Source organism: Dipodomys spectabilis, unplaced genomic scaffold (genome assembly GCF_019054845.1).
Source record: "Dipodomys spectabilis isolate Male_0828 unplaced genomic scaffold, ASM1905484v1 ptg000019l, whole genome shotgun sequence".
In the NCBI taxonomy this organism is placed as follows: Eukaryota; Metazoa; Chordata; class Mammalia; order Rodentia; family Heteromyidae; genus Dipodomys; species Dipodomys spectabilis.
This window is the reverse complement of record NW_024870696.1, coordinates 25,966,190-26,089,824: the sequence shown is the minus strand read 5'-3', so window position 1 is coordinate 26,089,824 and position 123,635 is coordinate 25,966,190. Positions and strand designations below refer to the sequence as shown.

Below are 123,635 nucleotides of genomic sequence, written 5' to 3'. Positions count from 1 at the left end.
CAACAGTGCCACAGGTGAAGGACTACGCGGGAGACACAGGTCCTTCAGAAGACAGCCAACGTTCCCACCATAACAAGGCCTCTGTCCATTCTTTAATGAGACTATTCATTTTTGCTATCAAGTGGTGTGAGCTCCTTCTATATTTTGGATATTAACTCCTCATCAGAGAGATGGTTTCAAATATTTTCTCCCAATCCATAGGCTATATTTTCACTTCGTTAATTATTCTTTGCTATGCTTTTGAGTTTAATGTAGTCCTGTTAAAAAAATACTTTCCAGGCCTAAGATTTTAGAGTCATGTTAAAAAAAATCATTGCCAAGATTATGTCAAGGAGCTCTTCCCTGTATTTTCTTTTAGGGGTTTGATGGTTTCTGGTCTTACCTTTAGGTAAAAGACCCTCAGGTTTTTGTCCATTTTGAACCACACGAGGTGCCTCTGAATATTAAATTGGTAAATTTCATTCTGTATTTCTTGTCATGTCTGTAGAATGATGTAGGGGAGAGAGACATAGGCCATTACTAGCCTCCATAATGGGATCATTAATGCAATAAAAGTCCAACTTCACTAATTCTTTCAATGATAATGCTTTATGCAAATTTGTAGACATGAAATCAATGTGCAGTTCTAGAGCTGTACCCTTGAAGAAGTGATTAGCCAGATGTCACAGTTTATCCCTATAATACTAACTACTCAGGAGGTTGAGATCTGAGGCTCATGATTTGAAGTTAGCCTAGGCAGAAAAATCTATGAAACTCTTATCTCCAACTAATCAGCAAGAAGCTGGAAGTGGCAGTGTAGCTTAACTGGTAGAATGATAGCTTTGAGCAGAAAAAGCTAAGGGATAGTACCTAGGCCCTGAGTTCAAACCCCAGTATGGGCAAAAAGTCAATCAATCCATCAATCAATCAATGCAAGGAGCAGGTGTAATCAGTAAATGTATCATTCCTATGAATGTACCAAAAGACAACAAATCATATTATGCAAATATTATTATTAGCTCTTTAACGTTTGATTGCATTTGATCATGGGAAAGGGCAGGACAAGTTAATCAGGAACGTTGTATGCAACTATGAACCAAATAATCTTCAAGTTGATGGTTGGTTGGGGTCTCAGTTCTACATTCCTTCCAACGCTGTCTTTTGCTTTGGGACTAGGCTGTTTGCATGTTTGCGTCATATTTCCAATTACATTCCCAGCAATTTGGCCCAACCTTTCCTTTGTGCTCAAGAGTAGTTTTACTCCCAGAGCTTAATAATAGAAACTTTGGCCCTAGATGTAACTTATGTGTCCTAATGTGCAGAAGTAGCGTGATTTAGTTTCCCCGTTAATGTGCCTGAAATGACTGGACATTCCTAGCACACAATATCAAAAGGAGAGCACAAGAAGACTTAACTTTGCAGAGAGCTTTTTAATGGAAAGTCCCACCTCTGAGTATACCGGAGTGTCATTTCAGAGGCACAGGAATTGTCCACCGATCAGCTGTAATCTTAGGCAAAGCATTTGATCCTCCATTCTGTATTCCCTTAAATCAAATGCATGTCTTAATGATCTCTGAGTAGCTGGGCTGTGGAGCAGCACAGCCCTGCCAGGCTGTGGTGAGGAGCAGACAGGATGCAGCTTGAAATGGGCTTGGCACAGGGGCTGGCCGAGAGCATGCGCTCAACGGTGTTATTCACAACTACAACGACACTTCGGCTACATTTCCTCCCTGGCTTTTAAATGGTCTGTGTATGGTTCAATACCAATAGTTTAAAAGCTTTCCGAGTCTTATAAACGACTTCACCGTTTCTCGGGCTGTAGTGTAGGAGATAACTCCTCTGAGGGGGTCAAAGCCTTCTGGGACTCAATAGTGCCTAGACACACTATGCTTTTGGAAGGGCAGAAATACTGTTAACGAGAAAAAATACCTTCCTAATTCATCCTGTGTGTGAAAGTGGAACCACCTGGCGTACACAAAAGAAAAGCCTGGCCCTTCCCCTCAGGCAAGGCTCCACCCCGAATCCTTTCCTACCCATCCACCTTCACCATCGGTCTGTCAGCAAGGGCGCCACAGATTGTTTAGAATTCAGTGTTGGTAAGTCTGTCTCTCCATTGGTCTTTGAGCTCCTTCAGGGCACAGATGGCGTCTTATTTATGTTGGCCCTCACAAAAATGCAGGATCGATAAGCGAGTCTCAGGTAGACCTACAGTGGTGGAAGATGGAAATGGGAAAGTGGAGCGTCTCCCAAGGGCCCATGTTGCTTCTGGCCGGGCCCTGGGCTGTCCTGTGCCATTTCATGCGTGTTGTTTGGGACCACTGCCAAGCTCACTTCTCTCCTTGGCTTTCCTTCCCTCCCAAAGCCTGCAGCGCAAAGATAGAGAAAAGAAACGCCTAAGCATGAGACCACACTCCAATCTAAATAGAACTGCAGCAGGGAGAGTGAGATGATCATGAAGGTTCTGTCCGGATACTTTCCAAAAGCTATATGAGGAAAGCTGTCATCTCTGTCCATTCTGAACATGAAGGAAAAGGATATGCACTTCAGACACAGAAGCCTGAGCGACTCCTGGGGAGTTTAGATAAGCCCTGTGGAGGTCCAAATTACTACTCTTCATTCCTCGTCTACACACTGAATCCCTGTAACAATAGATGCATCTATGGATATACTTTTTATTTTATAATATATATTTTTATTGTAAAGATAATGTACAGAGGGGTTACAGTTACATGAGCAAGGTAATGAGGACATTTTCTATCGAGCATTGTAACCCCTGTCTTTGTTTTTCCCCTGCTATCCCTTCTTTCCCATCTCCCCAACTCCTACCCCACCCCCAAGTTGTAAAGTTCATTTTCAACATAGTGTCTCGTATATCTCATTGTTACAGTGCGTCATTCTGTATCCTTATTTCAGCATATAATTATTTCCCTTCTCCTCCCCAAGTTAAAAAAAATCTATATACAAGATGCAGGACACCAGAATCAAATACAGTGAAAACGGGTTATACCATGGGGGAAGAACACACAAAAGGAACAAAAAAATCACATAGTGCATGAAAAATGCAAGAAAAATAAAACCTCTTGTGTCCCTCTCTTGGGGTTCATTTCACTTAGCATCATCTTATCTGGTCATATGTACATAGCTTTTGACCTTTTCTGCTTGACTCAGACATATACTAGGTATTGCAAATAAGGGAAACCATGGGACCTATGTTTCTTTGAGCTTGGCTTACTTCACTTAATATAATTTTTTCCAAGCCTTTCCATTTCCTAACAAATGGGGCAATGTCATTCTTTCTGATGGAGGCATAGAATTCCATTGTGTATATATACCACATTTTCTTGATCCATTCATCTACTGAGGGGCATCTGGGTTGGTTCCATATCTTAGCTATGGTAAATAATGCTGTGACAAACATAGTTTTGCTGGTAGCTTTAGTATGGTCTTGTTTGTGATCATTTGGGTAAATGCCCAGAAGTGGGATTGCTGGGCCATAGGGGAGCTCTATAGTGGAGTCTTTTGAGGAACCTCCATACTGCTTTCCAAACCACCACATTTTCTTGATCCATTCATCTACTCAAGGACACTTAGACTCCAGTCCATCTCTCAGCTATTATGAATAATGCTGCAATGAACATGCGAGTGAAGAAATCTCTTCTACCAGCTGATTTCATTTCCTGTGGGTTTGTATCTAGTAGGGAGATAACAGTTTGTGATGGTGCTATTTTTAATTCTTTGATGACGTTCCAAACATTTCCACAATGGATTTACCAACTTATTTTCCCATCAGTCTTGTACAAAAGTCCCCTTTTCTCTCTTCATATCCTCGCCCACACTTGTCATCTTTCTGTTTCTTTCAGTGATTCTGACAGGCATTGGATATCTTGATGCAGGTTTTTCACTTCCTCATTAATTAGTAAAAGTGAGCAATTGGTCGATTTATGTCTTTTTTGGATTAATGTCTGTTTAGAGCTTTTACCCATTTTAAAAATCATGGCTAATTGACCATTTCACCCCGGCCCCCAACTATTTGTTCCTGTATATTTGGATACTAACCACTTATCAGATAAGTGTTTTTCCAGTATCTTCTCCATTTTCACAGATTGTCTCTCCAGTCTTATGTTTTCTCATCTTTGCTTTTGTTTCCTGTGCTTTTGGAGTTTTGTCTCTCTCCTTATGTTTTCCTATGGTAATTTCACAGTTTCATATCTTATGTTTAAGTCTTCAAGCCACTTTCATCTAACTTGTATGCATTGCACGAGATATGGATCTAATTTAACTCTTTCTTGTGTAGATATCCAGTTTTCCCAGCACCATTTGTTAAAGGACTACCCATTTTCCCATTGTGCATTCTTTCCATCTGTGTGGAAACTCAACTGATAATAAGTACACAGACTTCTGTCTGGGCTTTCTGTTACGTTGTATTGTTCAATGTGTTTTTTATGTAGTTACCTTGAGTTGTCACATTGCTCTAGCTTTTCAATGTAGTTTGGAATTAGACATCATGATGCCTCCATCTTTGTTCTTTTTTATGATTATTTTGTCTCAGGAACATTGTGGTCTCCTACAAATTTTAAGATTTTTTTCTTCAATTCTCTTTAAAGTCCCATTAGAATTTTGATAGGAATTACAATGAACCCATAGGTTGTTTTAGGTTAAATAAGCATGTTAGCAATAGTTTTCTAAATCATGAACCCAGGCTCCTTTTCTATTTATTTATGTCTTCTTAAGTTTCATTAATAGTTTTATAGTTTTCAGTGTACAGATCTTTCACATTGTCCTAAAATTTCTTCTAAACATTTTATTTTTGCAGCTACCATAAATTAATATATTTTCTTATTTTTTTCCAGATAGCTTAAGTGTATAGGAACAGCTGAGTTTTGTATGCTAAATTTATATATTGCAACTATACAGAAATCATTGGTTCTAGCAGACTCTGTGTGTGTGTGTGTGTGTGTGTGTGTGTGTGTGTGTGTGTATGTGTGTGTGTGTAGTCTTAAGGGTTTTCATATATAAGAACACAAACTCTGTAAATAGAAACAACTTTTTTTTTTTTTGGGTCCGGTCGTGGGGTCTGAACTCTGGGCCTGGGCGCTGTCCCTCAGCTCTTCAGCTCAAGGCTAGTGCTCTACCACTTGAGCCACAGTGCCACTTCTGGCGTTTTTCTTTTTGCTTATGTGGTGCTGAGGAATTGAACCCAAGGCCTCATGCATGCAAGGCAAGCGCTCTACCACTGAGCCACCTTCCCAGAACCAGGAACAACTTTTTTTTTTTTTTTCTGGCCAGATTGACCTAAGAATTCTAGTACCTGTTGAATAGAAATGACAAGAGTAAGCATGTTTATTGTCTTGTTCTTCATCCAGGGGAAAAGCTTAAAGCTTTCTATTACTGAGCACCTTTTATTTGTTGGTTTGTAATCTGTGATTTTACTGTGTTGAGGTACATTCTCATTGAGAGTTGTTATTATAAAATAACATTTAATTCTGTCAAAGTATTTTCATGTAACTATTAAGATAACTGTATGGATTGTTTCCTTCATTCCGTTGATGTGGTCTATCACATTTACTGATTTGCATCTGTTGAACCATTCTGTCATCCCAGGGATAAATTGCATTCAGTCATGGTGACTGCCCTTTTAATGTGTTTCTGGATTTGTTTGCTTCAATCTCTTTACTTGTTTCTAATCTGTCGATATGTTAAAATTGTTCTTAGTAGACTGTATATTTCTATAAATGCATCCATTTCTTCTGGGTTATCCAGCATATTTATGTGTAACCATTTCTATTCTGTGCTCATTTGTATTTCTGTGGTATCCGTAACAATGCTTACTTTTCACTTCTGATTGTATCTAAGTCCTCTTTCTTTTTTCTTAACTAACACAGATTTATTTTTTTAATCTTTCAAAAGAACCAAATAAGTTTAAGTGATCTTTTCTATTTTTTATATTTTCCATTTTATTTATTTTATTCTGATATTTATTTATTGTTTCTTTCCTTTTGCTAATTTTGGTCTTAGTTCTTCTCTTTTGTAATTTTTGTTAGTATATATTAGTTATCTAAAGGTAAATTTTATTGTGACCTTTCCATGCATGTTTATAATGTATTCCCATCCATCTTACCCCCTGGATTATTCCTTCCTCCCCATTTCTAAAACAATTTCAACAGGTCTCACTGTTCTACTTTTGTATGTGAAAGCAATCTGTTTCAACCCTATTCATCTTCTTTTGTTCTCTTTGCTAGCTCAAACCCCAATAGTCTGTTTTTCTTTCCCCGCCTTTCCCAGCCTCCTATTGATAAACAGCTTTCATTGAGGCTCTTCATGGTGTTTCCATATATAGTGTATTTAAAAAGTATTCGCTTTGTCTCTTTATCCTCCTTCTAAGTATTCCTTTAGTTAGATTCATGGTAAATACACATACACAAATCTCTATCTATCTATCTATCTATCTATCTATCTATCTATCTATCTATCTATCTATCTATGTCTATGGAAACAACCTAAGAAGAGCATTAGAGAACAAGAAAAGTAATGTTAAACAACAAGAAAAAGCAAATGCAATGATGAGACCTTGCTTATGAGGCTTTACTGTGTAGACTGGGGTGTCCTGAAACTCACGAGCTTCAGCCTCAGCATCCTACATGCAGATATTACAGGCATGTAACACCACGCCTGGCACTAACTGTTGCATTTTTATACCATTTTTCTGATATAAAAAGCAAAGTTCTTCTCAAATGGTTCATGTCTACTTTATAGATTATTTCAAAACTATTTCCAACAAGTGCCAGAAAAACCTTCTCTGGATTTTCCCTTTCTTACCTAGCTAGCATTTACTTCTATTTTTGCTCTGTTTCCTAGGGAGGCTGCTGGAATGATAAGTGTTCCCAGGCATTCCCCAATAACTGGAATTTACTCTGGGATTTTGTGGTAAATACAAAGCAAGGCTCTCGAAGCCTGACCTTGGGTTGGGACTGGTCATCAAAGGAAACGCGATCCCTGGGGCGTGAGCCTGTTCCTGCGTTGCTCAGTCTGGGATGTCCACGGGGGAATCACGCCCGCTCCTGTCTCCACACTGCCGCTCATGGAAGGGGTGACCTGCTGCCCCTTGGCAAGCGCGGTTTCCAAGCTGCCAACATCGCTTCTGCAGTATCAACACCCCAACTTCAGGGGGAAAGCTGTGGTGAATTTCTGGAAAGCAAATAGGAAGTTGTTTTTCTAGGCAGCCTGACAGCAAGGGGAGGCGGCAAGACTATAAAGTCTGGGTCGGATAGGAGGCAGAAAGCTGGAGAGTCGCAGAGGAGATGGTAAGTTCATTATTTTTTCTGTTATGGGGGCCATGGATGAGTTGAAGAGGTTGGGGGCTGAATCAGGAAGAAAAAGTTGCAAAAAAGAAATGGTAAAAGCCACAGCATTTTATATCGAATAAACTGCTGAGGTTTGCTGCTGCTGGTGATGGTGGTGGTGATAGTGTTGTTGTTGGTGGTAGTGGTGGTGATGGTGTTGTTGTTATTGGTGGTGGTGGTGTAGTTGTTGTTGTTGTTGTTGGTGGTGGTGGTGGTGTTGGTGGTAGTGGTAGTGATGGTGTAGTTGTTGTTGGTGGTGTAGTTGGTGGTGGTGGTGGTGGTGGTGGTGTAGTTGTTGTTGTTGTTGTTGGTGGTGGTGGTGGTGGTGGTGGTGTAGTTGTTGTTGGTGCTGTTGTTGTTGTTGTTGGTGTTGGTGGTGGTGGTGGTGGTAGTGGTGGGGATGGTGTTGTTGTTGGTGGAGGTGGTGGTGATGGTGTTGTTGTTGTTGGTGGTGGTGTAGTTGGTGTTGTTGTTGTTGTTGGTGGTGGTGGTGGTGGTGTAGTTGTTGTTGTTGTTGGTGGTGGTGGTGGTGGTGGTGGTGGTGTAGTTGTTGGTGGTAGTGGTGGTGATGGTGGTGGGGGGGGATGATTTGCGATGGACTCTTGCTATGTTGCCCAGGTTGGCCTCAAACTTATGTTCCTCCTCTTCAGCCTCCTGAGGAGCTGGGATCACAGGTTCATACGGCCATGCCTGGCTTGAATTCACAAGCATTGCCGAGCCTGTTGTCCATGTGAACCCTCCCGGCTTTCTTAGGATTGATGTTCATTCCACTTGACAAGTCAAGCCATCCTGGCTTATGACAGTGGGATATGTTACCTTAGGTTAGTTACACTGTTAAGACCTGAGGATACTGGGATCCAGATCCAGTCCTCTGTTTCCACAGCTGCCGTTCTTTCCAATAGAGTTTACAGGGGCCCTCGGGGAGCTGATTTGGGTAAACCTGCCATCCCCTCTCCCAGCACTGTTCTTCACTCTGGGACGAATAGGGGGAGAAATGCTCTAGGACAGCCTACGCCTGGATGGTGTCTGGGCCCCGGATGGTGTGTTTCTCTCCCTGAGCGCAGGGAGTCACTTGAGACTAATCTGAAATGCCATGCGGCTTCCATTTCTGCCCTTAGTGTGAGTGACTCAGCTTTCTCATCTGTAAGTTGGATATAATAATTATAGTGACAATGCCATCGTGAGGATTAAACAAGATTGTAAGAAGAACATTTCAAGATGAGCTTGGAGCATCAGTGATTCACAAATGTTAGCTTTTCCTGTTAGATGAAACCAGAAAAGCTTGTGGGGGTCTAAGTGGGTTTGGTGTTTCAGGGAATATTCGAAGATATTCAGGCATTTTGAAGTCAGAAATAAAGTCACTGTAGATGAGTAAGCTACCTCAAGTTTTACTACCAGTTTACCAGAAGTATATATAGCACAGAGTCCCAAGATACACACTCCAGCTCTCTGTGGCCAATGAAGTTCTGGCCTTTGGGGTCCCTTTCTGCGGGATCCCAGAAGAAAGCTGTGCATAGACCTGATCTCTCCCCACTCCCCGCTTCACTACAACCTACCGCTCAGACGCTCCCAGCGAAGGCTTCGGGGCACACAGGGACAGGGCGAGGAGGAGGAGCTTGCCCTAAGACTGAGCCACATGTCACTAGGCTGGGGAGGCCTTGTCTCATCTTTCTGTGTGTTACACTTGTGAATTTGTCAACTGAAATGAATGGGCAGCTAATTCCTCTCTTCCTCCTAGTCTCTGACTCCTCTTCTGTTTGCTAAGATGCAGGCTATACAAATTGTGGTGTTCGTTAGGATTTTCCTACAGTTCCCCTTCCCAGATGAAAATGCAAACAGACCCATAAACACAGGCCTCGGCAGACAACCACAGAGGTTCCCGGACTTCTGCGTGGATCCCGGAAGAGTCCTGTCCTTCACGCTCAAAAGCCTCTCACCTGTCAAGCTCTACAGGAATTGCAGAGGATGCCAGCGCTCGAGTCATTTTTAATATTTCACAGACAAGAACTTTTCCAAGACCTCCCCTCCCCTCTGCTACAAGCACATTGGGCTGTCAGGTTCAGGAGCATCGATCTTCCCAATATACATTGCTTCATGCTTATCAAGTGACTTCGACTGACCTCTAGCACCTGAGAAAAGAAACTGAAGGCGCATCATGCGATGTGCTTTCAGTCCGGTCTTAGAGAAGGAGGTCCTGATGGGGAGTTTGTAGTTAGGTGAAGCTAATGCTCTCAGGCTTGCTTTCCCTTCCATTTATACCCTTTACCATCTTCAGTCCTCCGTCTCCAGGACTTAGTTTTCCTCCCATAAATGTTTTCCCCTAAAATATCACTGATTTGTACTCCAAAGGCTGGCCACCAGCCCTTAGAATTCACATCCTTGTGTCTCTGTATAAGGAATATTAGTAATAAAATGCTCAAAAATCCAAACTACTGAGTACAGAACAATCGGGACCCAGAAAAGACCCTCGGTCTATAGAAATGCCAAGAAGATAATGCTGGGGAGTCTTCGTTGGGCTTGCAAGCCAGGTTAGTGATCACGTTTGACAGGGAATCTTGGCAAGGTGGCAGGCCTCAGGCTGGAGAGCACGGGGAGACAAGGAAGCCCACCCTGAGGAATTACAGACGAAAGCAGAAGTCAGGAAGAATCCAGGCAGGTGGACAGAGGTCCACCTGCATAAGCAGGAGAGTGGGATCACACTGTTTGGGGACACCCTGCCACTTTGCAAGCCACCGGGCTAGCCTGGTCTCTGGCTCCTCCTCCTATACAAAGGGAACCCGAAGCAAAGACACTGGTTCCTTATACTTTCTCTGTGTCCCCCTCTTGACCCGGTCATCACTTCTAAGTCTTTCAACAGAAATGTTAAAGATAACCCCAGTGCTTTAGAGAAGATTGACCCAGTCACAGGATGTTATTCTAATGACCCAATCACACACTCCTTTCCGGCAACTTCCAGTTTGCACCAGGTTGCCAAAGAGCATGAATGATTAGCAGAGCAGGCAGCCATTCCGGAGAGGCATTTCCCCTTGCTTCACGTAACACAAGACAGAGTCCTTAACTCTTCAGCATGCTAGACGCCCAGCACCATCCTGAACCGTGCACGGAGAGCAGATACAAGAAGGCCTACCAACCCAAGGCAGTTTCAGAGGCAAATTAATGCCTGAGGAAGATGCTCAACCATTCTCCTCCTTCTCCTCCTCCTCCTCGTCCTCCTCCTCATCCTCCTCCTCCTCCTCCTCCTCCTCCTCCTCCTCCTCCTTCTCCTCCTCCTCCTCCTCCTCCTCATCCTCCTCCTCCTTCTCCTCCTCCTCCACGCCCATGTACATAACCTCTGTCAGCCATCACTGCCTCACTGTTAACAGAGATTTGACCTAGGGGTCCATTAAACATGGGCAAAAGGAGTGGATCCACCAACCTTGTGAAATTGTATGAAGCGGTGCAGGTGCACTTTAAAAAAGCACAACAAAACAATTCTTGCTACTTTCAAAATTCAGGAGCCCTGTGGGAATAAGAATGGCTGTGCTGGTGTGATGTATACACAGGCCAGCCAGCTGGGAGAATCGGGCAAGCGCATGGAGGGAGTGCTGCCTTGTCTTCAATGTTTGTAGTACAGAATGACAGAGAAAGGGTCAATCGATTGAGCAATCGTCCTTGGAGTCTACCTTAGCGCTGAAATAATCTATGAGAGTTGGGTGGTGGTATTTGGAGGTTAAGAGAAAACAGACACACGGGGTCATATTGAAGCAGGGGATGAATATGAATTTGCATTTTGCTTTCATAGAAGAGCCTCAACCCCAAGTACCTACTACTCCTCTAAAGGCTTCAAATGTTTAAAATCAAGTGTTTCCCTTCCCTTCCCCCCCCCCCCCATCTCTGATAGAGAATTGGCTGAGGAAATTTTGTTAAAACCAAATCTTATTTAAAAGTGTACCCAAATAAGCAAACAGTTTAGATGGGAGGCAGCTCTGTTGGAATCTTTTGTTGCAACTGAATCTTATTAGAAGGTTAAACACATGGAAAGGGGAGGTGATAGATTTGGACATGGCGACAGGAAATCGGGAGCCTTACCTCCCTTTCCTCACAGCTTCCCTAGAAATACTCTCTATTTGTGTGTGGGGGAGAGAGGTTCGGGGGAGCGGGTAGGGACCACCTCTGAAGGCCCCAAGCCAGCCCAAGCCCAAGTGCAAAGCAAACCCTGAGGCTTTATAATGGCTGTCATTGTGCTCACAGACCCTGTCACCCCAACAAACCCCCCAAAAACCCTCTTCTACCCTTCTGAGTGGAGAGCTAAACATTTTCTCTTGCTTCAAAGTCACACTTTGATACCATTTTAAACATATTATTTAATGCTCCAAGTTTCAGTAGTTTATGTCCAAGATGATATTGAATATAATTTATCTGAATAAAAACATTTTAAATGTTAATACATTTGATAAAAATCTTCACAAAAGGGAGCATGAGAAATAATAGTTGCTACAGATCCAAAAGGAATGGGTTTATTCTGTATGTGTATATGCCTGTATGTATGTGTATATATGTGTATAAATGTATATTCTTCATATATACATATGAAGACTATCCACACATATCTATCTTAAGTCTTGTATTGAAGGTAGATGCTAAGATGCTAAAGCAAGAGGATGAAACATAGATCAATGCTATACAACAGGCACTGGTGGCTTGTATCTGAAACCCTAGCTACTTGTGGAGGCAGAGATCAGAACCGTAGTTTGAGGCCAGTGTGGATATAAACAAGAGTCAATCAATAGTTGATTGAATGGTATGCACTTGCTATCCTAGTTATATGCAAAGTAGAAATAGGCATAATGACTATTAATTGACTTTCTGTGGCCATTCTGGTTTGTATAAATAGACACACATTTCTTTCTTTCTTGTTTCAGGCAAGCTGCCTAAAAGTCATCTGGACTCTGAGATTGCAGAGCGTGGTTCTGGGAGCTGCTCAACTCCTCTGGTTCAGTGCCTTGATCTCTGGTAAGCTTAAGGCTAACTCTTCACTTGACTCCAAATGCAGAATGCAGAGCCAGCCAGACAAAGTGAAGGGTTGAGCCAATGTGAGGCATGGAAATCTAGGAATATCCCGAAGCCCAGATTTCTAGAAGTAAAATGAACCCATCATCATCACACTGTTAGACAAGGCTTCAGAAACAACAAACTGCTATATCCAGGCTGAAATTATCCATTAGATAAGGAAAGCACAGCCCAGGATACTTCTAAGGATCCACCAGAGGTTGGAATTTCCTTAATTTAAAATAATTCACTTTATATTGTCTTGGGGTCCCTGAAAGCCATAATGGGGTCCTGGCGATACCAAAATGAGATCTGGCTCCAACCCAGAGCCTGCACACTCGGCTCTTCCCACCCATGCCTGGGGCGCCACCATCCAGTCTGGCTTTTTGTTGCCCAATTGGAGATGGGTTCTTGTAGATTTCTCTGCCCAGGCTGGCTTCATACCATGATCTTTCAGGTCTCAGCCTCCTGTGTAGCAAAGATTGTTGGCATTAACCATCTGCTTTTTGAAGCCAGGTACTTCAAAATGTGGCATTTTTGTTATTTTCTGTTTTGGAGAGATGCAGCTTCTCGCTCAGGTGGGCTTGACCCTCTGGCCCTCCTGCCTCAGCCCCGAGTGTACAAGCGTACACAATTACAGGCCCAACTCCAGAATAAAATCTTAAGGCAAGACAACAGCACAGAGGTATCCGTGAGGAAGGTAGAGATGCATGACCCGCAGTCAGGAGAGGTGACGGCTGCATAGAAACAAGCTTTATAAACAGGAAGTGGAGCCATTTCCAGGCCCGATTGCTTGTAATTGTACAATTCTTCACATGGGAACCGGCCTCTTCTGCCCAGTGAGCTCCTACAGGCCACAATAACAATGCACGGACTCACAGTGCTTTTCTACCCTTGAACGTCACATTCTTTATTTGATATCACAAACACTTGCTAAAAAAAAAAAAAAAAAAAAGAAACCAGCAAGGGAAGTCTCTTTGAACAAGTGAGTAAGCAGCTGTGGAGGAAGTAGAGCAGTTCATCACAAAGAAACAGCCAAGAGAACTGGAATGAGATCTTTCTAGCTGAGGATCGGCCAAAACCCTACGGTGCTTCACTCGTTCAACACAGATTTCTTGGTTGCACATTAAAGGCAAAGTGTTGTATGTGGTGTTAAGGACCCAGAACTAAGAAGAGATCACCATGAGGAATTTATAATCCACTAGGCACGGAGCACATCATAGAGCAAGACTCCACAGTAAACAGTAATGAGGCAATGGAGACAGGGGATGGGTAGAGGGAGCCAAGAGGAAGAAACACAGGCCATCTGTGGAAATCAAGGAAGTAGGAGGAGTCAAATTTATACTGGTCTGTGAAGGGATAGACAGATAGATAGATAGACAGGGGAGAGACCAGATAGACAGATAGACAGGGGAGAGACCAGATAACAGTAGACAGATAGACAGGGGAGAGACCACCTGCAGATTCAGGGAAGTAATGACATGTGATCTTCTTGCGCACTGCGAAGGCTGAGACTGGAGAATTTCAAATTTTAGACCAACCTGGCTTATATAGTAAGAACCTGCCTCAAACCAAACCAACCAAGCTAAATAAACCAACCAAACCAATTATTTTTTTAAAAAGACAAGGAATTTGAGTTTTGTAAGGCTAACAAAGTAAATATGGCAGAACACCGAGTTCAGATCCCTATCATGTGACGTGATAAAACCTCAACCGTACCTCGAACTGGGACTCAGACAGGTGACCTTGTGTCATTAATGATGGATGATGAAAGGGAAAAACTTCTAAGTCCTTTCTACCTCCAGCAGCTTAGGATTCCAAGTCTTTAGCATCAAGAACCTTCAGAAGACACTTTCCTCTTCTGGCTTTATATATACTTTGAAGTGAAATATGGAAACTACTATTCTTTTTACATTAACTACTTAGATCTAGAGTCGTTATGTGCTTTGTATTTATGCCCTGGTCAGAAATTCACCTGGCTACACCCAGACATGCAAATGTAAGCTTATAGCGTTCTCCTGGCTAGGGATGCTAGCTTGGCACTCATTACTCATTTTTTTTTTTTCTCTTTAGAGCTCACAAATCAGAAAGAAGTGTCTGCATGGACGTACAACTATAGCGTGAAAGCATACTCGTGGAATTACTCGCGGGCATTCTGCCAGAAGCACTTCACAGACTTAGTGGCCATCCAGAATAAGAATGAAATTGCCTACCTCAACGACTTCGTGCCTTTCTTCAGCTCGTACTACTGGATTGGGATTCGAAAGATTAACAATAAGTGGACTTGGGTGGGCACCAGAAAGACGCTCACAAAGGAGGCCGAGAACTGGGCTGACAATGAGCCCAACAACAAGAGGAACAACCAGGACTGTGTGGAGATGTACATCAAGAGCGAGCTGGCGCCTGGCAGGTGGAATGACGAGCCCTGCTGGAGGAGAAAGAGAGCCCTGTGCTACACAGGTAGGCCTGCCCTGCCCCGCCCCGCCCCGCCCCGCCCCACCCTGCCCTGCCCTGCTCGACTCTTCCCTGCCCTGCCCTGCCCTGCCCTCCTCTGCTCTGCTCTGCTCAGCCCTACCCTGCCCTGCCCTACCCTGCCCTGCCCTGCTCTGCTCAGCCCTGCCCTGCTCGACTCTTCCCTGCCCTGCCCTGCCCTGCCCTGCCCTGCTCTGCTCAGCCCTGCCCTGCTCGACTCTTCCCTGCCCTGCCCTGCCCTGCCCTGCTCTGCCCTGCCCTGCCCTGCCCTGCCCTGCTCCACTCTGCTCTGCTGTGCAACACATCTGCTCAGACAGACCTCTCTGGTAGGCTAATGTCACCACCAGATCAATAACATGGAATGGCCACGTCAGGGACGGTAACACAGTGGGGAGACTCTTACTCAGTGTTAGTGAGCATCTTGAAGAATGTAAGACAAGCGTTAGAGAAAGCTGGTGGCTTGAGAGGAGAATTAAAAATATATAAACCAGCCTACCCTTCCCATCTTACCACTCATGAAATGGATGCTCAGGACGTTTTCATCAGGGAGAAGAGGAGGAGCACAGTGAGGTCTGGAAACCAGTGTAAATTCTGCAATGAGAACTTTTCTTCATGCATCAGCAGAAGAAAGGTCCTAGACAGGACTTAGCAGGCTTCCTAGGAGACACAGCTGAAACTAATCTAATGTGTTGGAGTGTTATTATGTTATGTTACTTGCTTGCTTAGTATTAATCACAATCCTTCTATATCAATCACAGTCCTTAAGACAACCCCAGCAGTGGGACCTTTCTATGGCTTTTTCTTCAGGAAAAACAGTATTCAGTCTCACAGAGCTAGCTGGAGGTGAAGCCCGTTTCAAGCTCCGATCCGCTTCCAAGCTGACGCTCTCTGCAGTCACTTCCTTTGCTCTACATTTTCATGAGGTAGCTTGAGAACATGACCAAGAATTTTTTTAAATGCCTTTGATTCTCTTCAGCAATATACCGTTGAGTTCCACTGGATTTTGGTGGGAGGGTAGGAGCAACAAAGGGAGGAGGTAAGAGTCTGAAGAGTATTTTGATTCTCAATCCCCCCAGTCTCCGGGTAAACAGATATATGAGATCGGCTCATCTTCCTAGAGCCATGGCCCTAATGCCAGAACTGGTTCCATCTTTCTGATACTGCTTCTTCCTGTCTTGCTATGTCCCTCCTCGCACATAGATTCCGTGGCTAGGGAAACTCTGGACTGCCCTGAGCAAGCAAGTTCTAAGCGCTCTGGAACCTCTTTTGCAAGTCTCCTGTAGCTGCCGTGCTCCGGTATATGTTCTAAATTCTCTAGATGCTGAACTCCCTCCCCTCAGAAGCCCATGCAGGAGAGAAATCCTGTTACCCAACAGCACAGACACAGTAGGGAGATCCTGGCGGGTCAACTACGGTTCTGTACCATGTAAATATGATATATTTGGGCTCATGACACATCGTGAATGATTGCATCTCATAAATAGATATTAAATACCTAATTTGGTTTCTCTGATCTACTACAACATGGTTTTGGGCACCTAGTTGAAGAAAACCAAGGGTGAAAGGGATGTGGCCCTAACATGGAGTAAGTGGGTCTCAGAAGACCTTGTCTAAGGCCACACAGTGAATAAGAAGCAGGGCCAACTTCGGGTGATAAGGGTGTAACCATCGCCCCCAGCCCCTGTGTGGTCAGGCTGCGACTTCTGAAACAGGGGTGTGGCTGTTCTTGGTGAGAAAACTACAGCCCATTTCATATGACGTCTGGTCACATAGCTCGTGATGACTGTTACGCTGTGTCCACACACAATAATGCCGTGTTGTGTTTCTTGGGAAACATGAAATAAGAACTGTGCTGTACTCCAGACAACTCCTACAATGCCTTTCACCCAAGACAATCCGGCTGCCCCGATGGCACTGAGGTTCTGTTGTCTGGTGAGCTCCGTTCTGCCTGAGAAGGGCTCAATCCGTGTTCCAGCTCCTCCCAATGCCCATCATTCTGTCTCTGTGCAGCCTCTTGCCAGGACACGTCCTGCAACAATCAAGGCGAATGCATCGAGACCATTGGGAACTACACCTGCTCCTGCTATCCTGGCTTCTATGGACCCGAGTGTGAATATGGTGAGTCTGTTAATTTATTCATTTGTGGTCACTGGTCTTAGGCAAGAGATAATGCCAGGAACGAATGCATGCTGGGATGCTCAAGTGAGTAAATGCTAGTTCTGGGACTCACTACCAGCCATTCAATTGTCTCTAGACACAGCAGGTCTGGGAGAAAATATTTACTCACAAAATTTCTTGGAGCTGGGTGCCAGTGGCTCACGCCTGTAATCCTAGCTACTCAGAAGGCTGAGATCCGAGGATTGCGGTTCAAAGCCAGCCTGGGTAGGAAAGTCTGTGAGACTCTAATCTCCAATGAACCACCAGAAAACAGGAAGTGGCACCGTGGCTCAAGTGGTAGAGTGCTCACCTTAAGCTGAAGAGCTGAGGGACAGCATCCAGGCCCAGAGTTCAATCCCCATGACTGACCAAAAAAATTATTGGAAAATAAAAGAATAAATAAAACCCTCTCCTGCTGTGCCTCATGCCTCTAGTCCTATCTATTTAAGAGGCTGGGATCTGAATATGGAAACCAGCCTACGCTGACATGACCATAGGCTAACTCCAGTTAGCCAGCAAAATACAAGAGGTAAAAGCATGGCTCAAGTTGAAAGATACAGTCTATAGAACGAGCCAAATAAAAACAGGCTGCTTGACTTAGGAACTTAGAAAGATAACAGTGAAGAGGGTCACACAAATATTACAGCTTGCGACAAATCTGACCGTGTTTTTAAGTTTACAATGAAAACCTCGATACTTGGTTCCTTGCAGTCCGAGAGTGTGGAGAATTTGACCTTCCTCCACACGTGTCCATGAACTGCAGCCATCCTCTGGGAAACTTCTCTTTCAACTCACAGTGTACCTTCCACTGTGCTGAAGGGTACGAATTGAATGGACCAAGCAAGCTGGAGTGTTTGGCCTCTGGAATCTGGACAAATAATGAGCCCCCACAGTGCGAAGGTATGTAGACCATCCTTATTGTTAACTAAAATGGGAGAGGGCTTTTCTCTATTAATAACAACTATGGGCAAAATATTCTGGCACAGTGGCACACACCTGTAGCTACAAAGAAGGTAGAGATAAAAGGATTGAGTTCAAGACCAGTCCTAGCAAGGAGTTAGCAAGACTCTATCTGAGGACTGAAGTTCAAAGCCAGTGTGGGCGGGAAAGGCCATGAGACTCTTATCTCCAATTAATCACCTAAAAACTGGAAGTGGAGCTGTGGCTCAAAGTGGTAGAATGTTAGCCTTGAACAAAAAGAAAAAAAGAAGGAAAAGGACAGGGTCAGCACCTCTGCCTGAGTTCAAGCCTTATGACAATCATCACTACCTCCTCCACCACCAACAAGCTCAGCATGTCTATATCCCAGCTGTGTTGGAGTCAGAAGTAAAAGGATCATGATCCAAGGCTAGCCCTGGGCAGAAGCAAAAGACCCCCACCCAAAAATAAACAAAAAGCAAAAAGGACTAGGTGTGTGCTTTATATGACAGAACACTTTCCTAGCACACATAGGCCTTGAATTCAAACCCCAGTGCTTCTAAGAAAGAGAGAGAGAAAGAGAGAGACAGACGGGGGAGAGAGAGAGAGAGAGAGAGAAATAATACAGTTCAACTAGAAAATTCAAATCGTTACAGCTGCCCTGAGCCGCATTGAGTGGAATAGCATCCAGACTCTTGAAGAACCAACAAGAGGCTGATTTGCTCTGGGCAAAATGACACACCTGTCGCAAGCGGCCTCTGGATGGTCTCGTCTGTACGCTTCTCCTCAGCAGGGGAAGAGTGCCATTGAGACTTACTGGGATAGGTTTATCAAGGTGGAAGGAAGAGACAGTGTCAGGAATTGAGCTTGGAGGGACCTGAGACTTAAGGAACTCTGCAGCAAATGGAGGATTCGTTCTCCGAGTCTGGTCAGCTTGGGGCTTCTGACCCTACGGTCTCCATGTCTAGTTCTTGGGGGGAGGAGGTCCTTCCACCACTGCCATCTGACGGTGAGGGTGTGTATTCTCTGTCTTCGGTGCTTGTCTTTCAGCTGTGCGGTGTCCGTCCCTGGAAGCCCCCGGTGAAGGAACCATGGACTGTGTGCATCCGCTGGCCACCTTTGCCTACGGCTCCAGCTGTAAATTTGAGTGCCGGCCTGGCTATCGAGTGAGGGGCTTGGACATGCTCCGCTGCGTCGGATCTGGCCAGTGGACCGCACCCCTGCCAGCCTGTGAGGGTAGGGTGCTTTTCATGAGGGAGTCATGGCAGAGCAGAAAGACCACGAGCTCTGCACAGCTAACCGTCCTCTAGGGTCTGAGGCTGGAGCGAGCGGCTGGCTTCCCTCACCTCCGAGAGCCAGGTTGCTATCTGTGAGATGGAGTTAGGAATTGCCAGGTGATTTTGTCAGGAGGAAGAATGTAAAAACTCACACAAGGAAATAACACATAGGAAGTTCCTCGCATAGACCTAGGCACTTGCTGAACTTTTCTCTCCATCCCTAGCTCTTTGGTATGCACAAATGGCAGTCCAGTGTCCTGAACTTGAGAAGGAATGAAGCAGCGGCTTCGCCTTTGGCGAAGATGCAAAGACACCCCTATTAAAGAAGCACGTGTTAATGGTCCCTGCAGTTGCATAAGTCCATGAAGCTCAACTTGTCGCAACAGCCCCCTACCCTTAGCTTTTCCCAAGTTTATGAGGGAGGGGCTAGCAGCTGGAGGGAAAATAGGAAATTGAAAGTTCGATTAGTGACCTTCCTATTCTAGATTAGAATACCACCCCAAGCACTGTTCGCTAGAAGACTTGAGGATGGTCATCTTTGTGTGAAGTGGGAAGGAAAGACCGGAGGATCTTTGTCCTTATGCCCTGATTGAGTACGAAGTGGAAGCTGAGGCCTAGGCTGGAAGGGTGGTCTGTAAGCTCTGCGAACCCCAGGAATAGTCTGGAGCTGATGTAGCTCTGAGGTAAAGCATGGAGAAAAGGGTCCTTTTGCTCAGGAAAAAGGCGCCATTTGCTCAGGAACTCACTGGGCTTCACTCGTGCAGCAACTGAATCTGATGATGATGTCTGGGGGGGGGGGGGAAAGGAAGAGTCATTTCAACAGCACTAAGTAATAGTGTCAACACATGCGACACAATGGCTTCTTTTTCCTGGCTTATAATCCCAGACAGTTTCTTTATCTGCGTTCCCTAAATCAGACAAACATGCAGATGTTGAATGAACACTTCCAATGCACTACATACGGGGCTAGGCTTGGGCTACGGCTCTTCAGGCGGCCGTGGGGGACTGGGGAAGACTCGCCATCATGTATACGCAGCACAGGAGCAGGGCTGTGGGAGCGGGGGAAGAGGGGCCGGGGAAGTGGCCCTTTGGGTAAAGGGAGGAGGCTCTGAGGTCCCGAACCCATGGACCATGTGGCTAGGAAAGATGCAGCAACCCCAGCAGTGTCTTCTGAAAAGCGTCGGGGCCTGTCTGTGAGCCAGTCTCCCACCATCTTCCCCCTGCAGCCGTTGCCTGTGAGCCTCTGGAGAGCCCCGTGCACGGACGTGTCGAGTGCTCTCCACCCTCAAGCACCTTCCCATACAACACCAGCTGCAGCTTCCACTGTGCAGAGGGCTTCGTGCTGCAAGGGGCCAGCGCCGCTCAGTGTGTGGACTCCGGCCGGTGGACCGCCCCGGCCCCTGCCTGTCAAGGTACCGTGCACTCAGACACGCCTCCGTGGCCCGAGGGAATCAGCCTCCGTGGTGAACATGGCCATTGGTTAATCCGTCAAGCACTACGGGACAGGTTCTTCGTGCTCAGCGCTAGGGATGAAATGATGGTGGGCAAAGCCAGCCTTAGGGCCAACATGACTCACTGTAACACAGCTGAGAGCGTAGAGTTGCTTTGATTGACACGAGTGAGTGGGAAGGAATGGTGTGTGAGAATGAGCCGAAGAGTTAGGGACACGGCGGTTAGTCCAGTTCTTTCATGGCCTGTCAGGAAGCTTCCAGACTCTCGGAGGCTCGGTGTCTCCCCAGCTTACCACTAGCAGTGAGTTAGCGTATCGAAACACAACCTTAGAAATGCTGTCAGGCCTGTGGTCTGATTTAAGTCGTCTGTTTTCAGTGTGTTACTCTCACGTGGGAATGAAGGCACAGGGAAACCAGATGGACAGTTCCCCACTAGGGACCCCATACCAAGTTCTGCTTCAGAAGTACGATGCTGATATTTGATGTTGCCATTTACTGGGAGTCCCTCAGCAATGGCTGCGAATGCTCTGGGTGACACATACCATGATATGAAAGTGAGCCTTGATTTGTAAGTGGTGCACAAGCAGGCCATGAAGAGATGCTTTGCACATCTGGGCCCACAGCAACATTTTTCATGATAGAATAAGGGAGCAAACCAAGAGAACGCCAACAGGTGGTTGGAAGAATCCACAGGACATGGTACGCATGTCCAATGGAGTATTCTTTACCGTAGAAAAGGAAGGAATTCCAACACGTGCCACAACACAAGCCATCCTTAAGCATATTGTGCTGAGTGTAGCAAGCCAGGTCTCCCCCCAAAAATAACACGTGATATTATTTTTTTACTGGCTTCATCAAGATCATCACAGAGACAGGAAAGGAGAATAATGAGGCGGGGGGGGGGGGAAGCTCATGTTTAATGACTCTAGTGTGTCAGTTTGACACAATGAGAACAATGTTGGACATAGTGGTCGTATGACAATGGGCCGCAGAACTAGATACTTAAATTACTTCAGTGATAAGTAAACGGATTTTTGCTGTATGTATTGACCACAACAGAAAAATGAGAAGCAAAACGAATGAGGCATTGGAGTAGAAGGCCTGTCATGAGGATGAGGCTGAGGGCAGTGCTACACACAGCCTCTGCAGACAGACACACAGAGCCTCTGCAGACAGACAGACACACAGAGCCTCCGCAGACAGACACAGAGCCTCTGCAGACAGACAGACACACAGAGCCTCCGCAGACAGACACACAGAGCCTCTGCAGACAGACAGACACACAGAGCCTCTGCAGACAGACAGACACACAGAGCCTCTGCAGACAGACAGACACACAGAGCCTCTGCAGACAGACAGACACACAGAGCCTCTGCAGACAGACACACAGAGCTTCTGCAGACAGACACACAGAGCCTCCGCGGACAGACACACAGAGCCTCTGCAGACAGACAGACACACAGAGCCTCTGCAGACAGACACACAGAGCCTCCGCGGACAGACACACAGAGCCTCTGCAGACAGACAGACACACAGAGCCTCTGCAGACAGACACACAGAGCCTCTGCGGACAGACACACAGAGCCTCTGCAGAAAGACACACAGAGCCTCTGCAGACAGACAGACACACAGAGCCTCTGCAGACAGACAGACACACAGAGCCTCTGCAGACAGACACACAGAGCTTCTGCAGACAGACAGACACACAGAGCCTCTGCAGACAGACAGACACACAGAGCCTCTGCAGACAGACACACAGAGCTTCTGCAGACAGACACACAGAGCCTCCGCGGACAGACACACAGAACCTCTGCAGACAGACAGACACACAGAGCCTCTGCAGACAGACACACAGAGCCTCTGCGGACAGACACACAGAGCCTCTGCAGACAGACACACAGAGCCTCTGCAGACAGACACACAGAGCTTCTGCAGACAGACACACAGAGCCTCCGCGGACAGACACACAGAGCCTCTGCAGACAGACAGACACACAGAGCCTCTGCAGACAGACACACAGAGCCTCCGCAGACAGACACACAGAGCCTCCGCGGACAGACACACAGAGCCTCCGCGGACAGACACACAGAGCCTCCGCGGACAGACACACAGAGCCTCTGCGGACAGACACACAGAGCCTCTGCAGACAGACACACAGAGCCTCTGCCATTCTCACACGGAGTGTATGGAATGGGAAAAGACAGATGAGAAGAGGTGAAGCTGTTATAATACAGGCACGTGTGAAATTGAGAATAGAAAAAGCATCGAGCCAGGTGTCCATGACTCATGACTATAATCCTAGCCACTCAGGAGGCTGAGATCTGAAGATGGCAGTTTGAAGCTAGCCGGGGCAGGAAAGTTCATGAGACTCTTATCATCAATTAACCAGCAAAATGTTGGAAGGGGAGCTGTGGCTCAAGTAGTAGAGTGCCAGCCTTGGGTAGAAAAGTTAAGAAATAGTGCCCATGCCCTGAGTTCAAGCCTGAGAACTGGTATGTACACACACACACACACACACACACCAAACAAAACCAATTAGTACTTGTATAATGATTCTTTACGTTCTCCCTTCTTAGCTGTGCAGTGCCAGGAGTTTCCCGTGCCCAGAAAGGCCCAGATGAACTGCTCACATCCTTTTGGACCGTTTCAGCACCAGTCGGTCTGCAGCTTCTCCTGTAGAGAAGGTTCCCTCCTGGCTGGAGCAAGGGCGGTCCGCTGCATGGCTACAGGACGCTGGAGCGCCCCTCCCCCAGAGTGCCGGGGTAAGGGCGCATTGCCTTTGGGAATAATTGGGGTGATCATTGCAAAAGGAAGGCTACGTTTTAGAGGTGGTGGGTGTGTAGGGCCGTGTTTGACAGGGGCTAGAAAATGAAGGCATATCATCATTCATGCTTTCATTGGTAACCCAAGGATCCCAAACGCAAATATCTGCAGAGGCTACGCAGAAACGTGTGTCTAGACACCTGGTGACAGGGGAGAGGGCTGTGATGGCCTAGCAGACTCCTTAGCGGGTCTTTACCAGGACCCCGGGGTGCCCATCACGAATTAAGTATCTGGAAATAAGACTCGAAGGAAAACAGAGGCAATGCCCCCTCTGAGCTCCCAGCATGTTTCCCAAGGCTGATGTGGACCTTCCTCCTGGGGTCCTGGGCTGTACAGGTAGAACGGGAGAATCTAATGCAGAATCCTCCAAGATGTAGATAAGAGAGTTGGAAAGAGGAGGAACCCACTCCACACCTCGAGGTTACTGGATCCTCAGAAGAAATGTACAGATTCAAATACAGGTGTTTAAGCCTGCATTGTCTATGATATTAAAAAGCCAGTGCCTTCTGCTGATGCTATAACATCTTAGATGAAACAGGCCTGGTTCTAACTGACTATGTTTGCAAACTAAAAACCAGATTTTTGGGGGGCAGAGGGAGGAGGCACCAGTCCTGGGCCCAGGGCTTTGGCACGGCTCAAGGCTAGTACGTATCTACCACTTGAGCCACAGCTCCAGTGATAGATTTTTGGTGGTTAATTGGAGATAGAGTGTCAGCCTGTCCTGCCCAGGCTGGCTTCAAACCACGATCCTCAGATCTCAGCCTCCTGAGTAGTTAAGATTATAGGCCTCAACCACCAGTACCTGGGTCAGATGTCTACTTTTATCTTCTATATTACTTCTCCTCTCAGTGTATGAAACTCTATTTAGATTTATGGCAAATACTGTTCACCAAAAGCAAGGTTCTCATTTATAAAATCTACAGAACAAGAAGAAACCTGAAGTAAATCCATCCTCTTAAATATCCCTACCCTAAACTATTGTTCACATTCTGGTATGATTTTTTCCCCAATATTTCCCCATCTGATTCCCTGCCTCCCCCAGGCAATGAATATTTTCTTGGTATACATACATATATATGTAATGTTAATGATAAAACCCAAAGGGTAAAATATGTTTGTACTACTTGCCCTGCCTTTCAACATCAGAGTGAAGGCAGGCAGGGACGCATCTCTAGGAAGAAGAAACTGCTTTCTCTTCAGGTCACACACAAATGTGCGTGTGTGAATGGGCATGCATTTTACTCTTGGGTTGTGTTAACAGTACAAACAAACAAACACAAAAACCAAAGAGTAATTGCTGATGGAACTGAGCGGAAGCAGATTCCTTCATCCCCACACAGGGGTGCGGTCAGCCACTGGAGTTGGGGTCCAGGGCCCAGCTCTGGGTCTAGAAAGCACAGGTAGAGCTGTAGCTCCCCCCCTTAGCACCCACCCTAACTAAGCCACAACCTGCACACAGCCCTGAGCCCGCTCATACTGGGGGGACGAAGCAGCTCATCCGAACTCTGGGGGAAAGCGAGGGCTGTGCAGGGCACAGATCACTATTCATTGTTTCACCTGTGCGGCTGGTGTGGGCTCACAGCCAGGAGGTGGCCACCCCCCTGGCTTCAGGTGACCTTCCAGCTCCCTTCTGCTTTTTGTCCTTTGTTTACTCCGAATGAACTTTCTCCTCTTGTTGCTGTGAGTGAGTTCCCCAAATGTGGTCAGGGCCGGGAGGTGTGTCTTGAGGCTGTTGTAACACTTCGAAGAGAGTTATCAGCCAAGTTCCCTTTTTACTGTCCGCACAAGACCAAGCCACAGAAGAGCTGGAAATGGTTCCACCAAACCAAGAACTTGAGGCACATCTGCCCCTTGGGTCTTTAAAACTTAGGAACTCTCTGCGTGGTCTCTTCTCCCTCCACCGCACCCCACACATAGGCACTGAAGACAGAACGGCTTTCCACGTGTGGATGGAAGTAACTTGCATCTGTGGAGGGAGGGCAAAGGATGTTGGGAAGAGAGAGCACAGAAAACGGCTTTCCAAACCTCTGGCCAATGGGAGTAAGCGGCTGAAAATGGCCCCGGAACAGCCGTAGCACCCTGTTATCTGGTGTAAAGTCACACACTTCTAAACTAAGCCCTTGCAAGACCTCGAAACTGGGTATAGCTGAGTCCTTACTTTATTTTTATTTTGGACGATTAGCACCTCCTATTTGTTAGGCAAGATTTATGCTGGTTGAGCAATAGTCCCAGCCTTTGTTGCTTTATTTTGGGGCTAGTTATTTTGCTCTAGCATTTTTGGTCCGGGCAGACCTAGATAGTGACTCTCCTATTTATGCCTCCCAGGTAGTTGGGGGGGGGGCACATTCCACCATGTCTAGCTTTTTCATTGAATGGGGCTCTCACTAGCTTTTTGCTAGAGCACAATCTCCCGAATCTCCGCCTCCAGAGTAGAGGGATGAGATGCCACACCCAACCCTAGCCTTTACTTTTTATGTCAACCTATTGAATCTAGGCTTTGCTGTTTCCTTAACCACACAAGGAACGACTGTCAACATTTGTATTGAGAGTATTTTCAATCTCGATTTTAAAGAATCTTAGAAACTAGGTAATATTATTTTCCTCCTTTAAACACATTGAGATTCAGAGAGATTAAGTGACGTGCCAAAAGTCACAGCGCGCCATCACCAACCCAGTCAAATAAGTCCTCTCCTACCTTACATCATGTGTATATGCTGCGCAAAGAACTGAGAGGCCCAATTCACTTCTTTGTAAAGTGAACAAGAAGAGTCATTTATGACTGGCCACTATGGGATGAGGCTTTTGAGAAGAAGTGGAAATTGCCATTTGCAGACAGTTAGTGAATTTTTCACCAACACTGTGCCCACGATTTTTGTGTTGTCTTTGAAATTTGATTTTTCTATGTGAATTATTATTACTCCTTCTATAGCTAGGAAGGCCTGCAGGGCAAGGATTATACTTTTCCTCCTTCTGAGTCTCAGATTTGCTGTACACTAACATGGTCTTTTCTCTTCTTGCATGTCCACTGTAGCTATAAGCTGCACACCTTTGCTAAGTCCTCAGAATGGAACAGTGACTTGTGTCCAGCCTCTGGGAGGTTCCAGCTACAAATCCACATGTCAGTTCAACTGTGATGAGGGGTTTTCTTTATCTGGACCAGAAAGACTGGATTGTACTCCATCTGGACACTGGACAGGCTCCCCTCCAACATGTAAAGGTAGGAACCAGGGTCTGTTTTTTCTTATGACTTTCCAGGTAATATCATGGGATGAAAGAATCATCAGAGATTCCTATGAAAGTGTCCTCAAGCTAAAACAACACATCATCCACAAAGCTAAAGCAACACATCATCCACAAAGCATGGGGAGTTAGACCAAGCTTCCTTTTTAGTCCCTTTGAACACTCTTTCTATCCTCATATGATCATCTACTTCCATAGTGTTATAAAGTTCTTTCCTGACGTCCTAGGAAATGATGTTTAGCACAATTCTGGAATAATGAGTATCACCTCCATTTTACAGATGTAGAAGCAAAGGCTCCGAAAGAGTAACTTGCTCAAGGACATGCCATTAGGAAATGACGAAGCTCAGCCATTTCACTGAGACCTTTGTGATGATGTCTTTAGAAGTCATTTAGACTGTTCCTTCCTTCCTTCCTTCGCAAACTCGCCATTACCCAGCACTAAGTCCCCAACGCTGAAGATAATCAGGGATGGATGTGACAGAACTCTTTTCTACTGGTTCTTCCTTCTATTTCCATATCAATTATAAAGTCCTCGAGAGCAGAGCCTGTGCCTCCTCCACCTTTTCATCCTCTGCCGCTGCTACATTGAGTTAAAGGAGGTTGTGGCAAGTATTGTTGACGTGAAGCTCACCCTGCTCACTCTAGCACAGCATGACAGACAGTCAATTAGTGGAATCCTCAAATTCAAGGGCAGATCTTTTCTGTATTTGCTTCCCTCAAAGAATCTGGTAGGCCCACTACCTGGCATGTAGACTAACATAGACTGAACTATTTCACAGTTCTATTTGGTTTCAGAGGGCACAGCAGTTCCAATTTATTTTTCAGTAAGTCAGAATTGGTAATAACAAGACTGGTGGGAATAAGCAACCTTTAGTGTATGTGCAGTACCGGGCGTTTTTGTATGTATGATTACATTCTACACAAACCACTGTTAGATGATCATCATCTCCACCGTAAGCCAGGAGAAACTGAAACTTTGAGAGAAGCAGCTGGCAAAGGTCACATAACCAGGGTGCATGGGAGTCAGCAGGATTCAGGTATTTTTCACTGTTGGACCATATTGCCACCTAGTGGCAGAGCGTCTAAATTCTGGGTCTGTCACCAATAAATTTAGTCTACTGCACAGTTGCCGCCAAAACTGCTGAAATAAACCTTAGAAACGGCAGTGACTATATCAGTAGAAATCTACTGAGTCGTATTAAAAACTGCTAAGCTACTGTTATTCCTCCTTGTACAATAGCATGGGCTGTCCTTCCCCCCTTGTCCTCCCTCCCCAGCAGGAAGGAAGCCTCCTTAACCCTCGGAGGCTGAGGAAGGAAGGAGAGGAATAGACGATAGCATCTCCAAAGCCATTGGGCTAGCCAAGAATTTCTCTCTTTTTCTTTTGTTTCCTGGCTTACTGGGGCTCGCGTCCAGGGCTTCACACATGCTAGGCAAGCCCGTAGCACAGGGGTATTTTGTCTTTGCTTAGGGCTCTAGAGTACTGGGGTTTGAAGCAGGGGCATAGTGTGCCAGGCCGGCACTCCACCAAAGGGGGCACTGGACTCACACCCTTGTCTGGGACGTCTGTTACGTTAAAGGTCATAAAATGCTGCCATCTGCTGTCCAAAGGGTAGACGATGGAATTCCTCTTACATAGTTTCTGCTACTATCTTTCATGGCTTTTTCTCATTTTCAAATAAACTTTCTCCTGGGGGGTGGGGGGGTGAAGGGAAGATAGACTACTAGTAGCTAAGAAATCTAGCTTATTTAGGGATTGGACAGCAAGGATTGGGCTTTGTCGCTCACCCTCTCTCTCATGTATTATTCCACTGATAGTTATCATAAGCTATACGCTCCAATGCTCTGTTTTAAGGCAAAGCAAAAGTCCTTTTGAAAATCCCATCAAAGCTTAAAATCATTTATGCAGCCAACATGATTGTTCAGTCTGTAATACGGGAGCCAGTTTTTCTTTCCTCCTCCTCAGCCCTCTTTTTCCTGTGGAAGGGGGTTTCTGCCTCTCAACCGTGAGCCCAGTTCCCACTCCTATCTAGAAAGATCCCTGACCAGTGGACGCAACCTTTAGTGAACTATGATCCTCAGAATTGAAGGCTCTATGGTTAGAATCCAGTGGTCTTATTTTGATGTTGAGACGTGGTTTTGTGGGCGCCTATGTTTCTCTCTTGTTTTCCAAAATCCATGTTCTACACTCTTCTTTTCCACATGTCTGAATCTTATCCCTGAACACTGTCCCAGAACACTACTTTTCACCTGGTATTTTGCACAATTTTAGGATACATCAAAGGGGTTTAGGGATCACCTAGTATGAAGGGCAAGCGTGGCAGGCGGAACTCAGAGAGTGATGCAAAAGTTTTGAGATAGTCTTGAAATAGTTCTACAAATCGCTTTAGCAAGAATACCAGTTCCCTGGGGCCGTTGGGGCCTGGGCTCCGCTGCTCTTTCAAGCCTCCTCCCTGCCTTTGCTGTCCAGGGCCTTGCACTAGCATCAGCTTTCCAACTCATTGTTAGATTCTGCCACTTGAAGCATGCCTCCAGTCTGGCATTGTGCTGGTTAATTGGAAGATACACACTCACAGACTTTTTTTTTGCCTGTCTGGCTTCAAACCCTGTTTCTCTAGCTCCAGCTTCTTGAGTAACTAGAATTACAGGTGTGAGTCACCAGTGCCTGGTCAAAAAGTTCTTGATTTACTATCCATCTCAAGTGAAGTGAGGCAAAAAAAGAGAATTTGCTAAATATTTAAAAAATAATATAAAGCAATATGTTTTATGTTGATGATTAGAGTAGCAGAAAACCTAGTAATTCATGGATTCACACATAGTTATGTCTATCTACTTAAGTAGATATACTTTCCCGATTCACTAATTACCTAGTGAATTAGGAAGGCATCAGCTAAGAAACATCCTTACGACACAACTACTTCCAAGGCAATGAAAACAGAGCCCTAAGCATGGGATGGTCGCAACCTTTAGTTGTTTTCTATTCTGACTATACGGGTTTGACAATGCTTCCTACTCGGTTCAAGAGTATGTTCCTCTCTTTAAAGATATGCACAGCATTATTCCTTTACGGGAATCCCTTCCTTTGTGTCTATGGCCTCTTCCCCTCCAGCTGCATCATGGGTAACAACACAGATTAAATTTCGTTCTTTGAGTGTCTACCACATGCCAGGTCCAGGTTAGGCTTCCGTAAACCTCCACAGGGCCGCGCCTCAGACAGGAAAGTGGCTTTCTTGAATGATTCAAAAATGATTTTAAAAAATGGTCTTGAGGTTTGAGTCACAGTTTCACAATCTCTAGACAGGCACTCTCCTTGAACCAGGCCTCCAGCCCCTTTTGCTCTGGTTACTTTTGAGGTGTGGTCTTGCGTTTTGCCTGGCTGCCTGTGCCACAATCTTCCTATTTATGGCTTTCCTTTGTAGCTGGGAGGATAGCTGTATGTCACCACGTTCAGCTTTTGCTGTTGAGATGGGGTCCTCGTGATACTTTTTGTCTCCGCTAGCCTTGAACCACGATCCTTCCATTCAAGTAACTCAAGCAGTTAGGACTGCAGGTGTGAACCACCATGCCCAGCTCAAAACTTAGCTATCTTGACCAGAAATTTGAAGTTTCCCTCTGCAGATAAGATGGTGGGAATACAGGAGGGGATATGGAGAAAAGAGGAGGGATGTGAGTTGTTGAGTTTAGTGGCGTAAATCTTTGACTTCCTTATCTCTGTGACCTCTACATATATTCCTCTTCACAAGTTAACCATCCTTCCCCCCATCTTCTGTAATTATCATCCCATTTTATGTGTTGTGGAATTTTGGCTGCTTTATAGAAGAGTTGGAATACCATAGACGTTCAGTAAATACTTGCTGCATATATGAATCAATAGACGCTGCCTAACGTGGACATTGTGGTGTTCTCAATTTGATACTCCAGTCATCCAGTGCCCAGAACTCTCCACTCCAGAACAAGGCCGCATGGACTGTTCTCACGCGCACGGACCATTCAGCGTTGGCTCCTTCTGCAGTTTCTCCTGTCGTAAGGGCTTTGTGCTGGAAGGATCGGACGGTGTGGAGTGTACCACGGCTGGGAGATGGTCTACAGCTCCACCAACCTGCAAAGGTAACCCACACTCTCTGGGACAGACTGCTTTTGGAAATTTTGTCCACAAGGAGAGCACTCACATAGCTCCTAGAGATGATAAACAATTCGATTATGATTGGACATTGTAAACAGCCTGTGGATTATACAATTCTAAAGACTGACAGACTTCTAGGCTTGTTAAGACATCGCGATTCTTATAGACATCTTGTTTTTATAACTTGAGGTTCTTTTTCTCAAAGAGTTTTACTGAACAAAGTAAATGGCGCCCACTACTTCATTGCTGAGAGAGCCCAAGGATTGCAATCTCCACTTCAAGTGTTCAAATCGGGCAACGGAGGGCAGAGAGTTCAATCATCATCTCTGTGCCATTAGAAGACTAGTGGCAAGATCATTCATAGCAAAGCCATTTCATGTTGAACTTTAGACAGGACTAACATCATCTCCCAATAAAGTCGGGAACGCAGACCACTGACACATGGATATTCAACTTTTTACTGAATTGTCATATTTCTTTGTGTGTGTTGGGGAAAGGGGGTCCTAGGGCTTGAACTGGGCCTGGGTACTGTCCCTAAGCTTTGTTGCTCAAGGCTAGCACTCTACCACTTGATCCACAGCTCCACTTCCAGCATTTTGTTGGTTAATTGCCCAGGCTGGCTTTGAACTGTGAGCCTCAGATTTCAGCCTCCTGGGTAGGCATAAGCCACTGGCACTCAGCAGAATTGTCCTATTTCTGTACCAACTGTCCTGTGGCTTCTTTAAACGTGTATTGGTAACATTTCTTCTTGGGCCCAAGATACCATCTCTTCAAGGAAACTTAAATAATTTTCCTCATAAGGTTTCCCATATCTGAGATGCATAATTTATCCTTTTTTTGATCTAGATACTGATAGAACTGCCCTCAGTTTGAAAGAAGTGGGGCACAGCTATTCTATACAAATCTTAATTTAGATAAGCTCCTTGTAAATGAGAACACCTTGAACGCTTTACATCAAAACATTTTTCTCACAGCAGGTGCAGCATCACGTCCTACTAAAGTGGTAAGATGTCCAGCCCTCACCATTCCTGGACAAGGAACAATGTCCTGTCCAGGAGCCTTTGGTTTGAATACCACTTGCTACTTTGGATGCAAAGCTGGATTCACGCTCATAGGAGACAGCGCTCTCAGATGCAGGCCTTCAGGACAATGGACAGCAGCAACTCCAGCTTGCAGAGGTAATAGAAGGAGCAGGATGTCTGATGCCACTTAGGTTAACCAGGATTCCTGCTGAAATCCTTCCCAAGCGCCAACAACCATTCAAAGTGCCTGCTCCCCATGAAATCCTCTGCCTGCCCTCTTGCTATAAGTTAATAACCTAGACCTAAAGGAGGAAACATTTATAGAGGTACAAAATGTGTTAGAACTCTAACTCTGCTAAACATGAAAGTAGATGAACTTTAAAATATAAGAGCCAATTTCATTAATTAGGTAACACACAAACATCCCAGCATTTCATAGTAATTAATTGGCATTAGTTAGTTCTGTGTGACATCTTCCAACTCATGAAACTTTGAGCTCTGTCTCTTTTTCATTGTGTACCAGTACTGGGGCTTGAACTCCTTTTCTCTCAGGGCTTTGCCATTTGAGCCTCTGCTTGACTTCTAGCTTTTTTTTTAACCAGTCAAGTCTCTGGGACTTGTTTTCCCAAGATGGCTCTGAACCGTGATCCTCTGATTTCAGCCTTCCGAGTGGGTTGTAGGGATAGCCACTGGATTATAGGAATGGCCACTGTGTAGTATAGCCACTGGTGACTGGCTGTGCATCACTTTGACTTTCTATTCCCCACAAAACACAGTACAGAGCCTTTTCAAAACGCTGCTACTGCTTATTAATGTTTAGTTGAATCAAATTTAATTTCCTGAGGATAGTTTCTTATCCATAAATTAGAATAATCTGAAGCCCCCTGAAAAATTGTTTAAGTGAAGTGATGTTCTCTACTTCTTTTAAACTTCCAGTGTCCAGCTGTACTGAAGATTTGTTATCTATTCCAATAATCACAAGCCCTAGTCATCATCATATATTGATACTATCTTTTAGAACAATTGTATTTTTGAGAGGCAAAAAGTGTGCAAATAGTACTTTTGGAAGTACTAGTTTATTGAATGCTAGATCTGCCCCTCCTTGTTCTTCCATCCTTTAAGTGGTATTTTTTTTAAGTATGTGTAGTATTGGATGGCAGGAACAAATACTGGAAGTGGTTGATTTCCTTATTAACCTTGAATATTCTAGTTGACAAGGAAATCACAATCTTCATTTATCTTCATTCTGCTTGTTTGTGTCTCCTTCATTCTCTTTTACCTACAGCCGTCAAATGCCCAGAGCTGCACGTTAATCAATCAATAGTGATGAACTGTTCCAATCCCTGGGGAAACTTCAGCTTTGGCTCAACTTGCACTTTTCACTGCTCAGAGGGTCAGTTACTTAATGGCTCTGCCAAAGCAGCCTGCCAAGAAAACGGCGCCTGGTCAGCTATCATGCCAACCTGCCAAGGTATACAGGATTCAAGGTCACTCAGCCTGACACCGGTGCTTCTTTTTTGTATATTTTTTTTCACAGTGGTCTTCCTTTCCATCATTGAGTTCCCCTCCTTAACACTTCACCATGAGTCACCCAGAAACTCCATGTGAAGTTTAGTTAAACAGTAGAAACTCAATTCAGCAATTCTGTGTAGATGTTTGCCACTCTGTTTCCAGGGCTCAGATTTGTGAAATGAATTTCTCCTTTATTCTAGCCTCTGTTAAGCTGGGAATTCTTTCACAAGGAGTTCTAATTTATTGTCTCAGAACTTCGTTTGCCACCTACCTCTAAAAATACCTCAGATTTTTTTTTCTTCAATTATGTCCCACCTGTTGGCAAGCGTTAGCTCAGCCTCCAATGTTTCCCTTACCTATACTTCCCCAGTGGCTTGCTATGGTGACTTTCTGTCCCACGGTCGAATCTTTGATTGCTAAAGAAAAATTACTCTGGGCTATTCTTTTCGCCTAAGCTGTCATGCTTAGCTGACCGCTGTAGAAATGTTGTTTGATAGTTAAGCCTTGGGCCTTGCTTCCTCGTCTGTGGCCCTGGGTTTCATGTGTATGTGTGTGTGTTTCACAGCAGCGTCACTGACTATCCAGGAAGTCCTGGCTTACCTCGGCGGAGCAGTGGCTTCTACATCAGCTCTGGCCATGAGTGGGGTACTCCTGGCTCTTCTAAGAAAACGCTTGAGAAAGAAAGGTAAATAAGAAAAGAGCTTCCTCTTGCTTTCTTGTTGCATGTGATTTGGGATTGGGGTGTTCAGCCAGCATGTTAGTAGTTCATGTTTAGAAACATTTCATTCAAAGACCAAAAAAAAGGGGGGGGGGCAACAGGAATTACCTGCCCATCAGAATCACCTGGAGACCTCAGGGAAATCTTGCCTTAAAATTCAGATGATGCGAGACTGTAGCACAGCACTGGGAGCCTGTGGAATCTCCCAATTACCAAAACGTCCCTCACTCACTCCTCCCTACCACAGCCAACAGGCCCACGCTGTTAAGCAGTGAGACCCATAGTGATAGTCCCTCATTCAAGGGGAGACAAGGTAAGGTAGGAAAGGAATATGAGGATAAAACACAACCTGATATTTCCAGAACATTAGAATAGAGATGCTCAAACCATTCTGGTATGGCCAGAGGAGCTTTCCTGAGCATTTGGAGTTCAAGTGGAGAAAACAGCCTGTGGGAAGACACGAAAGAGCAGCTGCTGGGACATGCTGTGCTGAGCAGCGCAGAGCACCTGAATCCACAGGGGCTTACAAAAGAGCAGAAGGCGAAGCTGGGGGACTGCTGCGTTACTAGTGACCTGACATGGTGTATCCAGAAATCTGCATTCTTCCCTGAAAACTCATGGAGTTGATGCTGGATGTAAGCAGTGATGTAGCCAAAGAGATGAAGACTAAGAGAAACTTCATCATACTATTCATCATTAAAAAGGAGTTGTGGTCTATTTGAAGATCTGTCTACGCACTGCTCTAAAGAATATCTATCATCAGTCATGTGCTGCTGGCTCACGCCTGTAATTCTAGCTACTCGGGAGGCTGAGATCTGACAAAGTTAGAAGCCAGCCTGTGCAGGGAAGCCCATAAGATGGTTATTTCCAATTAAGCACCAAACAAGCTGGAAGCAGAGTTGTGGCTCAAGTGGTAGAGCACTAGCCTTTAGCCAAAAACAAAAACAAAACTCAGGGACAGCATTAGGGCCATGAGTTCAAGCCCCAGGAGCAGTAATGACGACTATCAGTAATGACGCTGACACTTCACCTCATTGCTTTATTACCCCCTTTTAAACCAATTATTCATGTCTTCTCACTCCTTTCAGATGATGGGAAATGTCCTCTGAATCCACACAGGTAAGACAGAAATAGTCTATGAATTGAATTTTGCTAGTTTGACTTTCTGATTTGCCATGTCAGGATAATGTGTATGCAATGTGTGCCTCCTTATTTTCTAACTTTTTTGGGGGGGCACATCCTTTTTTTACTCTCTTGAAGTACAATGTTCAGATAATAGAACCGAACTACAGATCATGTGGTCAAAATCAGCAAATGCCCCAATTACAGCAAAAAGGAGAAATGCACAGGAGAACATAATGTATAGTAGACACAGAATGCTCAAGCCCAGTAACCACCCCACTGCCACCAAGGGAAGATGGTGGCAGGCTTTATAACTCTTTTGCACAGTTGTTCACCATTTTGAAAACTCATTCTGGTGTTGGCCAGGTTTTGATGCCTTGTGAGTCGTTATCACAACAATCTCCTCCTTACACCAGTCTGGACATTTCCTATAATCTGGAAAGAAGTGAAGTGGGTATAAAAATGTAAAGTAATGCAAATTACCCACAGCTGTTAAGGAAGCATCTTGGAAACTGCACATGCATTTATTTTCCTTTCCAAATGCAAGCAGACAGAATTCCAGGGCCAACGTGGCAGGCAACAGTTTCTGGAGACACTGTGCCAGACGGTGCTGACTAAGCATTACATGGTGGTTCATGCTTGTGTTTCTCTTCTTTAGCCATCTAGGAACGTATGGAGTCTTTACAAATGCAGCATTTGAACCAAACCCTTGAAGGTAAGTGACCTTTGAAGGCATTTTTTAAAAAATGGAAGAGTAGGGAGAAAGGGAAGACTTGAAAGCTTGATTCTTTTAACATAAATATGTACTGGATTTTAAAGCAATGGTAGGATACTGTATTGGCAGGAGGAAATATGCACAGCAGAAAAATGACAAGGGAATAGGTTCCTTTGAGTATTTCCATTTCCTCCAAGGTAGAAATATTCTAATGATGCCAGAATATATGGCATTCCTGGTATTGGCAGTTAGGTGATATTCCATGGGTTCCCTGCTTGACAATCCATTATACTACCTGGTGGGAAAAATAGAAATAATCTGATATTTTCCAGAAGACCACCAGAAATAGTTGAGTTTCCTAAAAATGCAGCTTGGATGACTGCAAATCTGTCATCTAGAAAGACAATTATTTTAGCTTTGGGTAGATGTGGTGAAAGATTTCTCTCTCACTCTCTCTCTCTTTTATTAAGGAGATGATACTGGTATTAATGTCTTTTCCCTTAATTTTCAGAGACCTGTTCTTTCTCCTAGTCGCCTCGCCTGATTGCTGAGGATCTGACTGGGGAAAACCAAGCTTCCTGCTAGACTTGACTTTGACTGTAGCACGTTTGTCAAGTTTTCTGTAAATCATTGTGAATAAAGGACACGGACACCTTTTTAGATTAGCTTGACCAGAGCAGAAGGGTGCTGCCACATTCCACCTCTCCACCTCACCCCTTCCTGCCCCACCTTTCCTCTTCTCCCCACACAAGCCACAGAAACCAGCCGCCAATGGTTCTGCTGCCGCCTGTGAGCTTTGGCCCAAGACAGGGGCATCTGACTCACCAGAAGAGCAGACTGTGGAGAAATGAAAATAGTGTCTTTTGGATTAAAGGAAGGTATTCTCTACGCTGTTGGAAGACAAGAGTCTCTAACTGAAGGTTAATCTTGGAAGATCTCCTGGAGTTTTCAGTGGTTGCTGTCTCCGAGGTCGCTTAGTCCCTCAGATACTGAGGCTTCCAAAGAAACTTCTGGGTGGCACCAGAAGCTGCAGAAGACCAAAAACGTCTCACTGCCGAATTCCTCAACCAAAGGCCCCAAACATCAGTATTGGAATGTGTAATTAAAAGGGTCCCCCTTCAATGCAGTGTTCCTCTGTTGGGCGTCTTGTTCAATAAAATACGTGTGCACCACTTAATCATTAATGTAGCACACGGGTACAATTGTTCCAATGTCAGCCCCACCTTTCAGGGAGCCAGCAAATGTGTAAACATACCACTTGCTCCAAGAGAAGAATCAGAGAAGCAGAAAAATCATTATCTAATGTTCTCTAGGGTAGAATGGGTATGTTTTATTATTATATAGTGCAGACCTGGAATTAATACAAAGACTGGAGAAACAGTAATATGTAGCTATTTTTCATGCTGAAAAATAAAAATGATCTAATGACTGTGTCATATAGCCTAAGTACACAAAGGCAAATCGGTAAGTGATGACAAAAAGATTACAGAGTTTTGCCAGGATTTTGGTAGTAGCCTTGTGATTTAAGATATCCTTCATTTAAAAAGTTCCTCAGATATACTACCAAAAGCACCCCAAATTGCTTGCTACAAGTCAGCCACTGAGCTAAGTATTGCAAGACACGGGTTTTGAATGCAGTCTCCTGGGTGAGAATTTGCGTTTTTGTGAAAGCTGTTAGGGAATTCTGATGCTCTAACAGCAGTGGGGACTACTGGTATTATAGGAAGGGATTGCTCCTGTCCCTGAAGGGTTTGGCTACAATAGACACCTGTATAAAATGATAAAGAAAGACAAACAGCAGTATAAATTTGAATAGCAGGAGTTCAGAAAATGCAAGGGACAGTTGGAGCCAAGGGGGAGGGGGGGACAAAACTCTGGACTACTATGAAGAGACAGGAAAATCAAAAAGGAGGAGGAGAATGGGCTGATTTATTTACTTTTATGTTTGCTTTTGGGGGAGGGGTAGTGATTCAGCATCTTGCCTCACGTGAACCAGGACTTCAGCCATTTTGCTTTTATTTTTCAGATATAGGGTCTCCTGCTTTTTACCTGGGCTAATTTGTAAAACCTAGTCTCTCACTCTACTTCTCTTATAGTTAGGACTACAGCTGTGAGCCACTGCTCCTAGTTTTGTTTTTCTGGAATGGGGAGCTTGATTTGAAATCATGAGTACTTATGGCAGACCCCACAACACGCAGCTCCAGAGTAGACATTCTAACTTAGCAGAATAGCACCAAAAGCCGTGGACGCGCTTCATATGATTAACCGAGACCCTCTGGGATACACCAGATTACAACCTATTGAACGTAACAAAAGCATAAAACATGGACAGAAGCTTGGGGGCACCTAGACCCAGGGAACATTGGATGAGTCACCACAATGCTTCAAAGGGTCCAGTTCTCAGGACCTCCACCAGCAGTAAAATAAGATTTAAGACAGCATGAAACAGATCCTTCAAGTAGTATAAAGACCCTGGAGGCAGAGAATCACAATCATGGGAATAAACATAAACTGTGTGCTTTGTCCTGGGCATTATATAGTTTACAGAATACTTTTATGCTCCCAACAAATCATATAGGGTAAAGTAGTGCGCGCGCGCACACACGCACACACACACACACACACACACACAATCAGGCACACACGCCAGGCTTTATAAACTTGCTGGGATTTCTTGCTCACTGCTGGTGTTCTACCTCCTGAACCATGCCTTCCACACAGCCTTTTACTAATTAATAGGAGATGAGGTCTCAACTTTTCTGCTTAAGGTTGCCTTCAAACCATGATCCTTCAGGTCTCAAACTCTTGTGAGTAATTTAGGACTATAGGTGTTGATGCCCAGGGCGGGGAAAAACTTGTACTATCATTCCTGTGTTGCCAAGATTATACTCTGTACAACTACTGAATGATAAAATTAAAAAACAACAACTATATTCCAGAGAGAGGGAGAGGGGGAGGGAGGGGGAGGACGGGAAGGGGGAGGGGAGAAGAGGGGGAGGGGGGGGAGGGGGGGGAGGGGGAGGGGAGAGGAGGGGGAGGGGGAGGGGGAGGGGGAGGGGGAGGGGGAGGGGAGGGAGCCAAGCCCACACAGCTAGTGAGGATGGAGCTAGGTTGCGGATCTTTCAGCCCAGGTGTGTTCGCCTTTCCCTGCTGTGTTCTGGTGACTTGGTGTAGTTGGCGAGGCCATGCGCAGCCCTAGGATTTGGGGCGGACTGCTCCCGCTCTCCTGGCCACCTGCAAGCAGTGTCTCTGTGCTGTGTGCGCATCACAGCAATGGTCAGGCGGGAACCTTGGGGACCCTGGGCTGTGCGGTGTGGACGGGGACCCCGCGCGGTGTGCGGTGTGGACGGGGACCCGGCACAGCTGTGCGGTGTGGACGGGGACCCTCGTCGGTGCGGTGTGGACAGGGACCCCTCGCTGTGCGGTGTGCGGTGTGGACGGGGACCCGGCACAGCTGTGCGGTGTGGAGGGGACCCCGCGCGCTGTGCGGTGTGGACGGGGACCCCGTGCGATGTGCGGTGTGGAGGGGACCCCGCGCGGTGTGCGGTGTGGACGGGGACCCCGCGCGGTGTGCGGTGTGGAGGGGACCCTGCGCGGTGCGGTGTGGACGGGGACCCCGTCGGTGCGGTGTGGAGGGGACCCCCGCGCGGTGTGCGGTGTGGACGGGGACCCCGCGCGGTGTGTGGTGTGGACGGGGACCCCGCGCTGTGCGGTGTGGACGGGGACCCCGCGCGGTGTGCAGTGTGGACGGGGACCCGGCACAGCTGTGCGGTGTGGACGGGGACCCCACGCGGTGTGTGGTGTGGACGGGGACCCCGCGCGCTGTGCGGTGTGGACGGGGACCCCTCGCTGGGTGGTGTGGACGGGGACCCCGCCCGCTGTGCGGTGTGGACGGGGACCCCGCGCGGTGTGCGGTGTGGACGGGGACCCGGCACAGCTGTGCGGTGTGGACGGGGACCCCGCGCGGTGTGTGGTGTGGACGGGGACCCCGCGCGGTGTGCGGTGTGGACGGGGACCCCGCGCGGTGCGGTGTGGACGGGGACCCCGCGCGGTGTGCGGTGTGGACGGGGACCCGGCACAGCTGTGCGGTGTGGAGGGGACCCCTCGCTGGGTGGTGTGGACGGGGACCCCGTCCGCTGTGCGGTGTGGAGGGGACCCCTCGCGGTGCGGTGTGGACGGGGACCCCGTCGGTGCGGTGTGGAGGGGACCCCGCGCGGTGTGCGGTGTGGAGGGGACCCCTCGCTGGGTGGTGTGGACGGGGACCCCGTCGGTGCGGTGTGGAGGGGACCCCGCGCGGTGTGCGGTGTGGAGGGGACCCCGCGCGGTGTGCGGTGTGGACGGGGACCCCGTCGGTGCGGTGTGGAGGGGATCCCGCGCGGTGTGCGGTGTGGAGGGGACCCCGCGCGGTGTGCGGTGTGGAGGGGACCCCGCGCTGTGTGGTGTGGAGGGGACCCCTCGCTGTGTGGTGTGGACGGGGACCCCGTCGGTGCGGTGTGGAGGGGACCCCGCGCGGTGTGCGGTGTGGAGGGGACCCCGCGCGGTGTGTGGTGTGGACGGGGACCCCGCGCGGTGTGCGGTGTGGACGGGGACCCCTGGCTGTGCGGTGTGGACGGGGACCCCGCGCGGTGTGCGGTGTGGACGGGGACCCCGCGCGGTGCGGTGTGGAGGGGACCCCGCGCGGTGTGCGGTGTGGAGGGGACCCCGCGCGGTGTGCGGTGTGGACGGGGACCCCGCGCGGTGTGCGGTGTGGACGGGGACCCCTGGCTGTGCGGTGTGGAGGGGACCCCTCGCTGTGCGGTGTGGACGGGGACCCCGCGCGGTGTGCGGTGTGGAGGGGGACCCCGCGCGGTGTGCGGTGTGGACGGGGACCCCGTCGGTGCGGTGTGGACGGGGACCCCGTCGGTGCGGTGTGGACGGGGACCCCGCGCGCCCCGCAGGCTGCTCCCTTCCTCCGCCCGGCCTGCGGGGACAGTCCCTCAGTTGCTGGTCACCGGCGGGCTGGGCCGGCCCCGGGGCGGGGGGGGGGGGGGGCAGAGCCCGGACGTCACCGTCGCCGTCGCCGGGGAGCTCGCGCCCGCGCAGCGCACAGCCGCAGCTCACAGCCGCAGCGCACAGCCGGCCGCGGCCGCACGGAACCATGCTCCTGGCCGGCCCGCGCCTCTGGGTCCTGGTGGTCCTGGGCGCCGGCTGGGCGGGCTGCGGAGGCCGCCGGGCCGAGGCGCTGGTGCGGACGTTCTACGTGGCTGCGCAGGACGTGGCCTGGAGCTACCGGCCCGAGACCCCGCAGCCAAGGTGACTTCACCGGGTGCGCCCCAGCGCCTCAAGGGCTTCGCTGTGTGCGTACGAGCCTGCCCCTGCCCCCCTCCCTGCCCTGTCCCCCCTCCCTGCCCCTGCCCCTGTCCCCCTCCCTGCCCCTGTCCCCCTCCCTGCCCCTGCCCCTGTCCCCCTCCCTGCGCCTGCCCCCTCCCTGCGCCTGCCCCCTCCCTGCCCCTGCCCCTGTCCCCCTCCCTGCCCCTGCCCCTGTCCCCCTCCCTGCCCCTGCCCCTGCCCCCCTCCCTGCCCCTGTCCCCCTCCCTGCGCCTGCCCCCTCCCTGCCCCTGCCCCTGCCCCCCTCCCTGCCCCTGCCCCCTCCCTGCCCCTGCCCCTGCCCCCCTCCCTGCCCCTGCCCCCTCCCTGCCCCTGCCCCCCTCCCTGCCCCTGCCCCCCTCCCTGTCCCTGCCCCCCTCCCTGCCCCTGCCCCCTCCCTGCCCCTGCCCCCCTCCCTGCCTCTGTCTCCCCCTCTTTCTTTCCCTCTGCCTGTCTTCCTCTCCCCCTCTTTCTCCCTCCCTTTCTCCCTCTCTCCCACCTTCCCCCCTCCCCCTCTCTGTCTCTTTCCTTTTCTTCCCCTCTCTCCCTCTTCCCCTCTCTCTCTCCCTCTCTCTCCCTCTCCCTCCCTCTCTCCCTCTTCCTCCCTCTCTCCCTCTCCCTCTCCTTCCTCTCTCTCTCCCTCTCCCCCTCTCTCTCCCTCCATCTCTCCCTCTCCCTCTCTCTCTCCCTCTCCCCCCTCTCCCTCCCTCTCTCTCTCCCTTTCCCCCCTCTCTCTCCCTCTCTCTCTCCCTCTCCCCCCTCTCCCTCCCTCTCTCTCTCCCTCTCCCTCTCTCCCCCCTTCCTTCCTCCCTCTCTCCCCCCTCTCCCCCTACTTCTCTTTCATACCACTCAAGTAAGCGCTGCAGTTTATAAAGTATCATGAACACAATTAACTGGTGGAAAAGCTGTAGGGAGGGAAGATTCGGGTCGATGGGTTAGATGCGTCTTTCTGCACAAAATTTTGGGGTTTCTGTAGTATAATTTGTTTAGTGTGGCTGATAATTGTCTTGATATATTGATTGGTTCAAAAGAGGTACTCAGCTCTAGCTCCCTACTGAGTCTTCCTGCAAACTACTGCTTAAGTGGTCTCATATTTTTCATGAAATTTCTAGCTCTTACTTATTTTATGGTCTATGCAGCTTTCATCATTTAAAAGGAAAGAGGTGCAGTTTGTACTTTATTATAAGCAGATAATTGAACAATTGTTTCCATTATTGTGTTACTTTCTTATAACACCATGGAAATACAATACTTGCAACTTTGTCTTTTATCTGTTTCATATTTGACTAATTTGTGGATGTTTAATGTGACCTCAGTTTTTCTCACTTTAAACCACTTCTTAGAATACAATTTATCCTGGGTATTTTGGTAAGGTTACTATTAAATGGTATATGTTACTCAAAAAATGTGAAAACTTAAGCCCGATGCTGGTGGCTCACGCCTATAATCCTAGCTACTCAGGAGACTGAGATCTGAGGATCGTGGTTCAAAGCCAGCCTAGGCAGGAAAGCCCATGAGACTCTTATCTCCAATATAAACCACAGAAAACCAGAAGTGGCACTGTGGATCAAGCAGTAGAGCAATTGCCTTGAGCTGAAGAGCGTAGAGACCGTGCCCAAGCCCAGAGTTCAAGCCCCAGGACCAACGGAAGAAAAAAAAAAGTGAAAACTTAATCAACTACAATCATCATTTTTATAGTTGAAAAATGACAAGGAAGGATTCTCAGAAATTCTTAAGATTTATTCAATATTTCCAGTTACGTGTTTTATTTCAAATAGTAAACCTCCTAGTGTGACTCATTTTTTTTTAAAGCTTAGCATAAAGTTTAGAGGATTGTGAAAGATGTGTTCCTCTTTTCCAGTTACAAAACCACAGCAATCGGCCAAGCAATCATGTAACAGTAGAAAGGCTTTTAGTTTATTACATTAACCTTTTGAAAACTTTTTGTTACTAAACTATCTTGAAGGGAATTACATACCATTTTACTTTTATAATAAATCCTTCCTTTAACAAGATTATTCTATATATTTCACCTTAAGGTGATCGTCTAAGTTACACCAATACTCAGAAAAGAGTATTCTTTGTTTTTTGTTTTGGTGGTACTAGGGTTTGAACTCAGGACTTCATAAGCTTGTTAGTCGTGTCCAACCACTTCAGCCATGCCTTTGGAACTTCTTGTTTATTTGAGGTCAGGGCCATGCACTTGTTAGGCAGGTGTTATATCATTTCACCCCAGAACCTTAAAGATGCATTCTTGATTATATTCATCTTGCCTACTTGTGAGTAAAATAAACATTTAGCTGTTGGCTTCTCTTTAACTTGCTATGCTTACGGAAATAAAATGGATAAGTATAGGTCAAAGGATCCCAAGTTAGGGACCAGTTCTAAAAAGAATTATAATAACAGTATATGATCTTGGTTGGTTTTTATCTGAATAGGAAGGAAAGATGGGTAATGGACAAGAGAACTCAGCTGAAGGAAGTTCTCTCCTAAAGGCCTCCACTGTTCTGTGAAATATGGTACCATAGTTGTTATACTCGAGGACTCCATTCAACCTAAAAGTAAAGAATACTGTAAAACGGTTCTTATCTGGGTCAGGATAAAGGAGAGGAAATCGTTTAATCTTTTTGTCTCTTGTCTCTATCTTTAATCTAGAGGTTATTGAAGCTAGGTGCTAGTAGCCTATGCCTATAAGTCTGGCTACTCAGCAGGCTGAGATTTGGAGAATCAGAGTTTGAGGCTAGTTCTAGGCAGAAAAACTCACCAGGCTCTATCTCCAAAACAACAGCAAAACAAGCAGCATAAAGCAGAGCTAAGGCTCTGTGGCGCAAGTGGTAGAGCATTGGCCTAGCAATTATGAGGTTCTGATTTCAAACTCAGCACCTCCAAAAAGAAAAGATTATTTAATTTTTCTCAGATGGCACTTGCATTTATTTGCTTCCCATATGAATCCCTTATGCCACTATTATGCACCCCTATCTTCTCAACTAGCAATAGGGCCAATTCACAAGGTTTCTCAGTAAATTAAAATTGTATTCTAAGATGTAGAAAAAAAATTAACCTAGATTTGATTGGCTAGTTTGAAAAGAGCTCACATATTTACTTATAAATAATTTTATAATGTTTCAAACTTTGTTGCGCACATGTGCTGGTACCGGGGCTTGAAGCCACTCGGCTTGTATTTTTCCACTCAAGACTACCACCATACCACATGAACCATATCTCCATTTCTGGCTTTTTTACTGGAGATATGAATATCATAGATTTTTTTTTTGTTCCACCTACCTTCAAACCTCAATCCTCAGATCTCAGCCTCCTGAGTAGCTAGAATTGCAATTGTGAACCACTAGCACCTGACCATCACTTGTACGGTTAATCTAAACCTAGAGTCTGAGTTCACATGATGATTTTAATTTCCTTTTTAGAAAATTTATCCTGAGAAAATGCTAGAACAGCTGAATTTGTGAGGAAAACAATTGTTTGTCACAACAGACTATTTTTGAAGATATCAATAGTTATTTCATTGTCTTTATATAAAACCTGGGGTTTCTAAAATATAATAAAATACTATCATTTTATTAAATATCTGAGTATAAGGTTGACTTTTTTGTAACCTGAGTAGCTGCCATATTTCTTTCATATTTTTGTGTTTTGTTTCCAGTTTGAATTCTTCTACAACATCCTTTAAAAAAATCATCTATAGAGAGTATGAGGCATATTTTAAGAAGGAAAAACCACGATCAAGCATTTCAGGTAAGCCTGAAACATTTTTTACTTTTAAATGATAACTTTCTTTAGATAATGTGATATTTATTTGTATCTAAATATCCACTTAGTGTCATTTTGTAAAACTGTTGTTTTCAAACAATACTGACTATATAATATGTGAGCTTGGTGCACAAGGATTAAGCCAGACAGCAGCCCTTCTGAGCTGGAGTCCTGGGACATTTCACAAGTCACGATATCCATGAAGCCATCTATGTTTACCCGTTGTCAAAAACAGACACAGAATGCAATTGTAATGATATTCAGTGGTCTAGTTTAGGAAGAAGCACAGATAAGCCGGGCGCGGGTGGCTCACGCCTGTAATCCTAGCTACTCAGGAGGCTGAGATCTAAGGATCCCAGTTCAAAGCCAGCCTGGGCAGGAAAGTCTGTGAGACTCTTATCTCCAATAAACCACTAGTAAACCAGAAGTGGTGCTGTGGCTCAAGCGGTAGAGCGCTCGCCAGTGCCCAAGCCCAGAGTTCAAGCCCCAGGACCAAAAAAAAAAAAAAGAAGCACAGATGTGCTTAACACAATGACTTTTTGATCATTTGATCCACAGAATGATCATATATCTTACAGTATTGTGGATCTCAATGTGTATGTATTCCTTCAGCCATTGTCTATTCTCTGTGTATTGTCATTTATCTATTTTCCTTTGAATATATATGCATTTAAATATTGTTTTAAATAATTATGTATGAACCCACCAAGCAATTTTTTTAAAAGAAAATCTTCATTTTTCTTCCTGTCATCTTTAATCAAGGAGGCTAGGTTGATTAGGGTTTTAGAATCTTAAATATGGACGCATTTTCACAGGAATGAAGGGAGGGCCTCTTCTCATTGGATCCTCCTACCCACAATTCATCCATCCTTCTCCAAATCAGGCGAATGTCTGTCAGAGCTCCTGGACTCTCCCTCTACCTCTTTCCTACTCATCAGTCTGTCCCTCCTCCTCTCATGTCTATTAATCTGTAATCCTTCTTGGACTGAGTCATCATTCCAGTCAAAAATCAATAAGAACAAAGCAAAACAAAAGCACACTCAGACAAATACTTAACTAGATAAAGAAAAACAAATCTATTTCCTCTTGCTTTTTCACCTTTTCTTCGCTACTGATTTCCTGGGTGAGGAGTCTACATCATTCTCTACATTTCCTCTTATTACATCTCTTCTCTAAGGTGCTCAAATATGATTGAGTCCCTTGCAGTTGCTATGATAAAAATGTCAGTGCCTGTGTTTGCCTGTCGATTCCTCTATTCCTCTTTCTTATACTTAGTCCCCTTTCCTAAAGATGCATTTAGGTCCAGGACACAGTATATACAGGCTAGGAGGTGAGCGTGTATGGTGCATTCAGGGGACTATGACAGGATCAGCCTGGCGGGGGCAACAATCACACAAGCCAGAACTAGCAAGTGATACAACTAGAGGAGGAACACAACCAGATAAGGGAACTGCGTGGTTAGGGCTTTTTCTTGAGGGAAGTCAGGACTCATTGAAAGGAGTTAAGCAAGAGGGAGAGACTAATATTTCTTCTTTAGATAGACAAGTCCAGAGCCCAAGAAACTAGTTTGAGCATTTTGGTGTCAGTCTAGATAAGAAGAGTGTCCAAAGATATTTAGAAACTAAAATCAACTAAGCAGGATGCTGATAATGAATACGAGAGAGGAATAATGATGGTCTTCATAGGTTTTAAGCAGAAGAATGGAAGGAAAATTTAGGAAAAAGAGAAGGCTTTTGAAGGAAGCTAATGAGCTCAGATTTGGAGTTCAAGATGTCTGTGCAGGGCCTGTGTAATACTGACAACTGCACAGACAGATATGCAAGTTTGTTTTTTAGGAGCAAGATTTGAACTAGATATCAAAATTGGGAGACCCCATCATTAAGGTGGTAAATGATGCTTCAAGAGAGGGTGAGAATACACAAGTGTAGACAGAGCTCAAAGGAGCAAGGTCCAAAGGATATGCAAAGAAGGAAAAGGTCACCAAGGAGCTTGAGAAAGTTTGCCCAGAAAGAACAGGGGAAGCAAGGGAATGCGGTGTCCTGGAATCAAGGGTCACCAAGAACGATTCACAGGGGGACCAAAAACGCTTCGCTGCCTTTGGTCAGGGAGTAGTAAGGGCCATCACGTGGCAAGGGTTAAAGAGAGAATGGAAATGGGGAAACGGAAGCAGTCAGAATTATGCACAATTCTTTTGAAAAACCGGGATGAGAAACAGGGTAGTTCTGCAAGGGAGTGAGGGACCTTGGAATTCAAAGGCACTCAAAGCTTGAGCTAAGTTAGTGGTAGATAAAAAAAGAGTTCCTACTTTTATTGTGGGTCAGGGGAGGACAGTAAGGTTGTCCGTGAAATTACATTTGTAGTTGTGGACAGAAAGTTGAAGAGTCTTCTCCTCTCTACCACAGAGTTTATTCATTTTAATGCTGAAACTCCAAGCTTAGCATGTACAGTAGAATATTAAGAACGATTCGATTAAATCATAGGTGGGCAAAGTGGGGAATGATCTAGCAAGCATGTTCCTTAGGCCTAGGGTAGGTAGTTGAAGCTACCTATGGCTTCAGTCAAGTCAACCAAATGTTATGCCTGTGCTAGGGAAGACATTGTTCTCAGTGTCACGGGGGCAGAAAGGCCCAATGCAAGTCTGGACCCTTTTAAGCAACAACAAGGAAGCACTGGTAGCTTTTGAAGAGGAAAGTATTGTGAGGGAAACCCTTTCAGAGGATGAACTTCTGTGGTGAATTCCTGAGTTAACCTTATTAATCAGAAAAAGACCTTGAGAGTTGATATAAACAGCCTGCGATTTATGCTTAAGCCCTTTTCACTTCAATCATTACCTTTCTGTCAGCGGCTGTAGACTCTGGGATGTATTTGTTTTAGGACTAAGGAATTCTAACATGCATTTCTGTGCAGCCTTCTCTTGAACTCCTCTGAAATAGAGTACAGGATCCTGTTCATCCCTGGTTGGAGTTAAGAGAAGGAGGCAGAGTTTCTCTGAAAGCAAAGCCTCAGATTTGATTGCAACAACAACAAAAAAAGCTGTATGTAACCACTGTCATTAACTTCATGGTAACTCCTGTTCCCCAGCCTAATCCTTGTCACTTGTATCTTTGACCTATTTGCTGTTCCAGCCATCTGCTACATATGATTCTAGCGGAGGTCCTGAACAAGTCATGGTACCTCCCTTTAGTAGCATGAGCCCAGACGTTACTGTGTGTGCAGGTAGGAGCTGGGCTGCCAGGCAGAATTCTGAAGATGCGTGTCCAATAGGGTTTATGGACATCTGGATAGATGGAGGGACCAGACTCATTTTCAAGAATTCTGTTTTGTGCTTTAAGAAGTCTAATGATTTCTTGGTTTTGGTGGTAGTAGGATTTGAGCTTAAGCCTTCATGCTTGCTAGGCAGGTGCTCTTCAGTTTGGTTATTTTTGAGATAGGTCTTGCCTTTTATTGGGTCTGGGCCATGACCTACTTATTTTCACTTCTTCACCAAGAAGAAGGCTGCAAAGGGTTAAGGAAATATGGTTAATGGAGAGGCAAAAGAGCAATTCAAAAAAATATCACTCATGTGTTTGCCTACATGCTAAAGTATTTGACTTGCATTTATAAAATTTAAAATATATCATATATCAACATATATAATATATTGAAATATAGTATACATTTTGCACTTCGTCTTTCCTTGTTTCTAAAGAAGCAGGATGGAGGCTGAATAAACATGCCAATGTCCATTGAAACATGAAGTCTCATTAGGTTAATGATTTACGAGGCTTATTCTGGGCATCTGCCTTCGCACTCATACGATGCCAACTCACAACTCGACCAAGCAAGGACTCATGCCAACAAATGCAGCATACCATGTGACAGCACTGTCACTGCGTACTTGGCTCCCGGGCGACCCAGGCAGGCGGGAATGGCACAAGAGTTTCCATGAGAACCAAGATAGAAAGCAGCATCTAGACTCAAGATTGGGCAGTATCATCAGATAGGGTCAGGGCTCCAAACATCTGGATTATTCTGGGAAGATGAGGGTTTGAACGTGCTTCGTGGGAGGTAATGGAGAAAGGTTTGTCTCGAGGATTTAAAGACCTGTGTTGTTCCACTGAGTCATATAGATTGACCATGGGCAAGCCATCTTGGCCCCATACACACCTCCCAGGTTTTCTTAGCCACCTCTAACATGAGGAATGGTGTGGCCTCCATGGTCCTGTGCAGAGCTAACATCAAAATGAACAAACAAGAGGCTTTAGGCACAAGAATGTATGAAACACTAGGACAAGGAGTTTAGTTAAGAAAAAAATAATAACATAATGGTAGCTAGGAGGGTAGGTGTAAGAAACAGGGCTTCTTCTCTTGAGATTATGGTTAGTCTTGCTGCTATAGCCAATTCCCAAAAATGTAACGCCTTAAAACAACACACACTTGTTTATCCCATTATTGTTATAGTTCTACAGGTTGCAAGTTTAAAAAGAGTTTTGCTGGGTTGAAATCAAGGTGTTGGCAAAGCTGTGTTACTTCTGGAGGTTGAAGAGGAAAAGTGTTTCCTTGCCCTTTTTGTTTCCTAGAAGCTGTCTATATTCATTGGCTCAAAGCCCCTTCCATCACAAAGCCATCATCCAATCTCTTTCTAAATTTCTCTTACATCTCTCTTACGGGTCTCTTGTGGTTACACCGGTCCTATCTGATAACCCAGAAAAATCTCCATCCCTCAAGATCTTTAATTTGATCACACGTGCAAGAGTCCTATCTGCATATTCTGTCCTGTATATTCATGGATCCTAGGTATTAAAACATGGGCTTATCTGAGGGGAGGGGACATTACTTTGTTTACTACATCCACCAAACGAAATCTTCACACATCATCTTCTGCTGCAGGGAAAAGCCCTTTGACATACCTGGTACCCAGAACTAGAATCTCACTGGCTGTCCATAACAACTTGGTCTTCCTCACTTTCTACTTCATAGCTAAACCATTAGGAAGTCCTGAAAATACCTCCTAAATATCTAATATATTCTTTCCTCATCATCTCTACCACTATATCCTCCATCTTTCCAACATCTCTCAAACAGCCTTCTCTCCCATACACTCTGGTTTCTCCTAGAGAAACCAGCTAGAGATGTGAAAATAAAAATCTACACCTTCCTGAAAACTTCAGTGGCCTCTGATTATTATTAAAGACAAAACTCTAAAAAGGCCTGAAGTATTGGGCTGCAGTTATGACTTCAGCTTTGCCTTTCCCCCTTTTTCTTACTATGAAGATCTTTTATGGCCATCTATCTATTATCTGAACAGGCCGAGTTTCCTGAAATCTCAGGGTCTTTGTACACACTAATCTCACTCTCCATCTCTTTGCCTCTGTGCCTTTGATCTCAGGGAAAGTATCACTACCTAAGGAGCATGTTTTCCTTACTCTCACACTCTTCCTGGCTCCAAAGTTAAATTAGATCCCTCTACCAAATTCTCTTCCCAGCAGCTTATACTTCCCTTTCATAACACCACAGTTTTAAATTAAATATTTATATGAACATTTGTTAAAATCTGGCTTTCCTACTAGCTATAAACTCCACTGGATACATTTTGGGAGTGTATCTATTTTATGCTTATCTACCACTGAAATTATGACACCTAGGACAATGGTGAGCAGTCATTTTTTTGTGTGCCAGCTCGAATTCAAAGCACCGTCCCTGAGCTTTTTTGCTCAAGGCTAGTGCTCTAGCATTTGAGCCACAGCTCCACTTCCTGCTTTTCTGGTGCATAATTGGAGACTAAAGGACTTTCCTGACCGGGATGGCTTCAAATCATGTTCCTCAGATCTTAGCCTCCTGAGTAGCTAGGATTATAAGCATGAGCCACCAGAGTCTGGCAATCAATATATTTTTTTAAATGAATGAATACAAAGTGAAGGGTGTGATATAATGAAATGGCTTAAAGTTCCCTAAGAGTCACACAGATATAAAGATATAAGTTTAAATTATGACTTTTCCCTCTTATTATTTTTGTGAGCCTGGACAAGATATTTAAATTTTCTGAAGCTCAGCTTTCTCAGCTGTAATAGGAGGCTCTTAATATCTATCTTAAAATTATTTTGAGAATTAACTTAAGGTTTTATAGTGCTCAGGTGGAAGTCCTGTCCGAATTATCACCACTGCAAACAATTAATGGTGGAACTCCATAACCATGGTAACTTCCCCCCTGAGCTCCTACGAATCCTAACGCTGAAGCAAATCTCACGAGGATTCATAGATAGCTTGGAAGTCAGAGCAGCTGATCCCTGTCATTTGTCTGAGGTGGGGCTTTGGTGATAGATCTCCAAGCATTCATGGACGCAGAATCACATGGGAGTGAGCAAGCATTGAAGTACAGATTCATGAGGTCCATCTCAGATCTGGGGATGTCGTGGTAACCAGGAAACTTTCTTTTAAGTTATTCTGAAATGGAGACCTCACGGACTACATTTTGAGGATTTCTAGTGTGTGATTCTTCAAAACCTGGACTCAGATATAAACTTTTCAGTTAACTCCCCTGACAGATTTGTTTCTGTATCCCGTCTGCTCCCTTAGCTTCTGTTCAATATTGCCCCGGGAGCTCCTGCAGTGTATGTCTATGTACAGACTAGCTTTGAGAGCTCCTGGCAGAGGAACTCTTTGTAGTCCAGCACAGTGTTTGGCACGTAGCAAGAAGAATCTTTCTCCGGATATCTGCTTACTTAGCCTGCTCCCGGCTTGTTCCCTGTCATGTAACTGATTTTTTTTACCAGCTTCTCAAATCAGATATCTTGAGGTCATCCTTAGCTTTCCTCTTTCAGGTGCCCTGTGTGATTCATCACGAGTTCCTGTTGGCTTTACTTTCAAATGTGTCCAGAAATCCTATCACTCTCATCTTTTCACAGCTACACATGCTGACCCAATAAATCACCATCTCAGTCCTACGCTATCAGATCTCTGCTTTTACTCAGTTCACTACAAAGACTATACACAGTCTATAGTCACTACACAGACTACACACAGTCTATAGTCACTACACAGACTATACACAGTCTATAGTCACTACACAGACTATACACAGTCTATAGTCACTACACAGACTATACACAGTCTATAGCCACTACAGAGACTACACACAGTCTATAGTCACTACAGAGACTATACACAGTCTATAGTCACTACACAGACTATACACAGTCTATAGCCTCTACACAGACTATACACAGTCTATAGTCACTACACAGACTATACACAGTCTATAGTCACTACACAGACTATACACAGTCTATAGTCACTACACAGACTATACACAGTCTATAGTCACTACAGAGACTACACACAGTCTATAGCCACTACACAGACTACACACAGTCTATAGACACTACAGAGACTATACACAGTCTATAGTCACTACGCAGACTATACACAGTCTATAGTCACTACACAGACTATACACAGTCTATAGACATTACACAGACTATACACAGTCTATAGTCACTACACAGACTATACACAGTCTATAGTCACTACACAGACTATACACAGTCTATAGTCACTACACAGACTATACACAGTCTATAGTCACTACACAGACTATACACAGTCTATAGTCACTACACAGACTATACACAGTCTATAGTCATTACACAGACTATACACAGTCTATAGTGACTACGCAGACTATACACAGTCTATAGTCACTACACAGACTATACACAGTCTATAGTCACTACAGAGACTACACACAGTCTATAGCCACTACACAGACTACACACAGTCTATAGACACTACAGAGACTATACACAGTCTATAGTCACTACACAGACTATACACAGTCTATAGTGACTACACAGACTATACACAGTCTATAGACATTACGCAGACTATACACAGTCTATAGTCACTACGCAGACTATACACAGTCTATAGTCACTACGCAGACTATACACAGTCTATAGTCACTACGCAGACTATACACAGTCTATAGTCACTACGCAGACTATACACAGTCTATAGTCACTACGCAGACTATACACAGTCTATAGTCACTACGCAGACTATACACAGTCTATAGTCACTACGCAGACTATACACAGTCTATAGTCACTACGCAGACTATACACAGTCTATAGTCACTACGCAGACTATACACAGTCTATAGTCACTACGCAGACTATACACAGTCTATAGTCACTACGCAGACTATACACAGTCTATAGTCACTACGCAGACTATACACAGTCTATAGTCACTACGCAGACTATACACAGTCTATAGTCACTACGCAGACTATACACAGTCTATAGTCACTACACAGACTACACACAGTCTATAGTGACTACGCAGACTATACACAGTCTATAGTCACTACACAGACTATACACAGTCTATAGTCACTACAGAGACTACACACAGTCTATAGCCACTACACAGACTACACACAGTCTATAGACACTACAGAGACTACACACAGTCTATAGTCACTACACAGACTATACACAGTCTATAGTCACTACACAGACTATACAGTCTATAGACATTACGCAGACTATACACAGTCTATAGTCACTACGCAGACTATACACAGTCTATAGTCACTACGCAGACTATACACAGTCTATAGTCACTACGCAGACTATACACAGTCTATAGTCACTACGCAGACTATACACAGTCTATAGTCACTACGCAGACTATACACAGTCTATAGTCACTACGCAGACTATACACAGTCTATAGTCACTACGCAGACTATACACAGTCTATAGTCACTACGCAGACTATACACAGTCTATAGTCACTACACAGACTATACACAGTCTATAGTGACTACGCAGACTATACACAGTCTATAGTCACTACGCAGACTATACACAGTCTATAGTCACTACAGAGACTACACACAGTCTATAGCCACTACACAGACTACACACAGTCTATAGACCCTACAGAGACTATACACAGTCTATAGACCCTACAGAGACTATACACAGTCTATAGTCACTACACAGACTATACACAGTCTATAGTCACTACACAGACTATACACAGTCTATAGACACTACGCAGACTATACACAGTCTATAGTCACTATGCAGACTATACACAGTCTATAGTCACTACACAGACTATACACAGTCTATAGTTACTACGCAGACTATACACAGTCTATAGTCACTACACAGACTATACACAGATGAACACTTCTTTCCTCAGAGGAGTACACATGTCAAACCATACCTCATTTGCACAAAGATCCAGCAATTTGCCGCTGTTTTTGGAAGAAAATCCAAAGTCTTTCACAGAGACTGGGTAACCTCGCCCTTCACATCTCTCTCTTGTCTCCTTCTTCCTGCTTGTTATTTTCTTTAGATTCATTAAGCTCACTTCTAGTTAAGGGATTTTGAACTTTCCCCGGGACTAGAGATCTATGTGATTTGCTCTTTTACTTCATTGAGGTCTCTGAGGTTCCCACTTTGGTAAAATGTAAGGTAACCAGTCCCTCACATCTCCTGCATAATTGAAAATGATCTCTTCTTTTGACAATATGGATAATAGTCTTTTTTTTTTTTTTTAAGAAAATACAGTTATTATGGTGGGTTGTTTTTGGTTAGAACTATTTCTTTTACTCTTGAATTGCTTTGAGTTTAGGCCAAAGATTTTATCCTCCCATTTTTTAAAAATAGGATTACCATAATGCAGCTAGAGTTGGCAAAGTCTTCTAGACTTCAGACTTCAGAGAAGCAGGTCACCTTTAGGATCAGGAAGAATGACAGCAATCACTTTAGGGGTTTCTTGAATACTCTTATTTCTTAACAGCCCTGTCTTTGATGATCCTAAACACTGCTGACTTAAAATTTTTGTTCCATAGGACTTCTTGGGCCTACTTTATATGCTGAAGTTGGAGATACCTTGAAAGTTCACTTCAAAAACAAGGCTGACAAGCCTGTAAGCATCCACCCTCAAGGAATTAGATACAGTAAACTCTCAGAAGGTAAGAGGGATGTGTTGCCCCTCCAGCAAGAGAAAATATACAACTCTTGGATTCCATTGTCACAGACTGATAACTGCTGGCCTCCTGTTGTCAGAGAACTCTCCTTTCTACCCATTGTTCTTATGCATATCATTGCCTTTGTAAGTATCAGACATGAAAAAGGGCATTTGGAATCATCTAGATTTCAGGTTTTGTTACATTTCATGTATCTTAATATTTGAGTGGCAAATTACCTGATCTCTCTAAAGTCTAATATGTTCACCTTTAAGTTAGGAATAATAATACTATATTGTAAGAAGGTTTAAGGCAAGGGTCAGCGAAGGTTTCTGTTAAAAAAAGGCTACCATAGCTGGGCGCCAGTGGCTCACATCTGTAATCCTAGCTACTCAGGAGGCTGAGATCAAAGCCAGCCCGGACAGGAAAGACCCTGAGACTCCTATCTCCAATAAACCACCAGAAAACTGGAAGTGACGCTGTAGCTCAAGTGGTAGTGTGCTTGCCTTAAGCTGAAGAGCTGAGGGACAGTGCCCAGGCCCAGAGTTCAAACCCCAAGACCGGCAAAAAAAAAAAAAAGGCTACCAGTAAATTGCTTAGCAGACAACAGCATCTCATGGTAACTACTTAACTCTGTCTATTAGCATAAAAGCAGCCAGGGTGAATAAGTAAATGAATGCATAAGGTTATGTTCCAATAAAACTTTGTTTACAGCAGCTGGCAGCTAGCTGAATTGAGCCCTTAAGTCATTGACACGGTGATATTTGACTAGCCTGACAGGGTTGGTTTGGCACAGTAATGACAGTCAGTAAGTGGCATTTGATGGTGATGGTACTAGACATAGTTTTGGAATTTTGGGCATAGTGCGGTAGTTAAGAACATAGCTTTAAAGAAAGACTTAGCTTTAAAGAAAAACTTAGGTTCAAATTCTAGCATTATAGCTTCTGAATCTATGACTTTTTTTTTCAGTCCGTTGTGGGGCCTGAACTCTGGGCCTGGGTGCTGTCCCTCAGCTCTTCAGCTCAAGGCTAGCGCTCTACTACTTGAGTCACAGCGCCACTTCCAGCTTTTTTTCTGCTTATGTGGTGCTGAGGAATTGAACCCAGGGCCTCATGCATGCAAGGCAAGCTCTCTACCACTGAGCCACCTTCCCAGCCCCTGAATCTGTGACTTTAACATCTCTTAATCTTAGTTCTCTTTATAAAATGCAAGTGGCTATACTCACTCCTCAAGATAGGTTTGAGGATTAAATGAGATCATTCAGGTGATCTCATGCTTCCTATGACTTGATAAGCCTCCCATAAACAACAGAGACTGCATGATGATAATGATAGCAATGACCATGAAGATAATGGTAATTAATGCAGGTGACTGTATCAGCCATGGGATAGTAAGAGCCTTTGTTTACATTGTTCTGATTATTCCTGCTGTTCTGATTACAGTATTCAGAGTTAAGTTCTGTCAAGGACTGCTATAAAAAATAATTGTACCAGTTGTTGAAATAAGGGCAGTTGTTGTAATAGTCTATAGTGCAATTTTGTAATTGTTAGAATAAGAACACCTTAAAACCAAGTCAGACTTCTCATGTTTCACAGATGACCTCCCCTTCTCCCATATATTCCAACCATCATATATTTGAAGCAGTAGCAAACTAGTTTATAGTGTAGTCTTATAGACTAGACTATCCAGTGGAAATCTTATCTTGACCCTTAGCTTTATCACTTTTGGGAAGTTATTCTACCTCTCTGTGTCTTGATTCTCTCACCTTTGAAACTAGAAGAGTAATCATACAGATCTCTCATACAGGTTTATCATACAGATCTCTCATACAGGTTTATTATCATGAAACCTCAGAAAAATGCCTAGCATATAATAAGCATCCAATAAATTTTAGCTTATACAGTGAAGAAGATTCTTCTATCAAAATGTGTTCAAATAATTTAACATTTACCAGATAATTTGTGAGTCAGAAAGTCATTCTCACACGTATTATTTCCTATATAAATTATTGTCTATGCTGGGCACGGTGGTATATGCCTCTGCTCCCACTTATAGAAAAGACTATAGGTGACAGGATCTTGGAGCCTGAGGGCAGCCTTGGGCAAAAATATGAAACTCTGCCTGAAAAACAATTAAGGCATGGGCTGGAAGTTGGCTCAGTGGTAGAGTGCTTGCCTTGCATGTATGAGGCCCTGGGTTTGATTCCTCAGCACCACATAAGAAGAAAAAAGTTGGAAGTGGCGCTGTGGTTCAAGTGGTAGGGTACTAGCCTTGAGCTGAAGAGCTGAGGGACAGCGCCCAGGCCCAGAGTTCAGCCCCCATGACCAACCAAAAAACAACAACAACAACAAAACAAAAAAGCACTGGGGGTGTGACTCCAGTGGTAGAGCACCTATCTAGCAGGTATGAAACGATGAGTCACACACACACACACACACACACACACACACACACACACACACACACACACACACACACACACACACACACACACACACACACACACACACACACACACACACACACACACACACACACACACACACACACACACACACACACACACACACACACACCCCCCTGTGGGGAAATTAACTGGACTGTCATCTATCTTCAGTATTTAATCTGGCAAGACCTCAGGTGTGTCTTCTACATTCCTAACGTCACACATGTCACACGGTGACAGGATGAGCAGCCGCTTAGCTTGCTCAGGAGGTTTCCAGGCAACTGCATTAGCAAATCGCTCTGCAATGCAAGCAGGAAGGGAACATCTCCCAATGTCAGTGTCCCTTGCAGGATCCACTTCAAATATGGGAGGAGGGGACCGTGGTGGACTTTGCGCCCTTGCTAGGCTGTTTGCACAGGGAAAGAACCTTGCCACATCATTCCTCTTCCCGGAATGTTTACTCAGCCCTATGTTGGCAATCTTAAAAAAAAAAAAAAAGCTTAAGATTCAGCTACGTCTTCAATTTGTCACATCTTTTTCTTCTTTTGGCGTTCATATGAGGGTTTTTTTCTCCTACCATTTGAACCATGCCCCCCCCCCCCCCGCCTCCATTTTTTTCTTTTTCTTTTTTCATTTGTGATTTCTTAATGGTGCATTGTAGTGCTTTGGGTCTCACATATAAGGAAAGTAAAATTTTATCCTGGAAATCTAGTCTACATTTCAGAAAATGACTAGTTTTCTATTCATTTTATTATATATTGTTCCTTTAAAAAATTCCTCCTTTTCCAGCAGGGCACTGGTGGTTCAGGTCTATATAATCTTAGATACCCAGGAAGCTGAGATCTGAGGATCATGGTTTGAAGCCAGCCAGGGCAGAAAAAGCAGTGAGGTTTCTATCTTCAATTAACCACCAAAAAAACAAAAGTAGAGATGTGGCTCAACTGGCAAGAGTGCTAGCCATGAGCACAAAGGTCAGGGACAGTGCACAGGCCTGAGTTCAAGCCCTAGGACCAGCACACACACACACACACACACACGCGCACACACGCACACGCACATGCCCATACACATGCATCTCCTTTTCCAAGTGTAATACACATCTCCTCACCAATAGTCTCCCTCCACAGTTTAAGCTATTTTTGTGGCATAAATTAATTAGATCCCAAGCTAAGTATAGAGAGTTAATTATGATAGGTTTGAGAACCACAGTACTAGAAAGCAAACAGGTGGGTTACTGATTCTGATGAAATAGGTAAATTTTGACTTGCAAAAGTACTTAAAATTCATTTAGAAATGTATTTAATAGGAACATGCTTTAACGTCAGGAAATAGAGTATCTGTAACTATGCCTAATCATTGCAAATTTTTTCTATCACCCAAAAGGTCTCAATGGCCAGCTAAATTTTAGGAAGTTTATATATAAGTAGCATTCACAGAAAAGTCATACCCTTGAGCAAACTTTGTTCAGTAAAATTTTCAAGTTTGTTTTGGTCATTACCTTTAGAAAGCTTGTTTCATTGTCTTAAATTGCCATCTTATTCTTTGATTTATATTCTTGTATTATAACAATGTGATCTGTATCATGAGTATTGAACCACAAATTTAGTTCTATAATATTTAGCCATCTGCTAATAAGCCAGTTGTCTGGATTTTAAAACCCCACTAGAGGCCATTCCTTGCATTTAAGTCTTATAAAATACTCTCTATAAAAAAGAATCTTCTAGATTTTTCTTTAATATTTCAGTGATTGACATAATGTAAGTGACTGTGTTTCTTTTCTTTTGGTTTCTTTTCCTTTTTACTATATATTTTGGGCTTCTATTGACACTTCCTTGAATATATAATAAATACCTATAAGAAATGGTAATCTTAGTATAAAAATTCTTATAAACCACAAGAATGTAAATTTTTCTTCAAAAGAGACGCGTGAGCCCTGTGTAATAAAAATCAAAGACTTTAAGAACCACCAGCATGTTCATTTGCCCACTGCCTTGAATTATAGTCTCTAAAGAACATTCTGAACCTCTGCACTGAAGCATTCTTGCCTAAGTCGTTTCAATGGGGAGGAAAGAGTTGATCACATAAATAAGTATCAGGGGAGGGCTGAATGAACACCCTAACGAGTGAGCAGAAAGGCTCTTTTCATGGAACTGCATCATTTTACATTTAAAAAGTACTGACAGCCTCTTGGCAAATACTTAGGACATCATGACAAGAACAAACAGATTAGAAAGCTATGGGCTGAGCTGGAAGTAAACAGAATTGAGCAATATTAAAATAAAGGACTCCTTTTGTGTAAAGAACTTATTCTAGACTGAACAAGGACTTTCTGTGCTATAGTACAATATTCTTTCCTGGGCACTTCTCCTCTTTTTAGTTTAGAGTTCTACTCTTTATCTTAGCCAAAACACCAGATTCACCAAAACTGCATTGACACAAATGATTGCACTAAATAGCTGTTTATATTTCATATCTTACATTAGTGGGCTGAAAAATTGAAAATATAACCTGTCTGTTACATTTGGAAGATAAAATTATTTGAAGTGAAAAGCATAAAAGCCGTGATAAAATTATCCTCTCACTGGGCTGGGAAGGTAGCTCAGTGGTAGAGCACTTGCCTTGCATGCATGAGGCCCTGGGTTTGATTCCTCAACACCACATAAGCAAAAAGAAAAAAGCCGGAACTGGTGCTATGGCTCAAGTGGTAGAGCACTAGCCTTGAGCTGAAGAGCTGAGGGACAGCACCCAGGCCCAGAGTTCAGACCCCATGACCGGACCCCCCCCCCCCAAAAATTATCCTGTCACTGTATCAATAGTAATTCTTACTTGTATACATAAAGAATATATCCCCAGGTACAAATCCACTTCAAGATGCTTTAATATTCACCTTTTAAACTTAATAAACATCATCCATTCAAATATTTGAAAACTTTCTTACATTTAACTAATATGTTAATTCTGAGTGATTTACTTTGGCCAATTATATGGATATTCATGGCTATAGTAACCTTTTCAATATTTATATGTATATCAGAACATCATGTTATGTACACACACACACAGTGTGTGTGTGTGTGTGTGTGTGTGTGTGTGTGTGTGTGTGTGTGTGTGTGTGTGTGTGTGTGTGTGTGCTGGTATTGGGGTTTAAACTCAAGGTTTTATAACCTTAAATGGCTCTTTTCTTTTCTCTTCTTTTCTTTTCTCTTTCTGCCAGTCCTGGGACTTGAACTCAGGGACTGGGCACTGAGCTTGTTAAGTCTAGCTCTCTACCACTTGACCCACAGCACCACTTTTGCCTTTTTCTGTTTATGTGGTACTGAGGAATGGAACCCAAGGCTTCATGCATGTTAGACAAGCACTCTACAATGAAGCCACATTCCCAGCCCACTGGCCTTTTTGCTTATGCTGTTTTTTGCACTGGAAACCACCTCCAATTCCACTTTTTGCTGGGTAGATAAATCTATCTTGGATTTGTCTGACTGGGCTTTGAACCTTAAGCCTCAGATCTCAGCTTTCTAGGTAGCTAGGATTAGAGGTGTGGGCAACTGGAACAGCTAGATATACAACATTGTTTAAACTCACTATATTTTCAAAGAAACCTCTATATAAACCACTGACATTCACACATTTTAAATCATTAGAAAAAATCAGTCACACTGGGGACGTTGGGTAATTCTCAGTTGTTTATATTGTTTGGTTCTCTGCCCAGACAATCAAGGGTGTCCCGATTGTGGCCTCTGGACTGAGTAAGATGTAGAGGTGAAATATATCACATATGCATCTATTGTTAACTACGAGTTCCCCTCACAGACTCATTATGTGTCTTATTTACTTTGTACCTGGTACGTGTGCCTTTGACATATCAGTAATGATTATGATGGTGGTGACTGTGGAACTAAACTAAAGGATTAAGGAATTACTAATAATAAAGACTAAACTATTTTCTCTTTGCTTGGAAATGTGCTAATTTGTGGGTGGTTGTGAACAAGTAGGCTATCTTATTACCGGTTTTTACCTTCAGAGTAGATATGTCACTACTACAAGAGACTAGATGTTTGAATCTCCCTAAAATTTATATGTCAAATCCTACTCTTTGATGAGATGATATGAGGGGGTGGGGTCTTTGTCCTGGAGGGTATACCCTTCAGGATAGGTCAGTCTCCTAATAAAGGAGACCCCAAGAATTATTCTTTCATCCTCTTTCTTCCCTGTGAAATAGAATGAGAACTCCCCTTCCAGAACTTACCCATGCTGGAACCTGATCCTAAGCTTCCAGCTCTAGAAATGTCTCACCATTTAGGATACAGAGAAATGCCAGTCTATAATACTTGGCTGTATTAGCCTGAACTAAGGCATCACTAACTTCAATCTTTCTCACATGTTAAGAGAACTCAAGAGCATTTTCAGTACATCTCGAACACAAAGGTTAAAGCTATATACACTATAAAGTATCAGCAAAAAGAAATACTTGACTAAAATACCACCATATATTATTATAGATACCACAGCACTTATTAAGTGCCAGGTATGTTATACACATGTATTTTCCATTTCTCCCAACCCATCAACAATGATATCATCTCTAGAAGAAGGACTATATGATTATATTATATACTTAGGATTATAATCTGAATAATTGAAGCTAAAACGAACAGAAATAAACAGAAGATAAAAAGGCCACTAAGAAACTTTCCCCAGTTCACACACTTGACAGGTGGCAAAAACAAAACATGTCAACTCAGACACAAAGTTCCCATGCTTTTCCTCACAGCCTGTCTGCATTAATTGAGTGATCTCACAAAGCTGATAGTGAATCTGACGTCTAAAAAAATGAGCATATATTTATCCAGAGAAATAAATGAAGAAAGTTAAAAAGTTATGGTTTGCTCTGAAAATAATGTCCCATCTTATACTTTGGAAAATTCGTGAAAGCAAAGGAAAGAATGTTGTTTTCTTCTGTCGGAATCCCTGCAATGTTTTCATAGCTATAATAGTGGATGCCTGGTGTCCAAAAACATTCATTTTAACCCCATGAGGCCAGAAAGCAGGAAGCCCTGGTTAGGGGCCAGCAAGCTCATTTCAAACGGTGAAGCTCAGGGAGGAGGCAGCGCTTCCGGTTAATTCACAAGGCTTGACCCCAGAGGGTGACCCTTATCGGTCCTGTGTCTGCTTTGTTCCAAAGCTCTTTTGTAACTTTCCAGAGATAAAGCTCCCTGTTTATCTGAAGAGAGTCTTCTCATATACTTTAGAAAAAATACTGAAATTATGTTATAAGTCATGGGAAGTTGTTTAAGCTCTTGTCACTTCTCAGCTCCGATTTTTTTTTTTGGGGGGGGGGCATCGGTCGTAGGGGCTGAACTCTAGGCCTGGGCGCTGTCAGCTCCTAATAATTTTAACACTCAAATCTTGTATTCATTGGAGTGGTAGTAAATGCTGGTTGTCAGTATCAAACTGTCTTTTTTTTTTTTAAAAGAAGAAAGACACAAAAACATTTAATGTTAAGCTTTAAACTTAACAAAAGGGTTGAAGACTTGGATATCTATAGCAGCAGGTGGATAATTGATGAAAATAGCATCAACAGTTCATCAGAAAGCAAGCACACAGAAGACTCCAGTCCAACACAGTTTTATGCAAGAGTTTGCATTTACAATGACAAATCTTTAGTTTTTTTTAAATTTAAAACAATTGGGGGGCACTGAAGTTTGAACTTAGGGTCTCAAGTTTCTAGACAGGTACTTTACCATTTTAAGCCAAACTCCTAGCTACCTAGAAAGAAACCCACCCCCAGCTAGCGAGAAAGCAAGCAAGTGCTCTTCCTATCTCCCTTCCTCCCTCCCTCCCTCCTTCCCTTCCTTCCTTCCTTCCTTCCTTCCTTCCTTCCTTCCTTCCTTCCTTCCTTCCTTCCTCCTTCCTTCCTTCCTTCCTTCCTTCCTTCCTTCCTTCCTTCCTTCCTTCCTTCCTTCCTTCCTTCCTTTCTCTTGAATTCTTTCTTCCCAAACTTCAACATCCCACTTTTGTATATCTCCAGATTTCAAAGTTGGCATCTAGTCCACTTTAATACTAATAAAGACTAACAAAATCCATTCATGAGCAATGATTTGATGATCTTGGTCTTAGCTCCTAGAATCCTAAATAGGATGCCAGTTAACATGTGCAAGCATTACCTCTGTGCACATGCTCCATGGTCCTCACCACGCATACCCTGTTCTATTCCATGTTCTGAGAAGGCATCAGAGATTCTAGGAAGAATGCAATCAGAATCTTACCTTGAGCCTCACACTTTAGCAACCAAAGTAAGCAGAATGCAAATAGTTATACTTCAGGAGGAAAAGTCACTTACACAACCTATGAAATATTTAACTACAAATAATGATGATATAGGTATAAAGTGCCTTCTCAGAGGCCATAGGGGAAAAATATAATGCTTATATTCTAAAGTTGATTCGCTGATGAAATGCGACTGCAGTCTGATTATATTTAAACAATTGCTAATGATTAAGTAGTTAACTGGTAACAGTTATTCCTCAGATCGCCCTGGTGTCAAAGCCTTTATCAGTATGTGGGCAGAAAACTGGATGCATGCGAATCTTCCCAAATGATAAGGCATGTGTTCTCCATGTGTCCTCTTCATGGCTACTGTTTCTTCAGGTGCTTCTTACCCTGACCACACGTTCCCTGAGGAGAGGATGGATGATGCGGTGGCCCCGGGCCACGAGTATATCTATCAGTGGGTCATCAGCGAGGACAGCGGGCCCACCAAGGACGACCCTCCCTGCCTGACACACATCTACTACTCCTACGGAGACCTGACGCGGGACTTCAACTCAGGGCTGATCGGACCTCTGCTCATATGTAAGAAAGGTAAGAGCAGCAGCAGCAACAATGATTTAAAAAAGATTCAGAAACCACGCAGATGTTGAGGTGGGAGGGAGCTCTACCTCAAAGCGGGAAGCACCGTGGTGCCTGCCTACGCAGCCATTGTTTTACAAAGAGGAAAAACCCTTGGCATTTTGTAAAGCGGGGACTCCCTCTTTCTTCTAATTTTTCCCTCACCTCGGTGATGGGCGCTTCTCTTTGAGTAAGATGCTGTTTGAGAGTGTACTCCGATGGCATGTTTCCATGCTCTGTATCACTAACCTCAGGGACAGTGTCTTTAGGAGGGCGGGTACCTTCTATACTCTGTCAAGGGACTCCTGAGAGGCCTTTGGCTAATATATCTAACATTGTGGACCTTTGGGTTGGTAATTGGGTTTGTGAACAAAAGGAAACTCCAGCTTCCTTTCTTGGAATCAAGCTGACTACTTTAGATGGGAAGTACTAACGATGTATCTGAGGATCGAGTCTTAGATTTCCTTTTAATCCAAGTTGAATTCAACTCATCTTCCATTAAAACAAGAACCAAATGAACTGATATAAAAAATAATGTGATGTACTCACTGTTTACCCATATGCACAGATCATACCCACATACGTTCTCCAATTAATTTCTTCATCACAAAAGTATATTTTTCATTTTCCTAGTTAGTTAGAAGTTACTGTGATGGGACTGGAAAACTTTACACTTGTAAAAGGCTCTTCTATTTTTACCATTGGCAGCATTTTTTTTCCTTATGAGAACGGAGTAATCCCGATCAAAGCCAATTCTGTAGTGCTCTACTTCATGTACAAATGAGAAAATTGCATTAAGCTTGCAGTGTACGCTGTTGTCACCTGAACATATTATGTATAATATGTATACATATTACCATTTTATACATGCATGTGTATGTATATACATACAGAATACGTATGTATTAGCCTAGCAAGACCGGAAGAATTGGATGCTGGTACAGAGACTCAACATAAACCTGTTTCCCAAGTCTATATGGTGCCAAAGTATGCATTATGGCACGACAGATGTTATTACATGATAAACTTCTGATTTGTCTCTTGCCCTCAATTCTTTGCTTACCAAGCAAAGTTAATGACAGTCTATAATTTGAGGTGCTTTTGAAAACACAGATCTTCTTTCCAGGTACCCTGACTGAGGATGGGACTCAGAAGATGTTTGACAAGCAGTATGTGCTGCTGTTTGCTGTCTTTGATGAAAGCAAAAGCTGGAGCCAGTCATCATCCCTAATGTACACCATCAATGGCTATGTGAACGGGACAATGCCAGGTAACACGTGAGCCATGACTCACGGATACATCGGCTCCCTTGTTTTCCTCAAGACACAGGGAAGTTGGCTGTTCTTGTTGATTTTCAACTCCTAATCAGAAAGTAATGCAGTCCAAGGCACTGATTCTCAAGATTTTGTCACCTTTTCTTTTAACCAGGAAGGGCAACAGATAAATTGAAAGCTAGCTAAGGGAAAGAGTGCGTATCCTTCTTAGATGTCAGTATCTGGGGAAGTTTCACCTTGGCTTCTACCCCCTAGAAGACCTCAAAGGTATCAGTGAGCTCGGTGCTCCCTGCTGCCTGGAAGTTAAAGGCCACTCCCTAGCAGAAATGATCATCAGGGATGAAATAAAAGCACTTGCAATGAAGATCATTCAAATATACTATTAATATTTTTCAAAAATCACTAGGTGAGTATTATTCAGTGCTTATAGTGTTTTGCCATCTATATAAGGCTCTTCTGAGAAGAGAGGGAAAGCACCCCAAATTCCCCTGTTAATCCATTGTCTACAATAACAAAATACCTAAAGCTAGGTCTTTCCAGAAGCTGAAAGCCCACGGCTGCGCAGCGCCATCAGTTTATCACTGGTGAGGGACTCCCTGGCTGTGTCAAAACCTGGCACGGAAGAAAGGAGAATGGTCACAGGCAGGAGAGGTCCTTTACAGAGGTGGCCCAGGTTTACAACAACTCCCTTTCATGAGAACTAACATGAACCCTGAATAGCTACACTAATTCCTTCTAATGGCAGTACCTCCAATGATGTAAGTACCATCCAGTTAGCCTCTAGCACATAAACCGCTATCCATATCCAAACCATAGCTCCCACCTAGACCACGTATGCTTCTTCCGTCTGGCAAAACTGACTTAGAACTAAAGATCCAGGGTATATGGTAACTAGCCTGGGAAACAATGACCTTATTTCCTGTATCATGAAATACTACACAGGTAAGAGGTCCTTCTATATGTCTGAATATCATAAATGGCTTCGTGAACTGAAAAACAAAAATCACCAAGAGGTAAGGTCTAGGTACTATTTTTTAACTTATTTTCTATTTTATTTGACTTTATCTGCCATTTGGACTATTTAAAATACACTTATATGACTCTGGGTATTAGATCTAAGATCTAAAGTCAGGACTTACCAACTTGAGACTTGATTAACCTTGCCTTGGGAGATATGAATTCATACCTCATTCATTTCTTCATCTTTATCTAACCCTGAGCAGTGAATAGTCTCAGTAGTGTCATCTGTGAATTATCTGTTTCCAGGCAGTAGTCTATGTAAATGTATATAGCCAAAAGAGGAACCCATGTGAGCAAAAATTAAAATGACTTCTTCATCAGAGCAGAAAGATGATAAATTGATAGCTGAAAAGAAATAACTGAGGGTAAAGGAAGAAGGGAAGGGAACTATCATTGCTAGCATGCTTACTGTCAATAAAAGTCCCTCTTATGGAGCAGGATACATCGAATAAATATGATAAATGTTATGTATCTGTGTTCAGTGCTAGATTCAATATGAACATTTCCTTGGGGTACATTAATGCTCTTACTAAAGCACACCTTCTAGCTACCATCTAGCTTTTCTTTTTTTTTTTTTTTTTCTGGCCCCGGAGTTTGAACTCTGGGCCTGGACACTGTCCCAGAACTTCTTTTAATCAAGGTGAGCACTCTACCACTTGAAACACAGCCTAACTTCTGTGATTAATTGGAGATGAGTATCATGGACTTTCCTGACTGCTCTGGTCATGATCCTCAGATCTCAGCCTCTAGAGTGGCAGCCATACTTACTTCTCACAATGATCTCCAAAAAAGGAAAAGCCCCTCTATTGGTAAGAGACTGATCCTCAACTCCCTTGTTAACTGTCTAGTGATTCAGAGTCTGAAATTTAAAACCCAAGCCACAGATAGAAGCCAGGATTAAAAATCTCCCACAGAACAAATGAGCATTTCCCCAGTCACTGTGGAAGCAAACAAAGACTTTTCCCTCAGTTCCTACTACTCATCCGTGAAAAGTTCTCAGTGGCCAGCATAATGAGGCATGTCCACTGCAATTTACAAAGACCAAGCAACACAGAGTAATTCTTATCTTTTCATTAGAACAATCAAAGCAGATAAAAAAGCAATCAAAAACTGTCACAGACCCTTCTCACCTTTTCCCCCTGAGGCAGAGCTTTGACTTCTATCCAGGCAGGAGGATTCATTCCTTGGAATCATTTCTTTTAGTGTGTGTGGGGGTCTCCAGACCCTCCCACTGAAACCAGACTGGTGTGATCAGCTACCACGTTTTCTGAGGCTTTACCAGTTCTTATACTAAAAGCCCTATGTCCCAGGAAAACCTCAATTCTGGATAGCAACCAGGCTAGTTGCTCACCTACTTAGTTCCCTCCATGAGATAATTGCGTGCTTAATTCCTTCCTTGAGATAGTCACTTAGCAACCCCTAGGATTTTGCACTAAGGCCCCCATCTATTGAAGCTATAATCGCCTTCAAAATGCCACTTCCTGCCATGAGTTGTGAGCGACGGGTTGCCTGTCATTCAGACACACGCTTTTGTGGGACAGGAGCCCTGAGTGGAGCATGTTTCCTCAGGACTTTACACAACGCCCATTGCAGAGCAGGCACCGCAGATAGAGTTGGTGAGTGACTTTGTGATCATTGGAGACTTAACTGAACGCCTATTTTGTAATCATTTCTCTCCTTCCCGCGCCCTCCACCTCAGATATAACGGTTTGTGCCCATGACCACATCAGCTGGCATCTGATTGGAATGAGCTCGGGGCCAGAGCTGTTCTCCATTCATTTCAACGGCCAGGTCCTGGAGCAGAACCATCACAAGGTCTCAGCCATCACCCTGCTCAGCGCCACGTCCACGACTGCAAACATGACTGTGAGCCCGGAGGGGAAGTGGATCATATCTTCTCTCATTCCAACGCATTTCCAAGGCAAGAAACCCTCCCAGGCACGAGCACCACCTTGCCCCACGCCAGATACACCTGTCGAGATTCCTAACAACACCATGTAGACCCTTGCCTTTAGATTATAACCGTTGGCTAGAAAGGAAGGAAATGGAGGTGTTGTGGTTTTTTTTAAGTGATGCAAAAGCTGAAGAGGTTCTCTACTCCCTCAAAAGAAGAAAGAGGAAGGAAACAAATGCACACACGGAAGTATTCTCTCTTGAAAGTATTTCACATGTAGCTGAAGGAAAGACCTAGAAGTTAGATCAAATAAGGCAAACATCTACACATTTTTAGGAGCACCAAGTTACTGGGAATGCAAAAGCTTAAACACAAGATGATTTTTTTTTTTTTACAATGAGCTGAGCATAAAGCCTGACACAGAAAGGAATTCAATTTGTACTGCATCTGTCATAAGAATATCCTAACAGCTGTAGGGTAGACTTTAGAACATCAGTGAATTCAAGCAGGAAAATCAATCCCCAAGGCTCTGTGATACCACAGGAGCTAAACACCTATGTGGTACACATTTTTCCTTTAGCACTATTGAGTGAAGCATTTGTGTTTACAGAAACTAAAATCAAAGTAAATGATATTAATGTAGGAAAACATACTGCTGCCAAAGTAATGTGTGTAAACACGTGGATAAAACATTTCATGGATCATTTTGTCTTTTTACACTAACCAATCAAAATTATATCTGGAGCAATGATATTGCTACTATATCTGTGTAATATAGAGTTCCTAATAATATTAAAAATAAAACTAACATTGAAGAGAGTGCTATTATGGATTGTTATTTAATTTTTAATGACCTTTCCATTAAGCATATGCTATTATTGTCTTCGTTTTATACAGAGAAATAAGAAAAAGTTGAATAAGATCTAAATTATAGTGTTTTCTTGAACTTTTTGTTTTTATTTGTCTTCTTTTGTCTTCTTTTGTTTTGTGGTGCTGGGAGCAGGGCCATCTGTGTGTGCTAAGGACATACTTAACCACTCAGTTATACTCCTAGCCCTAAGAGTCTGGAAATTAAAAGAAATCTTTGTCCTCCAAAAGAATCAAAGGGAAATTTCCCAAATTTTAACCCTTTCCCCCAACCCTAGTTTATTCTTGCCCCCTCTGCCAAATCCCTACACTAAACATTCTAGAGTTGCCTGACTATTGCTTTTAGTGTTACTACTTACATCTTCTACAAATTGATTTCAGAAATACGCACTTTGATTAACAACAATAGCTTCTCTCAAATTGTTCTACTCCCTTTATATCCTAACTCAGCTGGGATGCAAGTTTATGTTGATATTAAAGACTGCCTAAAGAAAACCAGGACTCCAAAGAAACTAACACGAGACCAGAGGCGGCACATTAGGAGGTGGGACTACTTCATTGCTGCCGAGGAAGTCATCTGGAACTATGCACCTGTCATCCCAGCCAATATGGACAAGTGAGTCATTGGGTTTCCTATCACTGAGCAAAAGACTGAGACATGTCCACAGGGTCCTGGGAGTGAGTGTGAACGGCCATGTGTGGACGGCTGTCAATTGGTTCCCACCCAGACTTCCTAACTTCATCAATCTTGAGTCATTCCAAATTCACCAAGGGAAATTAGTCTAATAATACCAGTAATAAATGGTAGCTACCACTTGTTGCTAACCATTGTATTAGATCCATTCTAAGGGCTTCATGCCAATCTACACATTAGCCACTGCTTCTGTTTTCTTACAGATGAGGGCATGTGTCCAAGAGATTAAGAACTTTGGGAGTTCCCATGGTTCTTAAACATTTCAGAAAATACTCAAGTCCATTCATAATAACAGAAACACAACTTACACTCACTGAATACTACTCCAGTGCCTATTAGACCCACATGAAGATGGCACAATCTGCTGATAAGGTTATGGAAAAGAAGCACTAGCACACCTTCTGGTGGCAGAGTACATTGCTGCATCCTTTCTAGAGGATAACTAGGAAGTGTGTACTGAAATGACTGTTTTCCTCAGGTGAAATGATGTCATGTACAGGGCATCCACACTAGGTTAGAGCAAATTATTAGAAACAAACACCAATGTCTATCAGTAGGAAACCAATAAACAATGACATGTTCATACAATGGGCTATCATTTTTCTAAAAGAAGCATATAAATATTCTTTATATACTAACATAAAAAATTCTCCAAGACAGGGCTGGGAAGGTGGCTCAGTGGTAGAGCGCTTGCCTTGCATGCCTGAGGCCCTGGGTTCGATTCCTCAGCACCACATAAGCAAAAAGGAAGAAAGCCGGAAGTGGCGCTGTGGCTCAAGTGGTAGAGTGCTAGACTTGAGCTGAAGAGCTGAGGGACAGCACCCAGGCCCAGAGTTCAGGCCCCACAACCGGACCCAAAATAAAAAAATTCTCCAAGACATACTGTTAAACTTAAAAAGCAAGATGTAAAGCTGGAAACATGTGGCTTATGCCTATAAGCCTAGCTGCTTGGCAAGTTGAGATAGGCTAAGTTGAGGTCTGAGGCTGGGCCAAACCTATCTTAACAAATAGCTGCGTAGAGTGGCTTACCTGTGATTCCAGTTGTGCAGAAGGCTGAGATTGAGTGGGTGACAAGTCCAGGTTAGCCTGGAGAGAAAATTCTGAGATACTTCTCAACAGAAAAGAGCTGGGCCTGTGGTACATACCTGTCCTCTGAGCTATGATAGGAGGAAGATGGACAGGTGTAAGAAAAACCCCAGAGCAGGAAGTGAGGTCCTATAACCAGTGCAAAATAAAGAGTGTAAAGCCGGAGCAGGTGTCTCAGTCCTGTAATCTTAGCTACTCAGAAGGCTGAGATCTGAGGATCTCAATTCAAAGCCAGACCTGGCAGGAAAGGCCACCAGAAAACTAAAAGTGGCACTGTGGCTCAAGTAGTAGAGCACTAGCCTTGAGCAAGAAAGTTCAGTGCCCAGGCCTTGAGTTCAAGCCCCACAAGTTACCAAAAAAAAAAAAAAAAAAGGTGCAAATAGGGCTGAGAGCTCTGCTTAGTGGTAGAACGCCTACCTAGCCAACTTGAAGCTGAGTTCAACCCCAGGACCATCACCCAAAAATGAATAAATCAATCAAGATTTATTATGGACTATATAAGTAGGTACCTTCTGTATAAATACAATATTTATATTTGCTTATTTTTGAGTCTTTTTGTATGCATTACACAAGATTTTGAAATGATACACATGAAATGAAAATTGTTGAGGAAATTCAGGATGGGCAAAAAAGCAATATTAGATATGAGAGATTTTAATCTCACTGTAATAAAAAAAAACAATAATAACCTTGAAATTGGCTTAAAGAACTAAACTGGAAAGAAGAGCAAAAAAAGGAACTTGGCCAAGATTATGTAAGTAGTAAAGAGCTGAAATGGGCATCTGAGACTCTGGCAATAGTCAGTGTTTTCACTGTACAGAATAAACACATAAAACAGATACTCGCAGCTCCTCCTTTGCAAACTAAGGCAATAAGGGGAGCCAGCATTCATGTTTCTTCTCCCAAACCATGTATCCTAGGAGGTACAGAAGATGGTAAAGAAGGTTTCTTCCTTTTCAGTTGGCACTCAGGATTTGGGTGGCTGGTGAAAGCAACAACCCAATCACACAAAACTCTAACGAATAAAGATCAATGAGTAAAAATGACCAGAGGGGGCTGCTGAAGACTCAAATATTTAGGAAGCCAGTAAGGGCATCATAGATCAAGTGACAGGGAAGGTTTTAGAACAACTCCCAATGTGACCTCCTTTCTCAACCTGTTTCTCTGAGCTATCCAAGGCCTGCTACCCCAGTGGGAGTGGCAGGGAGTGTGAATAGCTGTTTCTGATGGCTTATCTAGGACTTAATCAATCTTTTACCACAGAAGTGACTCAGATGTTTAGTTTTGCAACAGGACAGAAGATATGAGGACCCCGAGCACACTAATTTTTAGAGAAGTAGGCATTTTAGCTAATCCAAAACCCTGCTAAGTGCAAAGGTTTTCCCATTCTAAAAATTGGTAAAATTGTTGTTCTATTATTTCATTTCACTTTCAGAAAATATAGGTCTCTACACTTGGATAATTTCTCAAACCAAATTGGAAAAGAGTATAAGAAAGTTGTTTACAAAGAGTACCAAGATGAGACCTTCACCAAACGCATAGAGAAAAAAGAAGATGGGATTTTGGGCCCAATTATCAGAGCCCAGGTCAGAGACACACTCAAAGTAAGTAACAGAAATACAAAACCAATAAATACCACAGAATAGATGGCTCTGTGTTTAGACTTAATCAAAGTATTCCTGTAATTTTAATTGCAAATGTAGCTTTTAGATTTCAGTTAGTGCTTGCTTTTATTTATAGCCTGCTCCGTAACACAAAGGTCTCACAACAAATTATCAAAAAGGAAAAAATAAAAAACGAATCAATTAATTGAAGAGAGAACTTGGGGACAGAGAAAATCAGGCCAAATACCAGTGGTTCACAACTGTAGTCATAACAACTCAGGAAAGTGAGAACTGAAGGATCCTGGTTCAAGGCCAAGCCAAGCAGAAAAGTCCATGAGACTCCAAAACCTGAGATGGAGGCATGGCTCAAGTGGTAGAGCATTGGCCAAACAAGCAAGTGAAGTAAGTGGGGTAGCCTGACTTCACGCGCTGGTACTGGTGTAGGAGAAAAAAATGTCACTTGAAAGGGGGGACATAAACTGCTTTGTTAAATGGCAATTCCTTTGTACAACTACTTAAAGATGGCGAAAATTTAAAACTCAGGAATAATTACAAGGCTGACTGCAACTTTTGTCCCAAGCTATATATAGCAAAGTGAATGTACTAGGGCAAGATTTATACACAAATTCACAAAGACAGCACAATTTGCCTGTGGCTAAAACCTAAGAGGAACTTTCCCATGGAGCCTTCAAGCGAGGGTGCTCTAAGGTTCAGAGGAGGACATCCTTCCCAAACTTCGTACAGCTGTTACAGAACCTAAAAGTCAAACAGCTTCTTAATGCTTTTCATAGGTGCAGAGTACACAACAGTAAACACAACTGAATTAAAAGCAATTTGCCTGTAATCCTAGCTGCTCAGGAGGCTAAGATCTGAGGATCATGGTTCAAGGCCAGCCTGGATAGGAAAGTCTATGAGACTCTTATCTCCAATTATCCACCAGAAAACTGGAAGTGGAGCTAAGGCTCAAGTGGCAGAGTGCTCGCCTTGAACTGAAGAGCTGAGGGACTAGAGCCAAGGCCCAGAGTTCAAGCCCCACAACTGACTAAACAACTATTCTTCAGTGTGGTCTAGGTGCCTGGATCTCATTTGGTCTCTAATAAAGGTACATTTAGATATGTATCAAAAGCTTGGAGTTAGCCTTAGACAACTCTCCTTAGAGATTTATATCACATCTCAGCAAAAACTGATGGTTACAATTTGAGCAAAGTTTAAGATAATGCTGATTTTCTACAAACTAAGGATGAGTCAAAGCCTTGGGAAGTCAATCAATAGTTTTTTGAAGACTAAAGAACCTAATAAAGATTCCTATGTGAATCATGTCCCCAGATAAAGTCTATTTTGTTTATTAAACAACACAATAAGTAACTGGGCATTGGTTGCTCACAGCTAAAATCCTAGCTACTCAGAAGGCTGACATTTGAGGATCACAGTTCAAAGCCAGCCTGGACCTGAAAGTCTGTGAGACTCTTTTTTTTTTTTTTTTTTTTTGTCGGCCGTGGGGCTTGAACTCTGGGCCTGGGCACTGTCCCTCAGCTCTTCAGCTCAAGGCGAGTGCTCTACCACTTGAGCTTCAGCGCCACTTCTGGTTTTCTGGTGGTTTATTGGAGATAGGAGTCTCACTACTTGAGCTTCAGCGCCACTTCCGGTTTTCTGGTGGTTTATTGGAGATAGGAGTCTCACAGTCTCTCCTGCCCGGGCTGGTTTTGAACCGCAATCCTCAGATCTCAGCCTCCTGAGTAGCTAGGATTACAGGCGTGAGCCACCAGCACCCGGCTGTCTGTGAGACTCTTATCTCCAGTTATCAGCCAGAAAACTGAATGTGGAACTGTGGCTCAAAGTAAGTGGTAGAGCACAAAAGCTCAGGGACAGTGCCCAGGCCGAGTTCAAGCCCCATGACCACCACCACCACCAACAAAAACAATATAAGATCTAGGTGCCAATGGCTCACACTCGTAATTCTAACTACCCAGGCTGAGATCTGAGGATCAGAGTTTAAAGCCAGCTCTTATGTCACTGAAATCCAATTAATCAGCAAAAGCCCAAAGTAAGCTGTGGCTCAAGTGGTAGAGCACCAGCCTTGAGTGGAAAAACCTAGGAGACAGCACCCTGAGCTCAAGCCTCACTATCAGTGCAATGCGTGCATACACACACACACACACACACACACACACACACACACACACACACACACCAATGAAAGAACAAAGCACTTCTTTTCTATGAAGCTTCCCTTTACCTCACTTCTCCTTTCTTTTAGGCATATTAGATTCAAGTGCAAAAATCCTTTGTTGGGAATGCAGGATGTGGATTTTGTGCCCTGTAGGAAGAGTGGTTCTAGAACATCAGGCAGGCAGAAGGGAATAGTGTCTAGAGATGAGAGGAGACAGATGTGGTCCAAGTAGGGAAGAAAGATGAGGACCAACTTGAAGAGTTGTAATACAATGTGAAGAAAATGTAATTACTCCTAATCTGTCCTTTAAGGTCAGCTCAATTTTCCACCATCATATGTATTACCACCACAAGGTAATGGGAGGGAGTTACTGCTCTGCTCAGATAACTGTGTGTACACACACACACACACACACACACACACACACACACACACACACACACACACACACACACACACACACACACACACACACACACACACACACACACACACACACACACACACACACACACACACACACAGTAAATATGCAAAGCTAGCATCCTCTATTAGGTCTCATGAGAAACTTTAACTTCTGAAATGACAACGTTGATTTAACTTTGCAGATCACGTTTAAAAATATGGCCAGCCGGGCATATAGCATTTACCCTCATGGAGTGACCTTCTCTCATCAAGATGATGAAGCCCACTCTACCTCAGGTGGGAGCCTCTGAAAGAAACATATGACCGAGAGATGCTTCTGTACCTTTTCTGTTTCCCTCCTTGCCCTGTGTTATAAGTAGTAATACACAAGTCACAAGCACGTCTCACTTCAGGATTCTGTCTGTGGTCACAAATTATGGAATTCTTTATTGCTGTTATAGTTGTCTCTAACAGGAAGTACTGAAACAGTTACATGCTATCCAGAATTCCAAGTGTTTAAGGTAAAAAGAAAATTTCTTTGCTGATATTATTTGGTTCTAGTGAGAGCTAAAATATTTACTTTGCATCATGTAATAAATTTTCAAATTAAAATAATTTTGAGTGTATTCACTTTTAGGCAGTCACATGATCAGAGCCGTTCAACCCGGAGAAACCTATACTTACAAATGGAATATCCTAGAGTCTGATGAACCCACAGAAAATGATCCCCAGTGCTTAACAAGACCGTACTACAGTGACGTAGATATGACAAGGGACATTGCCTCTGGGCTGATAGGGCTTCTTCTAATTTGTAAGAGCAGATCCCTGGATATTCGGGGCATACAGGTAATTGGTCTTTGACATACCTTTTCAGAAATTCTGGGTATTTCTCCTGGCTGGAACAGATCCAATCTCCTTGTTAAATTGTGTTTCTATCTATAGAACAAAAACAAATACTGGGCCCTTTTTTGGTTTCGTTGTGACAGTCAGTGCAGAATGTAAGTCTATAGTGTGATACTGTATTTAACTTTAGATTAAAACTCCCTGTGTGTTGGCTTTGTTGAGGAAGTCATTTACTATCTCCTAATTTCTTCCTTTATTAAGTGAATAATACTTCTGCCAAAAGTTGAGAACGGGGTGGTCTGGGGGAATTCTGTGAGATACCATCTGCTAATAATGTAAATTTCTATATTGATCTTTGGGACTTTCCGAGACTGGTGATAGAGAGATAGGGGAGATTTCCCAGAAAACAGATGCAGTTGAAGATGACTTCTAGTGAAGTTGGAGCCAAACAATGGCCTATTTGCAGTGAAACTAAATCATCCCAAAGAATGGGAACAAGACACTGATCTGAGTTTTTCATCACTGAAGATCAATAGTCCTGTTATCATTAACCTAAAATTCTCACTTAGGTTAAGTTATAATCAAAGAATTTTATCTCAAAGCATACAAAATAAACATACGTCTAGAAAAATCAGAACTGGACATTTTTAAGATCCTGATTTATACAAAACAAGAGAAAAGAGACAAAGGGATCTTCTGTTACAACATTCTGTATGTCCTCTGCAACTACTTGGAACATATTCAGAAAGATGCTCAATTACAGAGATGAACAGATTTTCAGTTACTGTGGTGAAATGGGATTATTTTTGGCCTTTGGGGATGTGTTTGTGTCTGAATTTTCTGTTCTGACCTGTTTGCTTTGCATATTAGCCTTAGCTTTGACAAACCATCTGAATGATGGCTTCAGTGTCCGTACAGTATCTGAGAACCCAGTGTTTAGTAACTGGTCCTTAGGGGGAGCATTAACCACTGACCACAGCCTTGTCTTCCTCCAGAGGGCAGCAGACATCGAGCAGCTGGCTGTGTTTGCCATGTTTGATGAGAATAAGAGCTGGTATATTGAGTATAACATCAACAAATTTTGTGAAAATCCTGATGAGGTGAAACGTGATGATCCCAAGTTTTACCAGTCAAACATCATGAGCAGTAAGTTAGAGACCATGTCTGTCCATCACATTTTCACTCCTGTGGTTGGAGTGGCTATGCCCATAGGCAGAGGCAATTTCAGGACTTGCTGGTGAAATTCCCGAGTAAAATTAAAAACAACCAGTGCTTATTAACTTTGAAGCTTCATCTCTTACTTTCAATGGATGTAGGGAAGGGCTGGGTACAGAATGTGTTATACCCTTGATCAGTGCACTGGAGAGTTGAGACTTAACCAGGGTGAATACTATTCACTCAAGACCAGGGCAGAAACAAGATATGCAATCCAAACTAAAGCAAAGTGAGTCTGGGTACTCAAAAGTCTTGGAAAGACAATGTAGGAAAAGGTGTGAAACGGAAAGAAGCTCAGGGCAGAAGGAATTCCCTGAGTCAGAATGCAGGCACTTTCTTCCGTTCCAAAGTCAACAGGAAGTCAACGAGAAATTTCATGAAAGAATCTAGAAGCAAATTTCTCTCCCAACAGCCAGGATTCCGTCTATTGTTCCTGAGTCAGAAGTGAGTGACCTTCATCCCTTTTCATACCTATGAGGATTGTTTCTCCACTATCTGTCTACGTAATGTCAGATGACTGATAATTTGGAGATCTTCAGAAATGATAGGTTGCCATGACAAATAGGGAGCCAGCTACTCTCAGCTTTCTTTGCATAATTTCATTTCTACAGTCAATCTGTCATAGCTCTAGAGACAGAACCGTGCTTCAGAAATTACATACTAGCTACATACATAAAATGTTTTTGGGAGTTACAATGAAAAATAAAGAGCTGGGTGCCTGGGGCTCACTCCTGTAATCCTAGCTACTCAGGAGATGGAGATTTGAAAATCGAGGTTTGAAGTTAGCCTAGGCAGAAAAACTCAAGAGTTTGTCTCCAGCAAAAAGCCAGAACTACAGATGTGGTTTCTGTAGCAGAGCACCAGTTGTAAGAGAAAAAGCCAAGCAAGAGTATAAGGCCCTGAGCTCAAGCCCCAGTACTGGCATAAAAATAAGTAACAAAGGAAAGTAATTCATTAAGTGAAATTAATTTAGTGTGCTTTACTAATATATTTTATATATCACTTTAAATTCAATCAATAGAAAAATTTAATGAGATTTACTTTATTACTCAATCTTTGCAATCCAATGTGAACTGCATTTTTCTACTACATCTCAGTTCAGTCTATTCACATTATCAAGCATTCATGAGGACTGGCAGTATGTAACTCAGTGGTAGAGTGCTGACCTAGCATGCATAAGGCTCTTGGTTTGATCCCTAACCCTGCAAGAAACCACGTGTTCAATAGCCACTGATAGCCAGTGGCCATATAGAATAAATGGAATAAAGGTACACTGTCCAATAAATATGTACCTCTAGAATGAGGTGCAAATTGCTAAGGAATACATGTTGAATCCCTGAAATGATGTTAAGTGCTCACTTACAAATTTGCTGGGAGTCTGGACGCTCTACTAGTACTAGAGGTACAGAGGTAGTCCACGCAGGTGTGGGCTCTGTCCACATAAAAGTCGTTTCTTTGACTACAAATTAGTACAGATTTGATTTGATCACAAATTATTGCTGATTAGTACATCCAAAAATAGAGATGTTGCCTAGCAGTATCCTTTAAAAAGTGATGAACATACATTTATATTTTGAGTCAAACTGCATGAAACTGAATGGAAAGTTATAGCATATATAGATGACAATAGGCATCCGTAAAAATGACAGAATCTCCTAAATAAGCTCCCTTTTAAAGGAGATTCATTTTTCTCAGAGACTGGTATATCAAGAAGATGAATTTCTTATGGTTTGCTTTTCTTCAAAGTAGAACTGTTCTGCTTACTCTTCTCTATTTATCTTCAGAATTTCCTTATGACAGATTTTAGAGCTCAAAATGTTTAACATACATACATACACATATATATATATATATATATATATATATATATATATCTGTCAAATGAATGAATAAGTCAATGTGAATAAAAGGCTTTGTCTCTATCCCGACATTTCTCTCTCAGCTGACTAAGGAGGATAAGCTCTTATTTGGGAAGTCTGAATTTGATCTCCTGGTCACATGGTAGACCTAGTGAGACTTATCTTGGATAATCACTGCTTTGACACAACCAAATGAACACTAGGACATTTGTCTTGGATATAATTAGACACATGCCCTTTTGTTTGCAGAGACCTGGTATACTAATACATCTTATCTTTCAGCTATCAATGGCTATGTGCCTGAGAGCATACCTACTTTAGGATTCTGCTTTGATGACACTGTCCAGTGGCACTTCTGCAGTGTGGGGGCTCAGGATGATATTTTGACCATTCATTTCACTGGACACTCATTTCTCCATGGAAAAAGGCATGAAGATACCTTGACCCTCTTCCCGATGCGTGGAGAATCTGTGACGGTCACAATGGATAACATTGGTAAGAAGGTGGACACTTGGAGAAGAAGCTGACTTTGAGCCACTGGTCTCTAAAGGCCAGCTACATTTCTCCAGACAACTACCTCCTTCTGGTGTATTTCCCTGATGCCTTGTAGTCCTCACTATAATTGAGGGCTTCAAAATGGGAAACCCTTGACTTAAATGGGTCCTATTCTTTCATATGGCTCCAATTTATACAATTCTGAGTCAAGTGGGCAGTCAAGACTACCAGCAGGAGGATACTGCACAACCTTGAGGACAATGCATGAGTAGGAAAGCTTGTATTGTTAGTTCAGACACTCCTTTTCGTTTTTTAAGACAACCACCCATCGTAGGGTAAAAAATCAGACACAGCTCAAATCCTCTACCACTCAATCTCTAGTAACCTTACACAGTTACTCAGCCTAAACAAGCCTCAAATTATTCACCTGTAAAACATTATAGTGGAGGGCTCATGTAGCTCACACTGCAATCCCAGCTACTCAGGAGGCTGAGAGCTGAGAATTTTGGTTTAAAGCCAGCCCAGGAAGAAAAATTTGTGAGATTCTTTTCTCCAGCGAATCACAAAAAAATCTGGAAGTGGAGGTATGGTTCAAGTGGTAAAGTTCTAGCCTTGAGAAAAAAAAAAGCCCAGTGAGTGTTTAAAGGCATTGCTCAGTTGATAGAGAATTGGCCAGTGAGCAAAAAAAGCAGCAAGTACTGAGTTTAAGTGAGAGCATGAGACCCTGAATTCAAGTCCCAATCCAGGCACACATAAAAAGTACATCAATTGACAGAGGTTCTTTGGCCATTAATTGTAATATTTACCAAGTCAGAGGTGTTGGAGACTTCCCAGGAAACTTTTAGCATGTTAGTAATTCATACCATTTTAGACAGATTCAAATCTGCATTGACCCTATCTAAATTATTTCTTAAAGATCTAAATATTTTGTTGGAAGTAGATGTTATCATCATCCTCTAACTCCAACTCTCAAACAAGATATACAGCTAATAAGATGTTTATAATAGTCAATGTCTTATTTGTGATTCAACCCTCCCCTTATATCTTCCAAAATATGCTTGACATTGTGTACAAAAAAAAAAACCCAAATTTTTTTTCTTCCTACTTCCTACTTTTGGACTACATTCTGTAAATAAGAGCAATGCCTTGATCATGTGCTTGAGTGTCACAGTATAAGCAAACTGCTAACAAAAACAAAAACACTTAAGTATCTTATTCTCAGTTTCTTTATGTCATTAAGGACCAATAATTTAAAGTTCACCAATTAACAATGGCCCACATATCACAGACAGATACATATTTCAAAGTCCACAAGAAATCATTCAGATACTGTTGTTCTAATACCTTTTCCTTGACTTTCAACATTTGTCTTCTGTGTCTCTTCTAAAGGAACTTGGATGATAACTACCATGAATTCTAGTCCCAGAAGCAAAAACCTAAGTCTGAGATTCAGAGATGTTAAATGTAACCGGAATGATGATGATAATGATGACTCGTATATTTATAAACCTGTGGAGTCTACAGCCATGGAGACTCGGAAAATGCGCTACTCTGCAGAAAACGAACAGGAAGAGGATGATAATGAATCTGATTACCAGGATGAACTGGCTACCTCATTAGGAATTAGGTCATTCAGGAATTCATCATTGAATGGGGAAGAAGATGAATTCAATCTTACTGCTCTTGCCCTAGAAAACAGCTCCGAATTTATTTCTCCGAGCACAGATACAGCTATTGGCTTGAATTCTTCTTCCTCAAGAAACACGAGTAGGCTCACTGTTGATAACCTCACAGAGCCTCAGAAAACCCTTCCCCACCCAGTAGCCACTCCAGCTGTCAGCCCCCTGGGACACCTCACTGGCTTCGACAAGAATTCAGTTCTCAACCCTTCCACAGAAGAGCATTCCAGCCCATATTCTGAAGACTATAGGGAGGACCCCCTGCAGCCAGATGGCACACACATAAGCCTCCTTACAAAAGGATTCAGAAGCCAAGGACACGCTAACCATAAAGTACCCGAGGCAGGAAGACACCAAGCTGCAAAGCATAGGTTCTCCTGGATGAACTTCCCAGTCCGTAAACTTGGGAGACATTCAAACCAAGATAATACATCCTCCAGAATGAGCCCCAGGAAGGACATTCTTAGTGATTTATTACTGTTAAAACAAATGAACCCATCAAAGATTATGAATGAGAAATGGCATCTGGCTTCTGAAAAAGGTAGCTATGAGATCATAGAAGACAGAGAGGAAGACATGGCTGTTGGTACACAGAACAGTACCCAGAATGTCTTGAGGACTCTGGAAGAAAGCATCCCTTCTACAGAACAGCCAGGACAGCAGAGTAATCGCCCAAACCTCACTCCAATGAGACGTAACCTGAGAAACATTTCTCAAGTCACACAGCGTGGAGGAAATAGTGGCTTGATGAGAGGACAATTTTTAATCCGAACACGGAAAAAGAAGAAGAAGCTTACACAGCATGTTCCTCTGTCTCCCCGGAGTTTTCACCCCCGAAGAAGAGATACCTACACCAAGAGACCCAACCACCCTTTCCTGCCTAAATCCAATGAAACGTCTCTTCCCATAGACTCCAATCAGACAGTCCCCCTCAGGAATCTTAGCCATAATCAGAAGCTCCCAAATGGCACTGGTCAGGCAAGCTCCTCCCCTCCTGATCTTGATCAAATAGTGCCCTCGGAGGAAGGATATCAATGGTTTCCTATTCAAGACTCTGATCAAACACACTCTACTCCAGATCCCAATCATAGAGCCTCTCCTTCAGAATCCAGTTGGATGCTTCCCTATGACCTAAGCCATAAGTTCTTTCTTGACGACAGTCAAACCTCCCCTCTCTCAGAACATGACATCTGGCCGACTTTCCTGGCAGAACTTGGTCAGCCATCCATCCCTTTAGATCAGCAATACACCTCCCCTGCCCCAGACCTCAGCCAGACAATTCCCTCCCCAGACACCGGCCAGATGACCTTCTCCCCAGGCCTTGGCCAGACATCTCTGTCCCCAGACTTTGGCCAGATGGCTCTGTCCCCAGATCTCAGCCAGATGTCCCCACCCTCTGACCTCGGCCAGACAGACCCATCTCTAGACCTTGGCCAGGTAGCGCTGTCCCCATTTCCAGGCCAGACAACACTCTCTCCTGACCTCAGCCAGACATCTCCACCCCCAGACCTTGGTCAGATGGCCCTGTCTCCAGACCTTGGCCAGGTCACTGTCTCTCAAGACATCAGTCAGACAACCCTTCCTCCTAATAGCAGTGAGACACTTCCTCCAGACCACAGTCAGACATCCTCCCCTTCTGAATCCAGTCAGCCTCGACCTCATCCTGATTTTAATCAAACGTTTCCCTATCTAGACCTTATTCATATGCCATCTCCAACGCTCAATGACACTTTTACACCGAAAGAATTCAACCCACTCGTGGTGGTAGGCTTCAGTGGAGATGATGGAGATTATATCGAGATCATTCCCAGGGAAGATTATGAGGGCAGTGAAGATGACTACGCTGAGATGCATTATGTGAACTACGACAACCCGTATGAGACAGACACAAGGGCAGATATGACATCCTCCAGGAATCCTGACAACATCGCGGCATGGTATCTCCGCAGCAACTCGGGGAACAGAAAGTATTATTATATTGCAGCTGAGGAAATACCCTGGGATTATTCACAATTTGCAGAAAGGTTGGATAGTTTTCTCTTTTTATAGTCTCTTTTCCCCACTTCTATGGCGGAAAAGTACACAAAATAGCCCTAAGAAATAATTTTTAGCAAATTATGTACAATATAGTTTGGTTCTCCTATTGCAACTTGGCCCGTATTTCCTGTGTCAGTTACTGAAAATTGGCTCCATGGCTTTAGAAGAGACCTAAAGAAATGTAACAGGAATCACTGTGAAATCTCTTGTGTGCTGTGGGTATAAATGATTCCTGTCTCCTATTCTCTTCCCACAAGTTCTTACCCTCCTGTCTTGTTCCAATATGGAGCTTAGCCTATCCATAATGATCATCAAATTAATATGACTTAATTGAAGTTGGTTTCAAATCCAGATTACAATGTAAACATCTCCTTTTCACATTTATGTGTTTATAGGGCAGATTCTGAATATATATAATGTATATATATTTAAGATACTTTTCAACATATACCTTCTTAAGTTAAGACCATTTCAATTTAGTATTGCTTAGAGGTAGAAAGTCACACTGGGCTCAGCTATATGTTCTGGTATGAAGATAGAAGAAAGAGGAGGAAAGGAGCAAGAATTAGTCAATTACAGATTCTCAGGGATACACATGGTGATTACTTGTTCATTCATGGTCTATAAGTAGTCCACAACTCTCATAAAAGCTGCTACATTTATTCACTAAAAACTAAAGTGTAATGAGAGTAGCCAGACAGAATATGTGATGTGACTTTGGTCCACAAATATTTATTTCCACATTAGGATTCTTGTTAAAAATACATTCTTCCTAACTTCCTACTTAAATGCATGAGACTATCTGGATATCTGAGAATTATAAGCAAGGTCTGAGGGTGTTAGAAGTTAGTGTTTCTTCAGAGTAGAACAAGATGAAACAAATGCTTTCAAAAATTTCATGCCGGGCTGGGAAGGTGGCTCAGTGGTAGAGCGCTTGCCTTGCATGCTCGAGGCCCTGGGTTCGATTCCTCAGCACCACATAAGCAAAAAGAAAAAAAGCCGGAAGTGGCGCTGTGGCTCTAGTGGTAGAGCGCTAGCCTTGAGCTAAAGAGCTGAGGGACAGTGCCCAGGCCCAGAGTTCAGGCCCCACGACCGGACCCAAAAAAAAAAAAAAAAAAAAAAAAAAAAATCTCATGCCTTAGTCTAGTCCTACACCCAGCTTTTATTGCAAAGTTGTTTTCTCCTCTCTCCTGTGTTCTGTGAGACTAGATGCTAAGCTTAGAATCTATCTAGAATGGATGAAGTTTATAGGTCAGACTAGAAGGAAGGCAGAATAAAACGCCATGTTGGCTACACAGATTGGCTCATGCCTGTAGTCCTATCTACTTAGAAATCTAGAGGATTATAATCTAAGGCCAGCTAGAACAGAATGTTGGAGACCTATCAGAAAGAAAAAAAAACTAAAGCAAAAAGAACTTAAAAAGAAAAAGAAAAAGAACTGTCTTGGGGCACCATGACTTCAGTGATAGAGCATTTGCCTAGTAAGTGTGAGATCCTCAGTTCAAATCCCTGTACTACCACCAAAAAAAAAAATCTCTGTTGATGGTTTATGAAATATATCAGTAGTATTATGAGTATGACAGACTAAGATTTGGCTCATTCCCATAGACTATGGGAATTTCATATGCTTTGAACTGAGCTGATGAGCTATCTAGAGAATAAGGTGTTATATTTATATTTTAATTAACCTTTATATTTTGAGATAAATTTTAAATTGCAAGAAACAATGCAGAGAGATACCTTGCATGCTCTGTCTCATTTCCACTCTGGTGACACCCTGCAGAATTGTAACATTGTAGCACAGCCAATATACTGACCTAAATAAATACTTTCAGGCAGAGAACATTTCCATCACCATGAAAAGCCTAGTTATCTTTTCTAGTCACATCTCTGTCCCTCCCACCACCTTCCTCCTCATCTCCTGGCAACCACTTCTGTAGTCTCTGTTACTGTCATTTCAAGAATATTATGTAAATGATTTCAAGAATATCATATAAGCAAAATCAAGCAACGTGTAACCTTTGGGACTGGCATTTCCCCCCACACAATACATACATTCTCCACCTTCAGCCAGTCCTTTCATGTATCAAGAATCATTTTTCTATTCAGTAGTGCTCCATAAGATGTGTGTACCACCATCTTTTGTTATTTGTAAATATTGACAGTGTTGAATACATATACATTGTGAAATGTCTAGTTCAAGCTAGTTTAGCATGTGCATTGTCTCTTATTTTTGTGATGACCACACTTAAAAATCTACTTGCTTGCCAGTTTTCAAGACTATAGATCTCTATTTTTAATTATAGTTATCAGGTTGTATAATATACTTTCTGATCATATTCCTTGTGCATTTAACTGAAATTTGGTATCTGTTGATCTAAATCTTCCCTATTCCCTGCCCTCAAAGCCACTACTAACCACCATTCTACTCTCTGCTTCGGTGAGTGTGATGTTTTTAGGTTCCACATTAGAAAAATACTGTGAGCAAACTAAACATAATACCTACCTCACAGGGCTTACACCTCAGAGGTGGAATAAGACAGAAATAGATAATCTCACAAATAGAACATATATAATTTGCCTCATAGGCATATATGATCACAGGAATTTATTGTGTAAACTATAATCACGCGGTAGAAATAGAAGGCATGATAAAAATGACCTCATCCAAAGCATCGTAGGAAGCGTTCCCTAAGAAATGATCCTTCGGCTGGGAGTTTAGTGGCCAGTCTCTTTCTTCACACATAAATTCATTAGTTTATCCCTGCAATGGTTATTAACAGTTCTGTGCTAGATACTCTATTTCAAAACAGAGACAATTTCCTAAATTGAACCAGTGTTGATGTCTTCTTCTATAAAATGACCATTGTCATTATTTCAGAGAGGTGGACCTGGATGACGAAATTGATGACGTGCCACAGGACACCACATACAAGAAAGTTGTCTTCCGAAAGTACCTGGATAGTACTTTTACCAGACGGGATCCGCGGGGAGAGTATGAGGAGCACCTTGGCATTCTTGGTCCTATTATTAGAGCAGAAGTGGATGATGTTATCCAGGTAAGTCATAGTTTATTCCCTAATAACGTCATCAGAGGAATTCTCATAAGTGCCACACATTGCTCAGGTGAAGGTGTCCAAAAAATTATAGAGGTGAATTATTGTTCAAAGTTAACAAATAATTAACTTGATTTTCAAAGGCGGATTGTTCAAGCCATTTGACACTCTTCAAGACAAAAAAAATGATCTCCCTTATCTTTTTCAGTGTTGGAAACTGAATAATTCAGAGATGATTGCACATTATTCAGTTCAGGAGTTAGAGAGCAGAGTGGATAACATAAAGAAACCCCTATCACAAAAAAAAAAAAAAAAAAAAAAGAGGGCTGGGAAGGTGGCTCAGTGGTAGAGCGCTTGCCTTGCATGCATGAGGCCCTGGGTTCGATTCCTCAGCACCACATAAGCAAAAACAAAAAAAAAGCTGGAAGTGATGCTGTGGCTCAAGTGGTAGAGCGCTGAAGAGCTAAGGGACAGTGCCCAGGCCCAGAGTTCAGGCCCCATGACCGGACCCAAAAAAAAAGAAAAGAAAAGAAGGATATGTGTTATCTTTCTGTTTATGTGACAAAATACCTGAGCAAAACAACTTAAAGGAGAAAAAGATTATTATAGCTAACTGTTATAGAAGTTGCAGCCAATAGTCACTTAGTTCTATTGCTCTCTGGGCCTGCAGTAAGACTGATCATGGTGGACAGTGTGTGGGGGAGCATAGGTGTTTGTGTTTGGTGTTCAGGAACCCAAAAAAGATAGAGAGGGAGGGGCTGGGACCCCAAAACCTTGTTCCCCAGGGACTTCTCCCAATGACTTAACTTCCTTCAACTGCCTCCTGCCTCCTAATGGTTTCACCAACTTCCATCACCAGAGCAGGCTAGGGACCAGACTTTCACATGAATTCTGGGAGGACATTTCATACATAACAGTAAATAATGTCAGTCCTTTAGCCTTGAGACTAAAGACAAGCATAATTTCTGTGTTTCTATGGTAAACTACATAGGCTGTATGTCAAAGCATGATTATGAAACCAGATTAAAATTTACATATAAACTCCCAAAGGTAAATACTCAATGTGCCTTAGTTCTGATCTCACAACATTTTAGCCAATTATTGCTGACATTTTTCAATTCAGTTTTGTCAATTAATTTATAGAGAATTCCTTTCTCTAGGTTCGCTTTAAAAACTTGGCATCCAGACCATATTCTCTTCACACGCACGGGCTTTCCTACGAAAAGTCATCAGAAGGAAAGACTTACGAAGACGACTCTCCTGAGTGGTTTAAGGAGGATAATGCTGTCCAGCCCAACAGCAGCTACACATATGTGTGGCACGCCACAGAGCGGTCAGGGCCCGAGAACCCAGGCTCTGCCTGTCGAGTATGGGCCTACTACTCAGCAGTGAACCCGGTTAGCATTTCCATCTGATGTTCTTGTCATTCTCTTAATCTTGTCATCTGGGTCCACCAAATGTAAAGGTTGGGTTGTTTCTCTTTGTCTGTCTGTCTTCCTGCTTGCCTTCTTGCTTGCCTGCCTGGCAGTCTGGCTCTCCTTCTTTTCTTTAGTTGCATACATTAATTGTACTGAGGGGTTTCATTATAAGGGTTGGGTTATTTCTTGTTAAAAGTTGCTCTTATTTTTTGGGAGGGCTGTGGAAAGGTTCTAATCACTGGTACCCAAACTAAGGAATCTCCACGCAGTGTTTAGATGACAAGAAGAGAACTATTTTTACAGTGGAGAAGAGGGAGGATTATATAAATGCGTGGGCTCAAGTTAGGGCACCTGCATTTGCAGAGAAAGATGCTTATTTGCAGTATTTAATAGCCTGGAGCCAGGCTTTGGAGCGCGCCTCAGCAGGGTGGGAAAGGAAGGCCCAAGCAGACAAAGTAGGCTCAAGTCACATAATGAGATTGGGGGCAGAAGGAAGAATTCTTTCTCTGCTCTGTGGAGTCTATGGAGAGAATCAATTTGTTATCTCTTGTTTGCTAATAAACCATGTGACAAGGAGTCAGCACTATTCTAAACTGAATAGGGACACAGGCAAGAGGATACAGTGTTCTCTGGGAGGAAGAAATGCAGACACATTCTATCCTGTGTCCAACTCCTCCAGTGAAGAATGAAGAGATTTTTTTGGACAAAATAGCCATTCTGTGATCAAGACAAATGGTACCCACTCCCAGCCTTCCTGCCTGAGCTTAGGCTGCTGGGAGGCAGGAAAGCAGCATTCATATGGAACCTACTGCATGCACCTGGCACCCTCATTTCACCTTGGCCCTCTGAGACAGGGACACTTGTTATTTCCACAGTGCAATCCCATGCAAATGTGGTCACCCAAGAAAACCCAGGTGCCCTCTCCCCTCAAGCAGGCAGCAAGGGCTCCAGGACACTCTCTAACGCTAGAAGCTTTGTTTATTGGCCAAGACCTCTATAGGGAGTTCCTTAGTGCTGAGGTCTCCCTTTTGTTCCAGGCACGTGGTTTGGGGCTGACTTCTACCCAGGAGTTGAATGCAGGTACTTTTTATGCTTTGTGGAAGCAGGCGTGGGGTCAAAAGCATTCACACACCCAGCAACAATCCCCAGTTGTGCATGCAGTCTCAGCAAACAAGAGAACAAGGCCTGTATCTAGGACAAAGGAGTCCCCAGGTTGGGGAGGGGCCGCTCAGGACCTCAGGGCTGAAGGGAACCCTGCATGGCTAGAGTTGACGGCCCACTGGCAGCATCCACTCATCCTGGGTCAAGCCAGAGAGGCCTTCCAGGGCTGCTGCTGTCCCTTGCTTGAATGTGGCAAGCCCAAACTGAACTGTGTGCCACAACCTCTGTGGGCAGGTTGAGGTGGCTAGAGCAGATGGAGCATGCGAGGGATGGTTTCCTAGGCCACAACATCTGGAGTTAGTTCCCTAGTGCTGGAGGATCTCTTTTATTCCCAGGCAGGCAGTTTGGGACAAATTTCTCCTCAGGTGTTGAATACTAGCTGCCTCCTATGCTTTATGGAAGCAGGTGAGAAGTCAAAACCGTTCACAGATGCAGTTCTTCATTAAAAGCTGGAAAAGCAAGATTCATCTGCCAGTCCACAATATATAAATAGTTCAAAATACTATGATGCATGTGGTAAATGTAATGTACGTAGTGACATTTTTTTAAAGTCCTCCATGCAAAGCATAGTAAAAGAGCAGTCGTGTGTGTGTGTGTGTGTGTGTGTGTGTGTGTGTGTGTGTTACTAGAGACTGCAACCTCTGTGCATGTATTCTACCACTGAGCTACATATCCAGCTCCGAGACTGCTTAGATTTAAATTCCAACTGCATCCTACTAAGTGACTGCAGGAAAATGACTTGACCTTTCTCAATCTCAGTGTCTAATGTTAAAAAAAATGAGGTAATAGTGTGTAGTACATAGTAGGCATTTGATAAATACTTGGACAATGAATTAATTTATATTTAACATCTAGGAGACTTGCTGGCATGAAGTAAGATGCTCAAGGTAAAGCATTGACTACAGTGTAGGTGCTCAGTAAGTGGTATCCATTATGTTATCAATATCATCATCACTATTGGTATAAAAGAGAATACAATCAGATGAAGCAGAATGAAATGATAGATATCCAGGCTTACAAATCTATTTGTGAATATTTCCTGGTAAGAGCTTGTTGGGGGGGGATCCCTTTTCTGTTAGAAGAGCAAAGAAAATCCTAAGCAAAGGAGAATACATACAATTTGTTCTTCCTGTCCTCCAGGAGAAAGACATCCACTCGGGCTTGATAGGACCCCTTCTGGTCTGCCGAAAAGGAATACTTCATAAAAAGAGCAATATGGCTGTGGACATGAGAGAATTCGTGTTACTTTTTATGGTCTTCGATGAGACGAAGAGCTGGTATTATGAAAAGTCCAAAAGGTCTTGGAAACCTGAATCTTCAGAAGTAAAAAACTCCCATGAGTTTTACGGTATTTCCCTCTGACTTTGATCTAATCGCAGAATTGAACCACACTAGGTCACAGTGATTCCTGCCTTTAGATTTTTTTTTGAAAGATTAGATACTAGACACTTCTAAGGAGCGAGGCACTTTAACTACACTTGAATCCTTGCGTCTCAGAGGGTTAAGGAGGACAAAGACAGGGTGGTACAGGCTGCTGCCAGACAAAAATCTAAAGTAGGGCTGAGAAGGTGGCCCAGTGGTAGAGTGCTTGCCTTGCATGCATGAGGCCCTGGGTTCGATTCCATAGCACCACATAAGCAGAAGAAGCCGGAAGTGGTGCTGTGGCTCAGGTGGTAGAGTGCTAGCTAGCCTTGAGCTGAAGAGCTGAGGGACAGTGCCCAGACCCAGAGTTCAGGCCCCACGACCGACACAAACAAAAAATTTTGAGAGAAGAGCAAAATTTAACTAAATTTCATATTTATTGTCCTCACAATATTTTCTTGGTAATTTCTGGGTTGATGCAGTGATGTTCTGTTCCTTCTGTATTTATAAATGAAACATCTTTTGTTAGTGTTTCTAAACAATACCTACTTGGTTTGAGATCAAGTGGTTGGAACACTGTTTTGACTTAGTTTAAGCATGTTGTTGATTAAACATTTAATTGAAGCTTTCAAATAGCTTTATCAGTTTGATTCTTACTGAGCACAGCACCTAATGTTTAGACTTGCTCTGTTGGGAGGATTTTGTTCTTGAATAGTATCCCAGTAGATTTTGATGACATTTTTGGCTTGAAGTCTGGTTTTTCTTTTCCTAACATAATTAAGAGTTCTAATGTTGAAAACTTGCATAAGTTTATGTGGAACAAAGCCTAGAAAATGAGAACTGTAGATTGAATAGAAATCTATCCTAGCATGGTAGAGGAGGGAAAATTTTGGTGCCATAATTTCTCTCTTCATTGGTGTTGGATTTTAATCAGTTGAAATGTATTTCTGTACCACAATGTTAGCTTCAATACAAGTTTGCTTAATTAATTGTCTAGGAAAAAAAACCCAAAGTAATCAGCAGGCCAAGTAGGCCAGTGCACTTCAGTTGATAACATATATTGAAAGGCAGTCTGCTCATCTGCACTTTGAGAAGTTAATGAGCCTGTTCTTGATTGCTAAAGGAGTACATCATTCTATAGAAGAAAGGACCACTCAAGTGTCTTTTTTCAAATGACAGTGATTATAATGGTTCTAGTTCTCAGCTGCTACCAGGCAGTGCCCATGCCCGAGATAGGGAAAGAAGGAGAGGAGAGCAAGAGAGCAATTAGATGATCACTCTGGGGAAAATATTCCCATTTTGAAATCCACTCAGGCATTTGATGTGTAAATTGGCAACTAGATAGCAAACAGCCCTAGAGAAAAAGGAACAATGGGTGGAAATTAGGGGAAAAAATTTAAGACTGATAAATGCAGATGGCTGTTCAGGGGTCCCAGGCGAGTGAGAGCCTGTGCTTTGGGTCATGGATCACTCAGGCAATGGAAAAGGAGAAAGGGGCTAGTGGCTAAGGAAAAAAAGAAATAAACAACAAAAAAGAAATAAAATATACATCATAGTCTAATCCATGACACCCTCCACCAGCCATCGAGCCAAAGAAGGTACATTCTCCCTCTTCTACCATTTGCATGCTTATGCTATACTTATTCTATTCTATCCTTTACCTCTGAGTGAAAATATAGGCTTTAAATCCCCACCTGCCAAGAATTGATTTGTTTATCACAAAAGGTCAAAACATTTACAAAATACAAACACTAAAAGGATTCTATTAAGCCAAATTGATTGAGAAACAGCCGCCCAACAGACTGCAAGCGTAGCTCTCTTCTCTTCTCTTTCTCACTCCACTCCTCTCCCTTCTCTCCTCCCCTTACTTTTTCCCTCTTCTTTCCTTCTCCTTGCTTCTCCTTTCTGCTCCCTTCCCCTCTCCTCTCTTCTCCCTTCCTCTTCTCTTCTCTGTTTCCCATTCCCTCCTTTCTTTGCCTCTTCTACCGTCTCTACTCCTTGGCCAATTTGCCTACTGGAAGGAGCAGGACATGCATGCTTTGGACACCCTCCCAGTCCGGCAGGGAAGGCCAGGCTGCAGACCCAGACACACTTGTCTTCTGCTGTGCTCTTTAACTTGCTGAGGGCCCACGAGGCGCTGCTTCCTGATTTCCTCAAAGGCTCCAGTATGGCTTCAGTGGAAACCCTTGTGATTTGGTGATTCAGGCAACAAGCACTTATTAGGGTATGTGAAAAGCAGATCTTCTGAGTCCCCAGCCCTTACTGAGCACAGTGGCTGGCTTTTGCAGGATGTTCTCAGGAAAGAAGTGAAATAATGTACAAATAAGCGATTCTTATCGTCCATCACAATTTCTCAAATGGTTACTGAGCACCTATTATGCTGACAGTCTTCACTTCAGTATACTGATGTAACAGCTCAACAGTGCTGACCTAATAATCACCTGTGAAGCCCTCACTCTTCTGAGATCTGTTTCTTAAGCAGAAACTGAGCCACTCGTACCTGATGTAATTTTCGGGTGCTAAAATGAGCTTGTCTCCTCCCCATTCAAAAATTCCCTTGCCTGATTCTTTAAATTCTACAGCTATTTCTTTAAGAAGAAAAAAATGTCCTTTCTGTTTCAGTTACATGTTTAGTAGTGCTAAGCTGTAGGATGAGAACTATTTTTAGGTGATTAAGTTCATAAAATGCTTTCACACACACAAATGTTATGCATTTCATCTGGGCATGTTAGTACATGCCTATAATCCCAACACTTGGGAGCCTTAAACAGGAGGATCATGAGGTCAAGGTCACTATACCAACAAAAATATACTAAGGAGAGAGTGGACATAGCCCAAAACTCCTAGGCATCTAAGCTGAGAAGGAGGTAGAAGTACAATCATTCCAACGAAAAAAATAAACATGATTTCCTATGGCTGGTGAGTACATCCAAGAGAAAGTCCATCTTCCTAAATTGATGTGAAACATCTCTAAATTTAGGTCTTTGGATGAGAGCAAGCATAGTCATTTACTTATTCTCACCCCTGGAGTTTGTGGTATCTACTCATCCTTGTCTTCATCTTTGTGCAGCATAAGAAAATTGACCCTATTAGTGTGAAGGGTAAATGGGAAAAAGCACTGGTCAAGAGAAGGACGAAGTCTGAAGTACACAGAGAGGAAGTGAGCGTACGACATTGCTGTAGGCCACTGTAGAGCAACAAGAGATGGGGCAGGAGGTTCTGTTTCAACCTCTCACTGGTCTCAGGGTGTGTAGGAAGCCCTTTCTAAGCCTGGGTGGGCCTGGGAGTGCCAATCTGCTGGGAAAGCTGGGTGGTGAGTCACTGCCCTCTATTTCGTGACCTTCCTCTTCCTGGTGTAGACAGGTCTTTGACTGACTGCCATTCTCTCCTTGCAGCTATTAATGGGAGGATCTTCTACTTGCCTGGCCTGAGAATGTACGAGCAAGAGTGGGTGAGACTGTACCTGCTGAACATGGGTGGTTCCCAAGACATTCATGTGGTTCACTTCCATGGCCAAACCCTGCTGGAAAATGGCACTCAACAGCACCAGCTAGGGGTCTGGCCCCTTCTACCCGGTAAAGATGTGGGCAATGGAAGAGTTCCCTGCTAAGAAATAGCAGGATAGGGCATCTAACTCCTTCTCATTATCTCCTTGTGCTCCAAGAACACAGGATTCTGGAACAATACTGGGCAAAGCCACACACCAAAATTGTCAAAAAAAAAAGTCAGCTAATGTAAACTGTATGGGGCACTACACAAATTGAATATGTGGTTCAGCTATGTGTCCTGTGGTTTCTCCAAACCATGGATCAGGTCTCCAGCAGATGAGAAAATTAATCACAGTGGACTCACTCATGCAGCAGAAGTTTGTTGTTTTTTGTTTTTTCCTTTGGGGAGGGAGGCTCAAAACTTACCTAGTTTTTATGGATTCCTAGGTCTCCCGGCTCTGTCACCCTGGTTTTGGGTTGGTGACTCCAGGACTCATAATCTTAATTGATTCATGAGGCTACTTGGAGAGAAAAGGTTTTCTTTTTAATGATTGGAAAAGTAAATAATAGCAAAGGTAGTTGGAAGTTTTAATGTGGAAAAAACTTCAATCATCAGAAAGGATGTTAATACACTAGAGAGCTGTTTGTAGGTGAACCTGCTTGTATAATGGGTGTGAGAATGGGACTGTGAGTGTAAGATGTCACTCAAAATCTAAAAAGCTGGTTAAAATGCAGATGGTAGAAGTGGAGATTTTGCTCTCAGAGACTTTGAAGAGATAGATTTTAGCCTAATTTTCCAGGATTCTGCATTTTATACGTGTGCTAGTCCTGGAGCTTGACCTGAGGGGGTCTGGCCCCTGTCTCTGAGCTTCTGTGCTTACAAGTATCACCTTACCACTATGAGCCACAGCTTCCTTTCTGGCTTTCTGCTCACGGACTTGCCTGCCAGGGCTGGCTTTGAACTGCGATCCTCAGATCTCAACCTCTTGAGTAGTTGAGCATTCTAAGGTGAGCCACAAAGGCCCCACTGGGATCTGCATTTTTAACAAGTAGCCATGCTTCCACACGTGCTAAGGACTTAGTAAAAGGCAGTTCCTTGACAGGACTCAAGAAGGGCACAGAAGTTCAAATGGGTTGGACTGACAAGTGCTGGTGAGGAGGGAAAACTTGTTGCGTTTTTATGTACCAGTGACTCCCTACTAAACCTAGAAAGGCTGGCTCTGTTAAGATCAGAGACAAAAAGGACCAGTTTAAATTCCTCTCATCTTTTCCCCATGTATTAGTCGATGAGGCTTCCTTCACAGGAGCCAGCCAGCGAGACTGGTTGACTGAGAAGCTAAAATTCACTATCTCATCCAGACCCCCAAAGTGAAATTTCTGACTGGAGAGAGGAAAACTACAGATTTCCTTCAGTGCATCTGAGGAGGAGGACCATTGGCTAGTAATTTTCATTCACAATCTATAGTCTCAAATGGTACTCAACAGAATTTAAGTACAGTGTTAATTGGTAAAGGCCAAAAATTTTAGCATTCACGTTTTTCCTGTGATTTTATGAAACAATTTATGTAAATATCTATGCAAATATCTAAGCTTTCAAGAAAATTTGAAACTATAAGGAGTTTATGTTGAATTTTTGCATATAATAACGCAAGATGGAGCGACGAAGAGACACAATATAGTCAGTGTCAGATGATGAGTTTTATTGTGTCTGTTAGCTTGTAACATTACATTTAAATAATAATGTCTTTTAAATGACAGGTGGCAGATTTTAAAAAATCATGTAGTGATTTATTTTTATTAATTTGTGTTTTTTAGAATCTATTTTATCTTTAGTCCTTCCCCATGAGAATTGCAAACCTTTTCAAATGTACTCTAAAGTCTCTTGTGATTCAGGGATTTTTAAGATTCTTAGAGAGCCATTAGCATATTAACTTATTAATCTTTGGTATGTAATTTTGTCCTTACTGGTATTTTTAGGTTCATTTAAAACTCTTGAAATGAAGGCATCAAAAGCTGGCTGGTGGCTTCTAGACACAGAGGTCGGAGAAAACCAGAGAGCAGGAATGCAAACACCATTTCTCATCATAGACAAAGGTATCATTCACATGACGGGTATCAACAGGAGTCAGCTTGATGCTTTTAAACTGCAAAAACTCGACTCTGGTAACTGTGATGCGACAGAGGCATAATTTGTAGTCATAGTTATTTTATTTTGACCCAAAGTCTGATTATACTAACAACGCAGCAGTCATCTAGAAAACTTAAACTCTATAGTTCAGTGTAAAAGCATTCCTCTTTGGAAAGTGCGTAGAAAGCATTCTTCCTCATGGATTACAATCCAGTGGAAGGGGCATCTCAGAGACTCTCCAGTTTCCTATGGTAGAGGAGGAATGGGTAGTAGGAATCAACAATAAATGAGGAAGTCACTGAACTTGGCATTTCTGGATACAAGAAACACAGCTTCCACCTGTCCTTCCACCTATAAAGCCTTTGCTCCGTACATATTGTATATCACTCACTGTGCTCACATTGAGGTACCTTTATAAGATATAACTAGCCTTCCAGCTTCTGCATGCACACATTGTTTTATGAAGAATAGTGCCCAATGTCAAATAGTTTGTTTTACAATACAAGCACATAAAAATCAATTTTCAAATCAATTTCATTTCAGTTTCCCAGTGGTTTTTCCCTCTGGATTGGCACCATTTTAGTTAAAACTCCATTCTTACTAGAATGCTCACTACCTTTTTATAACCAGACATGTAAGTCATTGCCACACACAACAGACAGAAATCTCTGATTCCTTATCTAACAGAGGTATAACTTCTAGCCATAGAGGTTGCTTTTAAAAAAATCCTACTTCACATGTATTTTCTAAGCAAAAGTCTTTCCCCCATTTTTCACAGGCTGTAAAATACCCCTGGGGCTAAGTACTGGTATGATAGCTGACTCACAGATCAAGGCTTCTGAGTATCTGAGTAAGTAGTGGCATCATCGCCTGGTAATGATAACTTGACAGTTTGTGAAGTTTACTAATCTATGACAACTTTGTCTATGGGTCAACTCTCTCTCAGCCTTTTTGTTTTTACCAAAACATAGTGAAAAAGCTCCCTTGATGGTGCTCATCTGGGAATGGAAGCTGACCTGTGGCAGGAGCTAAAAGCCTGTTTGCTTTCATCTCTCCTATTAGCTTACATTTACTATCCCCAACGGGTCATTTTCCTGGGAAATACACACCACTGTTATCTCCACATACAGGCTGGTCTCTAGCAGAGGGCTGCTAGGAAGTCGGTAGCTTACTTTTATGACCATGTGCGCATTTTCAAAATTCGGTCCCTTTATCTTTTCTGGATTTGATCACACATCTAATGCTCCAGCAAGATTCACAGGGTTTAATCACCAGGAGCTAAGGTCCCCAATAATATAGCCTTTAGCCTGTGCCAACTGTTCACCTATTCATGAAACTTAATTGATCGCCCACTGTATGTGTGCCTCAAATCCCTTCCCGAGGTCAAGGGGCTGTGATGGAGAGGATCACGAGGCTCCTCCACAGCCATCTCGTAGCTTCCTGTTAGGCACAAATATTCAACAGCAGCCAAACCGACCTGAGAGAAGACAAGCATGACCTGTGTGCGGAAAGAGATGGGTGGTGGTTGGCAGTCAACCATGCAGAGGCCTGAAGCCAGGATTTCCTCATCAAAGGTTGACTTGGTAGTCAAAGCTCATGTCAACTGTCTGGTCTCTGAACTACAACACAACCTCTTTTTCTCTAAGAATTTGGTCTTCCTTTATGTTTTCTGAGACAAGATCTCACTACGTAGCCTAGATTGGCCTTCAACTTGCAATCTTCCTACTTTAGCCTCCCAGGTGCTGGGATTACAGGTGTGTACCACCATGCCTGGCCAAGGACCTGATTCCCTTGAGAAATTGTTAATTGTCTGTTTTTTTTAAAGTTCAGAATAGTTTTTCTCTCTTTGAATTTAGGTTATTGGGAGCCCAAATTAGCAAGATTAAACAACGGTGGGTCATATAATGCTTGGAGTATAGAAAAAATTCCAACAGGAATTTCCTCTAAACCTTGGATCCAGGTATGTCTTATTTACTGCCATTATGATAAAAGTGACAGTGATTTAGTAAGGTCTTCTTGTTTTTATAATATTATTATAGGAAATCACAATAGCTAGGTGCTAAGATATTTTCCAAAACAAACCGTTCAGTGTGGCACAAGAAGTACTGCACAGAGGAAAAACCGAGAGATATGAACCAACTTGTCAAAGTTCTATACAACTAGGTAGAGGCTGATCTGGATTTCAAGTCTGGAGACTGTGCTCAACTATGGGGCACATCTAGCCATCTTATAAGTTCATGGAGACCTTAGGCATTGCCTTTTTAAAGAAATATGCCCTGAGTTATGGCAGAATGTGACTCACTGAAAAAGATATTTCTGTTTACTGGTCTTACTCTATTGCAGGTGGATCTGCAGAGGGAAGTTGTAATCACGGGGATACAAACTCAAGGTGCTAAACACTACCTAAAGTCCTGCTATACCACAGAGTTCTCTGTGGCTTACAGTGCTGACCAAACCAACTGGCAGATCTTCAAGGGGAACAGCACGAAGAACGTGATGGTCTGTGTACACATTTCTGTCTGAATCGCAAGGTCACTCCAGGGTCACTGTGTCCTTTTAAAAGTATATTTCTGAATGTGAATGTGCATGGCTTTCGAAGGGTCTTATGGGGAAAAGTGGCTTGTGTACTATAAAAAAAAAACAACCTTCAAAACTCCCTCAAACTTGAAAAAAGTCACTTTATCATCAAATCAAGCATCCAGACAAACCAGCAACATACGGCTGCATCTTACCCAAAAAGCTCATATTAAAAATTGATTTTATGGGGCTGGGAAGGTGGCTCAGTGGTAGAGCGCTTGCCCTGCATGCATGAGGCCCTGGGTTCGATTCCTCAGCACCACATAAGCAAAAAAGAAAAAAGCCGGAAGTGGCACTGTGGCTCAAGTGGTAGGGCGCTAGCCTTGAGCTGAAGAGCTGAGGGACAGCGCCCAAGCCCAGAGTTCAGGCCCTACAACTGGACCCCGCCCCACAAAAATAGATTTTACGTCAGTTGCTGGTGGCTCACACCTGTGATCCTAGCTACTCAGGAGACTGAGGTCTGAGGATCATGGTTCAAAGCCAGCCCAGGCAAAAAACTCCATGAGACTCTTATCTCCAATAAACTAAAAAAAAAAAGTCAGAAGTGGCACTGCGGTTCAAGTGGTAGAGTCCTTGTCTTGAGCAAAAGAAGCTCAGGGACAGCATCCAGGCCCAGAATTCAAGCCCCAGGACCAGAAAAAAAAAGATTTTAACTACATCTTATTTTGTTATTAATTTTAATGTGCTTGAACAAGAGATAACATCAGTGGTGTTCTGATGCTGTGGGCTTCTCAAACTAATTCTGAGGTCACGTTGCAGAATGATAATACCTGCTTAGTGTCTTACAGGCTCGGCCAAGAGCCCTCGCTCTTCTTTTCCCTTCTCCAAGGCAAAATAGAAATCAAGGAGTCTGGCTACCAATTTACCATGAATGACTTTGAATTTGCCTCCCTTTACATTTCATATAAATCACTTACTATTTACTATTTTTCTACATTAGCATTACTATTTGTCTACATTATCATTACCTCTCCTTTCTCAGTGTTGGAGATGAATTGTTTTTAGATTATTTTTTAATAATGGCTTATACCTGCAATCCTAGCTACTCAGGAGCCTGAGATCTGAGGATCATGGTTTGAAGCCAGCCCAGGCAGAAAAGTCTGTAAGACTCTGATCTGCAATAAACTATGAAGAAGTGGCATTGTGGCTCAAGTGGTAGAGCACTGGCTTTGGCAAAAGGAGATCAGGAACAGCACCCAGGCCCAGAGTTCAAATCCAAGTCTGGCAAAAAAAAAAAGTAAAAGAAAAAGATAGCAGGGTTTGATTTAGGGGCTAGCATTTGCTTTGCAGGTACTCTGCCACTTGAGCCACATCTCCAGCCAAAGGATTTTCTAATAATAAATTATTTAAATTTATCTTAAAACCATGAACATGTTAAATTATGGTCCTGAATAATCAGTATTGCGAAAGAAAATACAGACAGCCATAAAATCTATAGCTTGAAGATTTTTACATCTATGTGAGAGATATCAGTGAATATTTTGAGTACGGCTTGGTACTGTTTTTGATATCACAGTTGTACTAAAGTCATAAATTGATAAGCATGCTCTTCTAGTTTCTGTTTCAGAAGAGGTTTCTATAGTTAGTGTTCTTTGCCAAAAATCACCAGCAAAACCGTTTGCACCTAGAGATATTTTTAGGGCGAGGGATAGTTTTTAAATTATAAAGTACATTTCATGCTTAGTTATAGTGTTACTCAAATTATCTGTTTATATTTGGTGCATTATGATTTTCTAGCACTCCTGGGGACTGAACGAGACCCTTGGGAACACACGAGGCAGGTGACATATCACCAGGCTAGATCCCCAATCCACTTTAAGTGTCTTCAGTTAATTAACATGTTTCCTTAACTTGTCACATCACCAGTGTGGGCTTTATAGTATCTGTCAGCCTTGTCTTTCAGAGGTCATCAAGGTTGGTAGTGACACCTCTGACAGTGTAATTTTTACCTCCTCATTTTGTGCCACATTTGCAACAGATCTGTTGATTCATTTTTCTCTTTTGTTGATTCATTTTTCTCTTTTCTAAGGATCAACGCTTTCATTGATTTTTCTCTGCTGTTTGTGCTTTCAATCTTACTGATGTTTTCACTTACTACTTTAGCTGGTGTTTTCTGATACTGCTCTGGCACAGAAAGGGTAGGGGGCACAGCTGATGATTGCCAGATAGAGTCCAAAGTCCAGCCCCCCCCCCCTTTCCGTTGGAAGCTCTCTGTTGCTGGAAACTCCCCAGTGGTGTCCACTGGCACTGCAGGGAGCCTCTCTGGGGGAAAGAGGTAGAGAGGCTGAAGCTCTGGCTTCCTATTTTGGTCTTCTCTCACACGACCCCAAGCAGGGTATAAAGGTACCTCCTCAAGAACCTAAAACTCTAGGCTGCTCATTCAGTCTTTACTGCAGTGAGGAAGTCTTTACTTTCTGTAACGTTTGGCTAGTATCCAACATTTATTGTCTAAACTTTTCTGTCTTACAAAGCTGCCTTTCCTTGATTTCTCTAGCTAATGAAAATAGGCTCTTGTTTGGAGCAGTATAAAATGGGTACCATTGGTGGTTTCGGGTTGCTAGTTTCTTCATCTCCAAAATCTGAATACAAATGGCAAAAAGAAAAAAAAACCTAGGGAACTCAAGGCCATGTCATCCCTTGGGTTCTGTGAACCCTAGCAGTCTGCTTACCTGTCCCCATCTTTCAGTCTTGTTTTGCTTTGCTACGGGCAGCAGGAATAGACTACAGTGAATTTACTTCATCTTCCTGGAAATAATCTCAAATATATTTTAAGATTAAACTGATTTGATTCAGGCTCCACGAAAACAATATTTGCAATGTTAAATCAGACATAGTCCTAAAATAAAAATCAGTTTAAGGAGAATCATAACTTTGCTTTCCTCTTTTCTTCTAGTATTTTGATGGCAATTCAGATGCTTCTACAATAAAAGAGAATCAATTTGACCCACCTATTGTGGCTAGATATATTAGGATCTCTCCAACAAAGTCCTATAACAGACCTACCCTGCGATTGGAGCTGCAAGGCTGTGAGGTTAATGGTAAGGAATAAAAGATGCATTATCTTCTCGCAAACATTCTGAGACTCAAGGTTTGGGAGGTGTGGGAGAAGAAGTAGAATTCTTAGATCTCTTGTAACTTGGAATGCTCCCCTAAATCCTTGCAAACCCAGACTTCACTCAGGTGAACTCTCAGTGTGATCTAGACTAAGACTGGTTCTACCAACCAGAAGGTGGGCAACATCTCCATAAATGATGCCCACATGGCTTGCAAGGAAGTGCTTTGGTTGAAACCACCTTCATTTGCACATTTCCAACAAGAGCTGCCTGAGAGTCAAACAAGGCCTTGATGCCTTAAAAGTCCTCCAGGTTAGCCAGGCTATAATGCAGTGAAACACCTCAAAAGATTTCTGGCATAGCTTTGGTGTTCAGTGAATAATTTGACATTTGAATCTGCTTTCCAACTTCCTGGTACCACGATTGTGCTCTGTATTTTCTTTTGTATGCCACATAGGAACTTGTAAGCTGCTGTATTTCATGGAATATAATATGACCTATGATAGACATAAAATCTAGATACTAATAGTCAAAATAAAATTGTACTATATACAGTGAAGCTGTTGAAGCTGTTGAAAAGTCATATCAATTTATTTGCTATAACTCCTTTTTTTTTTGAACTCTAGGCCTGGGCACTGTAACTGCACTCTTCAGCTCCAGGCAAAGGCCTTCAGCCACAGGGCCACTTCCAGTTTTCTGGTGTTTTATTGGCAATAAGAATCTCACAGACTTTCCTGCCCGGGCTGGCTTTGAACTGTGATCCTCAGATCTCAGCCTCCTCAGTAGCTAGGATGACAGGCGTGAGCCACTGCCGTCTGGCTGTTCTCTCTCTCTCTCTCTCTCTCTTTTTTTTTTGTTGGTCGTGGGGCTTGAACTCTGGGCCTGGGTGCTGTCCCTGCGCTCTTCAGCTCAAGGCGAGCCACAGCACCACTTCTGGTTTTCTATTGGGTAATTAGAAATAAGAGTCTCAAGGACTTTTCTGCCCAGGCTGGTTTGAACTGCGATCCTCAGATCTCAGCCTCCTGAGTAGCTAGGATTACAGGCGTGAGCCACCGGCAGCCGGCTGTTCTAACTCTTAAAGTAATGCTTTTCAGGATTCCTCATGTAAAAGCACACTTTTTTTTTTTTAAGTATCTGTCTAACACTTTGAGATAAAAGAGCATGAAGAAATGGCCCAAAATTTGGTCCAGGCTCCAGCAGGTGCTCAAAGACTGAGGGGGTAAAAGGGCCATTATGCAGTGACATGGGAAACTTGCCACACTGTCATTCTATTGAGAAGTTACAATACTTTAATTAAGGGAGAAAGTTACCAACACTTGGAATCAATTTCTTATCAAAACAGATTAAGGTATAATATACCTCTGACATTCATTACTTATATTGATATAGGCATTTTGCTAATATCTAGATAGTAATTTACATAGTACTTCCTACATAAAATGCAATTCTTTCGCAGGCAGGAGTACCCCTTGAAATAGTTTCATAAATCACACACTCTTACTTCCATAATATATGTGTGGTATAAATGATAGCTTTGCTCAATTATAAAGTCAAGCTAATTAAAAATGTGGTGTTCATCTCTGTTAGTTTATTTAAAACATCACTTCCTCTATACAAGAAACATTACTTTTACTTCACTTTCTTGATACATTAGCAGGATTTCTTTTGAGTGTTTGTTTTCCTATCACAGAAAAAGCAAGGTATCACTTCAAGAAAATTTCTGCGTATTTATTATGAGAAAAAAGGCTCACAGAGATGAGCAGCTTGTTGGGCTCACTAGCTATGTTTCTCACACTAATGGGTATTCTTGCTGCTTAAGATATTCAGACTATGCCTTGGCAAAATTCCAAAGCATGCATGAATCAGACATAAGGCATTGACGGGAAAATACTAAATAGTGACTACTAAAAATCAATTGTATCTTTTTGAAGCTTGTATTAGGAGAAGAAAAAGAAAATTTATATATATCCATACATTCCTTAACAATGGGGATAGGCCATGAGAAAAGTCATGGCGAAGACATCACAGAGCGGTCACATAGACATATGGGCCAGTCATTCCATGTGGCCTCCTGATACAATTGAGAACCACAGTAACTGACGTGTGTGGAGTTACTGCCAGTATCAATTCACATGCTCTACTATCGGAAACTTCTTGTAGGAATAGGAGTACCTTCTGGCCAGATGATCAAAACTATAGTAAATACAGTAAACTGTAACATTGTGGTTTACCATAAGGGATTGCTTGTTATACATAATTAGGTGCCATATACTTTTACACACCCATCAGTGATGGAGGTTTATTTATACCAGCATCACTACATATGTGAGTTATGGGCTATGCTATAAAATTAAGACAACTATGACCTCATCAATAGGCAATAGGAATTTGGAGAATCTATTATAATATTCTGGCATCATTGTCACATCGATGGCCTGTCATTATCTGAAATGCCATTTATAGCACATGATCATATATGGATTGTTTAGAATTGCGTCTACTGGAAGCAAAGACGGAGAGGCCCATGACATTCTGGAAAAGACAACTGAGTACACATATTTAGGACATGGTCTTCGGTGTCATAGTAGCGGACTTTAAATTCAATTCCCTGTTCTCCTTGCTTGTGTTAGGGAAGTTATTGCAGGGCACTTTTGTGCTCACATTGGGAAACAGAGATTATAAAATACATTAAAAATACAGTCAGACAAGTGTAGTGGTATTGGCCTCTAATCTCAGAACTCAAGAGGTGGAGGCACACAGATAGCCAGTTTGAGACCACCCTGGGCTACACAGCAAGACCTTGTTTCAAAACTAACAAAAATTCACAGCCTGATGGCAGATTTGCCCTTGGATTCAACACATGCATTACTCTTATGTGGTAATAATATTTTTGTCTCCTCTACAAACCCTACAGTGCCATGCAGGGAATATTAATGCTGTGTAATGAATGATGGCTTTTCTCTTGACAGGATGTTCTACACCACTGGGTATGGAAAGTGGACAAATAGAAAACAAGCAAATTACAGCTTCCTCATTTAAGAAATCTTGGTGGGGAGATTACTGGGAACCGTTTCGTGCTCGTCTTAATGCCCAGGGCCGTGTGAACGCCTGGCAAGCTAAGGTGACATAGACTCTTGAGCCCTTTAGGGGGAACAAAAAGACTGCCACCGCAGGGCACACAGAAGACCTGGGAAACAGGAGGGACATCTCCCTTCTCTGCAGATTAAAACGCTAAATCTAAAAATCTAGATGTCTGCTGAATCCACAGCTTTAATTCTAGCTTTGCTTTAGAAAAAAAGTCATTTATCATCTCTGTAATTCTTGGTCTAGACAAAAAGTACAATGTTTGACTGCAAAGAGCTAGCTAGTAAGTATTTTAGGTTTGTCAGGCCAAAGAGCCTTTCATAACTACTCAGTTCTGCCATGGAATCATGAAAAAGTGTCCCTAAAAAATTGGTAAATGCATGAGCACAGTCTTAGTTTGCCATTTCTTGATTAGGTAACAGTAGTGATAGGCAAATAACTTAGATTCACAACATACCTCACAATTTAGCCAGTATTTTTCATTTTCTTAAGTGTACCATTTGAACTTTTTTACAATTTTTAAAAACGTTGTGACATTTCTGGAGACAATCAGAGGCATGGATTATAGAACCATGATCTAAGTTAAACACCTCCCCGAGAATTATATTGCTCCTGATAGTAAATCATTGAGCAACTAAGATCATTTAAAGTTATGTAATTTTAGGGTAACAGTTAATAGTTGATTCATCTTTGTTTCATGTTCCAACTGATGTTGGAACCAGAATATAGTAGGTAACTTCATGTTTCCTTTAGCTGACTAAATTCCAGTTCCCTACTTAATCCTCTTGTCTCTGTCCACTAAGGTAGATAGATGCTCCAATTCCCTGAATTCTCTATATAACTCCAGATCTTGTCTTCAAACTTCAAATAAATATATGTACATGTACTCACAAATATAAATGATGTTGAGAAAATTCTAAAAATTCCAAAAGGTGAAGATTGATCTCAGATTACATCAAAATACAATCTGTCATCAACTTTCCTTCTTCAAATATTTATTACAAAATATGATAGGACTTTGATCATAAATTAATTATACAAAGGAGGTTCATTGTGGCTTTAGAGATAATTACCTTGTCTCCTATCCTTCCCTATTTGTAGTTTTATTAAGTCTCTCAAGTATTACATTTATATGAAATACTAGAAAATAAGAAATTGTACTCTTTTGTATTTCACATTAAGAGTGGAAAGAAAAGTTGGGCTTTTCTAAAATGCATTAGACAGGGCACTATACATTGGAGATGATACTATCAGATTCCTTTCTGGGTCACCTTGCAGAAATATCATCATAGTATTTTAACAAACTCGCTTGAGAAAGTATTTAGATAGAACTGGAAGCATGGCTCAAGTGGTAGAGCACTGGCCATGAGCAAAAAAGCCATGTGAGAGCTCAAACCTCCATACTGGCAAAAGAAAAGAAAAGAAAGAAGGAAGGAAGGAAAGAAAGAAGGAAGAAAAGAGGGAGGGAGGGAAGGAAGGAAAGAAAGAAGGAAGGAAGAAAGATAATTTAGCAATTTTCTCAAGTAAAATTCATTTACTTATTTATTCAACAATTACTTATTGAACACCAGTTTGTGCCTTTGTTGTGAAGACCAAGAAGCAAGGATGCCAAAAAGTAAACAAATAATTACTGTATAAAGTATGAAATATATCAATAGAAATGTATACACATGTTGTGGCAACAATCAAGAAGAAATAGGGGAGGCATCTATAAGACAAAAAAATAAATCCTAAGGGAGGAGGTCAAAAGAAATCCCAAATTCTGTGCACTATACTTAATCTCCCAAAACAGCAACAATACTAACATTTTCCATGTCCATTTGCTTTATATCATTTTGCTAGGCAAACAACAACAAACAATGGTTACAAATTGATCTACAGAAAATCAAGAAGGTAACTGCCATTGTCACACAGGGCTGCAAATCTCTGTCCTCTGAGATGTATGTGAAGAGCTACAGCATCCACTACAGCGACCAGGGTGTAGAATGGAAACCTTACAGGCAGAAATCCTCCATGGTGGACAAGGTACTAGGTGCCCTCTTGGCAAGAGAAAGCAATTTGAATACTACCATGTCAAGACTACTACCACTACTACTATTACTACTACTACTACTACTACTACTACTACTACTACTGCTAGTACTACTACCTTTCCTTTGACAACTGCACTGACACATACCACCTCTTCCAGTCTTCTAATCCTGGTTCTACAGGAATTGGCACACATGCACATCACCTCTCCACCTTGATTGAGAAATAGTGAGGACAAAATACCAGAGGATGCTGTGAGGCTTAACCAGCTCTGATTGAGAAAGATGGTGAAGGCATCTAGAAAACCTTCTACTGTGAAATCAGAGCATATTGGCATTGCCTTAGCAATACTTGCTATTCCTGACTGAACAAAGTTTGAATGATATATTGTTATTAAACATCTTTCTCTACATGGTGAATGGCTACCACATTCCCTAGTCCCTCTAATTCCTGCTTGGTGGCTTAAAAATGCTACCATCGGTGAAGCTAAAGAGATGGGCCTTGTATTCCAGATATGGAAATTGAGCTGAAGCAAGCAGAAACATCCAGGAAAAAGGGCTGAGATTTACTGAATTTTCATCAAATGCCCAATACCTAGTTACTGAATTTGTACCCATTTCTCGCTTTTTAAAAAATCCTCTGGTTGTCTGCATGTTCTATTTCTCCGTACACCAGCTTGTCTGAAGGGTGTTACTGCTGTTACCCTTCTGCTGTATGTGTGTAAATCTTGACAAACTAGCTAGAGATGAAAAACATGAATTTGCTTAAACCCAACAGGTTAACTGACGATGTAAACCATGTGCCTCAAAAATGAGTGCTAGTTCTACCAGATAATTGCTTAAATTTACTTCACCCCATATTCCCCATTCACAAGTATGACATTGCTTATCTTTGCATATTTTATGAAATTACAAGTAATCACTATCATGGTGCTACTTAGTTTAACAATCTTGATTTCTCTTGCTTGCGAAGGTTATTCATTTAGTTATCCAAAAATTTTGTAGTAAATATTGTTACCTATGTTTAAAAAATGTGATGAAAATGAAACATATGATCTCATTTTAAGGTCTTAGGTTATTGTTGTTATTTTTGCAGGTTAAATCTAGTTAATTAAGTATTAACAATTGAACACTATAAAACTGTCTCTATTTTTTTAATGTGCCAAAAGGAAAATGAGAAGACACACATGGTATATTTTAAGTGTTAGCAACAGCAAATCTTTCACTGGTTCCCACTCCACAACACTTACCAGACACTTGTCATATGTTTAAATACAGCTTTAAATCTTTAGTCCTCTCTCCTGTTTTCACCCTCAATTTGCAACTGAGGAAATGAAGAACCAAGGGTTGTAATTTACATCCTTAAGGCCACAGAGCTAGCTACAAAGGGCCAAGAGCAGAGATGGTCTTGCAACTAGAGCAGATTTGTTTATTCTTCCTTCCTTGGACTTGGATTGCTGGTGAAATGAAAATGCCCTCAGAGGACTTCCGGGGTTGGACTTCATAATTAGCTGAAGATGGATCGCTGTGATAGTGGTGTTTGGTGGCCTCGGTTTAAGCTCAAAGGATAAAAATGGCTTCTATATTGCCTGTGCCAACACTGAAGATTTTCTCTTGCTTTCCTTTCAGATTTTCGAAGGAAATAGCAATACCAAGGGACATGTGAAAAACTTTTTCAAGCCACCGATTATCTCCAGGTTTATCCGCATCATTCCTAAAACATGGAATCAAAGTATTGCGCTTCGCGTGGAACTCTTTGGCTGTGATGTCTACTAGAACTGAGGGTTCAAAAAACATAGGAGAGACTCTTTAAGACCTCAATTTAGAGTAGGCAATGTATTCTGCAGCTATTTTAAATAATAACAAATTCCCATTGTTCCTCTTTTTTCTATTAGAAAATACAATTTTACCTAAGAAACTTTTCTTTTCTTTTCTTTTGGGGGGGGGGGTCCGGTCGTGGGGCCTGAACTCTGGGCCTGGGCACTGTCCCCCAGCTCTTCAGCTCAAGGCTAGTGCTCTACCACTTGAGCCACAGCACCATTTCCGGCTTTTTTCTTTTTGCTTATGTGGTGCTGAGGAATCAAACCCAGAGCCTCAGGCATGCAAGGCAAGCGCTCTACCACTGAGCCATCTTCCCAGCCCCCTAAGAAACTTTTCTAATGGAACTCCTGGCTGCCATTAAGTGGGATGGGAACTATTACTGCTGCATTAATTTGACTATAGATGGCAAAACATTAGGTCCCAAAAAGAGGAGGGTTTATCTTTCACAATGATGAAAAATGCTACATAAAGTAATTTTCATATATTTAATATGCTTTATTATAGCTCTTTATATTATGTACATATTAAAAGATATGCTACTTATAAAACATAGGCCTATGTTTTTTTAAAAAAAGAAATCTGGTTTAAAATAAAGAATATACACATTAATAAAAGATACACTACTTTAAAACACTTATAGCCCTATATTTAAAAAAAAAAGAACTCTGCTTTAAAAACATAGGAAACAATAAAATTTTTAAATGGTTTGCTTTACTTGATATTAGAGAAAACAGCAGTCTTGCAATCCAAAATGATACAAAAAAAAGTCCTATCTTTTCCTCTTTGATTTTTCTGACTCCTTATGAGTACATGAGTAAAGAAGCAAGTGAGCATCATTTCAATACACTGGACTTGTGAATTTTTCCTGGCTTGGGACCAGTTGCACATGCTGTTGTTCAAGTGTGCAGTCTCTGGGTGTCAAAGCCAGTAACTATGGGAGCGCGGAGGATACAGCCTTAGCTTCATGGTACTACATGGCATATTTTCTCACCTTAGGTTCACCTAAGGGAAGGCTCGGACCTGTAAAACAGAACATCTGAACTGTTGGCCCAAATATAGTTGTTCCTGTTGGGCCAAACTGGCAAGAAGTTTAAGTTTTCTTTCAGTACCTGCCTCTGTGGCTTTAGACAACTTTTCTCCTTTTCTCTAGAACCTTCTACCCTTACCATTCCCTTCCCTGGGAAATTAATATTCAATAATACTGAAGATATTGTAGACTGGAAGGTTGGGGCATTCATGAAGTCATGGAAGGTAGAAATTATTGTTGAAACTGTCTATTTTTGTAAAATAAACTACTCCAAAAATTAGTGCTCAAACCAACAATCACAAAAAAGGATATATGATGTGATAGCGTGATTTAGTTTGCAACGCGTATAAATATAAAAACTTTACATTGTACATATATATTTATATGCCAATGTACACTATAAGTATTGTAAACTAAAAAAATGTTAAGCCTGGTGTGGTAGCACACATCTGTAATTCTGGTATTCAGGAGGCAGACACCGAAAGATGGAGAGCTGGACAATAGCCTAGGCTGCAGAGTGAGACTCTGTCTCAAAAAACAAACAACAAACATCATCAGCTTTATATCTTTCATGACTCTGTAGACTGAAGTTGGGCTTATTGCTGGCTTCATTTAGGGTAACTTCTGGCTAGACTACGATGATGGCCACAGGTGGATTCCTTGGGAAACTCAGTTGAATACAGGTATATTTGAACCTCCCTCTGTGTTTTCCAACTCCCTCCTAGCTTTTCTGTCTGGTTTCTCTTCCATCAAGTGGAAATTATGATGTTTATGATTCATTCCCCAGACAGGTAGACATTAATATTTATTAATTACTCCTAACTGATCTAGAATACTGCTTGGGGATCAATAAAATATTTGTCCTACATCTGATTTTGATGTAGAAGACATTTCCACTTTTTAATTCCTGAAATCATTTATATGAAATTATAACTTTGTCTGCATAATATATCCTCCACTGACATAACACAGTGTATTGTTATGTCATAACTTGTTACCATGGACATTTAAATGACTCACAGAGGAAATATGAATTGAAAGGAAGAACTAACTGATAAAATACAAAACATTATTAGTCATTCTAATTGAAAGTTGGAAAAGAATAGCTACTTGTGTATGAAAAACCACAAAGGGCTTGAAGAAACAGAATTACTTCTCCAGGAAAATTTCATGTTGTTACAATAAATGACAAGTGTCATTTACAATAACTTTGAATAAGCACCAATTTTGAATGCCAGATTATTGTGGAAAACTGAGGAAAATATTATCTAAATAGTACGAATCTTCACGAGTCATACACATTTCACTATTTCTCTGGATGGTTTAAGAAGAAACGCTTAAGTCATGGGACAGCTGTAAAGCATAACTCTAAGATACATTTTAAAGTAGCTGAGTGTTCCATGTTACCATTTCTCTCCCTCCCTCCCTCCTCCTCCCCTCTCTCTCCCTTCCTCCCTCTCTTTCACTCTCACACACATCTAACAGACATTTTATTGAAAATCCTTCCAAGTTCTTATATTCTTGTAGCCCAGAGAGAGGGCAAACAGTGGGATGCAGAGAAAATGATTAAGCATGGGATGACATTTACGTGTCCATTCCCAAGCTGGGAGGGACTATAAGCTTTAAGATTTTGACAGCTCTGGCTTGTATGAACAATCTACCTCAAAACATATACATGTATTTTGTGTTTGGCATCCATAATGAAAAAGTAGTGTTAACCTCTCTAGTTGTACCTCTGTTTCAGTCCTTTTAAAAGAATATTAAGCTTATTCTATCTGTGTAACAGTGTTACAACAGGCATTGTAGCGGAAAGAATAACAAAAGAAGTAAAATAATTCTTTAGTTCCTCAAACATATGGTCTTTTGGAATGGAGAAACTAAACAGAAGAAGCAAATAGCCACTTGGATCTTTTTTTGCCACTTGGATCTTATTAAAGCCCAAATCCCTGAACCCTGAGTAATAAAAGCAAAGAGAAGTAGTCTATATAAAGTCAGACTATAAAAGTCTTTGGAGACTATTTGACCTTGGTGATTTGAAGGTAGTGGATATGCAGAGCTCCCATGAGGTAGATCTAGATAAGAACTAATGAAAAATAAAGTATAAAAAAGGCTTTATGTTCAATTTAGGACCCTGTACGTTTTCCCTGAGATATCATCCCATTCTCCCTACTCTCTTACACTCATCCAGTTGCCCCCATTTCCTGATTCATGTTCATAAATCCTGAGTGTATTTAAACTCTACCTGAGTGGACCCAATGAACTGAGAATGGATGAAGAGAGACACAGAGACATAAAACATATCTCTATCTGGAACTGTAAATGATAGATGATGATGAAAAGCAAGCTGTTTAAAGTCAGATTAAAAGCAAGTTGTTAAGGGTCACATCAAAAGAAAGCTGTTTCCAGAAATATTACAAATGATACTCATATTGAACATGATTCTGATTTGCTTAGAGTAATTGGAAAATGATCCTAGAGTAGAAAGAAGATGGGGAATAGTATGTTGTATGTGAGAAATTGACAAATAGATCACAGGAATATTTAGGTACTTATGAGAGTCTGAAGTACTTAAAGTGATTTTACTTATGTTTACAGTTGTATTAGTTACTTATCATGGTGATGAATGCTGGAGAATAGCAATTTATATATTTATTTCTTTGTTTGTTTATGCCAGTAATGGGGCTTGAACACAGGGCCTGGGCACTGTCCCTGAACTTTTGTGCTCAAGGCTAATGCGATATGTGATTATGTTTTTGTCCAGAGTAGGGACAGTTAACATTAGTTTACACACAAAACCCACAGGTCTCACACAACATTCAGAAAAATTATTCACACGCAAATTAGAAAACGTAAATCAAATTCAGTGAAAAATTTCTCTTCAAGAAAAATCAATTGTTGTCAGGAATTGTAACAGAAAGAGGTGTTCAAGTTTTGCCACAGATTGAAGTAGACAGAGAAGTCAGAATGTACTATGTATGCATTATAAAGTCTGTGCATTTTTACAATGTACCAGATAGGTCATTAGAAATTATTGGCTAGTGATGACAGTGTGGTTTGATATTTGCCAAATACTAAAGAGAGTATTTTCTATCCTCCTAGGAGCTAACATTCTAAATTAAAAGTTCTTAAATTTCTTCCTATGGCAAATAATTGGGAAGCCAGTGCTCTTACCTAAAATAAAATCTCAACTGACAAAACACAACATGATTTTATGTAACTATGAATGATCATGTTTGTTGCTCATCTTGTCCTATTGCTTATGAGAAACCAAAAAACTTGGTTAGAAAACCTTAGAAATAAGACAGAGCTGCGAGGCTGAAGTAGAATGATAAGTTTAAGGCCAGAGCCTGTCTCAAGGAAAAACAAGTGAAAGAGAAAAACTAGACACAGAAATATAAAATAAAAACAAAAAGTGGCTAATAGAAAAATGCATTCCGTGCTCTGGGGAAACTTGGGTTCTGCTTCTAGTGCACCATTAAAACAACCTCCTCCTCCACATGCTTCTACCATCATGATGCCCTTATGAGAGTCCTTATGAGTTACACAATGCAGTGTCCCTAAAAACTGTTCATGAGAAGCACGCTTAATTTTTTCTCAAAGGTCTATAGGAAGAGGCCACTATGTGAGACACTATCTGAGCAGATTTTAATTGACTGGTTTTGTGCAACCCAGAACCTAGCTCACTATAAACAAGGCTTCAGAGGTCAGTGCAGTGGTGTATGAGTAAATGGCTCCCTGTTGGTCTGGTTAAACCAAAGGTAGAATTTATAGTCCCTAAAAAATAGTTTTTCTCCTGACAATGGCTTATATCACAAATATTGATTATCTAAGTCATGATTTTGATAGCTATTTGATACAATGAGCTCAGGACCATACATTTTGTCAGGCGTTACAATTACATTTTTGCAAAGATGTTCTTACATCAGTTTCTATCATAAGAAAACATTAGTAAAAGTAAACTTTTTCAGAAGAAAATCTTTAGTGGAGAAAAAATGTAAATTGATCAAATTATTTCCACTAATCTAATTTTGCCCTTTTTGAAAGGAGTACCATTGTGTTTTGGTGGTGAATTTCCTTAGTCTTTCACATGTAAAGATAGCAATATTGAAATATTATTTGTATTCATTTTTCTGATTCTTATTTATACTTTATTTGGTACAAAGTAAGTTAAGAATCATCTTGTCTGAAAATGAATATATTGGGAGTATTTCAACTCAAGCAAATATTTATTGTTAATCATTTACAGATAAGGAAGTTTTACATACTATAAAGGTTACTGCTGAAGAGGCCATTAAAGAACTTACAATCTTATTCATGAATTTGTAATTGTTAAGGTCTATATTTAGTAATTATGTATTACTTTCTTCTTAGCAGTAAGCTTCTAAATATTTTACAGTTTTTGTCATATACTCAGGAAAGCAGACTCTAAAAGGTTTTTCTGGACTTGAAATCATGTGGACTATAACCCATTTTGAAACATAAATACATTACAAACTCCCTAAACAAGGTATTTGTTTTAAGGAGATAACGTTCATCAATATTAAAGCTATGTAAATAAAGCCAGGCTTATATTTAACTACCTTTCCCCATGCTTCTCCCTAATATACCAAAATGCTGAGGAAAAGGTAAACAGAAAAATCCCTACAATAGCACAAACAGGTAATCCCAGCACTCTGGAGGCTGAGCCAAAAGAATCAGAAGTTTGAGGCCACCGTGGGCTAAAAGTGAGACAACAAAAACTCACTAAGTAACTCACTTTACTCAGTATCCTTTCTCAATGCTCACCAGGTATTTTCTCATAATTCATATTTAAAAATTGCTTTTGAAGTAATCATTTTTGTTACTTATTTCACCAAAACATACTTGGTAATCAAGTGGTTAGCCTCTTTTAAAGTACTGGCCTATTTTAAACTACCCTTTCTAATGAGATCTGCAGTTCTTTAAGATCTAGATTTTTATTTATGCGAATGGCTGTTAAATTAGCAGTGTGGTCTCGAGGAGCCTTTCTTTGTATCTTCGATGTATTCTCTAATTGCTAATAGAAAGCACTGTGTATTTTACTCTATTCTAGCAACCGCTTCCTAGGAGCCTACCCTGGCCTGTTCATCTTCACAACAGGCCACTGTGCAATGGTAAGCTGGAGCAACTCAGTTGGTGTGAACTTCCATCCCACTCCCCCACTCTGAGAAGACTACACGGAGGCCTTCAGTTCCCTCAATCCTTCGAGTGCATCCTGAGGTGTGCTTCCGCCCCTACGCAGAGTATGCCCAATACTGCTTGTTCTGTCCCATTCCTCAAGAAACCTCCAACCTAGACTCATCCTGTCCCCGCATTCCCTCTGCCCACGCCCCCTCCCCCCTGACCGGCTTAGCTAGCATTTGTGGGACACCCCTTGTCTGTCACTCTCCACATAAACAATTTGAACTTTAAACTTGAATATTTAAACTTTCATGTGCTAGAACTGCCCCATCTTTGTTTACCTTTTTCTTAGTACTTTGCCATTACCACAAAGGAAAAACAGATAACATTAGGAAATACCCTCATCCTCACCTATTCAGTGCCCCAATCCTTTTGATCTACCTTACCTCCTTTGTAGAGGGGATGGAAAACACCCACTTCCATAGTCACGGCCAGAGCTTGCATTTCAGTTCCAGATTCCATCAGCTTCGGCACCTCAGAGGTCTATTTCACTAACTTCTGAGTCTCAGTGGTGATTATACAAGTGCATAGGTTTGCTAACAATCTTATTGGATTGTATACTTAAAATTTAGCTTGATTTTTTGTGGCTTTGATTTTAGTGTTTTAATTTCTTTGAAAAAAAATACCAAAACGTTTCTTACCCTTTTTCCTTGGCTCATGAGTACACTGTGGCTTCTGACAAAACAAATGAATACTAAATTTGAAAATGTGCTCTGCCTTTGTTGCCTACACATCAGTTAAAGTTACCGCTTTGTGCTAGGGGCTCTCCTTCGTGATACTTAGAAAATAATAGATCTCATTTTTAAAATTTAATTTTCTGTGAGGCACTGTGACCAACATTTAACATGACTGATGGTATATATCATCTAAGGCATTTAAAAAGTAGGTATTACCTCCATTTTTGCACTGGAGAGAATTGACTCTTAGAAAGGAATAGAAGCTACCAAGTCATAGTAATAAAAACAGCTTGGTACTGGCACAAGAACAGACCTCAGGACCAATGGAATAGAATTGAAAACCCAGAAGTGAACCCACAGACCTATAGCCATCTAATCTTCGATAAGGGAGCTAAAAAAATAGAATGGAAGAAAGACAGCCTCTTCAGTAAATGGTGCTGGCAAAACTGGTTAATCACTTGTAGAAAATTAAAGCTAGATCCTTATATATCACCCTGCACCAGAATCAACTCCAAATGGATCAAAGACCTCAGAGTCAAAGCAAACACTCTGAAAACATTACAGGTTGGAATAGGAGAAACCCTAGGTCTCCTTGGCACAGGCTCAAATTTTCTTAATAGAGACCCAGAAACACAACAAATCAAAGAAAGGTTGGACAAATGGGATTGCATGAAATTGTAGAGCTTCTGCATGGCAAAGGATATAGCTAGCAAGATCAATAGAAAGCCCATGGATTAGGAGATCTTCACTAGCCATACAATGGACTAGGGTTTCATATCTAAAATATACCTGGAACTCAAAAAATTAAATCCCCCAACAACAAATCCACAAATAAACAACTGCCCAATAAATAAGTGGGCTAAAGACTTAAAGAGAAACTTCTCTGAAGAGGAAAGAAGGGTGGCCAATAGACACATGAAGAAATGCTCAACCTCCCTAGCCATAAAAGAAAAGCAAATCAAAACAACATTGAGATACCACCTCATCCCAGTTAGAATGGCTATAGTCAAGAACTCTAATAACAACAGATGCTGGAGGGGAAGTGGACAGAAGGGAACCTTACTCCATTGTTGGTGGGAGTGTAAACTTGTAAACTACTTTGGAAAGTAGTATGGAGGTTCCTCAAAAGACTCCACGTAGCGCTCCCCTATGACCCAGCAATCCCACTTTTGGGCATTTACTCAAATGATCACAAACAAGACCATACTAAAGATACCAGAACAACTATGTTTATTGCAGCATTATTTACCATAGCTAGGATATGGAACCAACCCAGATGCCCCTCAGTAGATCAAGAAAATGTGGTATATATACACAATGGAATTCTATGCTTCCATCAGAAAGAATGACATTGCCCCATTTGTTAGGAAATGGAAAAACTTGGAAAAAGTTATATTAAGTGAAGTAAGCCAGGCGCAAAAAATATAGGTCCCATGGTTTCCCTTGTTTGCAATAACTAGTATATGTCTGAGACAAACAGAAAAGGCCAGACAAGTTGATGTTAGGCGAAATGAACCCCAAGATAAGGATTCAAATGTTCTTTCTTTCTTGTGATTTTTTCCAACATATTTATAGATGATTTCTTTGTTGTTTTGTATGTACCTCCCCCAGGATATAAGCTCTGCTTTCACTGTATTTGATGTTGATATTATTTGTGGAGGGGAAGGGAAAAAACAAACTGTTTAAATAGGGTTACAGGTGGACCCATTACAACAATGAGATGTACAAGATGTTATGTCGAAAAATGAACTTTACAACTTTGGTGGGGTGGGGGATGGGGTGGTGGTGGTGGTGGTGGTGGTAGGGGGGTGTGGGGGTGTGGGGATGGAGAGGGCAAGGGATGGTATGGGGAAACAAAGGAGGAGGCAACAATGCTTGAAAAGCTCAGGGACAGTGCCCAGGCCCTGACTTCACGCCCCAGGATGGCAAAATAAATAATTTTTTTAAAAAGTTACATCCTTGGTTTCTTCCCTTCAATCACTGTTTTTCATTTCTGTAACCTTTGTCTTATACCTAATTTTATGTGATTTAGGGAAAGGAAGGGGAAATCACAGAAATGGTCGGACAAAGGGTGAACCAATGTAACCCGGATACTCATTAGACACTTTACAACTTTGGGGGAGGGAAGGAGGTTTGGGAGGGGAAAAACTGGGAGAAAATGAGAGATAGGGTAACACTGTTCAAAAAGAAATGTACTCATTACCTGACTTACATAACTCTAACCCTTCTCTTTAAAACAAAATTTTAAGTAACTTTAACCCTTTCTCTTTAAAATAAAATTTAAATTAAAAAAAAATAACGAATATTGGCCAGGTACTGGTGGCTCACGCCTGTAATCCTAGCTTCTCAAGAGTCTCAGAGCTGAAGATCAAGGTTTAAAGCCTCTGGCAGGGCCGTCTGTGAGACTATTATTTCCAATAACTACTCAGAAAAAGCTAGAAGTGGCACTGTGCTTCAAGTGGCAAAGGACTAGCCTTGAGCAAAAGAAGCTCAGGGACAGTACCTAGGCCCTGAGTTCAAGCTCTAAAACTGGTGTGCGCGCGCGTGTGTGTGTGCGTGCACACACATGGAATGGTGATGTAGTCATGGTATTTAATATACACTATGTATAAAAATAAACTATGCAGCTTGTGGGCAAGGATGGGAGGGGAAGTCAGGGAAAGCAAAAAAAGAGGTGACATTGTCCAAGAAGAATGCACTCATTATTTGACTCATGGAATTATAACCCTTCTCTACAACTTAATAAAAACAATAAATTTAGCCAGGCACCAGTGGCTCATGCCTATAATCCTAGCTACTCAGGAGGCTGAGATCTGAGGATCGTGGTTCAAAGCCAGCCCGGGCAGGAAAGGCCATGAGACTTTTATCTCCCAATAAACCACCAGAAAATCAGAAGTGGCACTGTGGCTCATGTGGTAGGGCACTAGCCTTGAGCGGAAGTGCTGAGGGACAGCGCCCAGACCCAGAGTTCAAGACCCACGACTTCCAAAAAAAAACCAAAAAAACAAAATAAAACAATAAATTTATATTAAAAATAGAAATCGTGGTAGACCTCATCTAAGATTGCCTGAACTTTGGTGGTGGCTGCTGTCAACACTAACTCTTCATTGTACACCAGGTGATGGTGTTTTAGGTAAGGTGGGAATGGAAAAGCAAGAGATCAGAATAATCAGTTTCCCACATATTTTGTGTATGATGTCCTGTCCTCACTGCTGAGGCTGCATCAGAGAATCCCTTGTTAGAATAGGAAGGGAGGCTCAGAGTTTTTGGTTGACCACCAGATGTGATATCCTGGATCTGGATCTGTAGACTGCCCCCTCCTTTTTTTGCTTTTACATTGCTATGACTTGAACCCTGGGCCTCACATATGCTCGGGATGCACTCTGAACACGAGCCACATCTCAGGTGACATGTACATTCTGTCATATTTCAAAGTAGCTTCTGTCCTAGAATGTTGATGGGTGGTAAGAAAAGGTGAGGACAGAAATACAAAACAGGTTGGAGTGGCTCAAGTGGTAGAATGCCTGCTTAGCAAGCAAGATACCATGTTTTCAAACCTTGGCACCACAAAAGGAAGAAAGAAAAAGAAAGAGATAGAGAGAAAGAGAGAGAGAGAGAGGGGAAGAGAGAGGAAGGAAGGAGGGAAGGAAGGAAGGAAGGAAGGAAGGAAGGAAGGAAGGAAGGAAGGAAGGAAGGAGAGAAAAAGTAAGAAAGGAAGGAAAGAAGGAATGAACGAATGAAGCAGGGTGGGTTATAAACAAAATTCATACTCTCCTTAAGGGATATTTATTCTTGAATATAGAGATAGGTTTTTTTTTCATCCTGTGGATAATGATAGAGTCTAAACTTGGTTTCATCTAAAGATCTTCATGCTAAAATAGAATAACTAGGTCAAGTATAAACATAAATGCTCATTGAAAATGAAATGTGAATTTATAAACCCATAAATGAACTGTAAAATGAAAGTATTAGTAAAGGTTGACAATAACTTATGAAGACTTGGAAGCCTGTCTACCAAACTCTTATTGGATAACTCTGATGTTAAAACACAAAAGAAAACACAAGGAAAGTGAAATACCACACTTAGTTCCCAATTACAAAAATTCCTACTTTTGCCCTAGAGTATGGTGGCACACGTAGGTAATCCTATAACTCAGGAAGCCGAGGAAAAAGGATCAGGAATTTGAAGGCACCCTGAGTAACACCCTGTCTCAATAAACAAATTAAAAAATTCCAAATAAGTAAATAGAATCCAGTCAGATTACAGCTCATGCTTGCAATCCTAGCTACTTGAGATTCTGAGAACAGAGAGTCATAGTTTCAGGCAAATCTGGGTGGAAAAAATCCACGAGACTCCATCTCTATAGAGGGAAGGTAGATATGGGGGTTAATGCCTATGATCCAGAAAGACGGAAAGCCTAAGAGTAGGTGAGTGGTGGCTCAGACACACGCCCAGGCAGGCAAGGAGGCCCAATCTCAAAAATAACCAGCAAAAAATGGGGGCTGGAGGCATGGCCCACATAGTAGAGTACCTGCTTAGCAAACGTCTAGGCCCTTAGTTCAAACCCTCGCACCACAAAAAAAGTCCTTCTAATCTTTTCTATCTAGAAAGACTTTACATAAAGTATTTAGAACCCTTTATCCATTGAAGAGTATTTTAAGATACGTCACCAAACTGTGTGGGAAAAATAGGATTCACTAGGAGAGAAAATAAGTGTAGGGTTATACGCTGTTTAGAGACAGGGGACATAAGAATGCCAGGACACATGAGCTCTGTCCGTGAGTTAGTTATGTTGCCACAAATGAATATTTGGTGAGAGAAATGAACACGCCCTTGTTTTGGTTCATTCAGAAATTCTTATGACTCATACACATGTGATTGTGAATGCTGCTTTCAGAGGTTACCAGATCTTACATGCTTTTAGAAAAGAAAATTTAACACATTTTCCCAGAAAGCACAAATGCATTACTCAAAAAAAAGGATAAAGTATATCAGGACATAAATTATTTCATGACCTGCCCTGGCTAAACTTGTGTCTGGCCTCGGGACGGAGGCCTGTAGGCGCTGAGCTCTGAGGAGGCTGTGCTGGTTGAGTCACTCAGGGTGTGTCCATACCTGTCATCTCACAGGGCACACCTGCTCTCGTGTGCCTCTGGCAGTCTCCATAACCTCCATGGGAAGTTCCGAAGGGCACACCTCGAGTCCTGGTCATGTCCGTTGTAGTTCTCAATTTAAAAAAATAAGAGAACGAACAGCAACACTGCAATCCTGGCAAGTCTGTTGTGTTCTAACCAGAAGTCTGTCTTATTAACTACTCAGAACCTCTTAAGCCTGGCTTCTTCTCTTTCATCTTAGTGGGAGTCCTGTTTGCTCTATGGTTGAGGGGGGGAGGCAATTGTGCTGACAGGAATGGGAATACAAAACGGATTTGAGGCCTGGGTCCAGGCGGGTATCAGACTGTCCTCGTGTCTTTGGTGCTGAGAGATAGTATATTCCTTTTCCAGGACTCACTCTTTTGCTACCACTTGGACATAAGCGCCCAGCTGAATCCGTGGAGTTGAAATCAGATTTACAGTCAAACCTTTCAAAGATCATCTTGTTCAGCCTGAATGTTAGAGAAACATGGGGTGCAGGGAGCAGTCACTCATCCAAAAGCATGTAGCCTATTTGTAGAAAAACCTAAGCAAGAACTTCAAATGTTTCCAACAGTTAATCCAGAGCTTTTCTTTGACTGAAATAAACTTTCCTTATACTGGCTTGTGGAGGCATATAAGGCCCATCAACTAATGTTCTGTAGTTGGGTAAGGGGTGATTAAGGTGTTGCTTCAAGGATCTAACAATGCCATTTTTGTACTGAATTTCCACGGGTTACCACTGTTTGTGGCCAGAACTGTTACATACTATCTTGTTTTTAAACTTTTATGTGAAATTCCTAGCTAAATAACCAGTAGCTTTTGGATTCTCAGAAGGTCCCAAGTTCAGGAGATCAGAATAACAGTGTTTTTGCCTTGGGACTCTATACTGAAAAATGTCAGAATTCAGTACCAAGGTATCTTCCTAAAGAGATGAACAGAAGTTTCATACATGTCTACTCCATTCGCTAAGCCATTCCTCTGTCCTACCTTCATGTATTCTACTAAATTAGTGCTGGGTATCAGGACTGCTTTGAAGATGAGTGAGACAATCGCCTTTGAGCATTTTATAGACTGGTGGGGTAATGCTCAAAAGTTACAATACGATGGGATAGTTATAGTAGAAGTATATACATAATTCTAAAAGAAAAGACAATAGAACAGTGTCCTAGAGGTGTCAGGGAAGTAGGCCGGGAGGCATTGATTGAAGGAGTGTGTTCACTCTCAACACATTGCCAAGCACCATTCTAGTTCAGCAAACAAAATCAGGGCTATTTTTAAAAAGCTCTGAATTCTAGTGCTCATCCTAGGAACTATGAAAAGTGAATACTCAAGTAATACATAATAGTGGAGGTGAGTGACTTCTAAAATGAATAGGGTGGAGAAGCAGAAAGGGGCTGGGATGAGGACATGAGCTATTTTAATTGACAGACAGTGATAATGGGGCAGCAACATGAAAGCAGTTGGAAGGCTGGCCTAGAATGGCCTCACACCACAATCCTCTCAATCTCTGGCTTCCAAACAATTAGGATTTTAGGCACCTGGCTCCAAAATTTCTTAATAAACATCAGGTCAAGGATGAGATTAGGCTTGAGGAAGTGCATTCAAACTGATATGGAGATTGGCCTGTGCTAGGGAGAGACTAGAGCCAAGCAAACCACAACCATCTTCAAAGGTTGAAGGTAGTAGTTCAATATCTGAATTATTGTTTACAACTGGTTGACTCTTCATAGTGAGCACTAGCATAGACTATTTTGAGATTGGTGACGGCTACACTCTGATTTAGGGGTCAAAGCATGACAGAACATAGGCAGAGTCAAGAGGGAGGAACGTGCCCCAGAACACGTGTTTAGTATCGCTCCCGAGCACTTTCCCCAAGGGTCTCGCAGGAGTGGCAACGCCTCATCCGCCTGGCAGCTCATTCCCAACCCACACAGGCTGAGCCGCCCATGAGCAGGCAGCCCTTTCAGACCGGCTGCATCAGGATACAGCTCAGCTGTGAGTGATGTCTTGATGACTACACACAAAATTCTGGGTCAAGAATCACTTGTTAGTTGAGTTGGCATTCTACTGGATAGCAGAGTATCGCCATTTAGACTGATAACCGGCAGGACACAGCTTGCCTCTGTTTGTGAAACATCATGAATGCAGAGACATTTTAGGGGCACAGATTAGAGTGGGACTTGCGTGACCAGTTCACTGGTGATTCATCATATGAATTCCCTGAGACTATGCACTGTCTTTGTTTCCCTATGGCACTAAATCCATTGTCTAAGACAATAGGTTCTCAATAAACCCAGGATGAGGGAGTAAATGTGACCTTCAAGGACTTCGATGTGTTTTCATCTCTTAGTGTTCCCGTTTATAAACAAAGAACAATGTGTATTTGTAGCTACCACTATAGGGTTGTAGTGAAAAGTAATCTAAGTTCTAGTGATTACAATTAAAACACATCTCAGTAATTGTTTATGGAGAGAACGGCTTTGTGCTACGGTACCATTGCCCCTCTATCTCTGTGAAGAATTGCTTCTAAGATAATCCCCAAATCTGTGGCTGCTCAAGTCCCTCATGAGATGATGTGACGTTTGTGCATGACCTACATACAGCTTCTTATATACTTTAAATCATCTTAAGACTACTCACACTGCCCACACAATATAATTCTATGTAAATAGCTGTCCTATATTGCTTAGGGAAAATGACAAGGGAATAAGTCTGTACATGTCCAGTACACGCACAATTTTTTTGTCTATTTTAATTCCAAGGTTGGAATAGTCTATGGATTCAGAACCCATTGACCCCTAGGGAGAACATAATGCATGTTGAAATTAACTATTAACCAAGAGAGAGAGAACAGCCAGAGTATTCACATTCAAAGATTCTTTTGAATTTGCTACTAACCTTCTATGTAAGCTTAATAAATTATTTTTCCTGTAATTTCAATGTTCTTTCCAAAGTCTATAAC

The 123,635-nt window shown here is 42.5% G+C and overlaps 2 protein-coding genes across 3 annotated transcripts; both read left to right on the top strand.

The window, feature by feature from the left end:
- Positions 1-7,200: 7,200 nt before the first annotated feature.
- On the top strand, positions 7,201-37,240 carry LOC122103780 (selectin P). 2 transcript variants are annotated; one of them, XM_042674432.1, is made up of 16 exons: positions 7,201-7,280; positions 12,221-12,311; positions 14,421-14,807; positions 16,830-16,937; positions 17,688-17,876; positions 18,945-19,130; positions 20,398-20,583; positions 23,199-23,384; positions 26,477-26,662; positions 30,609-30,794; positions 31,788-31,988; positions 33,118-33,303; positions 33,910-34,029; positions 35,151-35,181; positions 35,843-35,899; positions 36,411-37,240. In XM_042674432.1, exons 1-15 carry the CDS (start codon positions 7,278-7,280, stop codon positions 35,895-35,897), a joined length of 2,301 nt encoding a protein of 766 aa, XP_042530366.1. In that variant the 5' UTR covers positions 7,201-7,277; the 3' UTR covers positions 35,898-35,899; positions 36,411-37,240. The 2 variants fall into 2 exon arrangements, with proteins under 2 accessions (XP_042530366.1, XP_042530365.1); XM_042674431.1 differs by having other exon boundaries at positions 31,785-31,988.
- A 3,789-nt stretch (positions 37,241-41,029) lies between these two features.
- On the top strand, positions 41,030-108,733 carry F5 (coagulation factor V). Its single transcript, XM_042674400.1, has 25 exons — positions 41,030-41,191; positions 44,907-44,998; positions 54,864-54,986; positions 64,075-64,287; positions 65,441-65,584; positions 68,308-68,529; positions 69,820-69,985; positions 72,585-72,753; positions 75,532-75,625; positions 75,966-76,174; positions 77,167-77,317; positions 79,528-79,740; positions 81,130-83,443; positions 86,338-86,515; positions 87,673-87,909; positions 90,232-90,439; positions 93,849-94,028; positions 95,919-96,035; positions 96,848-96,919; positions 97,926-98,029; positions 98,413-98,568; positions 101,540-101,684; positions 104,669-104,820; positions 106,626-106,808; positions 108,443-108,733. The coding sequence occupies exons 1-25, from the start codon at positions 41,037-41,039 to the stop codon at positions 108,587-108,589; spliced, it is 6,144 nt and encodes a 2,047-aa protein (XP_042530334.1). The 5' UTR covers positions 41,030-41,036; the 3' UTR covers positions 108,590-108,733.
- The last annotated feature ends 14,902 nt before the right edge of the window (positions 108,734-123,635 follow it).

What these genes read in the sequence shown, in the direction of transcription:
- LOC122103780 (XM_042674431.1), top strand. An exon ending in CCCGGCCCCTGCCTGTCAAG is followed by an intron (nt 20,584 to 23,198) that starts GTACCGTGCACT and finishes CTCCCTTCTTAG; the next exon opens with CTGTGCAGTGCCAGGAGTTT. An exon ending in AGCAACTCCAGCTTGCAGAG is followed by an intron (nt 31,989 to 33,117) that starts GTAATAGAAGGA and finishes TTTTACCTACAG; the next exon opens with CCGTCAAATGCCCAGAGCTG.
- F5 (XM_042674400.1), top strand. Translation starts at nt 41,037, where the DNA reads ATGCTCCTGGCCGGCCCGCGCCTCTGGGTCCTGGTGGTCCTGGGCGCC. An exon ending in GGTCACAATGGATAACATTG is followed by an intron (nt 79,741 to 81,129) that starts GTAAGAAGGTGG and finishes TCTCTTCTAAAG; the next exon opens with GAACTTGGATGATAACTACC. An exon ending in AAACTCCCATGAGTTTTACG is followed by an intron (nt 90,440 to 93,848) that starts GTATTTCCCTCT and finishes CTCTCCTTGCAG; the next exon opens with CTATTAATGGGAGGATCTTC.